Source organism: Symsagittifera roscoffensis, chromosome 3 (assembly GCF_963678635.1).
Source record: "Symsagittifera roscoffensis chromosome 3, txSymRosc1.1, whole genome shotgun sequence".
In the NCBI taxonomy this organism is placed as follows: Eukaryota; Metazoa; Xenacoelomorpha; order Acoela; family Convolutidae; genus Symsagittifera; species Symsagittifera roscoffensis.
In genome coordinates this window covers 7,148,023-7,292,201 of record NC_087064.1, presented here as the reverse complement: position 1 = coordinate 7,292,201, position 144,179 = coordinate 7,148,023, and the positions used below count along the sequence as shown (strand labels likewise).

The window sequence follows — 144,179 nt, the reverse complement described above, 5'->3', positions numbered from 1 at the left end:
CTTTTATCCGATTTGGAGTGCGAGCGTTTTGAAGAAGCGATGCCTGTGTTTTCTATTTTCATCCAGTTGAGAACTTTCTGGTATAATTTTTCATCTAAGTTATTGTGTGAATGAACTTGTGTGAAGTTCACCGGAACAGATGGAACGGAATTATATTGCGTTTTGTTCCGACCTGTGCATGTCCATCCCAAAATGGTTTCGATAGCCCAGGGAACATTCTTGGGGCCATAAACGGTATTTTTGATCTCATGATATTCTGGATTGTTGTTTCCGATGACTAGCGATATGCTATTGTCGTTTAAGTCCGGGTATTTAACATGCTTTAAATGTGGAAAATTGTTGCACATTGCGTTTAGTTGAAAAATATCAACTGGGGCCAAATTATTTTCATCTACCGTGAGTACGTCATCGAGCGTCATTGGAGTCGATGTGCTTTTGTATGGTCTAATTTGTACATCCACAGATGAAACTTGAACTGACTTGGTCTCATGATATCCAGATATGGGAAGTGAGTGCTTCTTGTTGACTTCCAAGCCTAGTTGAGTTGCCACTGAGTCCAGTAGTAGAGTTACGCAGCTACCACTATCTAAGAAAGCGTAGGTACAAAGTGTTTTATCACCATTTGATAATTCGATTGGTACAAAAGCTGATTGACCTGATCTCTGACAAGCTATTGCGCGATTCACTGCAGCTTTACTAGGGTTTTTTCCATAAGTATCAGAAGGATCGTGGAGTAGAGTGTGGTGTTTTTTACCACAATTATCGGTTCGACAGAGCGATTTCGAATTGCAGTCAGTAAACCTATGATTCCCTAGACAGTTAAAGCATAAGTGCATTTTTCGGGCATGCTCTTTTCGTTGCTTAGGGTCTAAGGCTTTGAAGTGCTCGCATTTGTAGAGAGGTCCACAGGTGTCTCCACTAGGACAAGCATTCGAGTTTACATTATTCTGAGCACGAGAGTTTTGTTGATCTCCCTGATGGTTAAAGCGCTGATTTTGATTTCCTACACCATTTGTAGTAAAACCATTGAAACGGGAACCACTAGAGTGTTTAGCGTTTCCAGAAGAATTGTTAAAATTGTTATTGTTTTGGTTTCGGAAACCTGTCGGAGGCATGTCGCGACACGCCTGTGCGTACCGTTGAAACCATTGTGCTAGATGTCTCAAGGAGGGTTGATCGTAGTCTTTGTCGATGACGAAGCGATTCCATTCTAATCTCACAGGGTCGGGAAGCTTTGCCAGAGCAGTGTTCAAGTTTGTTGTAGAACAAATATCGTGAACAAAACCAAGTTGCTCAAAAGTGTCCACTAAAGTTAGGAGAAAAGCAGAAAACTGCATGTATGATTCTGGTTGAGCCAGATTTGGAGGTTTGAAATTTGCAAGACGTTGCAAAAAAGAGTTGACAATTCTATTGGTATTGCCAAAGTTTTCACGAAGACGTTGTAGTGCTAGTTCGTATGTGTCGCCGTTTGCACCATAACCAGCTATCATTAGTTTAGCTGGGCCAGTTACCAATGATTGAAGATGGATCATCTTTTCAGTTGGAGACATATTAGAATTATGAATCGATGATACGAATACACCATACCAGTGCAACCAATAGTTAGGATTGCCATTGAAAATTGTAGGCTTCAGTTTTGGCACTGATCGACTGAATGTAGTAGAAGTGTCGCTTGAATTAGTTGCCAAAGCTCGATTGTTGTTGTTAGGAGGGTTTGCAGCACTAGCTTGTTGTGAGCTGTGGTTAGGAACATCACTAGCAAATGGATTTGAAAATGATTGGTCGCCTTGAAATGGCGCCGAAAGGTTGTCGTCAGAGGCAGCTTTTCTTGCATTGCCTTGAGTATTGTTGCTCATGGTTATAAGGTTGTTGTTTGGTATATCCATTGTGTTTGCAGTCGGCATGGAGGTTGCGGTTTCCTGTGGGAAAATTGAAGTAGCATTTTCTTGAGCGCTGTTATTTGGAATTGTAGAAGTAGCAGGATTTGATACTTGTTTTTTCAAATATTTTTTCACTTTCATTGAAAATACTCGGATTTTCTGTTTCAACTGTACTGTCCAGTGAGAATATTCTTCAAAATCGTGTTCAGAACCAGCCTGTAACATTTGATCGTTCAGGGTATCAAGTTTTTGTTGGAATTGAGACAATTCAGTGAACGTTTCATTGATGAGTTCAAGATCATCTTCTTCCTCGTAGATGTTGTTTTCGAGCATGTCGATCAAAGTATTGATCTCCATTTCGTGATGACGTCGAAGCGAAACCAGTTTTCGAACGCCAGTCTCTTGAACGTTTTGATTGGTATCTTGCGTTTGGGTACCATTTTGTTCCGAAGGATCGCTGTCATTGTTTTGCGTCGTTTTATTTCTACCGGATGGGGCCATACCTTGAACCAGGAGACGTAAACCAATACCTACCAACTTATACCAGTATATGAATTTACCTTTACCAACCTACCAACTTATACCGAATACCACCGATGCTCGTAAGAAGGAGCGAAATAATGGATAAAGTTTAACCAATTACCACTGTACCTTACCACTTGTACCTACCTCCGAGGGAAAATTGAGCGGTCGTTCAAAGTGTCCTCGGTATTAACAATTAACTGCGATTTTAAAGCTAGTCCAAGAACCTACCTGGTCCTACCAGCCTACCGACCCTACCTACCCACCAATTACCAGTATAAACGGCAAAAAAAAACCGGGTGCAAAGATTAGCACCAATGAGTGTTGACCTCCCAGAGGACAACTGAGGATGACGTATTTACCTACCTACCTGTCGCTATTTAGCAGACGACCGAATTGTGATTGCTGACCTCCCAGAGGACAACTAAAGTTGATGTACCTGTTTACCTACCTGTCCTAATACCGTAGATTTATCCCTGTGCAATAAAATTTGCACTTATACCAGTTGACCTCCCAGAGGACAATTTGCCTTTATCGCTGTAGCGTAGCGAATGAGACGAACTAGAGTTGTTCGAAGCAGTTGATGAGCTAAACGAAGCTCGAATGTAGCCACGAACCCAGTGAGGCTCGAAGCAGCGGAGGAAATGAGCTCAGGTAAAGCTCGACAGGAAGCAGCCGAGAACCGAGAGGCTCAAAGCAGAAAATAAGGTGAGCTAAGACGAAGCTCGAATGTAGCCACGAACCCAGTGAGGCTCGAAGCAGCAGAGGAATGAGCTCAGGTAAAGCTCGACAGGAAGCAGCCAAGAACCGAGAGGCTCAAAGCAGAAAATAAGGTGAGCTAAGACGAAGCTCGAATGTAGCCACGAACCCAGTGAGGCTCGAAGCAGCAGAGGAAATGAGCTCAGGTAAAGCTCGACAGGAAGCAGCCAAGAACCGAGAGGCTCAAAGCAGAAAATAAGGTGAGCTAAGACGAAGCTGGAATGTAGCCACGAACCCAGTGAGGCTCGAAGCAGCAGAGGAAATGAGCTCAGGTAAAGCTCGACAGGAAGCAGCCAAGAACCGAGAGGCTCAAAGCAGAAAATAAGGTGAGCTAAGACGAAGCTCGAATGTAGCCACGAACCCAGTGAGGCTCGAAGCAGCAGAGGAAATGAGCTCAGGTAAAGCTCGACAGGAAGCAGCCAAGAACCGAGAGGCTCAAAGGAGAAAATAAGATGAGCTAAGACGAAGCTCGAATGTAGCCACGAACCCAGTGAGGCTCGAAGCAAGCGGAATAAGTGAGCTCAGATAAAGCTCAAACAAATGTCATGTCGAAGAACAATGACGAAAATTGAGAGTCCAAAAAGAACTCGAATCAGGTAACCAAGGAGTCGGGCAATAAGAAAGCAAAAGTGTCAGAAAACACTTGAAGGAAGGAAGCAATGAAGGAAGCAAAGGGCCAAGAAAGGCTCGGAAGGAATATACAAGGCGTCAGATAAGACTCGGAAGGAATGAATGAATGAGTAGGGAAAGACTCGGAAACGAACAACAAATGGGTCGAGAAAGACTCGGAAAGGAATGAAACATTGAGTCAGGAAAGACTCGGAAAGGAACGCAAAAGGCAATAAAAACTCTGAACGGAATGAAAAATGAGTCGGGAAAACTGAAGTTTTTTCATAAATGAGTCACAAAAGACTCGGAATAGCAAAGCAACAAAAAACGAATTGAAAGGGGAAAATTGATGAAAATAACTTAATACATTATTCAAAGTAAATAAAGCTATGAACAATTGAAACGTTTAAAGTTTACATGGGTTAGAAATCAAGAGCAATAATTGATCTTTTTTTTTTAAAATGTAAATCAAATAAACTGCGATTAACTGTAAATAAATGAAATAATATTGTAATGGGGGAGTATTATAACAAGATATAATAAACCGCAGACGTAAAAACTGGGGAGGAAAAACAGTAACTAACCATAAATTTTTGGTTGTGGGGGAATAAAAAACACAGTGTAACGAGCTAATCAAAACTTTTTCGGGGCGCCAATATAACAATTGGGTAATTACCTGAGGAGAATAGTACACCAATTGTTAGTAAGGGTAGTTTTAAGGGTTGAGTCAAAGGAGTTCCATGCAGTTGGGCATCAGTTCAGTAAGTACATGAAAAATAATACAATAGTAAATCAGGGATAAAACTAAGGTAAATATAATATCATAAATAGGGATATTATATTACATAGTACGGGGAATACTAAAAGGCGAACGTTAGAAAAAGGGAACTGTTAATAAGGGGGTTATTCAGAAAAGTTGATATTAATCCCGAGTTTTCGTATAAATTGAAACGTTATTTTACCTGAAAGTTTGTCATTTCCTTGTAAGTCATGCTGTTTTTGAAAAGTTGAGAGAAACGAGTGAGTCAGCTTGTCTGTAATGTCAAAAGTCAAGTTGAGAGAAAGGTGACCTTAATTGTTTACAATTAACAAGTTTCGACATAAACGCCGCAGAATTTTTGACAAAACGAAACGCCGCAGAATTGAGGGTAAGGCCTCTAAAGATGTGAAGAGCCGAGTAGTTGGTCAGAGTGAACAGATGTCTCTTTGAAATTAATTGGTGGACAACAACCATATCTGAAATCTACTAGCGTTTTGACGCAGTACATTGACAAGCAGGCTTGCAACTGAGATTTTATATACGGGGGAAACAAAGGTGAAAACTGTATGTACCGAGGGATAGCCGCGGTATGCCAACGGGAACATACATTGGTATAAGAAGCCTTGGTGTCATGCACTGCATTGAGCCACCTTGGCCACTACGAGTTCAACGAAGAACAGTTCCAGGAGCCACTGGATTGCATTGGATACACAGAAAGAAGTGAAGAGTAGTGTTGGGAGATAGCTCCCCATGAGGTCGATGAAGAGGAAGGTGGGCGTACATATAGGGTGAGAAGTGAATTAACTGAAACAGACCAAGTGCTTGATCAGTCATGGATGGAACTGCTCGTAGAATGCTTTTAATGATGGGTTGCGACTAGAGCTGATACGCCCTTTCTCGTGCTCAATCTCTTTGCAAGGATTTATGTTAATTTTCAATTTGAATGGAATTTGCCTGGAGTCTTATTAGAATATTCTTACATTAGGAGATATTTAAACTATTAGAAGAACGTTGATCTTGGTTGAGAACTACAGGAGTTATTCAATGAAAGGAAAAATGGAGTCGCGCAAAGTTATAGAATAAAAACTTATTAACAGGACTGTTAGGCAGCGGAAGTAGCATTTTTCTCATGAGTTTCGACACGTATGAACGACGGGAATCATGAAAGCTTTTATAAGTTAAGTATTTGCGGCTTAAAATTTGTCGTTGAAAATAATTGGCAGTGTGCACATCAGAGTACAATTGAAACCCAAATCAGAAGAATTCGTGCAGGAGTTTTTGATAACGGCGGATAGCTGTTTACACATTGCCTTCATGTTTTCATTTTCAAGATGAATCTAGAATTTTTAAATATTGGCGAACAGTTGCTGTACAATAGGAAACATCGTACTATGCTACCTAAATCAGCACAAACAACGACCGTTGTCCAAGTTTTTTCGCAAAAGCAGAGAGAAATGCAGAAAACCCCAGCAGACATGAAAAGCTAGTAGAAATTGTCATCAAGGATGAAAAGAGTATCAATTGCTAAGCAAGTTTAAATGATAGGATACCGGAATTCGAAGAAAAAACCGGACTATTTGTAGCTGACTTACTGATAAAGGTGAGTCGGGGAAGACAAAAGAGATCCTAATATTATCAAACAAATGTGGGCGGTATTACTACACCTTGAATTCTACCGAAAATTTTTTGAAGGATTCGGAAAAACGGTGGCGCTTCTTTACAACTTCTTTATACGGGCAAAAAGCTCTTTCTTAATGAAGCTTGTAAGACAGCATTGTAGGAAGCACCAATAATACGGCCAGCACCCCACTGGGACACCGGAAAGAAAAAAATGTGTACCCTAAGAACGGACAATGGGATTGGAGTCACATTGACATATAATCATCAAAATGTGAATCAAGTCGTTGTGTACGCCGGCAAAACACTGGATAAAGGATAATCGAAATACTCGTCAACAAAAAAAATTTATACGCAAACGTTCATTTCATCCAACACTTCCGGAACTTTATGTTGGGATGGAACTTCCTAAAAGTCACGAATTGCAGAGCTTTAACATTGCTTTTTATCTTCCATGAGCCAGATGATATGACAACTAGATGGTTTGAAAAACTAGGGCAGTTCCAATTCGAAATCAAGCAAGAAGCAGAAAAAATTTTCTTTGCATACTGCCTACTAAGAGTTCAACTAGCACTGATGAAGTGATTAATCAAATCGGAAAACAACAGATGTTTCGAAATATATCTGAAAAAAGCACTTAAAACTCCTGACTTGGAGTTACAAACGATTGAACTAGGATTGAAAGAATTAAAACCGCAAAAATCCGGGTACAAAACAATGAGAGGCTGGATAAAAGGCAAATGAGTGACTATTGAAAAATGTTACGGAAGTTTTGGACCTCTTTTGATAGTTTGATTGGACCAACTTTGGTAATTTGATAATCAAAATTAACCTTTTAAAAAAAAGAAACTGACAAAAAACAGTACGTTGTCAACAAATTGTAGCGAATCAGTCGTTTATGGAGGAAATATTCGTTTTGCTGTTCAAATTTTTTGGACATTTCGGCCAGGAAAACACTTTACAACAAACGGAATGAGTAGAAAAAATAATGATTGGGTGAAAAGCTGTAAGCATCCTAAAACCAAAAGAAACCTGAAAAGAAACAAAATAATCCACTGCAGACTTGGAAGCCCAGCCTTCTCTTTTGGCAGGTGGCTTTGGATATCATGGCATTTTTACCGGATTCAGAGAAACTCAAAAATGGTCTTTTAGGTGGAGATCAATTCTCTAAGTGTTAGAAATCGGTACTGTTACAAAAACCAAGAAGCAAGGAAACTGGCTAAAGTTTTGGTGCGTTAACTGAACTTTGCCCAGCAAATCTGAACAGCGACAAAAAATTAAACCTCAAGTCACAATTGTTCGAAAATAATGTTCCAAACTAGGAATCGATAGAACTAGCACAGTAACATATCATCTTCAGAAAAAAGCAATGATCAAAGAAAACCAAAGTGACTTGTCCAAACATTTTCAAACAGTTATGATGGCTTATAGATCTCTAAGTCTTGCAGTAACAAAATACCGTCCGTGCTCCTTTCCAATATTATGCACGGAAAGCTTAAGTCTTTGCAACGCCATGCGACTGCGCGAGGAACCCTTTGAAGGATTTCCAGACAAGCCACGAAATGGGTGCGATATGAGTCGTTCTTTAATCGACCACATACAATCAAAAAGATTGTACATAATTTAAACTTTTTGATTGAAGAAAAAAGAAAAAAGTTTAAATAACAGCAAACAATTTTCTATCATGGGCTAAAGGCCTTCCTGCACCGAATAACAATAATTGCGCAAGAAACTTGCCGAAAAAGAAAAAAAAGAAAATAGAAGTGGTTGTTGAGTTATCTAAGGCCACCCCAAAATTAGAACGGCCTCGTTCTACCTCTGTGGGAGAAAAAGTAACGTCGGTAAGGGTAAATCCTGGTCATTTCAGTTCTGCGTCGGAAATTTGGATATTCAATCTAGAAGAGCATCAACCTAGTAGACCTATGAACAAACAAAGGAGAGTCTCAGGAAAAAACCTTCAAAAACTGTGAAAAGAAACAGCCAAAATAAAATCAAAATCAAAATCAATGGCAGCTACCTTTGTAAACGATACCTTTGAAAAATCCTCACCAATTAGTCGGGAGGCAACAAGCGATATAAAAATTGAAAACCATTTCAGCGCCTATACGTTTCGAGCACTAGTAGTTGTATAAAGATTCTGATGTTGATGAGGACAAAAATAATGTTTGTTTAGTTAAATTACTTGTCAAAACAAAACACTTTTTCTCATCATGGACAAAAAGGAGGAATTTTTTGGTTAGTTTTTGCTAACACTTCTATAACTAGGGAAATTAACGGCGGTGAAGTTGCAAAGCAAATTAATTTTAAAACATAATTAAGTCTGATAGTATTGTTCAGTAAAAAAAATCAACTGCCATCGAACAAAAGGGAAATCTAAATTGCTCTAAGTGAGGAACTTTCTTTTGAATTGATACCATCAGAAGGAAGACTAAAGTATTGTATGTATTTGGCGTCAAGTTCCGTAAATGCGCTTTAGAAATTCGGCTAGTGGGGCAATGCAACATACCTGCTTGACTATTCCAAAATTACCCCTACTTTCTATCCACTGAGTGAATCAAGTTGTGAGAAAATATGGAATACCTTAGAAGTAAAAACACCAAGTTCTGGAAAATTGTAGTTCGGGAGAAAATAGGTAATAGATTAGCGTCAGAAAATTAGAATCGTCTTATTGTACTAGTATCAAAAACTTTCTTGAGTAAGGGAATAATGGAGGTGTGAAGTATGTAAACTGAGAGGAGTGGATTTCGTTTTTAATCTGACAGTTACGGGGTCAGATCTAATAGAGGTTGAAAAAACCATTGAGAGCTTGTATACATAAGTAAGAATTGCAAAGACTGGTAGCGTGCTGGTTTTTAAGGACCCAACAGGAATACCATTCTGAAAAAAAAACAGCGTTTTTGTTAGCCTAACTTTCAAACACAAGTACCGCTATGCTCTTTCCATTCTAAAAAAGTAATTATCTATCAGGAGAAAATGAAAGGTCTGAAAAAAATTGTAGTTCTCCCAATTAGGCAAACACGCTACGCTGGATGGTGCACAATTGTCATCAGAAGAGAAGAAGAGAGTACAGATAATGTTTGATGGACTTAACTATCTCTTTTCACGCAATTCGTCAGACCTAGGAATTTGGGATAGAAGCAAAACTTAAATCAAACTCCATGGTGATAGAAAACCATTTCGGCGAGAAATCGGAAGTATGAATTGTGGAACGCGGACAGCCATAAAACGGTAGTCGAGAGCTTAGAAAAGAGCGACCTGTTTGAAACAACTTACTCGAAATGTGCAGCCCCATTGACACTCGTAACAACAAGTTGGCCCCTACCGAGGACAATTGATATCATTCGCTGATTGGACGAGAACATGTTCTTCTCAAACCTTGTTTTAACTTGCGGCTATTTTCCAATGGCACTAGTCAAAGAATCAGAAAATCTTACAGCCGACGATGGGTTTTTATAAAAGGGAAAGACCATCGATGGGTCTCGCTTTAGCGCCAGGAGTATTTCAAAACTTAAGAGAGTTAATGCTGACTGAAATAGCCTAAGCATTGCATTGCTGTACATAGACTACATTATCATTTTTAATAGAAATTCTAGAGAGTTCGGAAAGGATCAAAATTCAGATTAATTCAGAAGAACTTTCATTTTCTTGAACATGTTATGTACAAAAAATAGGCCGAAGTTGATCCAGAAAAAATAAAGAAATTTACGCTCGTAACGGATTCTAACAATGTCAAACAAAACTGGAAGGTAATAGGACCTATTAGGTTTCTACCGAAAGTTTGTCGAAGGTTTTGGAAATGCAGTGGAACCTCTTCCCAAACTTCCCTATACGAGCGAAAAACCCTTTCATAATGAAGCTTTCAAGACAGCATTGTAGGAAGCAACAAATTTACAGCAAGCACCAACACTGGGACACCCGGATGAAGCCAATATGTATGTCCTACGAACCGACAGTGAGATGGGATTAACATTTACAAAAAATCATCAAAACGGGGATCAACTCATTGTGTACGCCAGCAAAACACTGGATAAAGGATAATGGAATTACTCGACAACCAAACAAAATATACGCAGATTTTCATTTCACGAAGAATTCATCGCAACTGCAGACTTGCGAAGCCTCATAACATCTGGCAGAGTCATTGACTGTTCGATGACCGACGCTGTTCGACACTGGAAATCACTTTGCATTGTCGATTTCACTGACCGGAACATTAGCCAGCGCCAGAAGCATTGGCTGGATGAAGTATTCGAAAAACAATCTCAGACCATTCTTTCCGCCTCTGCAAGCAGCTCCAACAAGGGTCACATCAATGGCTGCAAAGCTATTGGCTCAGGTGAATGAATTAATATTCCCCCTTGTCGTCCACTCGGGTTAACTTTGTCTCACGACGAGTTTCGTATATCGGCGGTACATTGTATTGGAGCCCCCGCAACCGCACAGTTCAAGTATAAGGGTGGCTACACAGCGATATCCGACGGTAAGCACACCCTTGCCATTCCTCAAACTAAGCAACGTTTCATTTGTCATAACAATTGCAACAACACAATCAGAGAAGCTATGAAGACAGCTGTCAACTTGAACCCATTGGCTTGAACTCATTGGTAAATGAGACAAGATGGGCGACGTCCTGATGGTTAAACTTTTTTTCCATGGCAGAGAAGTGGATTTCACGTGCATCAGCAGGCTCGCCAATTCAAACATGCGGTTAGCGTGCACACCGGATGCCAATGCTGCAACTGAAGCAGAAGCTGGTGAAAAAACCCGCTATACAGACTTGCCCACAATCGTGATTTTTGAGATCATTGCGACAAAAGCCTCTTGGTGGAGTTAGTAAATCGTCTTTTATTTTCTTGAAGGAACTCGCCATACGCATCCGGGACATCACAGGTGAGAAGTTTGTCTTCAAATTCTTGAAACAATGGTTAGACCTGGCGATTCAACGTGGTAACGCCGGTTGCATTCATGAGGCAGTAAACTGACATTCCTTCCACATTCCTGTTGCATTTGTGCTGCTTTATATATTTGTGTTTCATATTTGTTAAATCATTTAGTGTTTTTTTTTCTTCTCAGAAATGTTCCAGTCTGAAGCGAAAGTTGGAAATTTTAGAACAATTAAAAATCTGGAGCCTGTTGAGCCTCGTTTTACTGCAAGTGCGTTAACAACAGCTTTAATGTTGTTCTCGGCGTTTGGCGGAAGATTAGACTGTGCCATCCGGGGCGATGACACAATCGAAATCATTCCCAAAACGTGTAGTTATTTTAATTTAACAACAGCTGTGGTACTGCGTTAGCAGTAACTAACCTTGAGCGACAGCTAAACGACCATTGCAGTTGCAGTAAGCGTATTTATTAATGTCATATAATTACGTTACGATTTTATTAATTATGTGTGGTCAAGGTCAAAGGTGGTGCTAAAAACGTACCAATGATTTATTCAGAGTTCCGTACTCCTGTATGTAAACCAAAAACTAATCCAAGCTACCATCAAATTTGCTAAAACATCGAGTAACAACATTAAACATTATTCTATCCACATTTTACACAAACAAAGTTATACTTAATTTGGGATTATCGAATGGCGGAGCCAGCAGGATTCCTATCTCAGGACAACAGAACTGATATGGGGATTCCTATTTTCTGGACCACAGCGAACTCAGATCTACCTTGGAACTTTAAAGTGTGATTCGAACAGTTCCTGATGGCAGTAACGGTAAAGGAAAACGTTAACCCTGAAGTACTCCTTGAGGAACCAAAACCCGTTATAGAAGAACAGGAACCACGTCCGGAAACGCCTCGAACTGGGGAAGACGCGGCGGCGACAGCAGCCCGCGAGGCACGGGATAGAGTGTTAAGAGATTGTGTAGCAGCAAAAATGAAGAGAGACGAGAATGAGGACCACAGGTTTGTCACTATATTTTCTACAACGAAGTACAAAAACGTCGAGTGTCAAGACTATTCCTTGCGTTGGAGACGGAGGAAAAAACGATTTGTTCAAAAAAAATCCCCACGTTGAATTTTCTAAACTGGAATTTAAGGAAATGGTCAGGCTGGCAAAGGTTACCTTCGAAAAATCCCAGAGCATTACATACGAGCGGTTCAAGCTATTAAATAGATCAAAAGAAGTCGGTGAATCGTTGGAGGCGTTTCATGCCGCGTTAACTGCGCAAGCAGCGAAGTCGGCACTGGACACTTTGGAGGATGAACTAGTGAGGGATCTATTCTTTTCAAAGATGAGAAGTCCTGCATTGCAAGACATATTTACGTTCGAAACATTGCCGCCCGATGAAGTGTTAAAACGCGCATTAAAATTCGAACAAAGTAAACAAACAACACAAGCATTCCAAAAGTCGACATTAGGTACTGCGCAAACAATATCGCAATCAGGATCGCATATAAGAATAAAATGGGAACCGTTTTTGGCAGTAGGGAATAGAAATCAATAAAATAAAAGCTACAATAGGGATAGAAGTAGACGAAAACAACCGGATTGAAGGGCACCTGAAAAAAATAGCACGGAAGACGGGAAACCATGCAATCTGCAATCGATGCGGTAAACCGCTTACAGAAGGACATCTGAAAAACTGTGCAGCAAGGGGAAAGCAATGCAAAAACTGCAATAAACGGAACCATTTTGCGCGCATGTGTAAGTCACAACAAGTAAACGAGATAACAGAAACGACAGAGAGCTCGGAAGAAGAGTGTAAGCTAATACAGTCATTTGATTCTTGTGAGGAGTTTTCAACTATGTCCATTGAACAAAACAACAATCAGATGGAAAAGATGAACAAATATATCGAAGAAAAAATGGAAAAAAATAGCATGGACGGGAATATTAAAAAAACTAGAAAGGCAAAAAATTGATATTCGTCGAGACCCAACGTCAGAGAAAATGAAATCAATAAAAGCACCAGTTCGAATTGATAAACAAATAATCAAAATGACTAAAGATACAGGAAGCCCGATATGTTTCCTAAACTGGACAGTAGCGAAACAAATCTTAGAATACTCTGGGAAGGTGAAGTTTAAGCCTTCGAAGCAATTGAACCTGCCGGCATATTTTGTGGATTATAGCAAGCATCCCATTGTAATTTTTGGCGCACTAAATATACGTTCGGCAGGATGGGAAGTTCAAGAGGCCAGGTTTCTAATCACGGAAAGACGAACGAGGTGCATTCTAGGGTTAGACTCACAAAACAAAGTTGACATTAGTACTGCCCATAAACTGGCACCAAAAGAAAGGTCTAGTTTCGACGTGCTTTCTTGCGAACAGTCGGATGAATGGAAGGAAAAACTATATTCAAAATTCAAATATCTGTTCGAACGTCAAGGACGATCAATACACCATGTGGTAAATACTACATTCAACTACCCTCTCTGCCCAGTCCAGGAAAAGAGGAGGCGAATACCAATCCATGTACAGGAGAAGGTAGAAAATGAAAATGACAAACTACTTTTGGAGGGTCACATTCAAAGGTTAGACAAATGTACAAGTGATTTCTTTATAGTCCCCATTGTCATCACTGTAAAAAAAAGATGACTCCATCAAATTGGCCTCGATGACATTCTATAAATAATCAGCTGTACAAAAATAAGTACCCAATGCCAATTGTAGAGGAACTGCTCAATGGGGTCAGTCAAATCGTGACTGCACAAGCAGCAGGTACTTTTTTTACAGTGCTGGATTTGAAATATTGGTACAGTCAATTGAAATTTATAACGGAAACAGCAAAACAATGCTTTTTCAATATAGTAGGGATGAAGGCCACTGGCACATATCAATTTCTGACCGGATTGTACGGTTTGGCTGATACGCCAGCGGATTTCCAGAAGGTAAGGGATCGTACCCTGAACAATTCGAGAAACACATTCTGTTTCTTAGATGATATATTGATAGTTTCAAATGGGTCAGAAATGGAGCATGAAAAACTAAAATCGGATGTCTTGATAAAGTTAAATAAAGTAAACTTATCCCTTAAACTGTCAAATTGTGAATTCTTCGAAACCGAGGTTAATTGATTAGGACACAAACTATCGGAAATTGGGGTCACACCGAAACTCACAAAAACGGAGCATCCAGGTTCTCTGAAACAACTTAGGTCCTTTTTGGGGAGTATTAACCATCTTTCGAAGTTTATACCGAATGCAGCTACACTTACAGAGAAGCTGCGACCGCTATTACCGGAAGAAAATGAAAAAAAAAAAATCAAAAAAACATGAAAGTACCTGTTAAAAAACTCGAATGGAGTCCCGAACATTCAGTAGTATTCGAAGATAACAAAAAAAAACAGGAGCAAACATAGCTAAGCTAAATTATTATGACCCAGCTAAAGAGACACAACTGAAATGCACTAAATATACGTTCGGCAGGATGGGAAGTTCAAGAGGCCAGGTTTCTAATCACGGAAAGACGAACGAGGTGCATTCTAGGGTTAGACTCACAAAACAAAGTTGACATTAGTACTGCCCATAAACTGGCACCAAAAGAAAGGTCTAGATTCGACGTGCTTTCTTGCGAACAGTCGGATGAATGGAAGGAAAAATTATATTCAAAATTCAAATATCTGTTCGAACGTCAAGGACGATCAATACACCATGTGGTAAATACTACATTCAAGTACCCTCTCTGCCCAGTCCAGGAAAAGAGGAGGCGAATACCAATCCATGTACAGGAGAAGGTAGAAAATGAAAATGACAAACTACTTTTGGAGGGTCACATTCAAAGGTTAGACAAATGTACAAGTGATTTCTTTATAGTCCCCATTGTCATCACTGTAAAAAAAAGATGACTCCATCAAATTGGCCTCGATGACATTCTATAAATAATCAGCTGTACAAAAATAAGTACCCAATGCCAATTGTAGAGGAACTGCTCAATGGGGTCAGTCAAATCGTGACTGCACAAGCAGCAGGTACTTTTTTTACAGTGCTGGATTTGAAATATTGGTACAGTCAATTGAAACTTATAACGGAAACAGCAAAACAATGCTTTTTCAATATAGTAGGGATAAAGGCCACTGGCACATATCAATTTCTGACCGGATTGTACGGTTTGGCTGATACGCCAGCGGATTTCCAGAAGGCAAGGGATCGTACCCTGAACAATTCGAGAAACACATTCTGTTTCTTAGATGATATATTGATAGTTTCAAATGGGTCAGAAATGGAGCATGAAAAACTAAAATCGGATGTCTTGATAAAGTTAAATAAAGTAAACTTATCCCTTAAACTGTCAAATTGTAAATTCTTCGAAACCGAAGTTAATTGATTAGGACACAAACTATCGGAAATTGGGGTCACACCGAAACTCACAAAAACGGAGCATCCAGGTTCTCTGAAACAACTCAGGTCCTTTTTGGGGAGTATTAACCATCTTTCGAAGTTTATACCGAATGCAGCTACACTTACAGAGAAGCTGCGACCGCTATTACCGGAAGAAAATGAAAAAAAAAAATCAAAAAAACATGAAAGTACCTGTTAAAAAACTCGAATGGAGTCCCGAACATTCAGTAGTATTCGAAGATAACAAAAAAAACAGGAGCAAACATAGCTAAGCTAAATTATTATGACCCAGCTAAAGAGACACAACTGAAATGCACTAAATATACGTTCGGCAGGATGGGAAGTTCAAGAGGCCAGGTTTCTAATCACGGAAAGACGAACGAGGTGCATTCTAGGGTTAGACTCACAAAACAAAGTTGACATTAGTACTGCCCATAAACTGGCACCAAAAGAAAGGTCTAGATTCGACGTGCTTTCTTGCAAACAGTCGGATGAATGGAAGGAAAAATTATATTCAAAATTCAAATATCTGTTCGAACGTCAAGGACGATCAATACACCATGTGGTAAATACTACATTCAACTACCCTCTCTGCCCAGTCCAGGAAAAGAGGAGGCGAATACCAATCCATGTACAGGAGAAGGTAGAAAATGAAAATGACAAACTACTTTTGGAGGGTCACATTCAAAGGTTAGACAAATGTACAAGTGATTTCTTTATAGTCCCCATTGTCATCACTGTAAAAAAAAGATGACTCCATCAAATTGGCCTCGATGACATTCTATAAATAATCAGCTGTACAAAAATAAGTACCCAATGCCAATTGTAGAGGAACTGCTCAATGGGGTCAGTCAAATCGTGACTGCACAAGCAGCAGGTACTTTTTTTACAGTGCTGGATTTGAAATATTGGTACAGTCAATTGAAACTTATAACGGAAACAGCAAAACAACGCTTTTTCAATATAGTAGGGATGAAGGCCACTGGCACATATCAATTTCTGACCGGATTGTACGGTTTGGCTGATACGCCAGCGGATTTCCAGAAGGCAAGGGATCGTACCCTGAACAATTCGAGAAACACATTCTGTTTCTTAGATGATATATTGATAGTTTCAAATGGGTCAGAAATGGAGCATGAAAAACTAAAATCGGATGTCTTGATAAAGTTAAATAAAGTAAACTTATCCCTTAAACTGTCAAATTGTGAATTCTTCGAAACCGAAGTTAATTGATTAGGACACAAACTATCGGAAATTGGGGTCACACCGAAACTCACAAAAACGGAGCATCCAGGTTTTCTGAAACAACTTAGGTCCTTTTTGGGGAGTATTAACCATCTTTCGAAGTTTATACCGAATGCAGCTACACTTACAGAGAAGCTGCGACCGCTATTACCGGAAGAAAATGAAAAAAAAAATCAAAAAAACATGAAAGTACCTGTTAAAAAACTCGAATGGAGTCCCGAACATTCAGTAGTATTCGAAGATAACAAAAAAAAACAGGAGCAAACATAGCTAAGCTAAATTATTATGACCCAGCTAAAGAGACACAACTGAAATGCACTAAATATACGTTCGGCAGGATGGGAAGTTCAAGAGGCCAGGTTTCTAATCACGGAAAGACGAACGAGGTGCATTCTAGGGTTAGACTCACAAAACAAAGTTGACATTAGTACTGCCCATAAACTGGCACCAAAAGAAAGGTCTAGATTCGACGTGCTTTCTTGCGAACAGTCGGATGAATGGAAGGAAAAATTATATTCAAAATTCAAATATCTGTTCGAACGTCAAGGACGATCAATACACCATGTGGTAAATACTACATTCAAGTACCCTCTCTGCCCAGTCCAGGAAAAGAGGAGGCGAATACCAATCCATGTACAGGAGAAGGTAGAAAATGAAAATGACAAACTACTTTTGGAGGGTCACATTCAAAGGTTAGACAAATGTACAAGTGATTTCTTTATAGTCCCCATTGTCATCACTGTAAAAAAAAGATGACTCCATCAAATTGGCCTCGATGACATTCTATAAATAATCAGCTGTACAACAATAAGTACCCAATGCCAATTGTAGAGGAACTGCTCAATGGGGTCAGTCAAATCGTGACTGCACAAGCAGCAGATACTTTTTTTACAGTGCTGGATTTGAAATATTGGTACAGTCAATTGAAACTTATAACGGAAACAGCAAAACAATGCTTTTTCAATATAGTAGGGATGAAGGCCACTGGCACATATCAATTTCTGACCGGATTGTACGGTTTGGCTGATACGCCAGCGGATTTCCAGAAGGCAAGGGATCGTACCCTGAACAATTCGAGAAACACATTCTGTTTCTTAGATGATGTATTGATAGTTTCAAATGGGTCAGAAATGGAGCATGAAAAACTAAAATCGGATGTCTTGATAAAGTTAAATAAAGTAAACTTATCCCTTAAACTGTCAAATTGTGAATTCTTCGAAACCGAAGTTAATTGATTAGGACACAAACTATCGGAAATTGGGGTCACACCGAAACTCACAAAAACGGAGCATCCAGGTTCTTTGAAACAACTCAGGTCCTTTTTGGGGAGTATTAACCATCTTTCGAAGTTTATACCGAATGCAGCTACACTTACAGAGAAGCTGCGACCGCTATTACCGGAAGAAAATGAAAAAAAAAAATCAAAAAAACATGAAAGTACCTGTTAAAAAACTCGAATGGAGTCCCGAACATTCAGTAGTATTCGAAGATAACAAAAAAAAACAGGAGCAAACATAGCTAAGCTAAATTATTATGACCCAGCTAAAGAGACACAACTGAAATGCACTAAATATACGTTCGGCAGGATGGGAAGTTCAAGAGGCCAGGTTTCTAATCACGGAAAGACGAACGAGGTGCATTCTAGGGTTAGACTCACAAAACAAAGTTGACATTAGTACTGCCCATAAATTGGCACCAAAAGAAAGGTCTAGATTCGACGTGCTTTCTTGCAAACAGTCGGATGAATGGAAGGAAAAATTATATTCAAAATTCAAATATCTGTTCGAACGTCAAGGACGATCAATACACCATGTGGTAAATACTACATTCAAGTACCCTCTCTGCCCAGTCCAGGAAAAGAGGAGGCGAATACCAATCCATGTACAGGAGAAGGTAGAAAATGAAAATGACAAACTACTTTTGGAGGGTCACATTCAAAGGTTAGACAAATGTACAAGTGATTTCTTTATAGTCCCCATTGTCATCACTGTAAAAAAAAGATGACTCCATCAAATTGGCCTCGATGACATTCTATAAATAATCAGCTGTACAAAAATAAGTACCCAATGCCAATTGTAGAGGAACTGCTCAATGGGGTCAGTCAAATCGTGACTGCACAAGCAGCAGGTACTTTTTTTACAGTGCTGGATTTGAAATATTGGTACAGTCAATTGAAACTTATAACGGAAACAGCAAAACAATGCTTTTTCAATATAGTAGGGATGAAGGCCACTGGCACATATCAATTTCTGACCGGATTGTACGGTTTGGCTGATACGCCAGCGGATTTCCAGAAGGCAAGGGATCGTACCCTGAACAATTCGAGAAACACATTCTGTTTCTTAGATGATATATTGATAGTTTCAAATGGGTCAGAAATGGAGCATGAAAAACTAAAATCGGATGTCTTGATAAAGTTAAATAAAGTAAACTTATCCCTTAAACTGTCAAATTGTGAATTCTTCGAAACCGAAGTTAATTGATTAGGACACAAACTATCGGAAATTGGGGTCACACCGAAACTCACAAAAACGGAGCATCCAGGTTCTCTGAAACAACTCAGGTCCTTTTTGGGGAGTATTAACCATCTTTCGAAGTTTATACCGAATGCAGCTACACTTACAGAGAAGCTGCGACCGCTATTACCGGAAGAAAATGAAAAAAAAAATCAAAAAAACATGAAAGTACCTGTTAAAAAACTCGAATGGAGTCCCGAACATTCAGTAGTATTCGAAGATAACAAAAAAAACAGGAGCAAACATAGCTAAGCTAAATTATTATGACCCAGCTAAAGAGACACAACTGAAATCTGATGCAAGTCATAGCGGATTAGGGGCATCTCTAGAACAGCTAACAGAAGAAAACGATTGGGTTTTAATCTCATTTGCATCACGCTATTTGAATACTCAAAAAAAATTCCACTAACGAGTTGGAATTATTGGCAGTTGTATGCGCAGTTGATCGTTATAAACATTACTTATTAGGAAAAATGCTTGTAATAGTAACGGACCATAAAACTTTAACATCTGATTTAGAAGGGAATCGTTCTGATAAAACCTACCAATCAAGATTAACACGATGGGTGGATAGATTATTACTATACCAATTTAAAACCACACATATTCCTTGAAGGGATATGGGTGTTGTGGATTATTTATCACGAGAACCGACCGGAGAGCCGTGGCCGGAATCTGTTTTAGATGAAAAATTGGTGGTTACATCAATTGAATGTTTTCATAAAGCACTCGACTGTTGGTACAGTAGACTGAGTGATACAAACTCACTAAATCAGAACAAAAAGCTTCTAGAATATTCTCAGCAGCAGAAAGTTTCGACTGAATGATGAAATCCAGGCAGGGTTGCTATAGCAACCAAAAGGTCCGAAAGCGAACAAAGCTCGACCGGAACGAGAACGATTTCGGTTCGCGATTTTCAACTGCAAATAATGCGTTGAAACGAAACATTTTAGTCAATTTCACGAATGCAATCCAGTCGGTTAATCTCATTCAAAACGAAAATTTTGATATAAAATCGATGGAGAGCGAAAATTCAAAGAAGAAAATTGTGCGGGTTGAAGACTGTAAGGCACAGGAGGAGGATGACAAAATAACGGAGGAGGAAGTAACGGAGACAACCTTCGACAGGACATGCAGAATAAGGAGGGGAGCGTTGGATAGATCGGGATCAGACAGCTTAGACGACGACAACTATGCTGCTCGACCAGTAATTTGGAACCAAGATGCATTTGAGACTAAGATCTTGCTCTCAATTTGGGACTTGGTCAGTCAGGAAAACGACTACACAAGAAACATTAGAGAGCTGGAGGCGGTAACGCAAATGCTCACCAGCAGCCCGAGATCAGCAAATTGTTCAAGTTTACCAGCGAAATCCATCATCGAAGTAGACCTAACCGCAGAGAATGACGACGGCAGCCAAAAGGTGAGTGTGGTACAGCCAACAAGAAGGATCAACAAAAATCGAAATCAACTGGACGAATCGTTAGAAGACATGGGAAACATCGGAACTTCCGGTCTGTCTATGCTATTCGATAAGACTTTGCTGGCTGAACCCATCTCGGAGGATATCTGGATGGATCGCTTACGACGTGTGATCGAGAGAACTGACCGAGTAGGATTTGAATTAATGGCACCGTATACGAACCCATTGTGGAATTAACTGTCCGTGGTAGAAAACTGCATACTGCCGAAAATTGACTAGCAGTTCCGGTACAACTCCGACGGGCGGTCATGAAGAGGATACACAGAGGTCATCCGTGGCAAGATGCCACGCTCGACGTTTCGAACTATTTGTGGTGGCCTCATATGCATAATGATATAGTCAACCTCGCAGAAGAATGTCGAGAATGTACATATTACGGTAAGAACGCAAAGTATTAAATTCACAAAAACTCCTCACATCCTTTGCCGCTGCTATCGCAGCCAGGACAAGAGGTTCAAATAAATTATGCAGGTCCTTTAGAAGATAGTAAGGCTAAGAAAATCTATTTGTTAGTAGCGGTTGACCGATACTCAAAGTTTCCTTCTGTCAAGGTTATGAAATCAACGGGGGTAAATCCAGGATAAAATTTTTACGCTCATAAATTGATACTCATGGAATCCCAGATTCGATAGAAACTGACCAATTCTTGGGATTCAAGAGAAAATTGATGAAAAAATTTCTGTCTAGAAAATATCATCGAACAAAAGTTTTGTCCGATGGGAGACCATCGCGGGTGTGGTTTGGTTGAAAGGACAATACAAACAATAAAAAGGCGACTAGGGGTAATGCTCCTAGAAGAAAATGTAAATTCGATCAAATCATGCCTTAGCTCGATAAAACGGGATATGCGTTGGATTAAACAGAAAACCATTCAGCAGTCACCATTAGAGGCACATTTTGGCCGGCTGCCAAAAGTGGAGTTTAAAATTATTCGGGAAGTTCTTAAAACTTTATGATCATTTAGATAAACAGCATTTGAAGAGGTCGGCGTTGACCGCCAGTCATTTGAAAAACAGGATAGACCAATCGCGGGATTCACTCAAGATTGTGAAGAAAGGCCAGAGGAGTCGAGACGTTAGCCCGCTGTTCAAACAGGAGCATAGAACCACTCAGGATAGAAATAGATCAAGAACCCTCCTTCTTGTTGGTGAATACCAAATGGAATGCGGAACGCCGTAAGTTCGCGGGACAAGACTTACAACAACTAGTAGACGATACTAGTACCATTGACCCGGAACTTCGAAAGGAACTACTTTACTCCTGGGAACGGGAGTTGGTTCGTAGAGGACAAACCCAAGGGATCGGATTGGAACAATCAAAATTTGATCAAAAGACCACCGTAGAAGTGGGGCGGCACTAAATAATACTTTCAAAGGAAAAGTAGCGGCTGAAACACCAAAAACTATCACAACAGCTTCGGGCTCAATTTATCGAAAAAGCGATTTGGTCAAGGCGGTGATTTCAGTGAAGAACATACCGAATGAGGGGACTTGTCAAAAAGAAAAAGCAAAAAGCCCAAAGAGGAACCAAAGAGCAAGCATCAAAAGAAAAATGTGGAGCCTGAAGAGGAAACAGAGTCGGAAGGAGAAGATAGAAATCTTGTAGACGAGCAAGCTAGGGAACGTCTCCAAAATAGCGACACTATAGTCACATCGAGGGACACACCTACAGGAGGGGGACTGAATCTGGCAGTAAGAAGAGCAAAGCCAAACCAAGGCGGCCCGGAAATGGGGGGGGGAAACTCAGGAGCAAGTGGCGATTAAACCCAAAGGAAAGAAGTCAGATAAGGAAAAAGCTGCAACAGCAGCCGAGGACAATCCAGAAACAAAATCAGCGGATCCAATAAAACCTCAAGAACAGCCTAGCAGCTCCAAAGGCCTAAGAAGCGCTAATCCGAAATTCATAAAGAAACGGATTACTAGGGACACATCTCCGAGCACAATTCTGAACGCATTCCAGAAGCAAGACGTCGTACCAGAGGAGTGGGAATCTCTTGCGGACCAAGTTCTGACAAGAGGCCTACAGAAAACAGCGCAGGAAAAACTAAATGCTAAGGACACATTGGCAGAGGAACATGTGACAGGGGGCAATAGTTCTCCACCAGCGTTTTCTGATGAATCGATAATTGACGAGCAATCGGAAACTACTATCAGACGCAGCAAGAGAGCTACAACAAATCAAGGACCCAAGAGATTCGGTAGCCCGGTAAAACATTCAGTTAAGGAAATAAGCGCAGATGAAGACTTAGCAGACTTGAACGAGATGGCTTAGGAAAAGTACAGATATAAGCTGGCAAACTTAAAAACGGACACCTCCAAGCCACTGGAGACACGACTGAATTTCATGGAACGGCACTTATTCCGGAAAAAGCTTGACGGTGACAGGTCCATTTTAAATCATTCGACACGAGTAGACCGAGATCTTTAACCAAAGTCTCATTTGCTAAGACATTATTCTCGAGATCAAATGATTTTTGGTTAAGGAAAAGAGACAAAATTGAACATTTCTTGGCATTGAAAGAAAAAACAAATTTCTTTTGCTCCAAGTTTGAAGGGCCTGAATGTCAGAGATAAGCCAATCAAAACTGTCCCTTTAAAATATAATTTTCAAGTGGTTGGCAAATAGATCAACTGAACATGGAAGTTGATGTTGGGCAGGTCATTTCTAAAAATGAGGAAGAGCAAATGAAGAAGAGGAATGATTGATGTCCTAGCAAAATCACAAAATTGCATAGTGCAGAACGAATTGATATCGTATTTCTAAACCTGACCAAGACATGATAATAACTGTTGCACAAGAGATTATCTGGACATGAAATTAAACTGGTTTGAGTAACAATTACCACCGCAAAGTGGAAACAAGTAGTTAAACATCAGCTTCTCGAAAAGTTTAGATAACACGTTCAAAAGGATAACAGGTCGAGATTTAGTGATTTCACATTTGCTTTCATCATTGTGAATAGGCGTAAGGATACCTGATTTCCAATCGGAACCAAATTGAATACTGAAGAATGAATCTCATTGGCGGATTATTTCGAAACAAGGGATTGCAAACCGTCAATGCTCAGCTCTTAGTAATAACTAAAGACTGGAGTTCAGTTGATACTTCAAGTTTAGTAATAACCATTTCATTGTTATCAAAGAATCGTGAATACGGTGACAATATTATGGTTCCGTTGGCACTGACAATAGAAGCAAAATAGACCTTGAAAAGTTCAGACTTCTCAAAATTGGTAGTGGCTTCCATATTTCTCCATCTCATGGTACAAGGGAGGTCGTGGCATCCTAAGTTCTTGAGATAATTAAAACTTTCGTGAGTATTACAGGCTGAAAGTAGTTTTGCCTCATATTCGGCCAAATAAAATTCTTGAATCTCAATACATTGCGATTCTTTAGCGGCTAATTTTTGCGGACAGGAAACAAGGGTTTTTTGAATGCGAGACACTTAGCGTATTGAGACGCCTCAATTGATTCGAGATGGAGGTCGTAATCCAGGCAGCAAAACTTTGCCGATGTCTCGTTCTCAAGAAGGTACTCTTTTTTACGCTGTTAAAAAGCGAGGTATACCAGTTTCTGATCATCACGTTAATATTAGAATAACAAATTGCGTCAAATGGTTTGCTAAGTAAAAATTTTATTCAGTAATGAAAAGTCACATCTACAATTACTCAGGAAACTTGAGCTCTTTCATCTCCCAATGAATCATGTAGAGGTTTATTCAGAATAATGGCAATTCTACTATGATCAGATATATTTAAGATTGTAGAAAAACAGTCACGGCGAAAGATATCAGTAACTGTTTCAGCCTTCATAACTAAAACAAGGTCAAGCAGGATCGCGTAAGTTGTCTGGAAAAACAACATTTTGCGTAAATTGAATTTGTAGAGAGTTCTAGGAACCTCAATTCATAGTCGTTTCCTGAGAAGTGATTCTCAATTGACAAATTCTTAGTTGAAATCCCAAGCAATGAGTTAGTAATCAATTGAGAGACTGAATACAAACTCGAACAACTCATCAAAATCAACAGATTTTGGGCAATAACTGCTTTCTGGGGTGGGTTGTAAGCACAGCAAAGTACATAAGGATTATCATTAATTATAATCTAAAAAAGTGCACACGGTTGGTTAAGTTGATTACTAAGTGAGGATATTTCAATTGGAACCTAGAAAATTGAGGAGTCAATCAGCACTCTCCCAAGGTTGGTAATTCTTCCGTTACTTTCATGGTCAGCTCGATAGAATCAATACTTCGAGAACATTAGTTAATTGGAGCTGAAATCTTTTGTGAGCCAGGTTTCTGTAACCAGTAATACAGAATGTTCCATATTCACCACTGCATAAGCAAACAGAAATCGACGTTGCAAACTGAAAAGACTTCTGGCGTTGCATATCTGTACGGTGATTGATAGAAGTCAATCTTGTGTTGACTCTGGGTAGGTGACTGGGCTTAATTTTTTAGGCGATAAGTTTCCGCCATAAATTTCCGAACACCTTAATGATTGTCAATTTGTTTTAAATGTACTTGACTTTCCTCGTTCAAAACAATTTTTATCAGTTATCTTTTTTGGGTTGGCTGTATTGTTCAGCTTATTGACACTTTTCGACTTCAGTTTTTGAAGAAATGAATGATTTTTCAAAGGAATCAATTTTACTGTCAATTTGACTATATGTCTATCCAAGGCCAAGGAAGTTATATTACTTTGGATGACATCTTGGATAGCGGGGTAATAGGGTTTCAAGTCAAAGTCCAATTCCACATCATTTGATTAGGAGTTCTACTGTTGTTGCACTGAGCCATCATTATCTTGGGAACTCATATTCATTCCCATATTGTAACAGTCGCCTACTTTGGTCACACATGAGGTTAAAGAAAAATAGGCCCTATAACCATTGGCTCAAGAGTCAGGGACACTATCTCTTGTGTTTTTCTACCTCGAACGGTCGGAGCGACATGAGACTAAAAACCCGTTACAGCTTAAAGGCCACAACCAAAACTCCCCCCCCCCCCACGCTAGAAAATAAGAACGTTCCCATACTTAGGTCTCAAAATACCCAAAATACGCGAATGCCATTAAAAACAGGGTCGGAACAATCCGTAAAGTTACTTTTTATTAGACAGTGAAACTTTGATCCATTTCAAATGGATCAACCTAAAACTCTCCTCACATTAACATAACAATCACAAAACACACTCAAGAAAATTAAATTGGGTACTCACATACCAGCAAACTCGAGAATTAGAGGTCACTAAATTAGTAAGTAACTTGAGAATAATATGGGAATTAAGTTGGGTTCAGTAAGTTCTAATCGAACAAGTTTTATCTCAAGAATCGAGTTTTGGTTCTGGGCCATTGGGACACCTCGGTTGTCCACCTTTCCACCGATGGTTCACTCTGGTCCAACTGAATTTCGATGTTCTTTGTTTTCTGTATCAAGATAGTACAGCTCTACTCTCGTATTATTCAGATGTCGGAAATTGCGAATAGCAATTTCCCGCTGCTTAAATTGACGACTTTCGCGCGAATGTTATGCGGTCGTTCTGACCTTGTATTTCTGAGATTTTCAGTTTTCGCGTGAAAGTTGAGCTTGACAGGCTCAATTCGAATTTTTGAAAAACTAAATTTCATCCCAAAATTATGTAGATCGTATTCCTCAAGGGACTTTGTTTCGTTAAAATTTCTTTTTCGTGACCTCGGATTCCATCCGAGTTCAAACTAGAGCCCCTTTCTTTCCCTCTCAAGACTCATGAAACCCACATTGAGCTCCCTGCTCACTTCGTATTCCTAGCCTTTGAAGTGCTAGGACTCGATGAATTTGACACCGTGATCTGCCTCAGTAGCGCTTCCTCATCATCAGAGCTGATCACGATTTGTTCCCATGCCCTCAATTGTTCGAAGGATCGCATCCACTCCTTCTGCTCCTGCATCCTCATTGCCTGATTCGGTAAAGCTTTCATTTTCAATTCCCTGTTCAAGCAAAAGGAATTGTGCAGGCTCAAGCTCACGTTCTTCGCCAAGTCCTCCTCCAGTATCGATTCTCTTGCTTTGGTATTATCTCTAGACACCCTACCGACTCTTTTCCAACCTGTTGTGATCGCACTTTGATGGGTTAGCAGAGGTCTCTTGAAGGCTTCCGGACCTATCTCCGCCAGGAACAGTCGATATTCCTTTTGGTATTTCTTCATGTGATCTTTCGGCGCTATGTACAACCAAGATGTAAACGTCGCTCGAAACCACAGAAAGAACCTTATGCGGCTCCATATGTGCCTGACTTCCATTGGTATGGCAAATACCTTGCATACAGTCTCAAAAAACTCAAGTCTCCTGCTGTAATCTATAGCGTATATCGATCCCGCCGTTGGTGTCTTCGACTCCCTATATTTCGTTACATTTTCCTCGATCCATCGTAACGCCAAAATCGTACTTACTACCAAGATGGTCACCTTCTGCTGATGATCGGGTAACCCGTCTGACCGAATTTCTTCTACATCCCATACTAAACAAAGGTTTGAACGCTCCGGGTACCACACTGTCTGTGCCAAGTATGTGTAATCTCTATGTTTCGAAGATTGCGTTCTCCCGAGGCTTCCAGCAGAGGCTCTAGTTCCATCATTTTCTCCTCCGTCATATCTTTTTCCTCCTGCGCTGGAAAACTATTCATCGGCTTCCCGATGGCATTCTGTTTCTCAAAATCACTCGTGTTTTCGTCCCCCAAGCTCAAGAGTTCTTCTCCCGAGATCTCACTCAAGTCATCTCTTTGTGCCCTTGGCACCGTTCCCAGGATCTTCCTCAAGAACCTATGTGAATGATGTGACATTTGAGCCAGTCGTACGTACTTGGGTACCGAGAATGCCTTATCCTCTAGTACCCTTTGGCTGGACACCTCCACCATTGCCATGTGCAATGGATAGTGGCTCCCTCATAGGTATGTCATTACTGATCCCACCAAGGACTTTGCATTTACAGGCAGGCCATAAGCTTCGCTCATGGGAAATTCCATCTCCGCCTCTAGACCAATCTTCCACCCTCTGATATGTTTCTGGGTGGTTTGCAACGCCCCCCGGCCACGACTCCACACTCAACGCCGTCACCAAATGGTGTTCAGACTCCAGCTTCTCAAGTGATCGCAGACTACACATTCTAGAGAAGAACCCCAGCGCCGTTGCTAAACTCATGTAGTGTTCGTATAGCACTCAGCCATTATCTGCACCTCGCTCTTCTCTCTTTATGTTATGTCACCAAACCAAGTGACTAGGTCTTCTCTCTGGAAAGATTGTATTCTGACACATGATCGTCCATAACAGGTGTGCCCCCCGCCTCCGCACGTCAAGTCAAGACAGGTACCAAGTTCCAACTTCTTTACTGATCCCAGCTTACTCGTTGCTTCGCCCGAATCGTTACTCTGTGGTAGGATCAATTTGTGTATCACGTCCAACGTTCGCAGATCCTCATCTTTTGTTGGTGTCAGCCTCACTCGTTCCGTGACTTCTTCAATCAAGCTCGCATGGGGATGTGGACACCAGGAGGGTCTCAACAACTACAAAACCGTTCCTAAATTCGTAGTCATCATGCCATTTCCATTCCCCATCCTCAATTCCACTCTTTTGCTCGAGCGCGGCACGCTTATCACCTTGGGTGTCGCCTAAAGTAGCAGGCCTAGGCTCGGTTTCTCCCTCTCCATTGAATCGATTACGATTGTCTTCTCCGTCCAAAAGTTCAAGAGCTCCGTCACCTCGTGATTCCTGTGAGCGCTCGCGGCCTCTGAATTCAAGAAAGGATTGTACGCTATTCCTATCACTCCAGACACGTATTGATACTCTCCCTTTTTATTGGGTCTCGAGTAACCCTCAGCCAAGGCTAAGTTGCGATGCACATCATGACCCTCTTCAAATTTCTTGTTGTGGAATCTTCGTATCTCATCAAGTTTCCCATGATTCTCTAGGGATTACCTCGAGTCATCCTCCTTTTCGATCCCCGTACTCTGGTACACGTTCAGCATGACGGTGGAGACTCTTCTCTCCATGGTTTTGCTCCCCCATGGCCTTCTGATGACACGCTTGGACGGTGCTATTAGTCATTACGGATATTATCCACCTCAAGAAACAAGTGGCATCTTTTCTTTTCGCCAGACTCAAGCCGGAGTTATCTCTCGCGACGTAATGTACCAGCATCTGATAGACTTCTAGGCTTTTATTGCCCAATTTCAATTTGTCACGTGAAGTCAATACCTCCAATTCTATTCCCACTAGGCTTCACGAGAACATCAGCTGTCCCGCGGTTCCGACGAAGGGATTTGACATCAGGGGCAATGCGGATGAAGGTGTTCTCATCGCCTCCTCAAAGTAATCCCGCAACAAGAGGGTCGTTGTACACTTGTTTGCCAATAGCCTGGAGTTCGCTCGAGATCCATTCTCTGCCAACATCCACTTCCCATGTTTGTCCATTCGTCGAACCCTTTTTCGAGCCTGCCTTCTGAGGTTTGAAGTCTTCTTCCGTTACCAAACTTGTCGAGACCTCTATCTCTTTCACTATTTCGGCTAGCCTCCTTGGTTCGGAGCTACTCCTGTAGGCTGCCGTCTTCCAACGCGCTAGGATCATGGGGGCAGTCTCCCTTAAGTTCTTCTCCGAGGCAGCATCCACCGACGGGCTGCTCAACTCCTCTATCTCCCGTTCCCTCTTTCGAGACTTCATACCTTCGCTTGGTGGTGTCGTCACTATCATCACTGATTCGATCTCTCTGTCCCGGTCCGACCCTTCCAACTCTTGCCTCCCCCTGCTCGAGCCTTAAGGATATTAGTGATTTTAATCATGTAGCACTATGTAACAGTCGCCTACTTCAATCACATATGAGGTTAAAGAAAAATAGGCCCTATAACCATTGGCTCAAGAGTCAGGGACACTATCTCTTGTGTTTTTCTACCTCGAACGGTCGGAGCCACTTCGGTTCACTTGCGACATGAGACTAAAAACTCGTTACAGTTTAAAGGCCAATACCAAAATACAACCCCCACTCTAGAAAATAAGCACGTCCCCATACTCAGGTCTCAAAATACCCAAAATACACAAACGCCGTTAAAAACAGGGTCGGAACAATCTGTACAGTTACTTTTTATTAGACAGTGGAACTTTGATCCATTTCAGATGGATCAACCTAAAACTCTCCTTACCTCAACATAACAATCACAAAACACACTCAAGAAAATTAAATTAGGAACTCACATACCAGCACACTCGGGAATTAGAGGTAACTAAATTAGTGAACAACTTGAGAATAATTGGGGAATTAACTTGGGTTCAGTAAGTTCTAATCGAACAATTTTTATCTCAAGAATGGAGTTTTGGTTCTGGATCATTGGGACATCTCGGTTGTCCACCTTTCCACCGATGGTTCACTCTGGTCCAACTGAATTTTGATGTTCTTTGTTTTCTGTATCAAGATAGGACCTCTCTACTCTCGTGTTATTTAGATGTCGGAAATTGCGAATACCATTTTCCCGCTGCTTAAATTGACCACTTTCCCGCGAAAAGTACTAATCATATTAAAAGTACCTCGGCTGTTAACCGAACGGCTGGTGGTTCAGTCCCACCCAGGAGCACCAAAAAAACACTCTATAACAGTAGCCTACTTTGGTCACACATGAGGTTAAAAAAAATAGGCCGTATAAACATTGGCTCAAGAGACAGCGTCACTATTTCTTGCGTTTTTCTACCTCGAACGGTCGGAGCCAATTCGGTTCGCTTGCGACATGAGACTATAAACCCGTTACAGCTTAAAGGCTACGACCAAAATACCCCCCCACTCTAGAAAATAAGAACGTTCCCATACTTAGGTCTCAAAATACCCAAAATACGCAAATGCCATTAAAAACAGGGTCGGAACAATCCGTACAGTTACTTTTTATTAGACAGTGAAACTTTGATCCATTTCAAATGGATCAACCTAAAACTCTCCTCATCTTAACATAACAATCACAAAACACACTCAAAAAAATTAAATTGGGTACTCACATACCAGCACACTCGAGAATTAGAGGTAACTAAATTAGTAAGTAACTTGAGATTAATATGGGAATTAAGTTGGGTTCAGTAAGTTCTAATCGAACAAGTTTTATCTCAAGAATGGAGTTTTGGTTCTGGGCCATTGGGACACCTCGGTTGTCCACCTTTCCACCGATGGTTCACTCTGGTCCAACTGAATTTCGATGTTCTTTGTTTTCTGTATCAAGATAGGACAGCTCTACTCTCGTGTTATTTAGATGTCGGAAATTGCGAATAGCAATTTCCCGCTGCTTAAATTGACCACTTTCCAGCGATTGTTATCCGGTCGTTCTGATCTTGTATTTCTGAGATTTTCGGTTTTCGCGAGAAAGTTGAGCATGACAGGCTCAATTCAAATTTTTGAAAAACTAAATTTCATCCCAAAATTAGGTAGTTCGTATTCCTCAAGGTCAAACTTCCAAATATGACCGACTGGCCCAAATGAAACTATTGGTTAGGTTTCTGTAATTAAGTAATTACAGTTCTACAATTGTGTGAATGTGTTAAAATTGTAAATTCAATCAAACTTTTTTGCATATTTTGTGCATCTTCAGATTTTAAAAATCTAAACTATCTGTAAAAACTGATCAAAGATCATGAAAAGTGTCATACTCATCATTGTTTCAAATCTTAACATTTTTGACAAATCACAACTTCAAAATTATTACTAAAATTATCAAACAACTATTATGTAACATTTTTTTTTACAATTAATCACATACTTTTGAGAGTTTTTACATTTTTTTGTTACAATTTCGCTTTGTCGCTTTTTTCATGCTAACATGTAAGTTATTTCAGTGTTTTTTTTTGCCAAATTTTTTTCCGATTCTGGAACTATAAATTTTTGTCAGTTTCCTAAATTAAATTCGTCGCGCGTGTTAATTGTCGGTATCTCTTTCCTAATGTGCAGCACCTCTAATGTAAGTAACTTATAAGAAATTTAAAATGTTAATTCAAACAAACGTTTTCGCACATTCTATGCATCATCAGGTTAAAAATTTTTTTACAATATTTACAAAACGATCAAAGATCTGAAAAATGAGAAACGTGTCTAAAAAAGCTCTAAAACTTTTTAACCAATCAAATTTGAACAACTGTAATTACATAATATAATTACGTAATCATGAATAACATTTTCCTGTAAATTTCTGAGATTTTCCTGTAACTTAATGATGCTGGACGCCTGGTCGATTATCTTCCAATTAAACTCATTTTACCACTTCCACACTGCCAAATATGCTGTCCAACTGGGGTGGCCTTTATTCGGTGTTTCCCAAACCTTTTGATGAGATGTCGGACCGTCTGGCCAACATAGATAGATTTGCACCCACAACAGTTAATTCTGTACACCACTTTTGATTTCAGTTCACTGAGAAAGGAGGATATCAAAGAGGGCATACAAGTTTTCATTTTCCTCTTCGTGAATATTATCTGCGCGTTGATGATGTCGAGCACTTTTTTTTTGATAATATCTCACTGTGATCGCTCCGATATTGAACCATCAAGATGAGCGGTGAATCGCTGCTAGAATTACGGCTTCTATTTCTCAGCCATCTTTTTTTTGCTTTTGCCCTCCCTGATGATCTTTTCAAGGGCTTGCGATGCAACCGGCGACGACCATTTTTTCGGATATTGATTATCCAACAACTGTTTACGGTTGATATCCGTCGCTCTATAATAATCTTTCCATGTTGACGTGCTTCAGAAAACCCGGTGAACAGTTCCTTTAAAATAACTTCTCTTGTACCGAAGGGGGCGCTGTAACATTCGCCCAAATACTACACAGCGACGGTGCGTAGAAAAAGTACCTATTAACGACTGGCAGGCGTCAGTTACCTTAATTCTACTCGTTTTTCACCGTCTCGGCCTTGTCAAATGATTTTCTTGTCTGTTTAGGGCTAAGTAAAAAGTTACTATTTTTAGGCCATCATTCAAACGACTTTTGATCAGCTTTCATTTACATGCGAACACAAACACATAGCTGAGTCTCGGATCCTCAGACTACGTGATTGCTTTTAAAATTACGGCTCGAATATCCTAATTTAATATGTTTTTGGTGACAGTTCTATATTAAAACCATTGGAGATGGATTGACCCTTTCCTCTTCCTTGCTACTCATATTCCAAAATATCAAATAATACCGGTGTCAATTCAAAAATCTATGGCATCAGAGTAGCTAAATAGTTAGTTTACTACAGTCTTCCACCATATATCAGTCTCTGGGGGACCAAGCCTCCACTTCCGTGTTCTCCTTGTAATAACGTCGTTATTACCTTCAATTCGTGGCACGGGAGGGTACTGCTCTCCACCACCGAAGCCTCCTTTCCCACTATCTTCTTCCGCTAAGGGTCTTATCGTGCGTGACTGTCACGATAATAGGCTTCGTTTTTTCGTGTTCTCTTGTGACTGTTTCTCACTAGATTTGCTGTTTTTCTGTTTTTCTCAACTTTTTCGGTCAAAATGGCCGTTTTTCGTATTTCTGAGAAATACTCGCTCGTTAATTGAAATTTTGAAAAATTGAAACTTCCAGAATCTTTCGACCCTCCTTTCAAGCACTTTTCGCTGTTAAGGCCTTTTCTCCCTAATTCGTGCTTCGTCGGAAGGTTGCGCTGTGCCAATCTGGCAGAATGGCACACGCAACTTCTAAAATTTAGTATGGTACATGTATCTGTTGGTTTCTGATACCACCCACAGTTAATTTTCCTGTTTTTGTTGGGACGCATAATCACGGACTTATTTCCAAATGAGTTTCTTCTTTTGATTGGCCAGAAAGTTTGAGGGCATTTCTCAGACCTGTTTGTCAATCTTTTTCAAATCTTCGATCGTTGTGTATATTTTGTAATTTATTTTAATCCTGTTGATGCAGAAAATAAGCGAAAACGTTTCAATCAACATTTTACAATGCTTATTAGGAAAAATTAATTATTATTTTTTGATTTCCTAGTTTTTTTGTGCTCTCGATTCTGATCGGTTAATATGGTGTTGGTCTACTCTTGACCGGTATGAAATAAAGGATGTCTTTTTTTTACCGCAATCTGTTGGTCTCGTTCATGACATCATGGCCTTCTCCGTCGCATAGGAGTTCATATACTAACTTTTCGACTTCTGCCGAGAAGTGAAGGTCCTTGAATTTGGCCCGTGTGGTTTTTTTTTGGATTCAAGTAGAGAACATCAACAACCCATTATCAGGGGTGTGCAATGAATTTTTGATTAAACAATTAGTTGCAATAATTGAAAAAACTATCACTGATAATTGATATCGCCAATTACAATTATTGCGTTGGCAATCGCCAATTGACTGCAATAATTGGCCTTTCAGAAATTTAAAATTTTTCAATTTGGTCATGTCTGAAAATCAAGAAGTTTGCAAGAAGTTTTTTGAAAAAACAATTGTCAATGGATATGAAAGACAACTTGAAATCAACTTGAGCCAACTTGAGTAAATCACGATGGTCTGAGTGAGCCAACTTGGTGCAGCTGCTTGCGCTAAAAGTGTTCTAGTGTGAGCTAGGCTACGTTCCAATTCAACAATCGTGATAAGGCAATAAAGTCATTCTAATTCTCTAGCCTGTGCACTAACCATCGTGTGATGTTTTCGGCCCCTATTAACTGAACTTTACTGAATGCAAAGAACAGCACTGCCCCTCCATTTGTATCTCGTGTATTGCAACCAATAAAAAGTTCCGCTGCATCTATGTTGATAATGAACAATCAAATGTTAACATGAAAATAGGTTACCGTGCTTATTTTTTTTTAGCGTTCCTTCGTAAAATGTTAGTCATTTTTTCAGGCATGTTGATGACATAAACCATGGCCCCCGCTAAAAAGGTCAAACAGCAAAGTTCCGTGGAATCGGCTGGGAAGCAGGGAGATATTCCTGCTGTTTTTGAGCCGATCTCCTCGTTTTTTGAGAAGAAAGTACGAAATTTGGAGAAGCGAAAGTCGAAGCTTGAAAGTTACAGAGCACTTCAAAAGGAGGGTAAATTAACGGATGCTGGACAGAAACAAGCAGTTGAAAAATATGACGAAGTGAATGCGACTCTCTTCTTTGCGTCCACAATCATGCAGGAACTTCTACCGGTGCTTCTTGAAATATCAAATGGAATTGAGAAGAGAGCGGTAGACCGCGAAAAGGAAAAGGAGAGACTAACGAGATCCACGATTCGTTCTGTTCTTGACATTCAGGATCTCTATGAGCAACTTGGCGATGATAAAGTCAGGGCTAACTTCGCCAGTGGAACTGATAATGCTCTCTTATTGACTGAGGATCAATTAGCCACCATTGACTCCTTGTACATGACGTCTAAGCCTTCTCGATACGATTCGGAGGGAAACTTGAAGTCGAAGGGAGAATACAAGAGAAACTTGGATGAGTGCGTTGGCTCTTGGCATAAGTTGCTGCAGAAAAGTGAATGCAAAGACAAGCCTGGCGAGGTGAAATCAACGGACATGAAATCTTTGTTTGATTCAATTGGGTCATGTGACTTCTTCGATTCGTCCAAGAAGAAAGTGCAAGAGGTGATGCCGGCGGAGGTCAACAACAATCACGAGCCGGTTACTGTACCTGAGCCACAAGTGTTGGAAACTCATCATGAAAAGCCACCTGCTGAGCCCACTGCTGAAAACCATGACGTGAAATCGACCCAGGCTGACATCCTGGGAAGCTTGCAGGGGAGAGTTGTGAACTTTGTCCAAGACGACTTCGGACATTTGCAAAATACGCTGCCTGTTGTGACCCCGAGCCTTCCCAACTCTAGCGAGGTTACCTTCAATGGCGGATATCAGGACACTTATTCCGATCTCTCCGCAAACATGCAGACGATGAATTTGGATAGCAACGTGCCGCATACTTTTAACCATTTTAATGGAAATGTAATCAATGATGAGCCGCCAAAGAGTTCGCTGCCTCCTTCAATGACCAACAATGCAACTATGTTTTCATCAAGTGCTGCTCCCCAAGGAACCTTCCCCGCGGCGGAGAGTTGGGCTGATGAAGCGTCTGAGATGTTTGACAAAAACATGGGATCATCTGGGGGTGACAACAATTTCACTGAAGTGAAACAAAGAGGAGGCATGAACAACAGGTATCAAGGGAGGAATGATTTCGGTGGACGCGGCGGTGGAGGTGGCGGTGGCTATCGAAACGAGTATTCACGAGGAATGAACAGAGGTGGACGTGGATTTGAAGCTAGAGGATACGGGAATCGGCCCTATCGAAACGAATTCAGAGACGATCAGAATCAAGGAGGCAATCGACAAGAAGGCGGCAATTACTCACGAGGAGGCGGGGGCGGAAGAGGCTTCGGAGGAGGCGGCGGTGGCAAAGAGTTCTCTAGATCTGGTGGTCCTGGCAACCGTGGTCCCGGAGATCGAAGACCTAGAGGAGGTTATGACAACAGACCCCCTCCTCAGATGTTCACAAGTGCTAATGCGGCAAAATAGAAGTCAATGGTAGCTGAGGAGAATGAGAATCTGATACATCACTTATCACTATATTGCAAACTTCTTATGGCCTAATTTTATCTTCCTGATTTTTGTCTTTGAACTTTTACGCTCAGCTTTGTTTTTGAAGCGGGGAGCGTTGAAATATTTTGGTTTCCTCTGATTAATTCATCAAGTCAATAACAAGTCTGAGACTTCTGTGTCGTTTACGTTGAATGGAATCGTTTTCGAAGAGTTCAGATAAATTGATGCTTAATGCTCAACAAGCTGATTTCATTTGGATTAACATTAATGTTGAAGTTATCCATATTTGTTTTTAAAAAGTAAAAGATATCAAAGGTCCAAGATGAAATGTCTCTGTCTGCTGTGTCTACTATTACAGCATAGTCATCATCTTCGTTGACTTTGATTGCTTGTTTTGAGCCTATCATATCTCAAAGTATCAATGCAAGAAGTTTCATAGCATCTCAGGTCTGTCAGTCTTTTTTCAAAGTTAATTGTAAAGATGTGAAGATGAAGATGAGTTATTTCTTTATTGTTGCAATAATCAAGGGTGTTGCAACCCGGTACTATGACTTTCACCGCGAAGAATTTTGTTCACAGAAATGTAAAAACTTTACATATGTTTACATGTGCGAGAGCAAGTGTCTTGTAATCGAGAACCAGATTTTTTTGCTTGTCTTTCTTGCTTTTCTTACTTTTTTTTTACAAGTCTTACTTGCTTTTCTTGGTACCCTTAGATCTGGGGTTGGAGTCCCGGTCGGACCTTGTTTTTTAGTATTTGTGAAATTGAAATTTTTTCCGGTAAAAATTGAAATGTCGGGCTTTTGTAAATCTGCTTTTGCTTGTCGGCTTAGTTGCAACATCGGAGATTTTTCTTGTGCTGTCAGCAATTTTTATCGCAGGTTTTTTGGCTTATGTTTTTATCGACTAAGTTATCTTGTTTTGTGACGCTTCCAGGGCAAAATTTGATCGATGTTTTTTAAAAATAAAAATTCAGGTAGTTTGTATTTTGAAACTTAATTGCTCAAATTTTTTTTGACAATTTTTTATGGCATTTTTTTTTCTTTTTGTCCAACTAGGCGTCTAGCACTTGTTGTCGGCTTATTGTTGTAGATTATTTAATACTGGTGGTTGTGTTTTCTGACGGTTTCTGAAATTATTTTACATTTTTTTCCATTTTTTACCCCTGCGATAAGCAAGTATATTGCAATCGGGTAATAGACTTTTTTCTCGTAAATAACTTTAGGCATAGAATAGTCAAATGGTGAAAGGGCATGGTTGCTTAATAACGTGGTAACAGTATTAGCTCCATTCAGTTACGACGCGGCATTTAGTTGTGTGACGTTAAGAATTGCAAATGAGTTTTATAATTTTTTTTGGTATAATTTTGGCACTGATCGGTTGGCTTCAATTCTGTCGGTTTTTTCCTTATGTTTTTTTTCGAATAACTTTCTTTGGTTATTTATGGGAGTGATTGAATTCTTTAAATGAATTGTGGAAAATTTTAATCAACCTAGAATTTTTAAATAGTGAAAATATTAAACAAATAATTGAATTTAGCTATGTTTTCTTCCGGCCGTTTTTGAGTTCCAGAAAAAACCTTAAGATGGTCAAGTAAGATTATATATTTTTAAAAAATTGTTTAATTTGCAGTGATAACTGGTCGAAATATTCTGTGTTACTTGCACAGTAATATTCGGTGTTACTTGCTACTCTTGCTCTTTTTTTGTGATCAATTATTTTGTTTAAAAGGGACTGTGAAAATTGGAATGTTACACGGACTGCCGAAATAATCCAATTTACAAAACAATTTCTATATTCATTTTTTCTAGGGAATTATTATTTTTTAAGCTTTTGTGATAATGAAATTTAAAAGGCGACAAGCAATCATAGCAGTTACCATGGTTTCATAATTTACATGCTTTCAGTTGGACTAATATGTACCTCAGCACTATAACATAACCGCTGTTTATTTTTGCCAAGCTGTTTTTGCCATGCAAAATTTGTCAATGCAGAAATCGGTTGACTCATCCGAGGAGTCCATCTCAGATAGAGTGGTCAACTCTGATAATGACAATTTGAGTGTTGTCGGATTCGAACTTACGTCTCGCAACCTTGAGAAATCTTTTCAGTCGGGTAAACTGAGGGAGTTTTTTAACCAGCTTTGCGTGAGTGTGTCGACAAAGTTTACTAAAGAAGTGCCGCTGGAATCGCCTGAGGGCGAAGAAGTTTTCAGCGAATCGTTAATTGTTCCTATTGAGCAGTTTGTGTTTGGCAATTGCAAAACGTTGGACGATTTCGCGGCTGAGTTCGAGAAAACGAATAAGCAAAAACCGATCAAATGTGGTCGGATTTTCAGCAATGGCGAGCCGCACTACTCGTGTCGTGAGTGCTCGGTCGATCCGACGTGTGTGTTGTGCGCGCAGTGTTTCCAGGCAAGTGAGCATCAGACGCATAAGTACAGAATCGGAACTTCGTCGGGAGGAGGGTGCTGTGATTGTGGGGACGAGGAGGCCTGGAAGACCCACCCCTATTGCTCCCATCATCAACCCACAGAAGATTGCCCGGTAAGGCAATAGTTTCTTGTTCCTACAAAAAAGCCAAGTTCATTCTGGTAAGAGCAGTGTATAAACCACCCGAAAGATAAACAGCCGAAAATAGTGATCAGTTACATAAGTATTAATTAAAACAAGGCTGTAACTGTTAGGAAAATTGGACAATGTGAACGTTCTCTCCCCAATTCAAGTGATTTGGGGAAAGGGGAGTTTATTTCATTCAATTGCCGCTTTATTACTTCTCTGTTATTTGTTTCGGAGGGTAAAAGTAGTTACTTGGTCAATGTGTGGAATGGGGCCTGAGAAAAATCACCGGGGTCCCAAAAATCAACCATCTTTCAACTAATAACGCAACTGTTGGCTGGTTTATTAATTCACACTCTTTAATTGGCTGCGACGCAAGAGAATGTGAGAAAAAATTGGACCGAAATGAATTTTTAGGGCTCTTAAGGGACGCTAAATTTGAGTTTTAGTTCGCATTGCACGCGTAATTTAGGAACATCACAATATTTCCCGGTCAATCATAGAGTAACACAAGGTGCAGTGATGGCACATCTACTTTTCAATATTGCTACAAGAAGCCTAAACCTGGGGGGGGGGGGGGGTAGACACAAAAATTCCTCATCAAGTTTTCTGACGACAAAACGCCGTGCTTTCCTGGAATACGGAATTGATTTGATCCGGCGAAAGAGGGTGTTGAGCATTTAAGAAAATAATGTGAAACAAATAGCTTCGTTTTCTGTCCGAGGAAATCATACGAGCTTCTAGTTAATTTTAGAGAAATCATACGAGCTTCTGGTCATAAAAATACTAAGAATAACGAGAGATGAAATTACCTGGCTACCAATTCATGATTACAATCGCGAGCTTAGTGTAATAGTACGACTTTTCTATTTTTACAACTTAAGTCGCAAGTGTTGGTGCCACTTTTAACTGCACACTTAAGACTTTCTGATAACTTGATAGCATGTGCTCTCTCTCATTCGATTAGTAATAAGTTTACACAGTAGATACATTTTTAATTCATCCAGTGAATTGAAAAAAGCTATTTGTTTCAACACACCGAAAAAAACTCGGTGTCAGAAATTTTCCAATTCAGTCTATCTCGCAATTTTTTTCGAAACCCAATTATACTTTGTTTTGCTTTATGCTTGGAATGTAAGTGGATGCCTTCAGTTTTTTATATTCCTAAATAGTACATGCAAAATTGTGTCTATTTGTATTTGGTGCCACTTTTGCTGCATTGCTTGGGCAATTTAATGGCATATTCGTGGCCAGCGTTAGTAAATTGTCGAGGGCCCGTGACGCAAATGCGAGGGCAGGGGACTTTAAATCTTCTTTGCGTTTTTCATCTTTTCTTATCTTTTAAGAGCTGCTTTTTTGACGGTTTCTCGCTTTGCCTCTGTGTAAGTAATCGCTCAAACCACATTTTGAATCAATCTTTACTTGATTAAATAAGTACAATATTTCGGTTTCAACCTAAATGGACTGAAGACTTTTGACAAAATTTAGTGCTGCCTGTATTAGCGTATATTATTGTAATTGGGGTAATGAAGGCTTTTTAGTTCTACAGTAATGATTGAGATCAAAATCGTGCATTATCCATGGGTCCCATAGTTCATGGAATTTAGGGAAAATCTGGAAAAGTGAGATAATCTGAAAATAGTCAGAAATGGTCAGAGATTTGAAAATTGCCAGGGATTTTTTCACCACTTATGTTTGTACATAAACAGTTATAATAACTAATTGTTTGAAATTTGGTTGTTCAATTTCTGGAAGCAGGATATGATTTATGTGGAAATTGAGTATAAGAAATAAAGCTTGTTTGATGGTTCAATCTAGCTCAAAAATAATCCGAAGCTATTAAAGTCAGGCAACTTCATGTTATAAAGTCAGAGCAAACAGGGAAAAGTCAGGCAAGAATTGGTTAAAGTTAATAACGAAAAGCTATTCAAAACAAGTAAAGAAAATTCGCTCCACATCTTGTTTGAAATAATGCCCGCAAGAATCGAATTCAGTACAAAAGCATAAAAAATAGCTGCCGTGACGTAGAAGCTACAAAACTGAAACTGATCTCGTATTTCACCCGAATAGATTTGTACGATGATTTGTAAATAAAATTTTCTCATGAATTTGCGGAGATTGAAAGAAAGTTACAGTATTATCATTGACTCATAATTTCTAATTCGGAGCGCGCCTCCCTAAAAATAAGTTTATAGTCGGGAAAAACTTAATGATTGTCCTTGCGAAAAGGTTACATAAATCGGAGTTGAAGTGATATTTCGACCCCTCCTCGTCGGCACACTGCTGAAAAATTGGATCACGATTGACGAAAAGGCTACCCTTTGCTCAATCAAATTGTGATTGAAGTTATTGTAAGGCCGAGTGGGTAAGGCACTTGTCTCTCACTTTGGAGGTCTTGTATTCGAATCCCTCTTCGGTCACGGTTGGAGAGGTCTCAATGCCATCCGCCTCCTCAAGGTGGGACCGACTGCAACGAAATGGATGAAATCCATCTTCCCCCACGGTTGGTCCTGCATTGAGTAGGACCAGGGGCTAAAAAAATTAATATGTTATCATGTGTATGTTGCAGGATGGTGAGACTAGTCTTCTGCCAGATGAAGTGCACGTGAGAGTGAAGACGATGTTGCGCTTGATTGTGGACCAGTTCATCTTCTATCTCAGCATTTACACTGACAAATTCGACCCCTCTCATGCGCCAAATGGGAGTGATGAACAGTGTGTAGTGCTGTACAATGACGAACTGCACACCTTCGAACAGGTACTACCAACTACTTCAAGACTTATATTCTGCGGCTTTTAACATTTTTGAGTTAAAAATTATAAGTTACAAATTTTCAAGTTTTTAAATTTTAATTAATGAGAGATTTGTAGTCTCAGTTAAATAGCTCTATCTTTTTAAAAAGCGAAGTCATAAAAGTTAATTTCGAAATAGTTTTCTTTTCCCATAATGAAATTAGAAAAGTCCCATTTATACCTAAATTTCTCCCCTATTTTTGTTATGCAGTAATTGTCAACGAAATCCCAAAAAAGATCTGGAGATCTTCACATATATATTTAGGTTATTGAATCGCTGAAGAGGGCTCTGCTGTGTGACAGCACTCGGGCGAAAGCTGTTGCGACTGCAGTTGACAAAGAGGGCAGACACCTCGTGTTTCGCGGAAGAGTGAGCGAGTGTGAGAAGGTGCGCACAAAAATAGACGACGGAATCAAAAAAGCGTCTGCGACTCTGTCCCGCAAGAAACCCATCCACATCCTGGTGATGATGGAGACACTGTTTAACATGCAGAATGTTGTGCAGAAACTGCTTCAGTGGATGGTGAAAATAACTTCTAAATTAGGTTTGTGTACTGGGTAGTTTCTTCTGTTTTGTATCCCTACTGAAATCAACGGTCAAATTGTCATGCCATTAGAAACGGCGAGCGTTACGAAATTCAAAAAAAAACTATTTATTTAGATCTTTCAAAGTTATTTTAATGATAAAACTTGTGGTGCGAAAAGGTTCTTTTAATTCAAACACCTCTCCTTAATCTCTTTTTCAAAAGAAAAAATGCTTTATAAAGTCAGTAGTTCCTTCAGCTTTTGTGATGTTATTGACAAATTTTTAATCAGTTGGTTATTGCTGGTTATATTTCATTATTGGTTATCGTTACCGACGAGTAACCAATATGTATATGATGGATGAAAAGGTTAAAAAGGAGCATTATGCGACCCGCTATGTAATCCGGTCATTAGCGAATGGCACCGTGATGCTAGAATAAGATGCCTTCTTGTGTAACCTGTCTGTCTTATCTTGCTGAAAATGTACCTTGAATGTTGCAGGCCAATTCAGAAGAATCTTCTGTGATTTGCTACTGAGTGAAAACTACAAGCCTGGACAGACTATTATTCTGGAAACGACTCTCCTCAATGACACGAGACTGTGGAAAAGTCAGTTTGTCTATTCTATCCTTCTCCTCAGTCGTTGTTTTCCACTATTTAACATATTGCACATTTAAGAGTTAGATATCGAAGAACTGACAGTTGGTCACTTTTATGACTACAAGGGTGTGGTTACTGGGATCCGTATTTTTTCAATGAATGACTGAAGCATGGGAAGTCGCTACACATTTGCTTATTAAGAGTCGAGGAACTTGTTCAGACTCTTACATAGGTCGTGATGATTTCGTTTTTTTAAAGAAAAAGTCTTAAATGCTCTAATAACAAAAGAAGTGCATGCAAGCGTAAGAATGCGCATATGAATGCCATTAAGTATCTGTGTAGTTTTTGAGTTCAATTCAAGTGCATTGGCTAAAAAGCAGGCAAAATGCACTCTTAAATAAGAAAGAAAGCTGAAATGGTGAAAAAAAACGTCTAGTTTCGTAAGTGGAATTTGATTTTTAGATTTTCCAGCGGAACGAAAACTTTTTCTTATAATCCAGTTTTCTCAAATTGGGTTAATTTAATCAAAAAAGTGCCGAATATAAATTGCTCTTGTAATTCAAAGAGCTTTAAGGCCATATGCTTTTTCGTTCGAAATTGGAAAGCTGACGTTTTTTTTCTTCAAAAAGTAAGTAAAGTTTTTTCTATTTTTTTTGTATTCATTGACTCTTTTCCAACTGTCTTTTGACTATGTTTTTCCATATTATCTGGGGCTCTGTTGCTCAGCGGAATCGTGTTTCAGGTGTGCGGTCAGACTGGCATGGGATGTTGATCAAGACCTTTCTGATCGACTCGGACCACAAGAAACAATTTGCCATCTATTTTGTAACGGTAAGTTAAAGATTTGAAAGAAAATGGCTTCGTACGTAAAATATGATTATTTTCGCCTAAAACAAGCGTAAGCAAATTGGAATATAGATTTTTTTCAGGTTAACTAGTTCTACAAAATCACTTGAATCATTTGACACCTCGATCGTTGATATATGCTTTTATTACTGTATTTACACAAACAAAGCTTGTGTTATAGTATGAACACTTTTTTTCCAACCTAAGTCGCGAATATTGTTGCGATAAAATGTGTTCATTTTGAAAGTGTTCATTTTGACTAATAACCAGCTATTAAGTTCAGCCAATGCAAAGGATATTAACACAGATTTATCTATTACTAATAGCACTTTAGCTTCAAGCTATCATGGATCTGTAGCATAGAGGCAGGGAAGGACACCCGCAACAAAATAAGAGGGTTCAAATCTGGGCAAGGTCGGATGTTTTAAATGAATTTTTTCGTATGCTATTTAAAATGCGTCCGCTCTATAAATTGAGGCATGTTAGTTGGTAAATTTCTTTTTTTTCCCAAATAGACCGGTACTGCTAATGCGTCATAAGTGGCTTGCGTCACTTAGCAATTATGTAGACGCATAATTGGCGTGAATCACTTGAAATTTTGTAGACTTCTACAGACATTTTTTTGACTCAAAGTTTTACTCATTCAGTTTTTCCCAGTAGCATTTTGTTCATATTTTTGCTTGTGTATGCGAAGTGCAACTTCGCTCCTGTGTGAAATTTCCTATTTTGTGTGTTCAGGTTGTGTGCAAGTGATTATGTTCAAGAAGTTAAGTTGCCCTTAATTGGAAAAGTTTATTTATTTTACGCATATTCAACACAACGTTATAATGATATCGCAGTCCTTACGCTTGCGGTTAGCAAGCGTTATTAAATCGGAATATCAACTTTTTTTTTGGGTTAACAGCTATTTTAACAAAATAAGTTGAATCACTAGTGATGCTGCTATGCAGCTGGCATGCTCTATTTCACGAAAATTTAAACTTAACTACTGGGTGGGTACAAGTTAAGCTTATATAAGTTGAATCATTATCAAACCATTGTATGTTTAATGAGTTTCGATACTAATTTAGCTCATGATTTTTCGGCTTCATGTTTTCTAGGTTCCAATTATTGAAGTCCACTTTGCACGCGCCATTTATATAGCTATCGTGGATCCTGTGTCGGCGTTAACCGCAGTTATTTACAATATGATTTTTGGCGAAAATTTTGACTGAGTTTCAGCTAATTTGCTATCTAAACTATATTTAAATGCGTGTGACAGCTATCTCCCATGTTTAAGCATATAGTTTTGCATGTTTAACGAAAGAATTTTTTCACGTTTAAACTATATCATATATTGCAATGGTTAAGATTTTTTTCGATTTTCCAGTTTAAGTTCAGTGTTTGTTTCATCAACTTTGAAATCAGCACTCCATTAGTGGGATGCTTTCAGGGTCTTTACAGGTTTTGCTATTCTGGCCTCCATATATGAATAACCAAACTCTTTTAGTTTAAGAGATACGGCAATTTTCGAGATTTTTCTCACCCTGTGGAAATTCTCACACTCTATTTGGGTGCTGTCAGGGTACTCTGAGGGGTTGCAAATCTTGCCTCCAATTCCGAATTGTCAGTCCCTGTAGTTTTCGAGATAGACATTTTTCATGATTTTTTCGAACATTTTCAATAAAACTTAGATTTTAAAACTTGGAAAATCTCAATCCCGTTCTTGGAAACTGTGAGGGCACTTTCAGGAGTTGCGATATTCGCCTTTGAATATGACTGCTCAAGTCCTTGTAGTTTTCGAGATATGATGTTTTTCAGGATTTTTCAAAATTTTTCAGAGAACTTAGATATAAAAAACTTCTTATCTGTATAGTTCTCATCTGTATAGTTCTCATCTAAAAAAAGTTCTCATCTGTATAGTGAGGCTCTGTCAGGGTACTCTCAGGAGTTGCAATTTTTTCCTACAAATATGACCGCTAAAAACCTTGTTATTTTCCAGATATGACTTGTGTGATTTTTTCAAAAAAATTTCAGAAAACTCAAATTTATTTTTTTCTTAAAAATTCGCAGATCCCAATTCTTCTGTAGTGGGGGCTGTCAGAGTATTCGCAGGTTCTCAAGCGTTGCAAATCTTGCCTCTAAATATGAGTGCTCAAATCTTGTGAAAAATAGTTCTGATTCACAGATTTTTTTTACTTTAGCCGATTGCCAGCAAGGCCCAACTAGCGAACCTATTTGAGCAAATGTGTCGGTGTTCAAAATGTTTTTTCCTCTTCAAACTATTTCTTCTTTTTCTAGACCGGGCCAGATTCAACTGGTGATTTGAGTTTACTTCGATCATTTGACAGAAAATCTACATATTCGGTCAATTCAACTGATTTGTTTGTCCGCCAAAAATTGTAAACAGAATATATCAAACTGCCGCTTAAATCCGAGTGGCTATTTTAGCCATTCAATTTAAAGAACTATAGTTTCAGTTCAAGAAATTGATATGAAAATATTGGGCGGAATTATTAAAAAGATTTTGAAATTGTTTTGTTTCCAATTAAGCATGCCGATGAAGTTTTTTTAAGAGTCGATGAACTTCGTTCAGACTCCTATATAGGTCACGATGATCATTTTTTGTGAGTTTTTGTTTCACGAAAAGTCCTAAAATTTGTTCTGGTTCAATTTTACTTTTTAGTGGTTTTGCTTTTGAATTCTTTTATTAAAAGAAAGGCAAACTCCACTATCGAACAGCAAAAAAAGTAAAGGTTCCTAAAAACGTGATCGACTTCTTCTTTATTTCAGTGGGCTTATTTACCAAACTTTCCACTGTATGTCCGGCAGTACTTTTGACATCGATAAGACTTTCTCACTATTTTTGAACTTAGTCAAGCCCACTCGGACTTCTTTGAAAAATTTAAATAAGTTTCAACTAAAAATGCATTTTTTAAAATGTTTTTTAGTTTTCCACTTCCTGAGTCAATTGTAGCCTTGTTCGAAGTTGTTTGCTAATTTTAGAGCGTCATGTTGCTTTCATCCTATAATTGTTGAAGGCAAGTAGTTTCATCCTATAATTGTTGAAGGCAAGTAGTACGAAGCTCAGCGTGGCTTCTGTGTTTGATATTGGGGCTTGATATCAGATACTTTAACGAGCCCTAATTATTTTTTCAGACCGTACTAGTGACGTGACGAAAAAGTTATGGGCATGTATTAGGCGAAGATAACAATCTGCTTGTCTCGTTTATTAGGTTGTTCCGATGGTGAATGTATGCAATGGTTTGTTTTCTGTTTCGAACTGTTAATAAAAGAAGTGGACTTTTCTTAAATTAGGACGTGAACATTCAAATCGAACAAGAATCGTGTTGTAAAAATAATGATTCAATATTGGGCTAATTTTTTTCTAATGGAGTGACTCGCTTCTGCTTTGTAGCTATAAAATTATTATGTTTCAATTGGGTGTTAGTTCAATCCAAAAGGCATCCATCATATAGCTGCTCGAAAATAAAAAGCGTTTTATGCAGTTTGTCTTGTAATAATGAATGAATTGAATTTTTCTTATTTAGATCATGTTATTTTATTGTTTTTTTTCTGAAAAAGTCTAACAAATGTTACCCAAAAATTGTTTTCGAGCGGTTTGACTTAGTTTCTGTCTTAATGCACTTCAAATTAGGCTTTGCTCTCGAATAACAAATGTGCAAAAAGCTGGGCGAAAAATTATCTCCTTTTTTCAAAATGCTATATGAAGTAACTTTTTTGGCTTTCGTAAGGTCACTTACAATTTATAGTCAATTGGCTGTGCTTCATTATTGGCCACGATTACTGGCGATTAACCAATAACTATATGATTGCAGAAAAGATTAAATCTAGTCGTATAATTTTTTGAAAATTGATAGCGTTTCAAACTGGATAATATTCAAGTTTTTTTTTGTAAAATCAGGGATGCAGATTTTCTATTCGAAACATATCTGTGAATAAATTCTCAAAACATTTTCAGTTTTCCCATTTCAGTAGCGTTGAATTTTTTAAATGAAATATACTGACATAAAATGCTTGCACTGATTGTGATTGTGAATTAGTCATTGAACATAGTGCAGAATCTTCTATAGGCCGTGATGCTTTTTTTCCCGTTTTTGTTTTCAGGAATAATCTTAAAGAGGTCTAATAACAAAAGAAGTGTGTTCATACTTTTAAATGCACATTTGAATTACCTTAGGTTTATGTGCATAGTGCATTTTCTGAGTTCAATTTAAAATCATTTGCTGGAAAGCAGGCAAAATGCATTCTCCAAAAAGAAAGCGTAAATGAAGCAAAAAAAAAACTTAAAAAGACTTCTAGTTTCCAAAGTGGAGTTTGATTTCCCAGCGGATAAAAAGTTTAACCAAGTGATGCAGTTTTCTGAAATTGGGTTAATTTTATCAAAAACGTGTCAATCATAAATTGTTGATGAAATTAAAAGAGCTTCAAGGGAATATACATTTTTTTAAAGAAAAAAGACTAATAATTTGTTCGATTTTTTTTTAGCAGTATGACTTCGGGTTTTATATCTCAGTTCATTTTTTGTTTGAACTTCAAAAGCTGAAGTTTTTTTTAAAAAAAAACAAGTCAATTCTTTTTCTGTTTCTTTGCGTTCATTGACTCTTTTCCAACTGTTTGTTGGCTAAGTTTTCCTTTTGAGGGTTAAGTCTTAAAAGGTTTTTACAATCAATTTTGATTTTTTTTGCGGTATGATTGTTTTTTATCAACTCAAATTAATTTGCTCAAAGGAAGACAAGTTGTCCTCTATGATTGCAAATGGCGCGGAAAATTGTAACCAGAGTGCATCTGGTTACTTTACTTTTCCCAGCAGAAAACTGTTGACCCAGTTTCCTCTAATTGGGTTAGCTTTATGAAACTAGATGAAATATTTCGCTAATTTCAAAGATATTTATGTTAAATGTTTTCTCAGAAATTCTCAATTTGTCAAGGTTTTTTTATCTATTGATCTAGTTTTTTAAATCAGTTCCTTTTTTTAATCAAAATATTGTCAATCATAAATTGTTCAAAGAGCGTTAAGGCCATCTTATTTGTTTGAAATTTGAAAGTTGAAAATTTTCAAAAACAATTCAGTGTTTTTTCTGTTTACTTGCTTTGATTGACTTTTTTCCAACCGGCCGTTGCTATGTTTCAAACCTGGCCGATATGCAATGTAGATTGTGTTTTGCGGCAAATATTTCAAAATTGGTTTTGCGGTTTCTTTGTTCCATAATGATTTTCTAACATTCAGTTGACCATGTTCTAGGGATGCAAATATGTTAATTCGCCTGTGAATGACATTGATTGTCTTTTTTCAGCACTACAACCGTATAATGAAGGACTACGCGAACGATGAGCATCACCACAACACCTCAGTGTCGGCACTGACAGTGCAGATATTCACAGTCCCCTCCATCGCCAAGTACCTCATCTTCCACGCAGACGCCCTCTACATTGTACTGGATACTCTCGTCTCATCCTGTACCACTGAATCAAGCAGTGAGTAATTGTTCTTGCACTAACCTTCAATCGTATAGATACCCATACGCAATAATAATCTAGGCAAAAATGAGTTCAGTATCTCTGATAGTTCTTGAATTGACGGTTTCTCAAGCTCACTAACCACCCTGGTATTCAAACGAGTTCAAAAGGATGTACAACTTAATTTGAATGTACAACTTAATTTTCCTGTTTCTACTTTTTTACTGCGTCAATATTCGACATTTTCAAATTATTATTTTTTTTCAGTTTAATTTTTTTTTTATTTTTTTTATCGCAAGTGGCGCGAAGCTCCGCTTCGCCTCTCTGTAAGATATTGCATTTTTGCCTTGTTTTTGACCGGAAGAATTTTAAATTCAATGCTCCAATAATTAAATCATTGCCTCAAATTTCATCCGTCAAAATGCGTGTTAAGAATCAAATTCAAACAAATTTTGTATTTCAGATGGCTCCTCATTGACGTTCGAAATGAAGAAGCTGAAATCGAATTTCTACAACTACCATTATTGCACTTATCACATAACGTAAGTATAGTTTTTCCTCTCTTTCAAGTAAAGCTGTAACTGGAATGGGTTTTGCCCGATCATTTCTAACCTAACTTGCAAATGAAAGTGTTAACTATTAAATTCTACCCCAGTTCTTATACAAACACTGCCATTGTAATCTAAAATCCAATTGAGAATCTTTCTGAAGGGTTTGTGAAACTATCCGGAGAGAGACTCGATTTTTCCTACCATCAACCATCATTGAAAGCGCTCAGCCAAAATTTGAAATTGGCTTTTCGCTTTTAAGATGGAATCCTGTCATTTTCAGAACAATCGGTAAGTTTTTCAATCGCTATACAGTGGTTAAAATTGAAAGATCGTATTAAAGTGATTATAGTTAATTACAGAAGCGAGCTTGGGAGAGTGGTGTTCTTGTTGCAGCTTCTTTTTGTGCTGCGCATCGTTTGTTTCTGTGAAGTATCGTCTACATTGGCTGCCCCCACTTGTTCACTACTTTTTTATTACGTTACTTCGCTTATGTGGCAAAAAAACTAACGCACCTGCCTATAAAGAAAAAGGTAAGTGGTTCGAATCCGACCGGGACCTGTTTTTTTTGTAAGCTGAAAATTTGTTACAAAATCCGCGCTACAAAAAAAAACATTTGTTGAACTTCTGTTTGTCTTTTTTGTCGGCTTAGTTGCAGCAGCACCAAATTTGGCCTATAATTTAGGCAAATTTTAATCAAATTAAAAAGTATTTCGGTTTTGGGCTAATAATTGAGTGTTGACTCTTTTGTTTGCTATTTTTTTCATGTTAATTAAAAATTTTAGGGAGTTGATTTCTTTTTAAATTCAAAGAGTGTTCTCATTTGGTGAAGTGATAACATCCATGCTTGAGACGACAAATCCCAGATGTTAGTTTTCAGTCAGGACCTGTTTTTTTGTTGAAACTGAAAATTTTTTGTGGACGCAGAAAGTTTCAGCTTCTTTTTAGCTCTTAATAAAATTTCGTTTCTACTGGTGCAGGTAATGCTGTTCCAGGAGTTTTTCGCCCTTTTTGTAATTTCTCTAACTTTTTTGACAATAGATAAAAATCTATTTCTCTGCTTCGCCTCTGTGTGATGATATTTTACTTTGTTTGGTTGATATTTAGTACTTCTTTAGTCATTTGTTGGACTTTTTCTCAGCCAAGACCCAAACTGCTCGTCAGGTTGACTTTTTGTAGAACGGAGCATCCTGTGTCTAGTAACTGGGTCCGCCGCTGTTTCTGGTGTTTTTTTAGCCTCTGGCCCTACTTCCGCCGTTCTACCTTTGGGCTTTCTTCCATGGGGGAGAGAGATGTCAACCATTTAGCCTTTGTCGATCCCACCTTGAGGATGTGGATGAAACTGACACACTAGCCATGACTGAAGCGGGAGTCGAACCCAGGACCTTTGTATTAAAGGCCGCATGTCTTACCTACTCAGAAATGTCCCTTAAATTTAACCCCATTCTGGTGTCAAAGAGCAGTGGTGTCAAAATCTTGATGACATACTAGTGTTGAGCTGAAACTGACCATCAGGAGTAGGCGCAACTGGTTTGCTGCAAATAGGGTTCAGTCGTTTGGTTCAGGGAAAGATAGTAATTAGTTAGAGTAGAATTTGAGTGACATGAGTTGACGTGGTTGGTCTCATGATGGCGAGGAGAGTTGTACTCTGGACATTCGTCTGGGAGTAATGATGTCTAGCCAGTCGAAATTATAGTTCAAGAGGGGATTTACCGGAGCGAAGTTGTGCCAAGGTGCAGCGGAGCTTGTTTTTAGTATTAGTTCACGAAATGATATTGGGGGAGCTTGTTTTAGAGAACCATCCGTAATTGTACACTGCTCTTGCTTGTATGACTTTTTGGAGCGGCTTCTATGTGCCGTTCTGTGTCGATATACTAGTTTGGATCTGCCAGACGAGACAATCTTTCAAAAGGTTCGGAGCAACGCTTGAAAGACGGTTTAATTCGTGTGCTTTTTGCCCAGAACGAACAATCAAGAGCAACTTTATGAAGTAATGCAAGGAGAGGAGATTGGCAGTGTGTGGCGTTGTGTCGAAGTAATCGATTTTTGTCATTTTCGAGTATCCACTGACAGTACTGAGGGCTGCATTTTGCACAATTTGTAGTTGATGGAATCTGCGCCCGCCGCATACGAACACGCTGGAGTGGCGTATTTGAGAAGCGGTCTGATCATTGTTTTATGCGTGCTTCCTTCAAGCGGTTTTAGCATAGAAGTTTTTTGTTTGCCTTTTTTGCAGTCGGTTTTGAGTTTTTCAAGGAAGTCCAAGATTTTTCGGAGTGGTGGTTGAGTTGAAGTAGGTTTTAGATTTAGATTTTGGCTTTTTTGTTTTGTTGGTTCTACTCCTGTGATCGGCTTATAGTTTTCATTTTTCAAAATCTTTTTCTTTCGTGTCAGTAAATGTTGTGAAGACATGTATATAGGGTGGTGAGTTTTTAATCGTTTTTTTTTTAAAGAAAAATTTAATCACGCCATTTTTTCAAGTTTATTTGCTAAAAGGAGAGCAAACTGCGCGCTCCAATCATGATTGCGGCACTGGCGTGAAAAGTTGTGATTTTCAGGTTTAAAAGTGGATTTAAGTTTATAGGTTGACAAGAGGAATAACAAGTTTATCTATTGATCCAATTTTCTCGAACTGGGTGAATATTTTTTACCAACAGTGTCTATCATAAATGGTTCTGCAAATTCAAAGAGCTTCAAGGCCATACATTTTTTCAATTGAAATTTGAAAGCTGAAATTTTTCAGAAAAAAAAGAAGTCTGCCATGTTTTTTTTCCGTTTTCTAGCGTTCGCTGGCTTTTTTCCAACTGTCTGTTAGCGATGACCTAAAAGTTTAATTGGCCTCGGTTTTACGGTTTTTAAATTCGACTATCAACCTAACCTCGCTCGTTTTGCAATTGATGGCCAATCTGTTAGCTATGATCTATACGAGTACAGTTTTTTTTTCATTGTAGGTCTTATTCATTGTTGTTAATTTTTGTCTGCTTTATAGCCTTTTTGATGTTTGTTTAAAAGTCGATGAACGTAGTGAATAGTGAAGACTTCTGTATAGGTCGTGACGATTATTAGTTTTTGTTTTCAGGAGAAGCTTTAAAATTTGTTCAGGCTCAAATTTGATTTTTCACATTTTGAGTGCTGCTTTCACTTTAAATTCAGTTCATTTCCTTAAAAAAAGGACGGCAAACGCCACTATCGAACATAAAAAGTGTAAAAGTCAAAAAACGTGATGGACTTCTAAATACGAAAGTAGTTATATTTTTCAGGTTTTAGAGCGGAATAGAAAATTTACCTGTTGATCATGCTTTCTCAAATTGGGTTAATTTATCAAATAAGTGTCAGCCATGTGTTGTTCAAGAAATTCAGAGAGCTTCAAAGCCATCTTTTTTTTGAACTTGAAAGTTGAAATAAAGAAAATACAAGTCAGCCATGTTTGTTTTTGGTTGCTAGCGAGCCGTCATTTGCTTTTTTCCAACTGTCTGTTAGCCATGATCTAAATATTTTGGTTGATGCGGTTTTTAGCATTTTTAACTTGATTATCAACCTAAATTTTTCTTGTTTGGCAAATGGTTAAGACCAATCTACTGATGCGAGCAACCCTTGTGTTTTACTATATGAGTGCAATTTTTTTCAATGCAGGCCTTACTTATTGTTTTGGTGATTTTCTGTCTACTATTTAGCTTTAATTAAGAGTCGATGATTACAGTGAAGACAGTTATAAAAATTGTGATGATTTTTTTCTGGAAGTCTTGAAATTTGTCTAGGCTCAAATATGATTTTTCGCCGTGTGACGTTTGATTTCTTAAGCAAAGTTATTTTATTTTGTTGAAAGGAAGGCAGACTCCACTATCGAATAGAAATAGTGCAAAGGGCAGGAAAAGTGCGATCGACTTCTAATTTTGCATGTGAATTTAATTTTTCAGATTTCCCAGCGGAATAAAAAGAAAAAGCTGGGTTAATTTTGTCAAAAATAGAGCAATCATAAATGGGTCTAGAGGTTCCATGAGATTAAAGGCCATCTTGTTTTTTTTTGAAATTGAAAAAAGCAAGTCAGTGTTTTTGGACTCTTTTACAAATTTCTGTTGGCTATGTTTGAAATAGCATGAGCTATAAACGCTTAAGCTATGCTTCTTAAATGCTGACTGTTTTTATGAAAACAGGAATTTTGTTTTGCGCAGTTATTAGGGCGATGAATCTTTACATAGATCTCAGGGGTTTGAATCTCGTATTTGCGTAATCCTTTTGCTTTCCGAGGCGTTTTTTTTTGCGTACACAATTTCAAGGAGGGCAATATTGAATCGGATGGGGGCTAATTGTTAGACTTCGAAAACTTAATATCCAATCGTAGCAGCCGTAATTAGACGCACTTGATTTGATTGATAGCCATTCGTTTGAGTGGGAAGCGATTGCCGATCATGCTTTTATTGGGCTGAAGCTTCAATGAAATTGTTCTGCATAAAATTGTAATGGAATCAGTTTGCATCTTTTGCAAAATAGATCGCATTGCATCATCATCGTTTTCTAAAGGCATGTTTTGATTCGGTTTTAAGAAATGTTGATCAACTACATACTTGCCTTTGCTCGTTTCGAGTGCAAGGCCAATATTTTTTTTTACAAGTGACGCGTGTGTTATTATGAAAACACTTTTTCCAATGTAAGGCTCACTTTGGTTTTTTTCTTTGACTTTGTGTTAAGTTCAGAATTTGACGACCATTTTTTTTGACGACCTTTTTTTTTTTAGGTCGACCAAATTGATTTTTGGAGCTCTCCAAAGCACTTTTTTGCCCCCATTTTGGCTAAATTTTCTGCGCCGCAGGCAAATTTCTGAAAAAACAGTCAAAAGAGCCGTTTTTGGGCACTTTTTGAAAAATTTTGACAAAAAAATCGCGTTTTTTTTGGCGCGCGCTCCCCCTCAAAGTTAGTATATATTGGCGCCAAAGACGCCTTTAGAAAAATTTTAGGGTCGGTCGGCCAAAAATGGATTTCTGAAACAGTATCAAAGGGGGGACCCTTTGGGTCGGCAGGGGGTCGAATCCCTGAGAGGGGGGCGTCCGACCACCCCCGCCCCCCCCCCCTTAATCCGTCCCTGTGTGTTTATGAAGACATGAAGTTTTTCGTAGCGCAGTTATTAAAACAATTCATGTCTTCTATGGAGCTCAGCTGCTCTGGGGTCTTTCATGGCGTCTCTCTTTTTTGAGACTTATTTTTGGGTTGTAGAGTAAGAGATCTGACTGTTATTTAGCTGACGTTTACGGAGTGCCGTTTTTAAAAATTCAATTTGAGTCTATCGATACACAAGATGAGCCACAAGAGCTCTGGCTAAATTAGAGATCTGGCCCAAAAACTGTCGTCTAATTTTAGCCGCATTATTCCAGTGAATTATGTTAAGTTTTAGTATTGCAGCAAAGAGTTTTGAAGTTTGTCCCGAGTTGTATAACAATTAGCTTCCTTCGTTTAGAGACACAATATCTTTGTTGTTATCTTGACTCATTTGACACATTTTTTGATCACACAGCATTTTAGATAGGTTGTGAATTGACGAAAAATAATATTTTTATCTTGAATGATTTATTGGAATTCAGTTAAAATGGTTTTTGTTGAAATACGATATAATGTCAGGCTTCGGAAAAGTTGTGTGCAAGCTGAGCAGTAGCACTTTATCGTAGCTTATCGTCATTTGTGAGTTTTGTCTAACTCCTGTTACGGAGCTGATGCTTCAGTTTACTTTTTCAGTTAATTAAAATTTTAGTGGAATATAAAGTCTTTCAGAGTTCGTGCTAGCAGGTCTGTTTTGTATCTTTTTAAACAGATCGGCTCCGCCATCAGACTTTTGCTGTATGCATGTTTTGATCTGACTGGGTTTTAAGCATATCACATGATATTATCTCAATTTTTAAATATTTAATTTAGCTGCTACGAACTGTACAAGAAGCTCCTGAAAAAGCAGGGGGTGAATCTAGGATTTTCTCGAGGGGAGAAGGGGAGGCGAATTTGCACGAAATTAAAAAAATTCTCGGTCACTTTTCGAAGTTTTTAAGCACTTTCGGAACGTTTTGACCACAAAATTGCATTTTTGGCGCTAGTTCACATAAAATTACCATATATTGGCCCTTTTGAAAAGTTTTAGGGCCAGTCGGCCGAGAAGGGATATCATATTAATACCAAAGAGAAGACCTCTTATGTAGTGAAGGGATCGAATCTCCGGGCCCCTAGTAGTGCCCCTCCTTATTTTTTTTTCAATTTGGAATTAAATTGCTTGGCGACTTGTAAAAAACTCGAATATGTTTGGCTGAAATTCGTAATAAGCGACTTTTCGTAACAAGCGACAAATCGTAACAAGTGAGTTTGTTACCAGCGATAATTCGTAACACGGCATTGGCAAGCAGAGTACGCTTGGCTGAGCTGCGCTTGCATCCGTCATTAGAGGAATACTGCGCGTAAATCAGTGTTCCCCATTTATCTACTGTTACGAATTTTTGCCGGTTACGAACTGTCGCCTCACAGAAAATTTCGGCCTCGTGCACAAAACGACCCAAAATATATTTTTAACCTTGCAATCGGGTACTACCCTTAAGGGTATTGCAATCGGGTACTACCCTTTTTACCCGCAAATAAATTTGTTCACAGAATGGTCATTTGTGTAGGAATGATAAATTTCAAAACATACTATATTTCTTGAAATTCCATTTGAAACTACTTTCATTTAGGTAGTAAATAGGTGTAGTCCGTTTCCGGCAGTTTTTCAAATAATTTGTTTTTTTTTTGGATATTGGTTTTCGGCCAAGTTTTCTTCGGCTCACTTTCCGTTTTTCAAAACAGAATTTTTTTTGTTTGGTACTGTTTTTTATCGGCTTACTTTGTAAAGCATGGATTTTTTTCCCTTAAACAATTTTTCTTACAAATCTTCAACTTGTTTTATTATTGAAGCTTAACAACTTCCAGGTATCTTCCCACTTTGCCTTGAAGTAACGCAGTCACCTTAGCACCCTATGGTGGGGTTCTAGTCCCGGTCGGAACATGTTTTTTTTTTCAGTATGTGTGCAATTGAAAATTTTCTGGTAATATTGAATTGTCGAGCTTTTACTTGTCTGCTTAAGTTTTGTCGGCTTAGTTGCCACGTCACCGATTTTGTTTCCGGTGTAAGCAACTTTCATTAGTTGTAATTGCATGTGTTGTTCATTGTATTTTCAGGGGGGACGTGAAACTTTAAAAAAATCGGAAAAAAAATTCATTTTTTCTCGGATTAGTTGGTGTCTTCTCAAAGATTGTGGACTTAGTTATAAAATCTTGGATTATTTGTGCTGCAAGCAACTTTATTTGTAGTTGCAAGTATAGGTCATAGTAGTTTCAAGAGTGACTTTTGGAGAAAATCATTTTTTTTTTTCGGACAAACTTGTCAGCTCAAAGATAGTCTTCTTTGTTTCCTCTTCATGAGCTTTGATCCCTTGCTGATAGTCTTGAAATTTTGCCCAAATTGAACTTCTATTGAGGCATACGACAAGTTAGGTAGACCTGGCTTTTTCATTTTTTCTATATATTGTTTTTCTACTTAAATGTTTTTTGTTTGTGCTGTAACGCAATAGGTTGCAAAGCTCCGCTTCGCCTCTGTGTATATCTTGAGTGAAAAATTCTGCTGTCGAATCTGATTGACTAATTTTAGCAAATGAAATTGGAGCAACATGGGCAGGCATTGTAATCAACTTTTGAAGCAGAAAAATTATTAGCCGAAATTAACCAGACCGTGGAAACTTTGTCGAATAATCAAATTAATTTCAAATCACTTGTGAAATTTCGCTCGTACAAATAACTTTCTTTAAAAATGGCTTCAACAGAACAAAAGTTCTGTATATTGGTCGTTTTACCTTATATTTTTTTCTACTTCAAATGCCGCACCATGTTTGAATTTGATTGGCTAATTATGCAATTTATGCAATCAGATTCAACCACATAAATTTCAGTTCAAGATACAGTAATACTGATTTTGGACCATTTCGTGCATAAGACTAGCAAGTTAGCATCCTCTGAAGGGATGCGCTTGGAGGAGGATGTTAACTTGGTCCGGCAGGCTAATTAGGTTAAAGAAAAAGTCTTGAAAACGCTCGGCTCCTATTGATTTAATTTATTGCTGCATTTGCATCGAATTAGTGTTACCGTTTTTTTACAGCGAACTCTCCGTCGTCCTATTATCTCGCCTGTATTGTTTTTCGTAGTTTTTTCTTGCCTTGCTTCTTAAAAATTGTTTGTCTACTTAACGCGACTGCCTTATGCGTCGGCATAGTTACTCTTTTTTAATCTCGGAAGTGTTTGTGTGATTATATCAGTCGTAAGGTCATCAAAATCGATGGACCAGTAAGCCGAAAGATGGCATGTTAATCACCCGTATTTCTACAATATAATGTATTTCTTCCGAAAAAAGAATTTTAAAACAAAAATGAATTGAATTTTTTTCAAGAACTTAGCAGCCGTGAATTTATTATTCTAAGTTCTCGAAAAATTAATTCTATAAATCTAGATAGGCACCTGAATTAATTTTAACCTGATTCTGTTTACTGATTCTTAGGTTTGTTGAACGCATCTCAAGATATCGTAATTGTTTAGGTACCTCCTGCACAATCAGTTGGATGGTTGGGACGACGAAAAGAGGAGAACTTTATTCAGGGCATTCCTTCTCTACGCCAAGTTATTAGCTTCAATGGAGGTAAATACAAACTGATGAAGTTCTCTGCTGTCTTTCTTTGAAACCGTTAATACTAGATTTACATGTTTTGTTATCCTGCACATTGAAATCAGCGACATTGACATTCGAAGGCTGGGATTTTTCAAAAAACAAGTCATTTTTATCTGTTTCCTTGCGTTCATTACTCTTTCCAACTGTCAGTTGGCTATGTTTAAATTAGTTAGAAACAACAAAAAATTTTACTAAAAAGCAAATTCTTCACAAAATTTGGACCACTTTTATTCGAACGGTTAAACTACCTTGTTTTTTGTCTGGAACCTAGCAAACCAAAAATCGAATAGACTCCAAAGCTTTTCTATGCGTAATGGCTTTGATTTCATGGAGTTAGAAAGCAATAACAGTGCGACTACTTTATTAACGCAATACTTTTTCGGCTATCCGGGAACAAATTTTTTTCGGCTTTCGGGAAAAAAATTACATCTATCCAATGAAAAATTATTTTTGATTATCGGGGAACAAAGAATCCCTTTTCTAGCTATCCAGTAAATAAACCAATGAGAGCAAAACAAAATGAGGGTCTTGAGATGGGCACAGGGAGCAGGGGCCAAAAAGTGTTGTTAATGTCGTTGTTGTGGCCGCGTCTCCTTCATGGGCAGCGGGTTTCGTTTCATTTTTGTTAATTCTTCATCTCCGGAGGAGATGAAGGTTCGTTTGGCTTGCTTGGTCTCGTCCAAAAAGTGTTGTCAGAAGTTTTGCGACAAATTTTGTCAAAAATAAGATCTTTACAGCGTTTCGGGACAGCTCAAATTTAAGCTATCCAAGAAAAGCTGGATAGAAATTTCAAATTTTTAAAGCTATGTTTTCCGCATCATTTAGTTTTTTATTCTGAGGGTCTATGAATTACTTGACGGGGGACAGGGGCTATAATGGGGAACGCCTTTTTTTATTATATATTTGATAAAACAGTTTAACATCTTCAGCGTTAAATTTTTGGTGTGGATCGAATCGAATTTTTTGGTTATCGGGAACAAAAAAAAAAGATTTCGTCCGGGAACAAAAAGAGTTTCGGCTATCCGCGAACGAATTTTTTTACGGCTATTCGGGAACGAATGTATTTTCCGATTGTCCGGGTATTCGGCTCCGTGACATACCAATTCGGGTGCCACAATTAATCATCAGAATGATTCGAGTGTTATATATTCAACATATTCCAGTCGTGATTCAAAAGGCATTAAAATAGTCCAAAAAGTTCTCTCATTGTCGAGAAAAACTCGTTTGAAATTTTGTATTTTAGCATAATATTGAGCAAAAAAAGCAAGCTAACAGGCTTATTTTAGATGTATAAGCCATAAAACTTTTTTTCAAGGTCTGAAAACTTTTACTCAATTAAAATTAGTTTTTGAAGTTTTTTAGCGTAACCTTGGGAATAAAAACAGAATTTTAATAAAAGTTTTTGCTAAAGAAAATTGAAAAGTTTTGTTTTTTTTTATTTTTGTCTTTGGGTTGAAACAATAAATTTTTGCTTTTGGTAGCTATTTTATTATGACCATCGAATGTGCCCAACTTTTATATGGTCAGAACATTCTCTACTACTTGCGCAGCTACTGGCTTTCCTGATTGATGTAGCCAAATTGTTTTTTCGCTTGTAACCTAATCGAATCAATGCTGATCACTCAATGGCTTTCTATTAAGAGATAAATTATTTTATCGCTATTTGTTCGAAGCTGCGCTTGGTCTCTGAAATTAAGAATAGCTCAATTGATGTTATTGTATGGTAAGGCGCATCTCTATTATTTCTGTAATTTTAAGGTTTCTTGTAGTTATGCCATTTGGCGCAAGTATTGTCATTAACTTCATATCATTGAAGTTTTTGGCTTTTTAAGAGTAGTTAACTTAGTGAATACTCTTCTATAGGTCTTGGTGATTTTTTTTTCAGGAACTAGTCTTAAAATTTCTTCGCGCTCAATTTTGATTTTTGGCGGTTTCTTTTTAAGTTTTCTTCTTATATCTTTTTTAGTTCTTGTGGTTTCTTTTTAAGTTCAATGCATTCCCCTTTTTAAAAGGAAGGCAAACTCCACTATCGCACAACAAAATTGTAAAGGTCACGAAAAACGTGATCAACTTCTAATTTCGAAAATGGAAATGAATTTGTAGATTTCCCAGTCAAATACAAGTTTTATCTATTGATCCAGGTAAAATTTCTCAAATTGGGCAAATATTAATAAAAGAAGTGTCCATCATAAATTTTTCTACAAACTCAAAGAGCTTTAAGGCCATCTATTTTTTTTTCTTGGAAATGAAAAAGTCGAAAACTTTTGAAAAATAACAAGTCAGTTTTTTTCTTTCGTTCATTACTCTTTTCCAACTGTCAGTTGGCTATGTTTTGTTTCGCAGCTGAAATTGTAATCTATGAGAAACGTTGTCCGCAGAAATGGCTGAGGTCTAGTAGGAAAAGAGCGCACGGAACTTGGCACGAGGTTCTTGGGTTCGAATCCCATTTCGATCCCGGTTGGATTGTTTCCTATCTCATCCGCGTCCTAAAGATGGGAAGGGTTGCATAACCCCCTCGCCCAATATTGCCTAGGCCTGGGGCTAATGAAATAATTCTTTACTGCTGTAGATTTCAAGCTCTCTACGTTCATAAACCAAAATTGAAATAAAAGCGGATACAGTCAAGAATATATATATTTTTGTGCAAATTTCAATTTTGATATCAGGGGCGTAAATTAAGCCCTACCAGCGAAAGAAAAATGAAAACTAAGCTTCTGAAATGCGTAATTGAAGTATAAAAAAATCGGCCTAAGTAGTTATTCCGAAAATTTGAAAGCTGAGAAACTTTTTCTAGACTACGCTTGATCTTTTCTAACGAATTAAATAAACTTCTAGTGTTACTAATTCAGTTTTTTTTTCAAATTGTTCGCTGGCCGTTTTTGGGTTTTTACTCTGTTGCAGTGGTCAACCTGCTTAATGTTTTGAAAATTTGTGACCGTTGCAGAATTGAAAGTTGCACAAAACGCCATTTTGTATTCTTAGAGGGCACTGATTCAGATAATTCATGGAGAAATTCTAGAAATAATAAGGCTAGCTGGTTGCTATGAAAGTAGCACAGAATGTTTCGACCTTATTCTTATAAAAATGCAAAAAAAGTTTTTAATGTTTTTTATTTCAAATTAGTGTTGTTTTTTGAAAGGATCTGAAGAAACCCTTACATCTAGGTATATTCGACAATCGCAGTAAAAGTGCAAATCAGGCAATGTTTTTTGTTGAAAAATGACCAGAAAAAAAACAAAATTCAAAAAAATTTTCAAACTTCTCAATTTTTTTGCAGAAATTGTTTTGAAGTTTTTGATTCCAAAATCGTCGCTAAAACTCTTAAAAAAGAAAGAAAAAACACACCCGAATACAAAGTTTTCTCATTGTTCCATAAATCACTGGAGGTTGAAGCGAGGCGCTTTGGAACTAGTGCCAGAGCTGGGCAGCTTTTCGAAATGTTCTGTTATTGGTGTGAAAACTAGAGAATTCGTGAAAACTAGATAATTTATGAAAACTGGATAAATTATGAAAACTACAAAAAACTACATTTTTCAACAAAAAACATTGCCTGATTTGCACATTTACTGCGATTGTCGAATATACCTAGATTTAAGGGTTTCTTCAGATCCTTTCAAAAAACAACACTAATTTGAAATAAAAAACATTAAAAACTTTTTTTTGCATTTTTATAAGAATATGGTCGAAACAGTGAATCAGTGCCCTCTAAGAATAAAAAATGGCGTTTTGTGCAACTTTGAAAAATTGAAAGAGCTGTGCAGCTTTTCGAAATGTTCTGTTATTGGTGTGAAAACTAGAGAATTTGTGAAAACTGGATAATTTATGAAAACTGGATAATTTACGAAAAATGGATAATTTATTGTAGAACCAAGTGTCGGTGAAGCGTGAATTGAAGCACCACATTGAGGTGGAACCAGAATGGGAGCCGGTGATGCGCCTGGAACTAAACCTGAGTTCAGTCCATTCTCAGATGCTGGACATCGTATCCAGTGACGATCAACTCCTCATCGAGTGTATTTTAGTCGCGTCAAACATTCTGGAGCGTCAGTCTCGAAAAAATTCTGTGGAAACGGACAAGAAAAAATTCGGAGGAGTTCAGACAAAATGCATTGCGAACCCTGTTGAGACCAATCCAGTGTCGGTTCATTTGCAGCTGCACAGAATCCTTGCCGCTTTAGTCGGTCGAGCGTGTCACGTGCTCTCAGCGAGGAATGAAGATGACTGGTATGGGAATCTGCGTATAGCCTTCTGTCATATCCCCTATGATCAGCTAATGGAACCTTGTCTGAGAGTCATAGTACTGGCGGCTCAAGTCATCCATGCTAATATGTGGAAACGAAACGGCTTTTCTTTAGTCAATCAAATTCATCTGTACAACCGAATCTCGGGCAGGGTTCATATGTATAACCAAGACATAGCCATGCTTCAAATATGTGCGTGTAAAACACCTTCCATGGACGAATTTCTTATCCACCTGTTGAATAAGTTTCACCTGAAACTACTCGACTGGTTCGAACCCAGACAGGAACAGCACGTGTCTCTGGAGGACTTGTCCAAAACGTACTTGGCACTGATCGAGGAGTTTCTCTACCTCGTGATTGTGCTTCTGTCTGAACGCCATACAGTTTTGACTGAAAAGTTCGAGAAAGATGCGGATCTGCAGAGCGAGCTGCTTCATATTCTGCTCATGGGAGTCCATTCACACTCGGAAATAGTCAAGAAGGTTACTCTGGTTAGTATAAATTTTAGACTCATAATAATCTACCGTATTTCATTTCACCCCTGTCATCGGCGAAAAAGTGAAAACGTGCTTTATCACTGGAAAAATAATTATTATTTTGATGTCCATACCCGGGAAAGAATATTTTGTTTTCATTTCCATCATTTGTTTTTCATAGCGATTTTTCAAATTCAAGCAATATTAGATTTAAAGGTTTCTTTTCAATGGCGTTAATTGACAGATTGGGGTTTCAGTTATTCAGGATTTTCATTCAATGAAAACTTATCTTACTACGAATGCTTTGTTTAAAGAATACCAGCTTCGAAGTAGATGGTTTTACCCTCTCTTGATCATGCGCTCAATTAATTGAAACGTATTCAAGTTTGAGGTCATGTTTTGAGTTCTATAGCATCAAGTTTTTGATCAAGGTTGAGTTCAATCTCATGCGTTCATTAATTTGTAAATTTTCAACCTTTTTTTCACTGGCGAAAATTTCCGTCTCCGGCGAAAAAATGAAAACGTTCTTTTCACCAGAAAAAAATTTTGTTTTTGATTTTCATTATTCGTTTTTTATAGCGGTTTTTCCAATTCAAGCAATATTAGATTTCAAGGGTTTATTTTTAAAATTGTTAAGTGGGTTTTCAGTTATTCAGGATTTTCGTACAATGAAAACATATCTTGTTACGAATGCTTTCCTTAAAGAAAAAAACCAATTTTGAATTCGATTATTTTTTACTTTCTTTCGATCATGCGCACAATTAATTGAAAGCCCCAAAAAATTTTGCTCGAAATGTCAGCTATATTTTGAAAGTAACTTCAAATTTTTCTCATGAACTCACTTTGTTGTTTTTTGGCAGAGAGATGAAGTCGCAGAGATAGACGAAAACCTGCACTTGGTGGCCGATTTTGACCCGAAGTCGAAGAAGTTCAAGGCGAAGAAGGAGGTCAAGGAGAGACTGTTCAACCCCATGTGCTACCATCTGTCTCGATCAGAACTGTCAACCATTGAGGCGAACATATTGACGGAGCGGAAAGAAAACAATCTGCCTGAGTGTGAGTTAAAATTATTACTATTTTTAGGTATTCACACATTTTGCCCCTCACACGTTTCGCCCCTCTTAAATCTAGAGGAACATTTCGCCCCTAAGATGTGCATTAAGAAAGCGGCGTTAATTAATTGCAATAAGTTAGGGGCGAAAACGTGCGAAGACGAAATGTGTGAAATTAATAGGGGCGAAATGTGTGAGGGGCAAAATGTGCCACTAGATTTAAGAGGGGCGAAACGTGGGACAGTTCTATTTTTATGAGTCCATGGGCGTAGTTCAGACTCTTATATAGATCGTGATGATTCTTTTTTTCTTCAGGAAAAGTCTTTAAACTTAAGCAAGTCGAATTTGATCTTCGGCGGTTCGCTTTTCTTTAATGTTTAAGTTCAAATTCAAATCCTAAAAGCAAGGCTTAATACGCTGTCCAATTAAAAAAAAACAGAGTTAGAAGTAAAAAAAACTTTAATGATTTCTAGGTTCGAATTTTAATTTTAAGATTTCCCAGCGAATTAGAAAAGTCAACTTCTGGTCCAGTTTTCTATGATAACAATATTGATTTGATTTGTGCTATGATTAAGAGTCGATGAACGAAAGACTTGTATAGATCGTGATGAGTTTTTCGGGAGTCTTAAAATTTGTTTAGGCTAAATTATGATTTTTCGCGGTTTGGTTTTTGATTTTTTTTAGTTCATTTCATTTCCTTAGTTAAAAGGAAGGCAAACTCAACTATCAAACGGCAAAATAAAAGTTTTTTTTCCAGTTTTTCAAATTAGGTTGGATTGATTTTTTTTTAAATGACAATCATAAAGCGTTCTTGAAATTCAAAGAGCTATAAGGCCATCTATTTTTTCTTCACTATTGCTAAAGTTATAGTTTTTCATCAATAAGTCGTTTTTTTTTCTGTTTGCTTGTCTACATTGATTTTCTTATCCAACTGTGTTTGCTATGTTCAGATTTTCCAGCTGAATAAAAGTTTTACCAATTAATCGTGCTTTCAAATTGAGTTAATTTTACAAAAAAAAATTAAGTTTTTCTTGAAATTCGAAGAACTGTAATTCAAATATTGAAAAGACTCTTACATAGGTCTGGCTGATTTTTTTTGTTTTTGTTCAGTTCAGGAAAAAGTATTAAAATTTTGATGCACTTAGGTCTATATGCACTTTTTGAGTTGAATTGAAATTTGCCTGCTGAAAGTGACGTAAATAGCACTCACCAAATACGAACGTGCAAATGGCGCAAAAAAAACGTGAGTGATTTCTAGTTCGAAAGTGGAGTCAAAATTTTAGATTTCCTCCGGAATAAAAACTTCAGCTATTGATCCAGTTTTCTTGGGTTAATGTTATCAAAAAAGCGCAAATCATAACTTGTTTTAGAAATTCAAAGGGCATCTAATCATTTTTTGAAATTTGAAAATTGAGGTTTTTTTTAACAAAGTCACTGTTTTTTTTATGTTTACTTGCTTTCTTTACTCGTTTCCAATCTTCGATTGGCTATGTTTTATAATTAAAATTTTTTCAAAAACTCGAAAAAAAATCTTATTCAGAATAAAAAGTTATTTCCTGTCGCTTTTTTTTTTTGAATAAAAAGCAATGAATTACATCAAGTTCTACAAGAAAAAGGGTTAATTGTTGCTGAAATACCATTAAATTGCAGAAGAATTGAATTTGTTGCCATCAAGTTCGAATTCAATGTCATGTATTCGTAAATTTGTAAGTTTTCACAACTAGACTTTCTTACTGCTAGAATTTAAGAAATTGACTTTTTTTCATTATGAAACCTCAGTAACTTTCAACACGTGTGAACCTTGGGAGCCGAAGGTTGGGGTTCGAATCCTACTGGACTTCTTGTGCGACTACCGTTTTGTCGCTTATTTTTTGTTTGCTTACTTTCACATTATAGTATTTTATGCAGGCTCAGGATTTTTTTTTACCATTCTATAGTGCCGTATCTAACATTAGCAGGTAATTGCGTTAACAGATTTTTAATAAGATCCAATTTTTTGCGTTAAAGGTTCTTCGGCTTGAATATTTTTTTTTCGATATTTTCCGCTAGCTGGTACGGCTATGTTTGTGTGTTGTCTCGGAAGTGTTAAAATGAAGACTTACAATGTTATCGATGGAAGACCTGAACAGTGATCGATTTTTTTTAGACGTGGAGCCGTCGATTTTGCCCTCGATCAGACCAGAACTAAGGACCATTCTGAGCATGTTTGACAGTGATGTGCTGATATTCATTCTTCACACTCTGTTGCGACGCGCACTCTACATGTCGGACCGTTTCTACTCGGAAAACATCGTCCATTTCTCGGTCTACATCATTGCCATGGGAATCAATGAAGAAATGCAACAATTGAATCAGAAAAAGAGAGTGCCAAATGATGCCAGTCCGGAGCTTAACTTCACCCACAAGTGTTTTAACTTCACAGGTGGAAATGTACACACGGAGAAATACAATTCAGTGGCATTCTACTTGAAAGAACTCCTGAAAACAGACAGCAGAGTGGACTGTTACAAGCCGTTGATACGGTTTGTTTTGGATCAGCAGAAGAAAGTGGCGCTTAAGAGGGCCGAATTACAGCCTGATAATCAAAGTGGTCTGCATGAAAGTCTGACTATGGACTGTGAGCCTGTGACATCGAATGGAGGCTCAATTCAGAGGAACGCAGAAGGTATAAACTGGACTCACTTTGTGTTGTAGTGTTTGAAGAAATGTTTTCTGTCTATAATGCATCAAATTAAGTCAGTGTCTTTCTAAAACACTTTTTTTCCTGTGTCAGAGAAAAACAGTCTAAACTTGAAAAGAAAGTTCATTGGGCATATTGAATTCTAACGTGTTTTTGTGGTTCCAACGTGTTTAATTTAAGTTCCCTATCAACTGTTGTTACGAGCTTTTCTCTCCAAGTCTAACTGTTTAATGAATCAATTAGCAATAAATTTTGAATGTTTGGCAGAATTCATATAGCGCAGATTTTTTTTGGCAATTAATGTATACGATGAAGTTCACTGTATTAAAGCATAGAACCGAACAATCGGAAATAACGCAACCCCACAAAATACGAGAAACAGCCGACGAAGCTACTCAAAAAAGAAACACGAAGATATATCAACTAACACCTCTGAGAACAAGAAAAGGTGTATAAATGAAGAAAGCATGATGATTATGATGAATTAATGTATTTGTAGGTTCGACCGAGAGGAACCGGAAACGACAGCGGGAGCTGGCAAAGAGGACTCGCGAGCTGGCGATGGAAGCAATGCGAAGTGCACAGAGTGCATTCACAAGCAAACACTCGTACGAGTTGGACCACATTGTGTCTGCTGATGTGAAAGATACAGCTGTTGACTCGTAAGTTGCAGGGGAGAATTAGCGACCACTTTCTATAGTTAATGTCAAATTGTTGGCAATATCTTTTCGGTCAACGAATATCAGCGAAGTTAATTAGCCTAAAACTGCTCATTTTGATGTCGAACTTCATCTCGTTACTGATTTGCATATAAAAACCGTGTCTAATAAAACTAACTAGCATAAAATACTTTAGTTTTTGACCAATTAAACTACTCAAGGTCACCGATATTGCCAACAATTTGGCATTAACTATAATATCAACCAATTGGTGACGTAAGTTTGTATAGGAATGCATTTTTTCACGCTAACTACTATAAAACACGTCGTGCATGGTCGCGAGCGACTTAATGATGAAGTCTTTTCAGTGATGATTCGGACTTGGTGAAAAAATTATTAACGTTTTCTCTGTTACGATATTGCGGTATGAATATATTTACATTTCAAACCAGTGCATTGCATATTAAAATGGGTTGTCAGTTATTTGATACTGCCTGAAAAATTCAAATTAAAAGTCTGCTTTCGAAATTAAATACACTTTTTTTATTAATTATCTGATTTATTGTTCTAGAATGTCTTTGCAAGCATCGACGGTTCTCCTCGGAGCGGAATGCACAAAGTTGAGTGCCCCTAAAACGAATACAGAGTTGTGTCTAGTCTGTAAATCTGACCGCCTTATCCTGTTCGGAAGCCAATTGGATAGCACGACATCCACGACTCCCGTGGACCGTGACTCACCCAGAGATGTCGCGGAGGCAAGTGTAACAGCGATGGTTTCGGAACCTGACACATCCATGGACACATCAGGAAGTACGCATTCAAACACTACTCTAACTCATTTTTGACCTTGACTGCACATGTCCCTTTGCTCAACTTGAGGTATTTTCATTTATAATGAACGTAGTGAAGTCTTGATTTTTTTGGATTTTTAGGAAAAAGTCTTTAAATGCTCTATTAACTGTATATTAATGCATTTACGAACGCACTTAGTTATATATGCATTTTTAAGAGTAATGAACGTAGTGAGTACTCTTATATAGGTCTTGCTGATTTTTTGTTTGTTTGTTTTTTTTGGGAAAAAGTCTTAAAATTTGTTCACGCTCAATTTTGATTTTTCGCGGTTTGAATTGTGATTTCTTTTTAAGTTCAGTGTGTTTCCTTTGGTAAAAGGAAGGCAAACTCCACTGTCGAACAGCAAAATTGTAAAGGTCACGAAAAACGTGATCAACTTCTAATTTCGAAAATGGAAATTAATTATCAGATTACCCAGAGAAATAAAAGTTTTGCCTATTGATCCAGTTTTCTCAAATTGCGGTAGTTTAAACAAAAAAGTGTCAATCATAAATTATTTTACAGTTTCAAAGAGCTATAAGGCCATCTATTTTTTTCGTGGAAGTTCAAAAGTTGACGATTTTTGAAAAAACAAGTTTGTTTTTTTTTTTCTGTTTACTTGAGTTCATTACTCTTTTCCATCTGTCAGTTGGCTAAGTTTTACTCAGGTATTTTATGCGCTCTCTAACTGCTGAGACTTCTATTAACCATAGATTTTTTTTTTTAATTTCCCAGTGGACTAGAGATTGCCATCTGGTCCAGTTTTCTCAGTTATGTTTGATTTTCTCAAGAACATTCTTTCAAGTATTTCATTCAGTGGCGTTATCGTAGTAGTTCTTTGTATTGCACAAACAATGCTTATGTTTTTTGAAGTTAGATCACTGTTTTGCTACCTAAAACGCAGTTGGAGATAATAGAAATAACACTACAGTTTCAAGGTTTCTTTTTTTACTAAATATCCCACAATATCACTCCCTACCTTGTCTTACCTTAGCAATTTAAAATCACTACATTTCAAAGCCTTTGCTACAACTTAACACCGTTTTGATCCAATTTAAAAACAAAACGTGATTCAAAGGGGATTTCGGTAAATATCAGAGAATGAAGCGATTTTGCCAATTAAAACCCGGAAAAGTGCGCTCAAAATAACTGAGCGTTCTATGATTAAATATGACCCAAATTTTTCCGATACTTGAGACGCTACAGAAACTTAAAAATAATTTTTAAAAATGCCAGAAAGCTAAAATCAAAAAGGATTAGAATCCTGCTTGCACTTCATTTTTTAATCCGATCGCTTCGTTCAGCTCTTTTTGAATTGTCGGCGCAAAAATCGCAATACTTAAGGGTTTGCCAGCCCCTAGTCCCAATATAGTATTCCGGAAAAGGATTGTTTGTCCTTGGATTAAATTGCTTGTTGTGCGAGTCATGGTATTACGTTTTCCGGTAGTCTGCATGGGAACTTCTTCTCACAAAAAGTTGACAATCTTTTAAATAGGGCTGAAATTTGGTTCTTTTTTAAATATGTATGAATCAAACAAACATAAGACAAAATTCAAACTGATGGGTCAATTTTATCGAAATTGTTTTAGAAATTCCAATAGCTTTAAGGGCATCATTTTTCGAAATTCAAAAATTAACCTTTCTCACAAAACAAGTCAGTATTTTTTTCCTGTTTGTTTGCGTTCATTGACCGTCTATTGGCATTCTTCTAAATGGATAGCTCGTGGTTTTAGGCGAACCGTATGACCCGATAGATGAGCTGATGGTGCAGATTGCCTTCATCCAGAGGACCACCCTCTGGTCTCAGTCGAAGGACTCCGCCCACCAACTGCCCACTGGAGATGAACTGGATAATTACGACCCAATTCCCCCTATGGCCACACTACCCTGGGGCTCACTGGTGACCTCGTGTGGACATAATCTGCACTATGGATGCTGGCAAAAGTTAGTGTGACTGCTGGCATCTTCTGTTGTGTTATTGAACGGACAGATTTTTGGATTTTCTCCAGTTTCCCACCCACTCGTAAAAGTACAAAAAAAACTGTTCAAAGATTGTTCACACGAATTTTTGCATGTAAGAATTGTTGCAAAACATTTTGTTCATCTGTTCACGCTGACCTGTTTTTTAATTACCTGTCTACAACATGAAATGTAATTTTAAATAGATTTTCATATATTGAATTTACACTAAAAAGTAAGTGGGATGGAGGGGCAACTGGAAAAGAATTGATTTTTGTTTTGGGTCCTGTGTGCTTTTTTCGTTAACATAGTTAATATAGAAATAGAAAATTTTGCAGGCGCAGATTGAGAAGACTTTTCGAGGCATGCGGACTAATTAGGCTATTGCAAACACATTTCACATTTGATTTTCACACTCCATCTTGTAAAACTTTTCGTAATAGTATTAAAGATGATGGTTGGGTTGTGAAAGGTGTGTGGTGGGGGGGGGGGGGGGTTTAGACAGGTTGAATCCGTGGGGGATGTTGTTAGCAAACCTCCCCTTATCCGCTCCTGTTTTTTTCCCATCTTTGGGGAGGGTTTTCTGCGATTATTAATTGCTGTCAATTAAGCCCTTGAACGCTTCCATGAGGAAATTCTTCTTGCTCATTTTTGCAAGGTGGGTTTTCGAAATGAATGAGTACATTTTTCCTATCGATATATTATTTATAGAAAAATGAAATGCCTCTTTTTAGATACTTCAAAAATCTGGTTAAAGATGAGCAAAGCCGAATGGGAATTCGCCGTCTTACAATGAGCAAAAGTTTGGGCTACAATTTGGAAAAGGGTGAATTCCTCTGTCCCATGTGTGGAGCGATAGCAAATGCCACTATCCCTCTAATACAACCAGAAATATTGGAACCCTACTCAAAAATATCGCCCAAAATCAATGATTTGAAAACTGCCGACGATGTGCAGTCGTACTTTGACATGCTGCACGAGTTTTCTAACTTCGGTTGTACGAGAAGTGACGTCATGTCAAGTCCGACTGTGTTCGAAAACATGACAGGGATAGAGAAAGGTTCAAATGAAAGGTTTGAGCAGCTGGCGGACAATGTGGAGAGATTGCTGAAGCATTTTGCAGAGAGTGTGTATATTAAGGGTCTGGAGGTGAACCCGGTCGAGAACAATCCGAGGATCCCGGTGGTGGTGTGGAACTCTGTCGCCACCACTATACTTGCACAAGGTTAGAAGGTTTGAATCACTCATCTAAAGTTGTTTATCGGAATCAGTCATGCAACTAGGTCGATCATCGAAGTGTAAATTCAAGGCCTAAGTAAGTATATGCCTAAGTAAATTACTCATCAGCAGCAGTTGAAAAATCCGGGATTTGCAGTCCCGGAATTCAGGCAAAATCAATTCCGGTTACATCTCTATTCGATTGTGAAGGATAAATTGCTGATTATAGCCAAATAATTTGGGAACTTTCACACAACCATATTTAGGGCCACTATACGCGCTTAAACAGCCCAACTTGCAGTGGGCCTTAAGAATTTGCTCAAATTAGGAACACCTAAAAGCGTGGGTTTTATATCTTTTATGCGAACGTATCAATCAATTCTGAATTACCAGTAAAATCAGTCAATTTCATGACTTTTTCAAATGTTATTAATTGATTCGGTCTTTATATCAAATCAACAGGAAGTGAATCGTTTTCATCAGAAACTTAAGCATTTCATGATCTTTGAGGAAACTGATTTTTTGTCCTGTTTGGTTTGTGAGAATGGAGTGGTATCATATAATAGGCGTTTGAACTAGTGTTAAACCTACGGTTTAATTGGGCTGTCTTGAATGTTTTTTTTGCAGACTTTCTCATTATTTGAGAAATTGTTTGGCTGAGCAACTGACATTTTTTTGTAAAATGTTGGATGGATACGTTTTCGGCGTGAAAAATATTGTCGGGATGCTTACAGCTATATTCAAATAACTAGCGAAGAGATCAATCTATCTGAACCTTTTTATCTTTTTTACTTAATTTTGCATGTGAAATGAAGTGCCTAACATTCAAGATAAAAATCACGTCTTTAAAATGAGGCATTTCTGGTACCTTAACAAGTATGAAAAATCAGTCAGCTCTGACAGTTTAAAAAACGCGGCTTCCCGCAACGAGGTTTCATGAATACTAACCGGTTATAATTGATCTTCGTATTTACTTTAGCGTCAGCTTAGTGTATTATTACGAACCTTCTTTTTTTCTAATCCAAGTCGCAAATATTGGTGCCACTTTTGAGGCACCCTTACAGCATTTCGATAACATGTGCTTTGACATTCGGATAGTAATAAATTAACACATTTGATGCATTTTTAATTCATCAAATGAACCGAAGAAAGCTTTGTTTCAAACAACATAACAATAATAAAAATTCGATTTCAGAAAATTTCTAACTCAATATATCTCGCAATTTTTTGAAATGCATATTTTATACATAATGTGGTTTTATGCTTTCCGATTTTTTGCATGCAAAATTAGTGTGGATGCCTTCAATTTGTTATTTTCCAATTTATTACTTGCAAAATTGAGTCTATTTGTATTTGGTGCCATTTTTGCTGAATGGCATTGGCAATTTATTAGCATATGCAGCTGCTTTATTCGTAATTGTGTTTGTCGTTGGATAAGCGTGCATGGCTAAGTGGTTAGTGTGTGAGACTCAACATCTCTAGATTCCAGAGGGTCACAGATCGAATCCTAGACCTTGCCAAATTTTTACTACTTCGAGACTAACTTCTATTTTTTCTTCTTGCACTTTCTAGAGCTGCTTTTTGTCGTGTCCTCGCTGGTGTTTGCGAAGCGAAGCTTCGCCTCTGTGTCAATTTCAACTTTGCCATTAAAAGCTATTAAACTCTACCCCAGTTTTACACAAACTCTGCAATTGTAATCTAAAATCCAATTGACTATCTTTGAAGGGTTTGTGAAACTATTCGAAGAGAGACTCGATTTTTCCTAACCATCATCGAAAGCGCTCAGCCAAAAAATTGATATTGGTTTTTCACTTTTGAGATGGAATCCTGTCGTTTTCAGAACTATCGGTACATAATCAACAAAGATAATCAACAACGAAACATGATCAACAAAGTTTTGTTTCAGAATATTCCTGTCGCTTCTCACAGAAGTCACTGTTTGCACAATCGATGCGAGAGGTAAGAGTTCATATTGTTTTCGTTGAGTTTGATTGAAGACTAGCGAACCCCTTTTGATTTAGGAAAACTTGGAGTACCTGTGTCGAAACCTGATGCTAATGCCCAAATTGAGTGCACAGTACTTGAACTTCTCCAAGAAACACTTGCTGACTCTGTTTCGGAAGATATTCCTAGACTTCAGTCCCTCCGCATTTCTCTACGAGTACGATCTATTCTACTATATGGTAAGAATATTTGCTGGAAAAATTTATTCATCCGATTACTAAAATTAAGTTCTGTAAGTTCTGGTAGGCTAGAGAAACTGAGCTGCAATTAAGTTTGCTTGTGAAGTACATCCGATTGATATTGAGAGCAGAAGCTTTTCATATGGTTTATGTCGTTGAAAACCTAAAGCGTCGGAAAAGAATCCGAGTTTAATTTTTGATCTGTCTGTCTGTTGGCTGTCTTTAAAGTTGCATTCTGCCCTGTATTCCAGGTGTACATGGTGTCTTCACTGCACCTGCTGCATGCCTCGGATCCGAGCCAAGTGTCAGTGCCTGCGGCCAATATGTTCATGCGAAGGAGTGTCTACAAGTTCATCCTGGTCCACTTTGTCAATCTACATGTCACTCAGGTGCTCCTCAAGATGGCACAAGACATTGCAGCAAATGAAGAGCAACCGATGCTAATCGATGGTAATCTTTTTTCAACTGTCGCTCGATTTCTTAATTTTTTTGTTTCAAATCGAACGCGAATAAATGCTCTTGGACATTTTACTATTTTATTGCCATAACATGTGGCTTAAAGGGTTCTTTACAAGCAGAGAAATTATCATTTTATAGTAGAGAGGACATTTCTAAAGTCCAGCCTTCGTTTTGCTGGGCAATTTTCAAACAGGTTTCTTGCTCCTATGTGACAAAGCTTTTGTGTTAGTTTTTGAATTATTAAGCCCACCCCTTCCTCACCCCCCCCCCCCCCCCCTCCGCAGTGCATAGGTCACGTAAATAAAAAGCTTTAGCTCGAATTGTAGATAGTATCCTGGAGTTCTATAATTGAATCAGTTCAATTATTTTTTCAGGTTAAGTGAATGAATTGACTCAGGAATTGCTTTTTCGCTTATCAACTTTTCTTTCGTAAATTTTATCGCAAATTATTTAGCTTCATGAAAGTCAAATTACACTTCCTAATAAGAATTGCAAAGGGCATGCAAAATCGTGAATGGTTTTTAGGCTCGAAAGTGGATTTTAGGGGGCCTAGGAAATTAGACGACAATAAATTAGACGACCGTAATGAAACGGATTTTAAGGACAACCAGTATTTTTTCAGCCAAAATTTAATTTAAGTCTGTTAACAAATTTCGCGCAATTTGCTCGCAAGTTATTGTCCAAATTGGACAACCAGTATTTACTCAGACAAAAGATAATTTAAGTCTGTAAACAAACTTCACGCGAGTTAATGTCTAAATTTCGTTGTTTTCTGATCGTCTAATTTCCTAAGCCCCGGATTTTACGTTTCTGAATAGCTAGAGAAAATACCTTTTGAGTCACTTTTTTCTAACTTAGTATCATGAAAAGTGTCAATCCTGAAAGATTCCTGAAATTGAAAGAGCTTTGGCGTGATTTTTTTCATTGAAATTTGAAATAACATTTCAAATAAGTATCTTTTTTTTCCAGTTTCCTTAATGCATTTCCCATTTTCTGTTGGCTATGTTATTACACAAATGAGCTAGCGAGCGTAGTGTTATATTACGAATCTTTTTCTCTCAAAATAACTTGCGCATGAAAGTGCTCATTCGGTGAACTTTCGGTATATTTCCAAGCATTTTCAAATTAATAGCAACTGTAGCTGCTTCATTGGTTACTAGGTTAGTAATTCTTGAGGCTGAGTCATGAACGAAAGTTGTAAACTGCTCATTTTTTCATTCAACTTTTTTTGGTTTGGTTTTGTTTTTCTTGTACTTTTTTCCAAGAATCTGTTGGCTATGTTTAAAAATGGAGAAAACTGTGACGTTTATATGAGCTTTTTGCCTAATGATAATATGTTTTTGATGTATTTTATGTAAAACGTGTTCTTTCTTCATTCTGATATGGATTGCCTTTAAAGCTAATTGAATCGCATTTAGATCCGAAACAGTCGAATGTAGATGACTCTACCGCGAACTCTGAAGACTCGAAGAAGTCGACCGCCGAAATGACGATTCTGGATGTGTTCAATCTCTTGGTGGAGAGATGTGGTCTCAAACTTCCCCCGAAAAGTGTGACTCTATCTAGGGTCTTATCTAGGCTGGAGGTGTGTCTCGTTCCTTGGCTCAGATGTGCAGCTCTCTTTTTCAAGTCTATGTTGATGGCTGGACCAACTCCAACGAAACTTGAAAACGGTGAGTGAGTGCATACGATTAAGGAGGAAGCTCCTTAATCAACAGTTCTTTTTAGTTTTGGTTGGATGCATTTTAGGGCTTGATAATATTTGTTACCAAATAAGGCTACAAAACTAGTTCCTTTCGTATTGAAATATTGTTTCTCATTTTTGGTTTTTCTACCAGCCCCCCCCCCCCCCCTTAGTACTGTATGCAAGATTTATTGAAAGGGTTAAAAATAATGACGAAGCGTTAAGGGCAAAACACATACGCTCACTTTCAAACATAAACTGCTCAATCATTTAATGAACATCCGATTTTTTTTGCTTTATTTCTACTAAATACTAGTGGAATTAGTTTGTTTTTTCTAGTCGTACAAGGCTTAAGCAATAGTTTGCTTGATACAATAAACTTAAGGAGAAGCAACTCGACATTATTCTAAAAAATGAGTAGTAGTTTTTCTTTTTCGCAGATGACAATAATTTGGAGCTGTTATGTCAGTACTTGGGCATCCCACACAATCTGGAGGATCTGATCAAACCCCTGGAGAAGTCTCTGCTAAATGCCACCTCACTCACACCATACGTGTTAGGGTATGTGTATCTTCTACTTATTGATCAGTAGCGCTTAAATGGGGGGATGAACCCCTACCTACCTCATGGTTTCGACTTCTGGCCACCCAAATGGACCGCGGTACGATTTCTAATATGTTAAAACATCTTTTTTTTGCTTTAAATTTTTTTTTCTAAGGTGCCCTCGGCGTCAATATAAACTAGATGTAAAGGGGAGCGCGCTCCAAAAATTTTTCAGTTATTTAAAACCTTTCAAAAACTGTCCGAAAAATTATTAATTGTTTAAAACCTTCCAAAAACTGTCCAAAAAATTTATCTTCAGCCAGTTTTTTTGCGGTTTAAAGATGGCATAGTATAAGCTCGGAAAATAGTTTGATTGACTTATATTTGAAGTCAACAAAGTTTGATTTAAAAAAAAAAATGCCCCCTTGACATAATCCTACATCGGCCCGTGATATTGCCGCCCCTTGAGAAAATCCTAGATCCTAAAAAATGATATTGCCGCTCCTCTGAAAAATTACTAGATCCGTCGGTGATATTGCTGCCCCCCTGAGAAAATCGTAGGTCCGGTCATGATATTGCCGCTCCTCTGAGAAAATAATAGATATGCCTATGATATTGATCATCATGACTATTCTTATATTTCTGTCTTGATGTGTCCTGTTGTCCTATCTTTTCTGTGTAGTCAGTTTTGGACCTTTTCCAGCTAAATTATAGCTCTGCATCCCATAATCACTACACAATCACTTTTTATAAACATGCTGTAAAATATTTGGGTGGCTTCTCAATTTTCGCTCTTTTTTGTTACTAACGTGGGTACAGTTTTGAGTTAGAACTTTGAAAAACTAGTTCAACATTGTAATATTGCAATAAAACTTGGCATGGTCAGCAAACTAAGAATTGTGAACAGATTTGTTCTTCATACCTTGTATCGTAACTTTACGCGTTTAGCTATAACTTCACGTAAAGCAACAAGAATATAGCCGACATGCAGTTAGAAAATAGTCAAAAAACGCAAGCAGCAAGGTGAATGTGTGATATTACGATGTAAGGTATGAAGAACAAATGTGTTCACAAAAGCTAGCTTGGTCACCATGCATAACTTTCATTATTGTCATTAAATTATAACAACGTAAAATTATTAAAATTAGTTATTAACTGTAAGAAGTTTAACAGTTAGAACAAAAACAGTTAGAACAAAAAGATGCGCCCAACGTGGGGCTCGAACCCACGACCCTGGGATTAAGAGTCCCATGCTCTACCGACTGAGCTAGCCGGGCTTGTATTGACGTAATGGCAGTCCTAAATCAAACAAGTCCGACTATTACCACAGCGAATCAAGTATTACCACAACATAATAACACGCACATGTTAGCTCATATAGCGTTGATTAAAATTACTCGCACAAAACACAGCAAATTTAAGCTTTATCATGCGTTTTTCTCACATTGGGTTGACTTTGGGTGAAAACGATGAAGACAAAACTTGCTTAGAATTGGCTCTTTTCGAGTTTCTCCACACCCCTCATAAAGTTACGGCTTTTTTCCAGTTCCCCCCTTTCATTTTTTCTGAAATTCATTATACGAATTTAATGTTATAAACTGTATTAAAACGTGTCAGCGTGAACAGGTGAGCAAGTTTGTACAACATTTATAACATGCATATTGCCGTGTGAACAATTTTTGAACATCTCTGTTTTGTAATTTAACGGGGGTACTGGAAAAGAGCCAAAGTTACTAAATGAAGGTGTTCAAAAATTGTTCACAAGGCAATTTGCATGTAAGAAATGTTATAAAAGTTTGTTCACCTGTTCACGCCAACACGTTTTAATGCATTTTATAACATTTAAAAAAGACTTTCATTTTTTGGATTGCAGAAAAATAGATCTTAGGAGGGGACTAGAAAAAGAGCCCTCGGATCTTGTTAACTATTCAAATGATCTTGTTAACGTGGCTATTTTCAGCTTTGCCCCAACTTTTGAGTTCAGATATGAAAAACCAATTTTACACGGTCATAATGTAATGATATTGTGCAAGGTAATTTTAGTAACTATTCGTTCACATTTGTTCTCCATACCTTACATCGTAAAAATCACCCGGGTTGACCAAAAATGCTAGTCATACAATTTCCATATATGGAAAAATGCTAGTCATACACTTTCCATGCAATTCCATACGTACAGAAAATTGCATGAAATGTCTATGATTACTATTTTTTCATATATGGAAATTGTATGACTAGCATTTTTCCATAAACCAAAAAGATTGATTTTTACATTTTAATTTCTCAAAATTTATTGGTTGTGATCGTAACCGAACACAAATGAAATAAACCTTGGTTACTCAAACATAGTAACCAAAGGTTTGGCCGTCACGCATTAAAAATGCTTAGGAAACAGCCTGCAATGTCTTAATTCTGTCTCACGCTAATAATATAACGAAAGTATCAAACTTTTAAATTTTGGCAAAAATTTTCAAAGATGATTATTTCTAAAATGTGAATTTTCAAATTACCAGACATTGATCAAGGCATACAAAAACATGCCATAGAAAAAAAAGACTCTTGAGCATTTTTGAAAAATGTTATCGAGAGAAATGGAAAAAAAATCCAATATTAGTATATCCAGGACTACGTTATACACACAAAAAAAATTAAATTTTGCATGCAAAATTTTTTTCTTCAAAAAATGTTTGTTTGAGTACGAAAATCATTTTGCGGTTGAAAAATAAAAACAAAAAAAATTTTGGGGGCAATTTCAAAAATACTTTGAAAAATTTTTGTTGTCGCCATCAAAAAAATGCTAGTCATACAATTTCTATATATGGAAATTGTATGATTAGCATTTTTTTTGACAAAAAAGTTTTTTTTATTTAGTACGGTACACAAAAATTTATGCCAAAACAAGAGAAAAGTTCTTCGAAAATTCGATGACACCATTTTAGCAAAATGTATGATTAGTTTTTTTTCATAGACTTGGTTTATGAAATTGTTTGATTAGCATTTTTGGTCTATGGAGGTTAACCCGGGCACGCATTCAGCCATAATAGCAGGCAAAACAACTGAAAAAAATAGAATTTTTGAAACGTGGGAGGGGAGTGGAAAAAAGCGGTTATTTTTTTGTTAAAAGGTCTTAAAGTATCGTATTTTGTTTGAGATTCTGTTTTAATGCAAACGAACCCTTCTATCACACTTTTGCTACTCGTTTTTCTGAGATTTGTTTGATTCTAAGAGCCTATGTTTTTACCGTTTGCGTACAGTTGTGGCACTGCGCTAGCAGTCACTTTGATTTGTATACTTGTATACATATTTTTGATCTATTATATTTATATCAAGGTCCCTATAAACCGAATTGTATGTAAGAATCTGCAAAATCAGACTGCGTTGACCGAAGCTAGCGAAAAGCTGCAGAATAGATAATAAGATGAGATTTTATTGAGATCAGAAGTTTGTCTGATTACAATTGTTTCACTTATAAGAGAGTCCCTAAGACCATATGGCACAGCCAGCAGGATTCTGAACGCAGGTCAATCGTACTGACGTGGGGTCACCGGCATTTTCGGGCGTCGGCGATTTTAGATCCAGCATGGCATTTCAGATCTGGTTGGAGCAATTTTCATGGCACACACAGTCAAGGAAAACGTTAACCCACAATTACTAGAGGAATCGAAGGAGGTTTTAGAGGAATCACCTCCGAGACCTGAAACCCCGAGTGAAGACGAAATTACGAGTCAAATTGGCCCTAGATAACATCTTTCAAGAGAATGAAGAACGATAGACTAGAGGCCAGAGAGTCGGGCACATCATCTACTACAATTAAGTTCAGAATGAAAAATTGGTGTCAAGGCTTTTCTTATCTCTAAAAACTGAAGGCAAGAATTGGTGCTTGCAGAATAATCCGTTTTTCGAGGCTTGAAAAATGACAGAGTTAGCCGCGGAGTCTTTCGAAAAGGTAAAATGTGTATTGTGCGACAGGTACAAATTTCACTAAAACCCAGGAACAAGACGAAACACAAGAAGCCTTCCACACCGCACTAACTGCGAAGCAGCAAGGTCGGATTTAGATATCCTAGAGGACAAGATACTACGTGTCATCCTAATTTCAAAAATGAGAAAAATCACAGTCCAAAGTACGTTGACATTCGAAATCAGAGCTGCTCAAAAGGGCAATGAAGTTTGAACACACTAAACAGTCAACATTGGCATTTCAGAAAACAAATGTGAAAGCAACTGTAGGAGCAACCACAACAGAAGATATAGGAATCAGGATGAAACAAGAACCAATAATGGCAGCACGAAACTCTAACGAGGAAGTAGAAAACCCTATAAACTGGACTGCAACAAAAAGCAAATTGAAATTATAAATTCAGCTGCAAACTCAGCTACGCGGAAAGAAAACATGTAAAGGACATTTAAAAACTTGTTGGGGAAAACGAGCAAAAATTGCAACAAGCAAAATCAATTTGAACGAATGTGTAGATAACAGCAAGTAAGCGAAGTAATTTAAGTCTCGGATAGATCAGATGACGAACCTGATTTGATTTTGATTTTTGAAGGTTTGGATTCCTGTGACGAGTTTGAGAATATGTCAGACTAAACAGATATCTCGGTTGAAGGAAATCTAAAAGTACGCCCAAGAAGTAACTTGCAATCATACCGCTAACTAATCTAGGAAAGAAGAGGTAGTGATACAGAAAATTGATCTGTTACGAGGCCCGAAGTTCAACAAAAGGAAGTAGCCGAAGGCACTAAATAGGATCCAAAATCAGCTAATCAAATCAAGTGGACGCGGGAAGCCGAGTCTTGTTTCTCAACTGGGCGACAACAAAAGAAATTCTCGATAAATCTCGAAAACCAAAGTTTACCCCAGCTGGAAAACTAAACCTGGCAGCACAATTTGTCGATTACAACAAACAACCGATCCTCATTCTGGAAGACTTAAAACAGTCTTTTGATAGTCAGGCTAGGAACTGAAAGGGTCAACTTCCCTGGTCACAGAACGGTGAAGAAGAAGTAAGTGGATTTGACTTACAGTGGGTATCTCGACCACGCAATGACCAGCCCGAAGGGAATTGTCCGAGTTTGACGTGCTACTGTGTCAGCTGTCAAAAAAAAGAAGTTTTTTTTATTAAACAATAAACAACTATTCGAGCGACGGGGTAACTCAAAAAACCATTTAGTCAGCTCAAAGTTTAAATAACCCCTGTGCCCGATTCGAGAAAAGGGAGGAGAATCCGTTTTCATATTCAGGATAAAGTTAAAGCTGAAATATAAAAAAAACTGTTTTCGGAGGGTCACATTGAGAAATTTGCCAAGTGTACCAGTGATTGCTTCATGGCACCAATTGTAATAACAGTGAAAAGAGAGGATTCTATCAAACTCGCTTTAGATGCTAAACTAATAAACAGGCAATTGTCGAACAACAAGTATCAAATGCCAAGCATTGATAAACTGTTTGACGACGTGAGTCAAGTTATTACTGAACAGAAGGCTGGCATCTTATACTTTACTGTCCTTATTTTAAAACATGCTTATAGCTTGTTAAAATTAGCTGAAGACAGCATGGTAATGTAATTTCTACATAGCAGGAGGGAACACCACGGGAACCTACTGATTCTGAACTCCTAAAGGCTATGAACAGAATTATTAATCATGCACAGAACGCATTCTGTTTTCTGAATGACATTCTAGTTGTGTCGAAATGGGATAAATCGGAGCACGAAAAACTAGCAAGCAAAGTTATGACAAATCTCAAAAAAAAAATTAGCTTTAACGATTTTGAAATACGATTGATTTAAAAACCAAGTAGATTGGTGGTTCACCACTTATCGCTGACTGGGGTTACACCAAACCGATGCTATTTTTAAATTAGGATCTGTATAAATTTTATCTCCTAAGCAAAGAATTTACCATAGCAACTGATCATAAAACTCAACCTCGGCCCTGGAAATAAGATATATCAATTTAGATTGGCCCGTTGGGTGGATCGGTTGCTGCCCTACCAGTTTAAAGTAGATCACTTTCCGGGTAAGGACATAAAGTTTAATTTTCATACAGTGAACGTTACTCGATTGCTTTACTCGCTCGATATTGAACAAATTCATTAAGTTTAAGCCAGTTTTTCTTGACAGTTTTTGATGATTGTTCCTATGTCGTTCGAATCACGACTGAAACAACTGTCATTGGAAATATCGTTCAACCCATTCTGATGATTTTTATGGTAACCAATTTCGCGTGGAAAACAAAAAAAAACACGAAACTAAAGCACACCAGAATACAAAGTTTGTCCCCATTTTCAATCGTCTGAACATTAAAAAAAGGAAATGAAAAAAAGGAACCAAAAAAAACGAAACGATGATTCATGTGTGATGATAAAGGGACCCCGTTTTTTCCGGAAATGATGTCAAATTAAAAATCGTGAAAAAGATTTTAAACAATAACCAGCGTGTCGGCAGGGAGGTCGGAATCGCCGTAAGCCAGTTCTCACTGCCACCTGTTATCTTGTCCGATCTCTTCCAGAGTTCAGGGTTGACTGTTTTCTTTTCCGTTGGGCGCAGTTCATCAAGTGAAGGCATGGACTCATTCGTCAATGATTTCCACTCGTGGTTCAACATCTCCAAAACAAACATTATTATATTAATACGAAAACATTCTAGAAGTTTTCGCGATTTTTTTTTGCTCGTTCTTAGAATTTTTTCCGAAAAAGTTGCTAGAAGATTTTTTGATAAATACTTTGATTTGAGTAAAACTTAGTGATAGGTAAATTGATAAGTTACAAGCCTGCTCGCTCGCGCTACTTGCTCAAAATTAGAATAAATCAAAAAATTACAAAACGGATTTTCTCGACACTGGGAACACGTTTTTACACGTGTTCGAAAGACTTTTACACTTTTGTTGTTTGATAGTGGAGTCTCTCTTCCTTTCAACAAAGGAATTGAAGTGACTTTCAAAAATACAAACAAAAAAAGACACGGCGAAAAATCAAATTCAAGTCTTTTCATGGAAAAACAAACAATCAAAAAATCACCAAAACTCTGTTTTGATATCACTCGAGCCCTTCCAATGATTAATTGTGTTACTTAGTTTTGCATGGAAAACAAAAACACAAACACCTCAATACAAAGGTCCTCCCCATTTTCTCTGTTCGGAACAATAAAGCGCCATAGATTACAATAAAGTATCTTGCAGTATTCTGGGACACCATATCTCAATTGTACCCTTACAGTTTTCAATATGCAATCCTTCCACAGCTAGTTTTCCAATTGGTAGCGTTTTTGGCTTTAAAAACATCTCTGAAGTTTTCATGCAAAGGTAAAGAATTGCAATTGTTAAAAAAATGATTTTTCGTTTTCTTATCGTTCGTACCAATTTCTGCGAACATTCCATCAATTTAGGGAATCTTGGTAGAACCATAACCACATTTGTGACCCCTTATTGTGTTTTGGTAGACCTATAATCCTCACTAAAATTTAAAGTTTCTAAAGGCTTCTGATTCCATCACTAGCATGCCGCTTAAGCCTTTTGGTACAGTTGTGATATAAGGTTCACTAAAAATACCAATTGTGAGAGAAAGGTTACGCTTTTGCTAATTAGAAACAAATACAGCAATAAAGTTATCAACCAAAAGCCGCTATCGATTTTCTTCCAAACTTTTTTCCAAGCTTGGTTTTCTTCGATTATTTGATATCCTTAGTGACTCAGACGTAATAAATAGAGCCTTTTGCGTGCGTTTTTTTACATAAGGGAAATATTTCATATCAGAGTTTGACCTAGCTTTTGGTATGGTTGTTTGATGATATTTGATGCATATTCGTCTATTGATAATTTACTGGTATTTAAGAGTCATGAACGCACTGGATACTCTTATATAGGTCTTGATGATTTTTTTTCCAGGAAAAGTCTTAAAATTTGTTCACGCTCAAATTTGATTTTTTGTTAAAAAGAACGCAACCTCAACTATCGAACAGCAAAAGTGTACAGGTCGTGTAAAAGTTTTTGAGATTGATAGCGCCTTTATGGCTATATTGTTTTCTTTGAAATTCGAAAGTTCAAGTTGAAATTCGAAATTTGAAAAACAGTCAGTATAATTTTTTCCGTTTCCTCGCAATTATTGAATCTTTTCCAAGTCTGTTGGCCTTTTTTTAAAATTTTGTGATCATACTCAACAATCTGTCATTTTTGGTCTTGGTTGTCAAAAAAGTTAGAAGATGGATATTTTTGGCAGTGATGTTATTTGTTCTGTAAATTTCTGCTTGGTCAGCGATGATTGTTTTTGATGATATATTTGCTTATATTGTTTTTCAGAATGTGTGATTCTATGCGATGTGATCTGGCCCTCAATTCACACGTGAATGTGAGCTACCCACTGGAACCTATCCAACTGATTGAACTACCACACGACTATGTCCAACTGATCAACCAGCCCATCAAACTGTGTCCATCCACTGGAAACACGATGCGATGTCCAGCTATCTGTATGGTCTGCCGAGAGGTAAACTCAATATATTTATCTGGACTTGAAATACAATTACGAAATCAAAATACGGCAGCACAGTAAGTCAAGTTTTTGCAAATTGCAATAGGAATTTATAGGCTCATTTTTTACACTGTACACTCATTTTTAGACCAAACAAAAAAGTCAAAACATCTTGATAATAAACAAAATCAGTGATTATAATCGAAATAATCTGATTTTTACAAATAAATCTGATTTTTTTCCAACTCTACCTCTACTAGTCGAACAAAAGGGGAAATGCTATTTGTTGCAGGTGATCTGTTCTGGCTCGTTGTGCTGCCAGATTGAAGAGCCAGAGACAAACCAGGTGAAAGGGGCGTGCATGCAGCATGTGGAGAAATGCACTCGTGCTTCTGGCCTTTTCCTCAGACCCCTCGAGTGCAGGATTATGTTCATCAGTGCGGGTGGAAAGGGATGTTTCTATGGGGCGCCTTACGTGGACGAATACGGCGAAACTGATTCCAGCCTCAAGTAAGAAATTACTCGCTGACAGTTGTCTTCCATTTAAAAAGTGCTATAGATGTTTGATTACCTTGAATTGTCTGTTTTCAGGTGATTCAGAACAGTTTTTAAACTTACAATACAGAGTTTTTTTGAATTTTTTGACATAAGATCTGTTTTAGTGTTTTTGAATAGCCCAGAAAATCAACATGGCCTGTTTCAAAAGTCTATTTAGTTAAGACCTTTAGGAAATTGTAGATTTGCGAGAACACTGTGCATTTTCACATCACGGGTTTAAACAATACTCAAAAATGGTGGGTTCCGTTTTCTTTGCTTTCACAAGCACATTTGTATCGAGTTTTACTATTGACGTGCAGTTTTATTGAAAAGGAAGCAGAATTAGACGGGTGGCTAAATTGTACGTTTAGACGTGGCAATCCGCTCTTTTTGAACGAGGAGATGTTGAACAACCTAAAGCGCATCTGGTACTCGCAGAGCATCGCCGAAACAGTCAGTCGGCAGCTGAGCAAGGCGAATGCCAGACTGCAAGTGTTCGACTGGAACGAGATGTAATCCAGTCAGTGAGTCGATCAATTCTGCCTCCATAAACCACCTAATGATGAAAGAGCCGAGAGATAACTGAGCATCCATATGTATTACCAGACTCTTAGTTCAAACATAGCAGCCTCTCGGTTGGTTTAGAAATTTATTTTTTTTAAAGTAGTGAACAAATTTAGGCATCTACTAATGGGAAAGATCTGTGGAAAACTTTTTTCGCCCTGTGACCGTGAAGCTGTAGAAAACTGCACCAAATTGGAAATTAGTTGTTCGTTTTAGTATAGCCTGCTTAAGATTTCATTTTTGGTGGCAAAAGTTTGCCATAAGATTTTGACGTGTGAATGTACCCGAAATCATATAGAAGTCACATTTGAATTTATAGCATAGTAAATACAAAAGGTGCTTTTTTATTAATGCCTATTTGACCATGACAGGATTGATGCATACTTTATTTAGAGTTTCTTTTCATAGTGTCGAAAACTGAACTAACTCTTGCTGCTTTGCAACTACTACCGGTTAAATAACTTGGCTTTGTAAAATTAATTCTAATTTGGGAACTTACTCTGATTGACAAGAATTTCAAATAAATAAAATATTTTTTAAATGTAAAACATCAGACGCGATAGTTTGTTCTCTTTCGGAAAGGACACTGAGCTTCTGTAATATCAAATAAACATAGAATAGTCAACGTGTCTGTACAAAAAAGTCCACCACAAATTAGTCCGACAAATCATATCAAAATCCAAAAACGAAACATTTTAAAACAGTCTCAAAAACTGTCCGCAAAACAGTCCGAATTGATGGATGTGACAATTGTTCCATAAGCTGATCTGCATAATTCTCTTGGATGATGAGTATTATGGTTTTTGAAAGATGGAGCGTTTTCGGCAGCTCCAATTTTCTTTCAACAAATCTATTGCAGGCTTCAGTTGAAAGATGCCGTATACTTCTTGTTTACGCTCGGCTTTCCAACAAAAAGGAAGCAAAGTTATATCTCCTCTTTAATATTATATTATTTAAGTAACCGAAATGCGTTACTGCTAATGCGAAATGGGTTTGGAATTCAACAGCTACACCTTAGTGTGCTTTTATTCAGTTTTTATTTCATACGAGTCAAACCGTCTGGCGACACGTTCAATCGTCAGGCAACACAAATTTTCATAATACAGATCTTAAGTTTCGTTAGTTTATTCGAATGCTTTTCTCAACGACGGTTTTGCCCATGGAAGGCGTTCCTCCTGCTTTGAGATATATTTGTAAATTTACTTCTCAAGGGCAAGAGTAACCCAGGTTTGACATAACAATAGAGCTGCCATCAAAAAGTACAAATAATTTTACCCGCACCATAAACGCTGTAGAAGGGTTGAACCACAATTTGGTAAATCCAGTCAACAGAAAGCACCCTTCCCTCACGAAACTCATTCAGAAGTTCAAGGATGAACAAAAGAAAATTGAAATTTGTTTAGGCAAAAAGTGACTAAACCCAAAAACGTCAAAAACGAAGTTTCAATTATTATGATAAGATCATACCAACCAATAATATCATTCGGTTTTTGAAAAGCGAATTAAAAATTTGAGATATAAACTTGTTGTTTTGTTTTAAGTTTTGAATTTGGTTAGCATTGCTAAGCAGTAAAAACTTTGCCAAGTTCATTTATTTTCCTCGATTATTCAAAATTGAGCTAGAACCTGTTTTAAACCGGTAAAATAATGTACACAAACTAGTAGTTGATTTTACATTTCCATCAGCCAACTCTCTAAGGTTGAGCGCATTTTTATACAAAAGTTTTTTGCGCCGCTGGGATTTGATCCTTTGAACTCTTAAGGGTTGAGTGTAACTCATTATTCATTATACTTTGACCCCTTTGATGTTCATATGATTTATTATTTGATTTTTTGTCTTAACTTACGCTCATGTTTGATATTTCAAAGCGCTAATGAACTCTGTTAGAGCCTCAATAAAAAACTGAAAAAAATTCAGATGTTTTTGGACTGTCTTGTATAAGAGTGTTTTTTTTTAAATATGCACTCATAATCGTTTGTAAAGGTCGTGATTATAAAAAACGAGTTGAGCCTAAAAGTATCTAATGGAACGTCTACGGTTTTGTAATGCCAACATAGGCGATCCGAAAATTTGGACAAATAATTTTACTCCCCCCCCCCCCCCCCCCCGGCGTTAAACTACGATTTGAAGTTGCCTAAAATTTGTTCATACTTCCATTTGCATGTAAAAATGCCGTTTTGTTCACACTTACACTACATGCCTACTACAGCATGATATAATTTCGTTCTTCGGGAAAGCTATTCTAATACTGCTTCAAATTGGCAATGTGATCAAACAACATCGCTTCACAGAACAACTTGACCGCAGCAAAAACCGAGAATTGAAGTTGTTATGATGTCTATTTTGAAACCATTTATACAAAGACTTCGCAAATTTAAAAAAATATATTGGGCGGAATAAGTGAAAGACCAGTTCGGATGCTCCCGAATGGTTTTTGATAATCTCATTTGATTTTGTTTCAGATGAAATTTTTTTACCAACACGCTATTTAAGTACAGAAAGATGTAATTTAGAGCAATTTCTAACCGGAATAAATCGCCTTAAAGGCTCGAAGTTATCGCGCGTTATTTGTCATAAGTTCTCAAATAACAATAATTTTATGAAAACTGATCAGATAAATTATCTTTGTGAATTTGAGCTAGGCTTCAGTGTTTTCAGATCACGTGAAAAGTTTCGAAACTTTGCTAAAAAGTAACCAGTTAAAGTATCGAAAGTTGTCTGAAAACCCGGTCGCTTGATTTCTCATGGTCAGAAAGGCCATGCTGCATCAAGATGTGTGGCGACAATGGGTTTTTGAGGACTTTTTCTGCCCAGTACTAGCGTTGCAATTTTATATTACACATCAAAAAATTTTGAGAAAAAAACAAGACTGGTCATATATCAGGACGAGTTCCTGAATGTTGCAACCGCAGCTAACAGCCACTAATTATATTTTCTTTAATAATGTTAATAATGGACACAAAAATTGAAAAATGAATTTTTTAAGAGTAATGAACGTAGTGAAATTCCTGTATTGCTGATTTTTTTTGTTTTTTTTCTCTGGAAAAAGTCAAAAAATTGATGCACTTGGGTATATAAGCACTTTTTGACCTCAGTTGAACTTCATCTGCTGAGAGTGACGTAAATAATCCTCCCAAATACGAACGTGGAAATGGCGTGAAAAAACGGGATGGATTTCTAGTCTCGAAAGCAGATTTTAGTTTTTAGATTTTCAGCGGAATAAAAACTTCAGCTATTGATCCAGTTTTCTTGATTTAATGCTATCAGAAAAGCACAAATCATAAATTATTCAAAAAAATCAATGGGCGCATATTTTTTAAAGTCGGAAATTGAAGTTTTTAACACAAATCACTGTTTTTTATGTTTACTTGCTTTCATTACTCCTTTCCAATTTTCGATTGGCTATGGTTTATAGTTTAAAATTTTAAAAAATTGAAAAACAAAATCGAATTCAAAATAAAAAATTTTTTCCCGTTGTTTTTGAACAAAAAGCAATGAGTTACATTAAATTCTACAGGAAAAAGGGTTAATTATTGCTGAAATACCATAAAATTGCAGTAGAATTGAATTGGTTGCCATCAAGTTCATCAAATTTGAATTCAATATTACGTATTCGTAATTGTGTAATTTTTCTCATATTAGGTTATTGTCATAAAAAAAAGCACCAATCAAAAATCAATCTAAAAATTCAAAAGAGCTCAAAGGGCAGCTATTTTCTCGTTGAAGTTTGGAAAGTTTTTTCAAAGTCAGTGTTTCATTTTTTGTTTAATTGCTTTCATTACTTTTTTAAAATCTTCGATTGGCTATGTTTTCATTTAGAAAGGCAATTATTTGAGCATGAAGACCGCATTAGACCAAAAAAATAAGACCAATTATATTTACCATTTTAGCATGTTATATCAACGTATCAAATCGCGCGTTAGCAATTTTCAAACTCAGTTTGCGAAAAATGATCACAGGTAAAATTTGTTTTTATTGAGCTCAGGACAACAATTTCTTGCATATGTTATAAAAAAATCTGTCACGAATGTTTAATTGAGGCGCCGAAAACTGATTGAATAAGAAAATCACAGCAAGCAAAAACCGAGGAATGAAGTTGTTGTTATGTCTATTTTGAAACCATTCATACAAAGACTTCGCAAATTTAAAAAAATATATTGGGCGGAATAAGTGAAAGACCAGTTCGGATGCTCCCGAATGGTTTTTGATAATCTCATTTGATTTTGTTTCAGATGAAAATTTTTTACCAACACGCTATTTAAGTACAGAAAGATGTAATTTAGAGCAATTTCTAACCGGAATAAATCGCCTCTCACGCCTTAAAGGCTCGAAGTTATCGCGCGTTAATTGTCATAAGTTCTCAAATAACAATAATTTTATGAAAATTGATCAGATAAATTATCTTTGTGAATTTGAGCAAGGCTTCAGTGTTTTCAGATCCCGTGAAAAGTTTCAAAACTTTGCTAAAAAGTAGCCAGTTAAAGTATCGACAGTTGTCTGAAAACCCGGTCCCTTGATTTCTCAAGGTCAGAAAGGCCAGGCGGGTATTCAGTCTAAATTAATAACCTATATGCAAGACGCATTATTTCTTTCAATAACCTTGGAGGCTGCATGAACGCTCAAAATTTGGTGAGCAAACTAACGATCTCCTGGTTCATGCGCAATCACTATGGTTCAGTACAAATTAAATTTTCAAAAGTGCCGAGAACTAGAAGCAAAAGGCACCCATAGCAAAAATGAACTAGAGACTGTGGCTTTGATAGAAAAGGAACAAAAATTTGACATACGGCTGCATCAAGATGTGTGGCGACAATGGGTTTTTGAGGACTTTTTCTGCTCAAAACTAGCGTTGCAATTTTATATTACACATCAAAAAATTTTGAGAAAAAAACAAGACTGGTCATATATCAGGACGAGTTACTGAATGTTGCAACCGCAGCTAACAGCCACTAATTATATTTTGCTTTAATAATGGTCACAAAAATTGAAAAATGAATTTTTTAAGAGTAATAAACGTAGTGAAACTCCTGTATTGCTGATTTTTTTTGTTTTTTTTTCTCTGGAAAAATTCAAAAAATTGATGCACTTGGGTATAAAAGCACTTTTTGACCTCAGTTGAACTTCATCTACTGAGAGTGACGTAAATAGCCCTCCCCAAATACGAACGTGGAAATGGCGTGAAAAAACGGGATGGATTTCTAGTCTCGAAAGTAGAAATTAGTTTTTAGACTTTCAGCGGAATAGAAACTTCAGCTATTGATCCAGTTTTCTTGATTGCTATCGAAAAAGCACAAATCATAAATTATTCAGAAAATCAAAGGCCGCCTATTTTTTAAATTTGGAAATTGAGGAACAAATCACTGTTTTTTATGTTTACTTGCTTTCATTACTCGTTTCCAATCTTCGATTGGCTATGTTTTATATCTTAAAATTTTGAAAAATTGAAAAAAAATCGAATTCAAAATATAATTTTTTTATTGTTGTTTTTGAACAAAAAGCAATGAATTACATTAAATTCTACAGGAAAAAGTGTTAATTATTGCTGTAATACCATAAAATTGCAGTAGAATTGAATTGGTTGCCATCAAGTTCATCAAATTTGAATTCAATATTACGTATTCGTAATTGTGTAATTTTTCTCATATTAGGTTATTGTCATCAAAAAAAAGCACCAATCAAAAATCAATGTAAAAATTCAAAAGAGCTCAAAGGGCAGCTATTTTCTCGTTGAAGTTTGGAAAGTTTTTTCAAAGTCAGTGTTTTATTTTTTGTTTAATTGCTTTCATTACTTTTTTAAAATCTTCGATTGACTATGTTTTCATTTACAAAGGCAATTATTTGAGCATTAAGGCCGCATTAGACCAAAAAAAATAAGACCAATTTTATTTACCATTTTAGCATGTTATATCAACGTATCAAATCGCGCGTTAGCAATTTTTAAACTCAGTTTGCGAAAAATGATCACAGGTAAAATTTGTTTTCATTGAGCTCAGGACAACAATTTCTTGCATATGTTATAAAAAAATCTGTCACGAATGTTTAATTAAGGCGATGAAAACTGATTGAATAAGAAAATCACAGCAAGCTTGAATATTCCGCTTTATTCCAAAAGTAAGAACAATATTCTTTTTCAAAAAATGAACAATTTGCCAAGAACATACAAACTTTTTTTAACTTGAGAAAAAAATCTTTTATTAGAAGAACCCCAAAAACAGTGAATTTCCCATTGAGCAGGCACAAGGAAACAAGCTAAAAACAATTGGATACTTGATTTCCGAAAAAATTTGAGTATTCGTTGAAGTATCCAGATATGTAGAGATCCCGTAATTCATGCAGAACTGTCTTAGATTGATCGACAGTAGAAGTCAGTGTATCCTTAATTGAAGTCAGTATTTCCTCGATCACTTTTTTGTCTAATTCAAAATAACAAATTGAAAAAATGACCCCTGGTTTCAAGTTTTTGATTTTGTGTAGTCATTTTTTTTATTGTTTTTTTGCTGTTTCCTTTTGTGTTTGAGAATGGGTTTTGTTTGAGATTGGGTGATGCTTCCTCCTGATTTAAGTTTAAGTCTGAATTTTTTTTATTTAATTCTACTTTTTTGTTTCATGATTGCGTTGAGAGTTTTTTTTTCAATTTGTTTCGGAAATTAAGTAATCCGTTTTTAGTTCATTTTTTCCTTGTGACTAGCTACTTTATAGAAACGTTCTTGAAATCTGTTTAAAGATCAACAAGCAATGAACTTTCAAGAAAATTTCTAAGATTTAGTTAATAAACTACGATCATATTCAACGCTTCAACTGTGCTGCGTTTGATGCAGAATTTGTGTAGTGCAACGGCTAATTTGGGTATTTTTTGTGTGAAAAAAAAACACTTATTTAGCCGAATGGTATTTTTCTAAAATTTTGTAATATTTGAAAATAAAGTCTTGGATTGAAAATTATTCAATTCGAAGTGTGTTTCAGTTTTTTGAATAGAGATAATTTGATCTCTTTCTAAACATTGGGCAAAGCAACCTCAGTTTTGCCTAATTGATAGACTAGAGTGAATATCCTTGCCCAAACAACGGGATTTGTGTTTATCTCGGAAAATTGCTTTCTTCATTTGTAAATTGACTTTTTCAGTTTTCAGTCTCCTGAAAACGTTAAATTTTTCAAACATGTTTATTTTGTCGAATTGCAATACGTTTTTGTCCTCATTTTTTGGGCTAAGTCCGATAAGAAAACTAAAGAAAATTTTAACAAACTGATATGCGTATCATATGTGATAAAAACAATATTGTGCAATTTTTATCATATCTTTATTAGATTGAACTGTGTATTGTAGGCGGATTCCGCAAGAGACCAAAATCAGATTTGTCTCGGATTCCGCAATATTGCTATTTTTCTTTGATCCATTTTTTTGTCGCGGAGTCCGCAACATTTCTGCTTTTCTTTGATCCACCCTTGAGTAGAACCCACTTACTTTTTGGAATTTGTATAAAGAATTGTCTCTGGAATCCAGGTACGTACAGACACAAAATTGCGCATCGGTCCAATGCACAATTTGGCCTCGTAATGCTAAGCGAATGCGAAATTGCTTATTGTGCAAAATTAATGTCAAAAACTTGGCTGCTATAAAAAAATTTGTGAAAACTTTTTGTTGGGCAACTCTAATTTTTCAAATTTGATTATGAAAAATACATACAAAAGTTTTCATTTTCAATAAGTTGTTATGACCGGTTGCTGTGAAGAAACACATTTGTTTTTGCCAAATGAATCCGAAGAATACTGCTATCGATTTACACTAATTGATAAAAATAAACGCAAATTCAGGATTTTACTCTCTAAATACTTGATTTCAATGTCTAGTTTGGACAACGTTTCCTTCGAAGCTCAGTAACATTTTTACACAGTTTAAAAACAAATGATTAGAGCTACCCTCTGAAATTATCAAAGTTTGATTTCAAAGACTCAATGTAATCCGGGTCTGAAAATGCCAATTTTTTTCAATTGTACTAAATTTTGCTTCGTAGTGAATTCTTTCTCGAATAAGCATAGTAAAAAGATGTTCATGCGGCGTCAAACATTCTCACCGAGAAATTGAGAAGAATCAGTGAGGAAAACTGGCATTTTCAGACTCGGATTTCATTGGTAAACTTTTGAAAACAAATTTTGATAGTTTCATAGAGGGTAGCTCTGATCATTTGCTCTTAGTCTAAGTTTTACTGAATTTCGAAGAAAATGTCTAAAATTAACATTGAAAACAGACATTTTAGAGACTCAAATCGTGAATTTTTCCTTAACTTTGTTCACTCAATTTTGTCCACATCGACTTCTAATTTTGGAAAAGGAATTTAACAATCAGATTTCCTTGCGAAACAATAAATTCAATCATAAGTTGTTCTAGAAATTCAAAAAACTTCAAGGCCACCTATTTGTTTTTTGGAAATTCGAAAGTTGAGATTTTATCAAATAACAAGTCAGTACTTTTTTGATTTACTGTGTTAATTAACTCTTTTCCAACTGTCTGTTGGCTATGTTTACATGAGAAGTGAAAAAGGTATCAGCCGCTTTTCTACAAGAAATTTTACATGAAAATAAGGATAATCCAAATGCTTGTTTTGATCAATCGATAATTCTTTGTAAATGTTTATTATCATAGGGTTTTAAATAAACTATAGATTTTTAAACTACAAACAACTGCATTTCAAATTTAGTAATATTAAATGAATTCAGTCTTAGCCCTGAAATCAAATTTTAAATAGTGTATCAGTCATACAATTCATAATAAAAAAGCACCATTTCAATTAGGTTTACTATTTAGTTGATTGACTGCAGCGAATAGTTTTAAGCTAGTTAGAGTGAGAGAAATTAGACGTGGGCGAAGTGCATGCCGGCTGTTGACATGGTAGTCATCATAGTCCAGTGAACTGCGATTTATCTGAACTCCTGGGCTGAAAATTGTGTCCTTATTTCCAGATACTTCGCTAACTAAACAACGCATGCTCAAGTTTAAGTTTATATATTACGAATATAGAAGCTAAGTATTTGAAAAAATAAAATAGCACGACAAAAACTAATTTTATCTTATTCCCAGACGTTGAAAAAACTACCCTGACATTGCAAAGATTATATTTAATGACTATATTTAATATTTATATTTAATACTACCTTGACAGACTGCTCTTATATTAGGGCAAAGCCCGACTGCCCTTTAATTGGTCTCAAAAAGTTTTCGATATAAGAAATCGTCAAATTATGAGTTTTGAGCTAATAATATCAAAGTTTGGTACTACTATGATAGAGTGGTCCCTCGAAAAAGCAACTATGATAGACAGGTCCCGCATGCATTTCTCATCATTCTCGTTATAAGTTTGAAAACTAATTTGTGTATAAATTATTCATTTCAAAAATCTTGCAAAATATGTTCAGCCAGAAACTTTTCTGATTGAAAATTGTAATCACTATTGCTAATATATTGAAATTTGCTCGCTTTACTTTATTTTACGGTTTAACAACCATATAATTGGGTTGAATTATTTGTCATCAAAACCTATTATTGGCGCTTTTTTATTTTCAACCTTAAAATGGTGAGGGGGAGGTTTTAAGAGGTAACAAACCATGAAATTTAATTGAAAATATACTGCGACATCTTTCTGAAAGGCGCAATTATAATTATTAATAGATTTGAGAGCTCTACCGGGTTGACCTCCATAGACCACAAATGCTAGTCATACAATTCCATAAACTAAATCTATGAAAAAATACTAATCATACAAATTTCATACATTTTGGCAAAATGGTGTCATCGAATTTTCGAAGAACTTTTCTCTTGTTCTGGCTTAAAATTCGGTGTATCGTACTAAAAAAAAAGCAAGTATTTTTGAAATTGCTGCCGAAAATTTTTTTGTGTTTTTTTTTCAACCGCAAATTAATTTTCGTACTCAAACAAACAATTTTTGAAAAAAAAAATTTGCATGCAAAATTTAATTTTTTTTTGTGTGTTTAACGTAGTCCTGGATATACTAATATTGATTTTTTTTTCGTTTTCTCCTACTAACCTTTTTCAAAAAAGCTTAAGATTCCTCTTTCTTTTGCGTGGCATGTTTTTGTATGCCTTGATCAATATCTGGTAATTTAAAAATTCAACTTTTAGAAATAAACATCTTGCCAAAATTTAAAAGTTTGATTCTTCCTTATGTTATTTGTGTGATACAATTTCAACTTGTTTTTGTATGCCCCCAGGCTGTTTCCAATTCATTCTTAATAAGAGATGGCCAAACCTTTGGCTACTACGTTTGAGTAAACATCGCTTATATCATTTGTGGTCGGTTACGAACACAACGAAAAATCACTAATCATTGACCGTTCGTGCAATTTTCTGTACTTATGGAATTGTATGAAAAGTGTATGATTATCATTTTTCCATAATGAAAATTACATGACTACACTTTTTGGTCAACCCGGGCTAGGTGTCTTATTCTCAAGAGACCTGGTTATTTTCATTGGACCACTCTATCATAGTAGTACCCAATTTTTATGAACAATATTTGAGTCGTATTTCGAATTAATATGGCCAGTCAGCTTGCCTCCAATCAATTTCGCACAATTATATACAATTTCAACATCACCATTTTAATCGATCAGTGCAATTAGAGCGATCGTCGAGCAAGGTGAGTAAATTCTTGACCTTCAGATCCCAGGATCAATCCCAGCACTCAGCAAATCTTATATTGGATTTTGGTCTGAACAAAAAATCACGGATCTTGTTAACAATCCCCCCCATTTCGATTTTCAGAAATTCAATTCTGGAGGCCACGTTTTCAATAGCTTAAAACAATTTTTTAGAAATTATAGATATTACAACAAAATATAGAGTTACTTCCTAAAATTCATAACATGTTTGGAGCGTGACAACAGATAGCAGTACTCCATAGAAAGTAAAGTCGGTTTTCGACGCACAACAGTGATATTACACCAAAAGCTACTCTTTCTCCTCAGTTTTTGAATATAACCCTTTGAATCTACACTGACTGGCATGTGTGTTTTTTTGGCTGAACTATATGAATTTTAAATTGACCGGATTGTTTTTGGCCAAATTTTCTGTGCGCCCAACTATAGTCGTCAACACTATCTCAAACTGAAACGATAAAAGCTCAACAGAATTTGGTGAAATGCCCTGAGCATACGTACCATAGAGACTGTTACAAAATTTTGCCAAAACATACTAGTTAAAAAGTCGCATTTGTCTGGGAAAAAAAACTACCGCGAGCACAAACATTCCGCATTTTTGGGAACGTCGCAACACACCTTTTTTATTGGTTTTATGGTTTTCTCCTACTAACTTTTTTCAAAAAAGCTTGAGATTCCTGTTTCTTTTGCGTGGCATGTTTTTGTATGCCTTGATCATTATCTGGTAATTTAAAAATTCAAATTTTAGAAATAAACATCTTGGAAAATTTTTGCCAAAATTTAAAAGTTTGATTCTTCCTTATGTTATTTGCGTGAGACTGTTTTCAATGCATTCATAAAGCGAAAGGGCCAAACCTTTGGCTACTACTTTCGCGTGGCATGTTTTTGTATGCCTCCAGGCTGTTTCCAATGCATTCTTAATGCGAGATGGCCAAACCTTTGGCTACTACGTTTGAGTAACCATCGCTTATATCATTTGTTGTCGGTTACGAACACAACGAAAAATCACTAATCATTGACCGTTCGTGCAATTTTCTGTACTTATGGAATTGTATGAAAAGTGTATGATTATCATTTTTCCATAATGAAAATTACATGACTACCATTTTTGGTCAACCCGGGCTAGGTGTCTTATTCTCAAGAGACCTGGTTATTTTCAAGGGACCACTCTATCATAGTAGTACCCAAATTTTATGAACAATATTTGAGTCGTATTTCGAATTAATATGGCCAGTCAGCTTGCCTCCAATCAATTTCGCACAATTATATAAAATTTCAACATCACCATTTTAATCGATCAGTGTAATTAGAGAGATCGTCGAGCAAGGTGAGTAAATTCTTGACCTTCAGATCCCAGGATCAATCCCAGCACTCAGCAAATCTTATATTGGATTTTGGTCTGAACAAAAAATCACGGATCTTGTTAACAATCCCCCCCATTTCGATTTTCAGAAATTCAATTCTGGAGGCCACGTTTTCAATAGCTTAAAACAGTTTTTTAGAAATTATAGAAATTACAACAAAATATAGAGTTACTTGCTAAAATTCATAACATGTTTGGAGCGTGACAACAGATAGCAGTACTCCATAGAAAGTAAAGTCGGTTTTCGACGCACAACAGTGATATTACACCAAAAGTTACTCTTTCTCCTCAGTTTTTAAATATAACCCTTTGAATCTACACTGACTGGCATGTGTGTTTTTTTGGCTGAACTATATGAATTTTAAATTGACCGGATTGTTTTTGGCCAAATTTTCTGTGCGCCAAACTATAGTCGTCAACACTATCTCAAACTGAAACGATAAAAGCTCAACAGAATTTGGTGAAATGCCCTGAGCATACGTACCATAGAGACTGTTACAAAATTTTGCCAAAACATACTAGTTAAAAAGTCGCATTTGTCTGGGAAAAAAAACTACCGCGAGCACAAACATTCCGCATTTTTGGGAACGTCGCAACACACATTTTTTATTGGTTTTATGGTTTTCTCCTACTAACCTTTTTCAAAAAAGCTTGAGATTCCTGTTTCTTTTGCGTGGCATGTTTTTGTATGCCTTGATCATTATCTGGTAATTTAAAAATTCAAATTTTAGAAATAAACATCTTGGAAAATTTTTGCCAAAATTTAAAAGTTTGATTCTTCCTTATGTTATTTGTGTGAGACTGTTTTCAATGCATTCATAAAGCGAGATGGCCAAACCTTTGGCTACTACTTTCGCGTGGCATGTTTTTGTATGCCTCCAGGCTGTTTCCAATGCATTCTTAATGCGAGATGGCCAAACCTTTGGCTACTACGTTTGAGTAAACATCGCTTATATCATTTGTGGTCGGTTACGAACACAACGAAAAATCACTAATCATTGACCGTTCGTGCAATTTTCTGTACTTATGGAATTGTATGAAAAGTGTATGATTATCATTTTTCCATAATGAAAATTACATGACTACCATTTTTGGTCAACCCGGGCTAGGTGTCTTATTCTCAAGAGACCTGGTTATTTTCATTGGACCACTCTATCATAGTAGTACCCAATTTTTATGAACAATATTTGAGTCGTATTTCGAATTAATATGGCCAGTCAGCTTGCCTCCAATCAATTTCGCACAATTATATACAATTTCAACATCACCATTTTAATCGATCAGTGCAATTAGAGCGATCGTCGAGCAAGGTGAGTAAATTCTTGACCTTCAGATCCCAGGATCAATCCCAGCACTCAGCAAGTCTTATATTGGATTTTGGTCTGAACAAAAAATCACGGATCTTGTTAACAATCCCCCCCCCCCATTTCGATTTTCAGAAATTCAATTCTGGAGGCCACGTTTTCAATAGCTTAAAACAATTTTTTAGAAATTATAGAAATTACAACAAAATATAGAGTTACTTCCTAAAATTCATAACATGTTTGGAGCGTGACAACAGATAGCAGTACTCCATAGAAAGTAAAGTCGGTTTTCGACGCACAACAGTGATATTACACCAAAAGCTACTCTTTCTCCTCAGTTTTTGAATATAACCCTTTGAATCTACACTGACTGGCATGTGTGTTTTTTGGCTGAACTATATGAATTTTAAATTGACCGGATTGTTTTTGGCCAAATTTTCTGTGCCCCAAACTATAGTCGTCAACACTATCTCAAACTGAAACGATAAAAGCTCAACAGAATTTGGTGAAATGCCCTGAGCATACGTACCATAGAGACTGTTACAAAATTTTGCCAAAACATACTAGTTAAAAAGTCGCATTTGTCTGGGAAAAAAACTACCGCGAGCACAAACATTCCGCATTTTTGGGAACGTCGCAACACACATTTTTTATTGGTTTTATGGTTTTCTCCTACTAACCTTTTTCAAAAAAGCTTGAGATTCCTGTTTCTTTTGCGTGGCATGTTTTTGTATGCCTTGATCATTATCTGGTAATTTAAAAATTCAAATTTTAGAAATAAACATCTTGGAAAATTTTTGCCAAAATTTAAAAGTTTGATTCTTCCTTATGTTATTTGTGTGAGACTGTTTTCAATGCATTCATAAAGCGAGATGGCCAAACCTTTGGCTACTACTTTCGCGTGGCATGTTTTTGTATGCCTCCAGGCTGTTTCCAATGCATTCTTAATGCGAGATGGCCAAACCTTTGGCTACTACGTTTGAGTAACCATCGCTTATACCATTTGTTGTCGGTTACGAACACAACGAAAAATCACTAATCATTGACCGTTCGTGCAATTTTCTGTACTTATGGAATTGTATGAAAAGTGTATGATTATCATTTTTCCATAATGAAAATTACATGACTACCATTTTTGGTCAACCCGGGCTAGGTGTCTTATTCTCAAGAGACCTGGTTATTTTCAAGGGACCACTCTATCATAGTAGTACCCAAATTTTATGAACAATATTTGAGTCGTATTTCGAATTAATATGGCCAGTCAGCTTGCCTCCAATCAATTTCGCACAATTATATAAAATTTCAACATCACCATTTTAATCGATCAGTGTAATTAGAGCGATCGTCGAGCAAGGTGAGTAAATTCTTGACCTTCAGATCCCAGGATCAATCCCAGCACTCAGCAAATCTTATATTGGATTTTGGTCTGAACAAAAAATCACGGATCTTTTTAACAATCCCCCCCCCCCATTTCGATTTTCAGAAATTCAACTCTGGCGGCCACATTTTCATTAGCTTAAAATAATTTTTTAGAATATATGGAAATTACAACAAAATATAGAGTTACTTCCTAAAATTCATAACATGTTTGGAGCGTGACAACAGATGGCAGTACTCCATGGAAAGTAAAGTTGGTTTTCGACGCACAACAGTGATATTACACCAAAAGTTACTCTTTCTCCTCAGTTTTGGAATATAACCCTTTAAATCTACACTGTCTGGCATGTGTGTCTTTTTGGCTGAACTATATGAATTTTAAATTGACTGGATTGTTTTTGGCCAAATTTTCTGTGCGCCAAACTATAGTCGTCAACACTATCTCAAACTGAAACGATAAAAGCTCAACAGAATTTGGTGAAATGCCCTGAGCATCCGTACCGTAGAGACTGTTACAAAATTTTGCCAAAACATACTAGTTAAAAAGTCGCATTTGTCTGGAAAAAAAAAACTACCGCGAGCACAAACTATCCGCATTTTTGGGAACGTCGCAACACACATAAATGTATGAGCTAATCGTTGAGCTCAGGGGCGGATCTAGGATTTTCTCGAGGGGGGGGCGGATTTTCAAAAAATTTTCCAAAATTTTGACGACCTTTTTTTTTTTTTTTTTTTAGGTCGACCAAATTGATTTTTATTTTTCGCTCTCCCAAAGCACTGTTTTGCCCCTATTTTGGTTGGCTAAATTTTCTGCACCGCAGGCAAGTTTTTGAAAAAAAGAGTCAAAAAAGCCGTTTTTGGGCACTTTTTGAAAAATTTTGACAAAAAAAATGCGTTTTTTTGGCGCGCGCTCCCCCTAAAAAATAGCATATATTGGCGCCGAAGGCGCCTTTAGAAAAATTTTAGGGTCGGTCGGCCAAAAATGGATTTCTGAAAAAGTATCAAAGGGGGGACCCTTTGGGTCGGCAGGGGGTCAAATCCCTGAGGGGGGGCGTCCGCCCCCCCCCCCCCCTAAATCCGCCCCTGGTTGAGCTAATGCTTATCAAACAACAAAAATTAGTATACAAAAATTAGCCAATATTTACGGGGGGGGGGGGCAGTGGCTTCTTTTGAGGAGCTAGAGGCGTTAAATTGACATTACCTCATCCAAATTTCTTAAGATAGTTTTTTCTAAATATTTTTACACCAGAAATCGTTCTGTTAAAATTTTACAGCAGAATTCATGTTCTTATGAAATATTTTAAAAATAAAACTTATTACTTATAGCAATACTTACAAGATATTCATTCAAATTTTCATTTTACTAAGAACAGGCATCCTGTGCGTTGCCTGAAAATGCTTGCGGAAGCGTGCCAAAACTCCATTTTTGATTAAATTTTTTGACAAACAAAGCAAGCAAAAGTTACTGTTCTTTGCCTGCAATTTATCCAAATTTTATCAAGTTTACATGGCAGGCGGGAGCACGAAAGAGATCATTTTTGAGATCATTTTGTATTTCATGAAAGAAACGCTTTTTCTTTTGAATGTTTTGTCTTGTTGAATTAATGTTTGATTAACTAACCATTCAAATTGTCATTGCTTGCTGTGAACGCTTCCGATGAGTTCGACAAGGTTTTTGTTGTTTTCGATGCTGTCGTGCTAGAAGTCGTATTGGATGTCGTAGGTGACAATGTACCCGATAATGAAGAGGACTTAGTAGGCGACGAGGTAGTCGATTTTGTAGATGGTGTTGTAGGCGTTGAGGTACTCGATGTTGTTGATGATGTCGTGCCAGATGTCGTGCTGGATGTAGTACGCGACGAAGTACTCGATGTGGTAGATGATGTTGTAGGCCATGAGCTAATCGTTGAAGCAGACGATGTCGTACTAGAAAAGTTGCTAGATGTTGTAGGCGAGGATGTACTCGATGTTGTAGGCGATTTTGCAGGTGATGAGGTACTCGATGTTATTGATGATGTCGTGCTGGTTGTAGTACGCGACGAAGTACTCGGTGTTGTAGTAAACCTTATAGGCCAATGGCTACTCGGTTTAGCAGACGATGTCATACTAGAAAAGGTGCTAGATGTCGTAGGCAACGAGGTAATCGATGTTGTAGATGACGCTGTAGGCGACAAGGTACTCGAAGTTCTAGATGAAGTTGTAGGCGAAGAGGTACTCGATGTCGTAGATGATGTTATAGGCGACCAGGTACTCGATGTTGTAGATAATGTTGTAGGCGACGAGGTACTCGAAGTTGTAGATGATGTTGTAGGCGACGAAGTACTCGATGTTGTTGATGATGTCGTAGGCGACGAGCTGCTCGATGTTGTAGATGATGTTGTAGGCGAAGAAGTACTCGAAGTTGTAGATGATGTTGTAGGCGACGATGTACTCGATGTTGTAGATGATGTTGTAGGCGACGAGGTACTCGATGTAGTAGACCATGTCGTACTAGAAGTTGTGCTAGATGTCGTAGGCGACGAGGTACTCGAAGTTGTAGATGATGTTGTAGGCGACGAAGTACTCGATGTTTTTGATGATATCGTAGGCGACGAGGTGCTCGATGTTGTAGATGATGTTGTAGGCGACGAGGTACTCGAAGTTGAAGATGATGTCGTAGGCGACGAGGTACTCGATGTTGTAGATGATGTTGTAGGCGAAGAAGTACTCGAAGTTGTAGATGATGTTGTAGGCGACGATGTACTTGATGTTGTAGATGATGTTGTAGGCGACGAGGTACTCGATGTAGTAGACGATGTCGTACTAGAAGTTGTGCTAGATGTCGTAGGCGATGAGGTACTCGAAGTTGTAGATGATGTTGTAGGCGACGAAGTACTCGAAATTGTAGATGATGTTGTAGGCGACGAGGTACTCGAAGTTGTAGATGATGTCGTAGGCGACGAGGTACTCGATGTTATAGATGATGTTGTGGGCGACGAGGTACTCGATGTTGTAGATGATGACGTAGGCGACGAGGTACTCGATGTTGTAGATGATGTTGTAGGCGACGAGGTACTCGATGTAGTAGACGATGTCGTACTAGAAGTTGTGCTAGATGTCGTAGGCGACGAGGTACTCGATGTTGTAGATGATGTGGTAGACGACGAGGTACTCGATGTGCTAGATGATGTTGTAGGTGACGAAGTACTCGAAGTTGTAGATGATGTTGTAGGCGATGATGTACTCGATGTTGTAGATGATGTTGTAGGCGACGAGGTACTCGATGTAGTAGACGATGTCGTACTAGAAGTTGTGCTAGATGTCGTGGGCGACGAGGTACTCGATGTTGTAGATGATGTTGTAGGCGACGAGGTACTCGAAGTTGTAGATGATGTTGTAGGCGATGAAGTACTCGAAGTTGTAGATGATGTTGTAGGCGACGAGGTACTCGATGTTGTAGATGATGTTGTAGGCGACGAAGTACTCGATGTTGTAGATGATGACGTAGGCGACGAGGTACTCGATGTTATAGATGATGTTGTGGGTGACGAGGTACTCGATGTTGTAGATGATGTCGTAGGCGACGAGGTGCTCGATGTTGTAGATGATGTTGTAGGCGACGAGGTACTCGAAGTTGTAGATGATGTTGTAGGCGACGATGTACTCGATGTTGTAGACGATGTTGAAGGCGACGAGGTACTCGATGTAGTAGACGATGTCGTACTAGAAGTTGTGCTAGATGTCGTGGGCGACGAGGTACTCGATGTTGTAGATGATGTTGTAGGCGACGAGGTACTCGAAGTTGTAGATGATGTTGTAGGCGACGAAGTACTCGAAGTTGTAGATGATGTTGTAGGCGACGAGGTACTCGATGTAGTAGCCGATGTCGTGCTAGAAGTTGTGCTAGATGTCGTAGGAGACGAGGTACTCGAGGTTGTAGATGATGTTGTAGGCGACGAGGTGCTCGATGTTGTAGATGATGTTGTAGGCGACGAGGTACTCGATGTTGTAGATGATGTTGTAGGCGACGAAGTACTCGATGTTGTGGATGATGACGTAGGCGACGAGGTACTCGATGTTATAGATGATGTTGTGGGTGACGAGGTACTCGATGTTGTAGATGATGTCGTAGGCGACGAGGTGCTCGATGTTGTAGATGATGTTGTAGGCGACGAGGTACTCGATGTTGTAGATGATGTTGTAGGCGACGAGGTACTCGATGTTGTAGATGATGTTGTAGGCGACGAGGTACTCGATGTAGTAGCCGATGTCGTGCTAGAAGTTGTGCTAGATGTCGTAGGGGACGAGGTACTCGATGTTGTAGATGATGTTGTAGGCGACGAGGTGCTCGATGTTGTAGATGATGTTGTAGGCGACGAGGTGCTCGATGTTGTAGGTGAAGTCGTGCTAGACGTCGTAGAAGACGTAGTCTTTCAATGTTCACATCCCAGTTGAAACTGCATGTTCTAGTTAGTCCTGTAGTGCGGCTACTTTTTAAAAACTTATAAACGATTATTGATGTGTCAAAAATATACGCTCTTCGTCAGGGGTGGATCTAGGATTTTCTCGAGGGAGGGGAGGGGGTGGGTGGCAGAAATTCCAAAATTTTCGGAAATTGACGACCCTTTTTTTAGAACTATAGTCCTATAGTCCTTTTTTTAGAACTATAGTCCATTCACAGAAAAAAAGACTAGTTCAGATGCTTGTCCCGCCTATTTTCTAAAAAGAAGAGCCAGCCCTGGATTTGAACCTACGCCTTGGGGTTGGCATCTGGGCTCGTATCCGCTAGGCCCGTTTCCACAGTAAAATATAAAAATAAAAATGCTTATTGTTAGAATTAGCAACATAGTGTACCTCGGATTTTTAGGGACCAAAGCTCTTTTGAGGGAACAAACCAGCAAACTATTACCTATTTGGCTTTTCAGCGGGGCCGTAGTTCATTGGAGTTAATTGAAACTCTAGTAAACAAAATTTTCCCTGATAGTTACTAAAATTAGATTATCAGAATGAGTAGCTACTTCTAGGATCTACTTAACAATTTCCCCCTCTTTTGAAGAAAAGGAGGGTAATAGTTCAGTAGGTTAAGCAGTGGCATGCGCAAAATTTTTTCTAGGGGGGCACAGGAAAAAAACAGGTGAAAAAAAGCGTTTTTAAGCACTTTTTTGAACGTTTTGACCAAAAAAATGCGTTATTTTTGGCGCGCGCTCCCCCTCAAAGTTATTTATTTTGGCGCCTTAGCTTACCTAAAAAATACTTTAAATCTTTACCTACATTTAGCTTAAAATTTAAGGTGCTTTAACCTGGAAAAAACGCCTTGAAAATTATTTTATCCATAGGAAAAAAATGAAGCCTGGGATGTGGGGCCAGTGATGCGGTCGTCTCCGCAGACTGTCATGTTCTCGTAGTCTTGGATGCCATTTAGGTTGTAGACACTGTTCTTGGGAGTATACGGCGCACTCCTAAGACAGGGCTGGGGAAGTGTCAATCAATTGTGATTCAGTTGCCAATATAGGAGACAGTATAGCTAATTATTAACGAAAAACCAGTCCGATACGAAACAGTCCGAAAAACAGTCCCAAGTAAATAATTGTTTTAACAAGCCGGTAGGCCGAGAATTGTACTTTGCCAACAGAGGGTAGGACTTAATACGAAATTTAGAGCCGGTTATCGCCGCATAGCGCGCCCACCGGCGACCTGAAACCGGACTGTTTTGTGTTGGACTGACTTTTTTCCCTTCATTTCGTGATTTTTGGGACTATTTTGTATTGGAATGTTTTGTATGGGACTGTTTTGTATATGCACCTAGTAATCATATTTAATGCGACACACATTTGTGCTAGAAACTGTATGAAATTATAATACAAATATCTCTAAAACTTAGTTTGGCTGTTGTGTGGTGCGAGAAATCTGAAGCTACCGAAGGGTTGAGTATGGTCCTTCCAGTACTGACAAAAAATGGGTTGCAATCGATTTTGTACAGATAATGTAGCAAAAATCTGAGAAAACTGAGTTTAATGTAATTAAAGTTGATTTAGCTTGATTCAAAAAAATGTAGTTTAAAAAACGGTTTCAATCGACTTAAATCCATTTTTTTTTCAACATAATTCAGTTTTATTTTCATTCAAATAGTAGAAACAAAAAATTGATAAAAATTGATTTAAATCCGTTTTTACCAACATTTTTAAGCAATAAAATCGTTTTTTTACCGTAAAAATAAATTTAAACCATTCTAAACATCAATTACCATATCTCAATGGGCTATCGTAATTCGGTTTCTTACAAATTTATCTGTATAAAAATCGATTTAATTCGATTTCAAGCTCATGTTTGTCAGTTCGGGTTTCTAGATTATGTCAATCGAACAATGTCCCTACTCGACACAGCTTCAATTTTGCTTCAGATTATTCTGTTACCAAGTTGAATTGCTTTCTTTTTCAAAAGTGAAAGTGAAATGTTGTTTATGAGAAGGGGGGTTGTTGAAAAAAGCAAAACATATATTGATGAATATGGAAAATCCGATGAATAGGAAATGAATCCCAATAGACACGTATCTTCATCTCTTGGCGGAATTCCATCTGCATCAGCGCATCTCTCTTTGACCTTGTCTTCGACATAATTGAATTTGTATTGTTGCAGAAAACATAATGCACAAATAGTTGGATCTGATATTTTCCTACAATCGTTGTCTGCCCAATAGTTATTGAAAACTGTTGTATTTACAAGTTTAGAACTGCAGTCCGAAATTTTCGCATCTGAGTTTGGAAATGAGCATATTGCTATGTTTTTGAAGGTAATTGATTTCTCCCCAAACGCTCCCCACTCTATTTCTTGGGGCATATTTGAGATAAACAGAGTCCCAATTGAGTCAACGAAGTTCAAAAAGTAGGCAGGAATATAATTTTTCAAGGCTGAAACAAAAAAATTTGCTGATTATAATTTTAGATTGAACGCATATATTTTTTGTTGCTGTAATGAGTATTCCAAAGCGTTTCAGAGCTATCAAAAAATCTGTTAAAAAACATATGACAAAAATTGGCCAATTTTCACACACGTTTTTTTCCTGGACACATTTTTTAACCATTAAACTGTCATGCTAATCAGAAATAGGTGTTGAAATATGTTTTCAAGGTGGTGGTCAGAGCTCCGATTGAGTACCCGAAACCAGAAAGCATTCAGGTTTACATTTTGCTAGTTTATGCCATACAAAAACTAAGGATTATACATTAAGCATGACTGCTCGTATCAAAACGTAGCGGTGAATGTTCCGACTGCTTTTTAAGGTCTATGTAGCAGTAATAACATGAAAAAATTAAATATAATAAAACAAAATGAGTTTTTTTAATTTGAGATCTACTTTTGAAAATCACCCCCCCACACACGCCATTTAAGTACAAAGTGGTAAATTTCGCTCCTAGTAACAAATCAGTTATGACAAGCAAGACTGCACTGATATGTTACCACTGCACTTAGGTCGACTGAAATTTTTTTAGTTGAATAATTGACAAAATAATTGAGAAAAAAAAAGATTTTTTTTTCATTGTTTCTTCATTTCATCGCCCACACGCTATGTAAAATACTATGGATGTTTTTAGTGACTCTTATTGTGATGATAGGGCTAAATTGCTGGCCTCAAATCAATTCGGAACACATTAATTTGCTTTTTACGCTTGTTATAACTACGCAATATATCGCACTTTATTTATCCCAAATTGGCCAAATTTGCATTTTTCAAAAGCCCATAACTTCACCAAATAATCACAAATGGAATATTTTTCTAAATATGAGCTTAGAATTACAATATTTCTCAGAGGGTATAAAAAATCCTTCAAAAACGCTTAGTTAGCAAGTCGAAAATTGACTGAATAAAAAAAACCACACTAAGTATAAATATTCCTCACTTTCTTCAAAAGTCGGAACAATAAGTTTTCTTCAACCAATTCGGAACGATTTCTTCTAAGGCGGAAGAAATCTGTACTTACGCGTTAATAGCGCGAAATATATTGCGCGTTAATTGTCCAAACTTACCAAAAAGACAATTTTTAAACCCCCATAACTTAACAAAAATTGATCACGGGTGTAACTTCTGTTGAAATTCTGCTCAAGCCAACAATACTTTTTGAATGATCTTTAAAAAAATCAAAAATGGCCGTCAAAAATGGCTGGTTAAATTATCGAAATTTGTCTGAAGAAAAAAACCACACCGATCACAAATATTCCGTTACTTTCGTTACGAAAGTCGAAACAAAAACAACCATTTTCATTAACAAGATTGCTCGTATATCAAGGCAAAGCCCTGAATATCCGACTGTCAGTTAATTCATTTCCAATAGTTTTTGGGAAAAGAAAACATTGAAAACCTATAAATTTTGGACAATATCAGAGTGTGAAATGTACAAAATTAATACGACCCACCCGGTTAACTAGTCTCAATTCAATTTGGAACAATTAATATTATTTCGTTGCTCCCTGTATTTTGAACCTTTAGTTAGGAAAGTTCGATGTGACTGTATGAGTTTTGTATGACTGTATAAAACTTCGGTATGACCGTATGAGAATATTTGACAAAATAAAAAAAAACTGGAGCAAAAATAAAAAAATTGACGAAAAATTTTTCTTTTGAGCATCATCTAGTTTTATTCTAATGGTTCTGCAACTTAGTGAGAAACACGATATAAATCCAAATGACACCAAAAAATAGTTTTTTTAAAATATTCAATTCTCGTTTCCAGGAAACTATGTTTCTCTAGCATGGCCCACAAAATTTTGCTAAGCTCGCGAAGGACCAATTCAACATCCTCCCTCCAAAGCAGTTTAGGGGGGGGGGGGGGGATACTGAATTAATTCATTTTGACCAAAACTGGAATTGATTACCGCGTTTAAAATCCGAGTTACAAATGACAGCATTATATTTTATTTTTCCTGGAAAGCAGAGGTTGTTGTTTTCTACTTACCATTTATACTCAGGACAAGATACATGTTTTCTCCGCTATGGCTCGCATTGCCCTGTATTAAAATAGGGAAGTCACTAGATATAGTCAAATCGACCACAGTTTGAGTTGTGTTTTGAAACTTCAGAACAATTTCCAGGTCTTTCACATCCATTGAGTTATCATTCAGAGTCAAAATGTAGTCTTTGTCATCACCGTCCAGAATAATTCCCGCTGATGCTTTAAAGCGTGCGCTGGCCAGGCTTCCAACACTAAGAACTTGGAAAGTTTTGGCGCTTTTGGGAGCTAAGTCGTAAGTGGAAACCGTGGAAACCGGGCTGCTATAAAAGTCCTTCCCGAAGCAAAAAATGTTCGTTATATTCTGGTTATAAAATGACCAGATATAATCTGTGGGAAAATTACCGGGATCCAAAACAGTAATTCCAACCATCTCGCTTCCTATGCCCAGAATTTGTTCTCTAAATTGGTCACGAGGTTGATCTGAAGTCATAATATTTCCCAGGAACTTTATTGCTCCTTTCCATTTTAAACTATAGCCCGTTGTGGGTGCTGGTTCAACTTGCATACTAACCAGGAAATGTAGAGGTTCGTTGTATTTTTCCAATCGCAACTCAATTGGATATTGCAAACTTGTCAAAAACCCACTGAAATATGTTTAGATTGAACAGACTGTAAATAAATTTTCAAGTACATAAACTGCATCATATGAGAAAAAATTGATTGATGAAAAGTGATCCGTTCAAGTTTTTTTAATATGCTTTATAAAAATTGTGAAATTCATTTTCATAATTTCAGATCTGCCTGGGGCTGTTTGTTATATCAGTTATAGCTGTTTAATTCAATTGGCTAGTTTTCCAAAATTGGGGCACGGTGTCAAAAAAGAGTGAACAAGGTCCTTTTGCTTACTTTTTGGGATTTGGAGTTTTTTGTTCAGACAATCGAATTCAGAAACCAAATATTTATGCTTGGTGTAACTTTTGTTCATACCCCATTGAATATATTGACACCCTGGGTTCAAATTTAAAAAGATGTTTTACCTCCAATAAATTTTCTCAAGTTCTGGTAAATTGAAAGTTGCCATCTAAGTGTTGCTTCGAACTTAATTATGTGATTGTGGAAAACATTTGTGTGATGTTGAAATCAAAACGCAAATTATTTATGCGTGGCATGTTTTCCTGCAATTCAAAACCGTTGTAAAATAAAACAAGATTGGTCGTATCAAGTTGAAGTTCTGAATACTCCGACTTTTTTTCAGGTCTATGAAGCAGTATTGGTTTTAAAATGATGAATTTTTCAACAAAAGTTACAAAAATTTTGAGTTTTTTATTCAATCAACACTGCAACACCATATAAAGTACTAAGTGATAAATTTAACTCCTAGTAATGTAGAAATTACAACAATTAGCTCGTTTCAATCAATTTTAAATGACTTTTTTGAGGGAATAAATCTCTGAGAACTACGGAGTTTAAAGTTTCATGTTCGTTCTGTTTAAGTTTTTGGCAAAATTTTGCAAATTAAGCTTTACAGTTCTCTATTATGCAATTCAACTGCATAGTTTTGAAAAGACATTATAATGAGCACACATGCGAACAAGACTGCTCGTATCAGGGCGAGGCCCTGATCGTTTCTACTGCCTCTTAAGGTCTATGGAGCAGTAATAACATGGAAAAACTAAATTTAAAAAAATGAAAATTTTTTTCCTAAAGCAAGGAACTGCGACTAAATTTTCAATCATGTTGCGATTGATTTCAAGACTATGTCGCGCCTCATTTCCAGACCAAAGCAAAACAAGATTTTTTGTATCAGGGCGAAGCCGTGAATGTCCCGACTGCCTTTTAAGGTCTATGGAGCAGTAATAACATGAAAAAATTAAAGTAATAAAACAAAATGAGTTTTTTTATTTTGAGATTTGTTTTTGAAAATCATTACACCACACGCCATATGAAGTACAAAAGGATATATTTCGCTCCTGGTAACAAATAAATTATGGCAAATAAGCTATTTGCAACCAATTTGGAACAATTTCTAAGACGGATTAAATCTCCGCTCACGCGTTAATAGCGCGAAGTAAATCGCGCGTTAATTGTCCCAAATTACCCAAAATGGCTATCTTCAAACCCCCGTAACTTTACGAAAAATGATCACAGGTTTAATATTTTTTCAAATTTGAGCTCAGGACAACAATACCTTTCGAATGATATAAAAAAATTCCGTCAAAAATGGCTAGTTAAAAAGTCGAAATTTGTCTGAAGAAAAAAACGCACCCCGAGCACAAATATTCCGTTACTTTCGTATCGAAAAACGGAACAATAAGCCTGTCCCCTAGTGAGCCAGAACACGCGTTTAGCGCTATTTGCAAATTTGTTGCTGTATTTTTTTGACCGGCAATAAACTTATGTAATTCTCATGGTTTCAACTATCGTCATTTTAAAAACAGCAAATGACGGTTATCTTGTGATTTTTTTACACTGTTTTTTTTCCAGTTTTTAACAAAAAAATCTTGTGTGATTGTTTGAGAAAAATCTCCTTTTTCATTACAAAAGTGAAGTTTCTTCGAAAACAGAAAAGATAAAGATGTAAAAAAAAAGAGGTGGGTAAGGCCTTGAAAAATAAAACTTTTTTGCCAAGTGCCAGTTTCGAGCCATCACTCTTAAGATTTCGGACCTCATGTCCTCGCATCTCTGCCTTAGTTGGCTGCCGATAGGTGAAAACAAGCCACTCAAAAATCAAATAGAAGAAAAAGAATCAAATTGCCCATTTTCAGGGATATGCGCCGAAGAGAGTTATAGCAACTTTACTCCCAATACTAGACAAAAAATGGAATTGTGTCATAAGGCTTGTGTAAAGAAAATACATTAGATTGAATGGTAGTAAAAATGATTGATGTTTTCTAGATAGCATGATTGCAATGAATTTCAATCAAATATATCGGATTATAAATGCTTTTTGACGGACTTTATCTATTTAGCATAAGCCCATGGGTTAGGCAACATTGCATGTAAATCAACCTTAAGTACGCAAATCTAAATCATTCTGAAATAGTTTTTTCCATGATTGCTTTCTCTTCATCATTACATACATTTGAAACCACATGGGGGCCAGTCCGTTCCTTGTAAAAAAAGGAAAAAATGTTTTTTTTTAATGTAAAAAAAAACTACCTAGGAAAAAACTGCTTGTTAAAAAATTCAAAAAATATGACAATTTTTACTAAGAGTGTTCACTGCTTTTGAATTTTTCTGAATAATGACTAAAATGTTCAGTATAGTTTCTTGAAACGTTAAATGTTTGAGAAAAAAATAGAAAAGTTCACAAAATTTGAGCAAAAAGTGTACAAAGTGGGATGTGTATCGTCTAGTTACGTTTCATTTTGATTACTTGGCTTGCCTTAAAAAAGTTTTGAACAATTTCTTATCTACATTTTTTGACGCTACGCAAATAGAAGAAATAAGTAAATAGGGCACAATCTAGCTATTATTCGACAACTGACAGTTTTTGAATTACCAAAAATTTTTAAAACTGACCACCGGTGAAAACCTTTGTGAGAGAAAGGTAGAAAAATTAAACAAAATAAAGGCAGATAGCAATTTATAAAACCAGACGAAACTACAGTGTGATGCAATATCTATAAAAAAATTAAAGGATGTCAGCTGAGATGTGGAATTTTAGTTTGGATCACACTGCAGTTTTGTCTTGTTTTTTAAATTTTTATCTACTCTTCTCTTTTTTTTTAAAATTTTTCTAGCTTTCTTTCACAATTGTTTCCACCGCTGATCAACTTTTAAGAAACCTTTGATGGTTCAAAAACTGTTAGTTGCCGATGGATAGCTAGGATGTGCCATATTTTCTTGTTTCTTCTTATCGCCTAGCGCAAATTTGTTAATGACAAATGAACCTAAATTAGAAAAATGGTCAAAATCAGTTTAAGGCAAGTTAACTAATCCAAAAAAAATGTAACTAGATGATACACTTCCCTTTTTGTATACATTTTACTTGTTATTTCCGGATAAATTCATTTTTGTTTTGAAAAATTATAACGTTTCAAGACTTCAGAGATTCAGATGTTTTCAAAAGCAAAAAATAGGTAGAGTTTTTCATATTTTTCAATGTAAGCGAACTAGCTCACATGTGGTGCTGAATGTATGTAAGCATGAAAAAAGCAATCATGGTATGAGAAGTTATTTTGAGAATCTTTATACAAAAAGAGAGATTTTGTTTAGGAAATTGAAATTAATTAGATATGGTTCCTAATTGGAATAAAAGGAATACAGTGCTGATTTAAATTGACCGGACAAAACGCGATAAACTTGAAATTTAAAACGCGTTTTTCTCAAATTGGGTAGCATTTAGGTGAAAATTTAAGAAGACAAAACTTGCCTAAAATCTTAGCAGAATTAATATGGTCTAATTTGTTTTGCGAAATTCGGGCCCAAAATTTTACCTCAAAATTGGGTCATTTTGGCTTTTCTTAGTTAATCAAAAATTACGCCGAAAATACCCAGTCGATCACAGACATACTTATATCAAAGTGAGCCCCTTACGTAGCTCAACAAACTGTAACGATAAAAACTTGATATAACTTGTAATAAAAACTTGGTATTTTATATAGTAGAAACGAACTTTTTTGTCTATCAAACAAAATTAAAATACGTTATACAATGTTTTGGAGAATATACCCTCGTTACAGGTTGTTAGGCTATGTAAGGGGCTCACTTTGATACAATTATGTCTGTGATCGACTGGGTATTTTCGGCGTAATTTTTGATTAACTAAGAAAAGCCAAACTGGCCCATTTTTGGGATAACATTTCGGACCCGAATTTTGCAAAATAAATTACACCATATTCATTCTGCTAAAATTTTAGGCATGTTTTGTCTTCTTAATTTTTCACCTAAACTCAACCCAATTTGAGAAAAACGCGTTTTAAATTTCAAGTTTAACGCGTTTTGTCAGGTCAATTTAAATCAGCACTGTAGTTCCTGAAGAAATTAGTTCTTGAAAAAAATTATAATTGGTATTTAATTGTTTGAACATATTTGCTTATGTATATTCATTTTAATTCTCAGAAAATTGAAAAAAAATGCAAAATATTTGTTTTGCTACGCCCTAATTTAGATGCGGCCCATTAACGTTTCATAAAATATCCATCATGGCCAATGTTTTTGAGATTTTTGACGTTTTTAAAAATTTGGATTTAGTTAGTCGTCCTTCTTTGTTGTATTTTGAGTAAAAAGAGAAAAATCTGTTGACAAAGATGAGAAACTACTTACAGTCATACTTTTTGTAAATAGTTTAACCGATCATTCAAAAAATGCTTCACCACAAAGCAAACTAAAAATATACAACAACACTCGACTGTCCTGACTGCACTGAAAATTGTCGCAAATTAATGCCGATAAAAATTTTTTTGTGAAACCTAAAATTTTGAAATGTTTGTTTATCGTTCCTTTGCAGCCAAATTGATTAAATCTCAAGTTTTAGCGGGGAAATGACCAATAAGTAAGACTCGAACTTTAGCGCGGAATTATTCGCCACAACACAAAAATCATTTGCTAGAAGTTTTTATTGTCAATTACAAATTTGTCAAAATTTGCAAAAATTAGTTCAAAATTTTGCCAAATTGGCAATTTCAAACCAAAATCAACACCGAAAAAAAATTTCAGGTAAGATATCTTTTAAACTTCGAACTTAGGAACTTTGCCTTTTGTCTCTCCTTTCCATCCGGAGTTTTCAATTTGCAATTAAAATCATATGAAAATGCATATCTTGTTAGCACGGATGGATAAATCAATTCTTTCTTTCTTTCTTTCTGAGTTAGGTTTTGGTTGTATAACTCATAGAGTAATTTCGGATAGGGTACACCGTCTGCTCGTCACGCTATCTTATTTTCGGCCGGATAGATTCGTGCAACTTCTTAGTCTAATACCGATCCTAATCTTACTCTTATACTATCTAGTCTCAGGTTGTTTAACTAGTCTCTGCTAGGCTCAATAGATCTAGGGTATACTGGTTTATTGCGGCTGCTGAAGTACTCGGGAGAGTGCAACTAATTTCTAAGTTAAATTCAAATCTCTCTGGTGCTGAAATTACAAGTAACTTCAGCACTTACAAATAAGTGGGTTGTTAGTTAGATGGATCATGATTGGTTAATATTAAATACTTTACATTGGTAAAACATTTAATTTATCCAATCATAAAATATAGTTTAGATCAGGTTCCACCCATCCGGGTTTTACAGAGTTTTTTAGAACAGTTCTTCTGTAATTCGAAGGATGGATGATGGACGTTGGTATTTGGCGAACATCATAATTTTCTTCCGCTTCTTCTTTGTTAAAGAAGTTCCAGGAAGCTGGAGTTAGGGACATAAGACGTTGTGTCTTCTTGTGACAACGACTGAGTCTCTGCAACAAAATCAATTCTGATTTCAGAATGGTTGGCTATGTCAGGTTTTTCTGTTCTTCGAGGAGAACTTCTTTTGTGTCTGATCTAGCTTGGGAATGGCGTGGAGATTGTGCGTGGAGGGGATGCCTGGTTACTCGGATCTGTACGTACACTTGAATCATCGAGGTGGTCATTGGTCTAGTTCAATGAAGTCCTTTTCTGCGAGGTCAAGTCGTACTCTAAATCCTTTGAGTTGTGATTGTGAGCGGCATATTGATTGTAGTTGGTCATTCTCTCTCGAGTGTGGTGGGGTCGTTTTATCTTTTGATGTTCGTCCTTGGTGTTGTACTCTGATCTATGTATTGCATCATGTAATTTACATTTTATGAAACTTTTATTAGTTTAATATTTTTTAATTATGATTTTATTTAGTTGTTTTCACAAAAGCTTTTTGTTTTAGTTTGGTTATTTTGAAGAGTTACTCACCCTTGAGTAGCTCTTATTAAAAATAGGAGTGTGGTCACAAAGCGTGGATGTAGCGCGGTGGGTTAGGCCGGCTATAGAGCATGCTCAGGACGTCCTTCCTGGTGGGTTAGGCCAGGGGTGGAAGTATGATTTCATGCGGTTTTGTGAGGGGTCCTGTTATGTGACAACGTTTTATGTTGGGTTTGTTGTGGTCTTTCTTATGTCTTGTTGGTTATGTCTTTTTTCCAAAAATCAAATTGTTTGTGGTATGGGTTTGTCTTACGACTTTTTTGTGTTTTATTATTTCTTTCTGAGACTTTATAATAGTCTTCAAAAGAATAAATTATCCAGTTTTAAACTGGGTTAATCCGGTTTGGGTACCGTTGGTTTCCTTTTCTTAGTCATGCTGTTATTCTATGATTTGTGGTATTTAGTAAGCTGCGTTGGTTAATTTTGTTTAGTATATGATTCCATTCCAACCGGGTTAAAGGAAAGTTTGAAACATGTTATTTTATGTTAGAGTTGTTGAGTGTGAAAACTTGAAACTGAAATTCATTATTTTAAACAATTCTTCGTGGGCGAGCTGTGCGAGTGTGGATAGAATTTCTGTGCGAATGAATGAGATTATAAAAAGGTTAGTACTGCATTTGCATTTTATTAATTTACTACGTAGAATTTGGAAATTTACTGCTAGGTATGGGGAAATTTTAAGTTACAAATTTTCATCATAATTAGATTTACTGCTTGGGGGGAAAATTTTATAGATGAATTTACTGCATTGGTATTAAATTTATAATTTTATAAGTGTAATTGATTAATAGAATTTTAAAATTGTTTGATGAAATTTGCGATTTTTAATTGTCTTTTGTGGTTTTTGTAGGTGATTGTCGGATGAAAGCTAAAAATCTAAAGAAAACATGGATAAAGAATGGTGAGTTTTTAATATTGTAATTAGTTAGTAATATTCATTTAATTCATACTTACCTGTTAGTCGTCGGGGAAAAAACCGTGGGGGAAAATGTCGTGAATTAGATCTGAAGTTGTTAGTAGTTTAGCTAAGATGCGGATGATGTTTTTAGTCTGAAGTAGTGGCCAAAGCAATTGAAGTGCCTTAATGGTGGTTAGTTCTTCAGTGCCAACTGCAAACTCATAAGGTGTGTTTTGGATTAAGTTATATAATTTGTGATTAAATTTAGTGTTGTGGATGAATTCTAATATTGGGATTTCTATAGGTTGTACAAACTCGTGCGGGATAAGGAAGGGTCGGTTTTCGTCGGCGTTGAAGGTCTTGATGATGGGACAGAAGATGTACATTTGGGTTATGGGGTCATAATTACGAAGAATACCATGGAGGTTAGTGTCTTTAATACAATATGTGAAATTTAGGAAATATGGTGAAGTGTATTTTGAATTAATGAATTGAAAACGATGGTGTGGTTGTCTAGAGGGTGTGTGTAGGTCAAAGTGATTTTGGATGAAACGATAATAACTGTATGTGTGGGTTTGTTTAGTGCGCAACATAATATCGTGTGAGCAGTGCAAATCTCTTTCGTGTGGTGCAAGGAAATGAAAGGTTAGTGAAAATATTTGGAAGCGTTCTTTAAAACTTTCGTATGCTTGTGTGTCTGTTAGTGCTTCTGAAATAATGTGGTCATACTTACGGTCGAAGATGTTTAGTGTAAATACATATGGTGTCTTGATGAAAAATTTCTCGGTGATTTGTGGATTAGCGAAGCGATCGTCGTCTAGGAATTGATCTTGGTTAGCTCTGATGATGTTGTGATCGTAGTATTCTAGTGTATATTCATTAGCTCTAGGTGCAGTGTGTATTTTTAGTGATTTTTTATATCCAACGTAAGTAAATTGTCTAGCGGTTAGTGGTGTAGTTAGTCGATATAGCATGTCCTTATTTCGTTCTATATCGATGTGAGTGCTGGATAAAGGTAAGCAAAGAGGGTTAGTGAAATGATAGTATGAGGTCCAAGAGAGAGTGGGCATTAAAACGTATTCATCTACAAAGTTGCGTGTTTCGTTAGTGTCGTGAGGGGTGTTTAAGGTGTATTGTGGGAATGAGGGTAAGGTGATGGCTAAAAATTCTTTTGTGTTAGTATGCTTGGGGTGGTTGATGTATTCACGGGCTGTTCCTGGTTTTGCTGGGAAAGGACGGTTGGGGAACTTTCTTTTAAAAGTGCGATAGGCTCTATTAGTGTTGAGTGAAGATATAGTGGATGTGGATGACGGTGTTAGTGATTCAGTATAATTTGAAGAGAGTGTAGGGGTAGGGGGGTTGGATGAATTTATAGTGGAGGAGATTTGGTTTATGGTTGGGGTATTAAGGTGGTAGGGTTGTTGTTGGAGGGTAATAAAATTATCTAGCTCTGGGGAGATTCGGGGGGTGTCTGGAGAATGAGATGATTGGTCAGAATGGTATGAGGAGTAGGTTGGGGTAACTTGGGAAGCATAAGAGGGTGTGGAAGTGATTGGGTCAGGGTTATTGGATAATATGGGTTGAAAAGGGGGTTGAGAAAATTTAGAAGAGTTATGAAAATTATTGGATGGGGATGGTTCTGAGTCGGCAAATTCATCGGGGGTTTCGATATTCGGGTTATTGAGTTGTGAGATGGAGTATAAAAATGGAGTATAAAACTGAGATATGTGAGTTAGTGTCGGAATTCATGCCTGATGTTACATTACTAGATGGGAAATCGGGTGGCGGAAAAGCAAAAAGTGGTATTATTGGGATTGGAGAGGTAAGATTGGTTGGGTGGGAATTTGATCGGTGTAGTGATCCAAGTTGTCGGCTCATCGTGGGCTAAAAAAATTATTATTGTGAGACTGAAAAGCGGTGGTATGGGGTTGTTCAATAATTTGTTCATAAGTATTATCATCTTGTGATTGGTGTGTCATTATATGTTGGATGGGACTTTGTGATGTGGTGAGTCGAAAATTTGGATTATGTGTGATTGCTAAATTTCGAAAATTTCGTGGGACTAGGGATAGTGGATGGTTATGTGGTAGTGGTGGTAAATGTGGTGCCGTTGGCGTTGTGTCTACATTGTTATGTTCTTCGTCGTATGTGTTTTGTCGTGTTGTTATTTTTGTGTTGTATTCTTTTATTTGTGCATCTAGAAGAATTTTGTTTAGGATGTAGAAAAACTTCTGCAAAGAGTATGCGTGCCACACTTGCTTGTCTGTTTACTTGTGTGTGTATAGCACATGTGTTGTAGATTCCTTTTAAAAGTGAGAAAAGAAATCCAATAAAGTTAAACTTTGCGTATAGAATAGTCAATTTTTCTAAGATGTAATAGGGCCATCCTAGAAAATCAAGAATTTCATTTTTTAGTGTAACAAAGCTAAAAATATTTATAGGTGAGATATCTTGTGGTCGGTATTTTTCACCGTTTAGATATATATAGTCTTTAATGTCTTTAAAATATCCGCTATAGTCTTGCGTGTAGATATCGGCAAATCCTGCGGTTTCTGCAAGTTTGCGTAGATTCTGGTCAATTGATTGCCTTTGTATAGTGTCCATTTGTGTTAATAATTCTTGGAATTGTTGTGTTCTAATGTGATGTTGAATATCTGATTTTGAATATATTCCTATTGATTGTAAGTCTATATTTGGGTTGCGAGCAATAGCGCGAATGCTTTCTGGTGAAAATTTTTTGAGTGATTGCATTAATGTGGGATATGGAGTGAGGAGATAATATTTATTTTCATCAGGATTTAGTTGTACTACATTGTGGCTATTTTCTGATCCACATGGGACTGCGGTATCCCAGAAATAGGTTCTTCGTGAAAGTGTATCCACGAAACGTACTTTATTCTTATAAAAGATAGGGATTCTTTTATAACATCGTTTATCTTCAAAAACGTATAGTGGTGATACTTTTTTAGTGCAAGTATAAAACCATAAGATGTTTCCTTCATAGTCTAAAAAATTTGATCTATTTCCTGATAATAATTATCCTGCATAGGGTATTTTTAATACTGCTAGTGCAAGTGATTGTAATATTTGTGTTCGTTCTAATTCACATAGTTGGTGTAGTGTTTCCAATTCGGAGAGTGACATCTCCTGAAAAATTCGGCTAATTGTATAGTCTAGTTTCATATCTAAATGAATATCATAGTGAATATTACCGAAATATGTAGTATTCATTAGTGATAACTCTTGTAAGCGTGTGCGTCTGGTGTCATAAGGTTTTAGATGTCCACCAGGTTGTCCGTTGCTTTTTCCGAAATTAACTGGTATATATGATGTTCCTTCGTTTGGAGGATGACCTGTGGCATATGGGTCAATTTTTATTTTTCCAGTGGTCATGTCGAATCCTTTTTCGTATTCAACTAATATTTCAGAGTATTGTGTTCTGTGAAGGGGATTCCTGTATTTACATGCAAGTTCTGTTTCTTGATATATTTGAAAACGTGTCAATTTATTTTCTATATTGTGTATGTTTCTAAAATTAGTACTTTGTTTTCGTGATGGATGTACTTGTTCATATGGAATTGATTGTATAAAATATTTTTCGTGAAATTTTATCATACGAGCGTGTATTCTTGCTACTTGAAATGTCGTACATGTATCTTCGGGGAACCAAACAATTGTTGCGCGTGTTCTCGTTGTAGGGTCGCAATAACCTTGATCATTTTTACAAGGTAATCGGATTCCTTGATAGATCATTGTATTATCTGATAAATCTCGTGTGAGTTGTATTTTTTCGAGTTGTATTTTCCAATCGAAAAACATTATTTCTTGGTATCCTTTATTTTTCGTGTCTGCTTTGCAGTTTGATGGGTTATTTATACCAATGTGTGGTATCCAATGTTTATCGTGTAGGTCATAGGTTAATCGTCCGTGTGCGCCGTTATACGGGTATTTGTCGTCTAATTTTATATGTCCTTGGTGTCTTTCAAGCTGTGATTGATGTACGGAGTCTGAAAAAACTTGAAAATTAACTAACTTTCTTTCGGAGTTTTTATTTTGTGTGATGTTTAGTCTAAGTAATTCATTTTTACAATCGTCGGGATTGAGATGTAAAAGTCGTTCTATATTACTCTGATAGAATGATTCATGGTCAAGTCGGTTTTTGTTTCCGTTGGAGACTTGTGAACAATGTACTTTCTTTTCGGAGAATAATGCTGTGAATTTATAACCTGTAATTGTTGTTGCTCGGGCTTTTGAATAGAGTGTTGCTATTACATTTGTGGTTTCTATAGCTTGTGGTTCTGTTTCACATTGTGACACTTGATTTATTGCATATTTGTGTAGTGTTTTTTGTTCATTTTCTTCACAATCGTAATGTGTTACTAATAAATCTTGTGGTCCCGTACGGGGGGAAGGGTTTATGTTTTGATTTGAGATTATTAGAAAAAAGAGTTGGAGAAAAATTAATAATTTTAGAATATACATGTGTATGATAATCCTGAGTATGGATTGTAAAATGTAATGTAACCAAATGTGTTTTTGGTATATCTGTCGTATTTATATATTACTTCAGTAGTTATAAACGGTGGTGGTAGTGATTGAGCTGTTATGTTAGGTGGGTTTAATGGGTAGGGATGTTGGGTAATATTGTTTAACTTAACTGTGATTTCAAACTTTAATTGTAAACTGTTTTGTTGGAGTATTTGAATATTGTGATCACGGATATCGTTGTGAATATCTTGGCGATATTGTAATCTATTAAGTGCCCAGTTATGAAGGCGGTTACTTTCTTGATGTTGTCCAAATAATGGTGGAGGTGCTGTAAATGTATTCCAATCTAATCTTAAAGGAATATTTGTTAATGATTGTTCTCGGTATCTGGCGTCGAGATTGTTTGGAAAAGTTAAGTTAAGGGGTGTCGGTGAAATTTGACTAATGGATGGTGTTGATGGAAGTGATAATGTTTCGGGTAATGATGAAGATGTTGTATCTGTAGAAATATCTATGGGGTCATTGACTAAATTTGGTTCACCTTGTGTGAATGATTGTGTAGTCCAATATGGTAATCGTGATGTTTGGTTTGTGGGGTTAAAAGGATTTTCACGTATTTGCTCAGATGTTGGTGTTGAACCTAAGTAATCTGAGGGTAGACTTGAAGTGCTTCGTTGTGAAAAAAGTGTAGGAGTTTCTGGTGTAATACCAGTGGGATTTTCTGGAGTGCTTTGTGGTGGTGATTGAGGTATTTCAAAATGAACTCGGGGAGTTTGAAAATTTCTATTTCGTCGAGGATGTATAATTTGTCTATTTATTTCTGTTGTGTTTTGGTTTTGACTAAGGTGTCGTATTCTACTTAGTTCTTGTGGTAGTGTTGGGTAAAGGTTATAGGTTGGTTCACTTAGAGATGCTTGTCGTTGAACTGGTTCTAGTGGTTCAGATAAACGAGCGTGCCGTTCTTCAAAAGTGTATGGATTATCTTGAAAAGAAATTCGTGTAGATGTTTGAGGATTTTGAGTAGTTGAAGGTGGTGTTGGGTTTACTTGGGATGATGTCAGTGAAGACTGACTCTGTGACTGTTGGGTAGCAATTTTTGATGGATTTTTGAATTGTTACTTTAGTGGGAAGGTTTATGTTTATTATAATATTCTTCCAAAAAAATAATTAGAAAAATTGTTGCTAGGGCAAATGTGATGATTGCTTTCTTTATACATTTGCATATTGTCAAAATGAGGGATGATAAAAATGTTATGAAAATTACAAACAATAAAAAAATATCAGTTCTACTGAAAATTGTTCGTATCATTTAGACAAGTTGTATAAATCGTACCTGTGGATATAATCAAGGATTTTGGAAAGTTGGAGGAATAGTTCGAGGATAGTGTAGAAAATTAAAAAAATGTTACAAAAAATGATTAGGATTATTAGAAAAGATTCAAGTATATCAAAAAGAAATATTATGAAGATTTCAAGTATTGTAAAAAAATGTTTAAGATTTATGAGAATTTTAGCAACTGTTTGAGAGAAGAGCATTTAAGAAATGATCTTTTGGTCGAATATTTTTTGCTGTTTGGGGCGATTTTCAAGTGTGGTCGAATTATTTATTAGTTTTTTGACAAGTGGGTTGAGTTTTGTAAAAAATTGTTGGGGGCAATTCTTATGGTGATCGGGAGGTCGTCTTTTTCTTTATTTTTGTTTGTCAAATGATCCGGGGTATGGTGAGATTTTTATACTTTAGGCTAATTAAAATGTTCATTTTGTTACTTTAGGCTAAGTTAACAAATTTGTTTTGGGGGTATTCGTGGTCTGAGTTGGGGAAATATTGTTGATCTTTGGGTTATTAGATAAGGGAGGGGTACGGTATTATGGTGATATTTATTTTAGTTGTCAAGTTGGAGTGGTTTGCTTATTTTTGACCTGGAGGTCGTAAAGTAATAGTTATAGATGTGCCTGGAGTTCTAGATTATTCGTCTAATTGATCTTAGTTTGAGTTAGAGAAAGTGACGGATTGGATGAATCCTATTGGTCTATTTTGAACTAGTTTTATTGCGTACTTGTCAGCATGTTATTTTGAAAAATGTAAATGAAAAATGTTTCGGAGGTTTCAAGATTGTGAAGTATAAAGTTTAAAATTACTTTTGAAATTCCACTTTCGTTAATATTTTAGATTGGGGGATGAATATTTTGTAGTTTTTACGTGGTTGATTTCGGAGTCTTGTTGTTTTTCTATGTTCTGATTTGTCTATTTCTTCTTGGGGTATTATTTGTTCTGTCATTTTTCTATTTTTTCTTTGTTTTGGGGATTCTTTATGGTCTAGATTTTTTGTAGTGTTTTTGGTGGCGGTTGGTTTTGTGCTTTGATTTTCGGTGGGGTTATCATTTTGTTCTGTGTTTTTCAGATGTGGTTCGTTTTGAATGATTTTTAATCCTGTGAAAGAATATAATTGAGTTAATTCGCGGAGTGCGTATTCTTTTGGGTAATAAGGTAATAGGTTGTTTCGATGCTGAACGATTTCTTTTTTGTTTGAGTCGGTAATTTTATATGTGACATCAGTGGGTCTTGCAATTATTTGGTATGGTCCTTTTCGAAGGGGTTGTAATTTTTTAGAAATTCCTTTTTGAGTATTAAAAATAGGTATCAAAACAAATGTTCCAATTTTTAATTCGGAAGCTGGTGTAAAACGTGAATTGATTTGTTCATTAATGTTTTGTCTTTGTAATAACTTTTTTGTTATTTTTTGATAAATTTCATTGTGTTTCTTATCTCTATTTAGAATCCATTCGGTGTGTGTACCGGAGGCTAATTTAAGAATTTGTGGGTGATGAAAATGATCTTCATCGTGTGTATGTAATGGTAGGTTATAACAAATTGAATCTTTATTTGGTTGACAATAACCTTGTGCGTTTTTATGAGAATTTGCTGTAAACATTATTGGTTTGCGTGGCTTTTGGTTAAAAACCATTTCGTATGGTGACATTCCTAGAGTTGTCGTAATTTGTGAATTATATGCTAAGGGAAATAATTTTACATCTGCTGACCATTCGGTATATTTTGTATCATTTCCGTTGATGATACATCTAAGATATTCTTGTAATGAACGGTTCATACCTTCGACTAAGCCGTTTTTCCAAGCTGCGTGAGATGTACGTGGTTTGTGTTTAATGTTGTATAAATGACATAGTGTTATTATTTCATTATTTATGAATTCTGTACCGTTGTCTGTGACTAAAATTTCTGGTAGTCCAAATTTTGCTATCCAGTGTTCATAAAGTGTTGTATACGCATAATAAGCGTTACAATGTGGTACTGGGTTAAGTGCTACATAGTGTGTGAATGCGTCAACAATTACCATAATGTAGGAATTTCCTTCTGATGAGGGTGAAATTGGGCCTTTAGTATCAAATGAGATACGGTGATTAAAGTACAAGCTTTGTCCTTTAAAATCTTGTTTTTGTGCTATTTGTTTTTGATTTGGGTAAGGTTTATTCAGTTGACATACTATACAATCATTGCATAGTACTTTTATCCAAATTGGTGCATTTGGGAAGTAAAAATTTTGTATAAAGTTTGAATATGTTTTTTCTGATCCAGAATGTCCTTTAATATTTTGTGTATGTGAGATATTAAAAGCGATGAGAATCATACTTAAAGGAAGACAGGGGACTGTAGATTCGTTTAAGTTATACTCTAAAAGGTCTGTAGTTTCATTAATTGTTGTGTTATTAAATTTGCGAAAATATCGGAGGAGTGTCTTGTTGCCTAGAATGGTTGAATCTGCTTTGGTAGGTTTAGTTTTATATTTATGCCATGATTTTAGTTGTCGAATTATTGGGTCAAGATTTTGGTATTGTTTTAGTGTTGAAATTGTAATTGTTTCTGTTGGAGGGAGAAAAATGTTTTCAATTTCGAATTTAGATAAGGGTATTGTATCTAATGGGTCATGAAGGTCGAAAACTTGATTTATTGTGTATTTTGAATCGTTTGTTTGTGGTCCTGATAAATTTACTTTATCAGTTAAATTTTCTTTTTCTATTAGTGGAAAATGGTCTTTTTTAGTTTGGTGTTGTTTTGTTCGTTTTTGTTGGGTGTTATTTTTTATCCATTGAGAATATGGGATTGGTTTGAAAGTTGATGTTCCAAGTAAATCAACTTCATAATGATTATTTTGACAATCTAAATAAAGTGGGAAATGTTGTAAACTATTTATTTGTGATTGTTCAATATCAGTTTTTACTGCATATTTGCATTCTAATGGGGGTGATGTTTCGTTTTCTGCAAGGTAGAATTTTATGTTTTTGGGTATTTCAACTGTTGTTTTTCGTGTAAGTAATTCAGGTGGTGTATTTCGACTTAAGGTGTCTGGTAATGCAAGATTTTTTCCTGCAGTCCAAACTATATGTAAGTTTGGAAATTTCATTAGAATTAGTTGAAATCTGTAAACGCGGTGGTTTGGGTTAGATTTCTGTGTAAAGAGAAAGATGATTGGTTTATGGTCTGTGAATAAAACTGTGGGATGTTTTGATCCAAGTATCAGAAATTCATATTCTGTCAGTGTATATATTATGGCTGTACATTCTCTCATTAGAGTTGAGAGTCGTAGCTCTGCTTGAGTGAATAATCGGGAATTTGCTGATATCAGATTCATTTTATTTGTACCATTATGTGATTGTAATAGTGCTGCGCCGATGCCAAAGTTCGAAGCATCGCACATTGCATAAAATGGTTGATCAGGGTCTGGAATTGTGTTTTAAATTTGTTCAGTTAAAACTTCTTTATTTCTTCGAATCGTGCTTGATGTTCTGTATTCCATTCAAAATTATTTTGTTGTCTAAGGATGTTGTAAAATGGTCGTAGATATAATTGCATTTTATAAACATATTTACTTAAAAAGTTTAACATTCCAAGAAATTCTTGGATTTTCTTTTTATTTGTTGGTGGTTGAAGTTTTTGAATAGCGTCAATGCGTGATTTCAATGGAGTGATTGTTTTTCTTTCTATATTATGTCCTGAGAATTTAATTCTTGTTAAAAAGAAGTGTGATTTATCAGGGGCTGCCTTCAGATTTTCGTTCTGAAGTATTTGGTGATATTTTTCTAAAACATTGAACATTTCGTCTTTTGTTTGTGATTGCATAAAAACATCGTCTAGATAGGTGATTGCGTTTTTCTTGAGTATTAGTGGTCTGAAAATTTTGCTCATAAAAGCTGAAAATGCTGCTGGTCCTATGGATATTCCATAGAATAAGCGGTTAAATTCATATTGTTGGTTTCCGATAACAAATTGTGTTAAACGTCGTGATTGTTCATCTAGTGGCATTTGATTGTATGCACTATTCATATCGGCGGTTGTAAAGTATTTGCCGTTTATTTTTGTTAAAATTACTTGTATTGGTTCGATGGGCCAATTACATTTTGATTCATCTATGAGTGAATTGAGGTATCTAGCATCGAGAACGATTTTTAATGATTCTCCTTTAGCTAGAATAATAACGGGGTTGATAAATGTGTTGCCTTTTGGTTGTTCTTCTTTATTAACTGGTGATATAATGTTGTATTGTTCTAAAATATCGAGTAATCTGTTTACTTTATCATGTAAGTGAATTGGTACTTTACTTGCTCTCTGTTTTTTGAAAACTGCGTCTGGTTTTAATGGGAGATGTAGTGATGAACTGATTTTGCCAACATCGAATTTTGATGTTGCATAGACTGATGAATATTTAATTAGCTGTTTGGCTAACTTTTCGAATTCGTCTTGTGTTATTTGTGAATGTTGGAAATTAAACATTGTTAAAAATTTCTGTTGGTCTTCTGTGTAGTTACTTATGTTGAATGTAGGTTTGAAATATGGAGTTTTTGTGAAATAATCCGTATTTCTGTTTTCGTGACTTGTTATATTATTTATCGATAATTCTTCATTAAGAATTGTAGATTGGCAAATATCTAATAATTGGAGTATATTATTTACGCGATAGGCTTTTTCGTGTATTGGTGATATTGTAGCGTTGGTTTCACAATATCCTAAAAGTCCTAAAGGTAATGTTACTTGGTAAGGTGTGTTGTTATAAACATGTAAGGAAATGATATCTGTATTCGAATTTTTTAAATATTTTATGGAAGAGATTGTGATTTTGAAAAATTTATGAATAGGTTTGAATTCAAAATCTGACATATAAAATTTTTGTTTGTTTTGTTCCTTATCATATTGGTGAACTTGTTTAATTGAAAAATTATAGATATTTCCTGATAGTGGTTTTAGGTGTTTTCTTTGTTGGTTAAATATCGGGTAGAATTTTGAAAAGAATGGTGGTTGTTTATTTAATCTTTGAAAAAATGTTAAGGATGTTTCTTTTGTTTTTGTATACTTATCTTTGATTAATATTTTACTATTTAGGATGTTAATTGTTGGTATATACTTCGAAATAAATGGTATTCCAATGATATTATATTTAATATCAGTGATATGGAATATTTGTTTAAATGGCTTATTTAGAATTTTGCTTTGCTCCATTGTTCTGGTGGGGAGGAGAAATAATTGGATTTTTCCGTAGTTTATCAATGTTGATCCTTGTGCTGTTGCTAACTTACTGGAGGTTTCAAGAGGTGTTAGCTTTGGGTGTAAAGTTTTTATTTCATTCCATGTGGGAATGTTTATTATGTTTGATTCTGCTCCTGAATCAATTAAAAAATCGATTTCAAGGTCTGGTGGTTGAAATTCTTTGTTTCTTGGGCTTTCTAAAAGAAATGGTATTGTCCAAACTTTTTCTTTGGGTTGTTCTTTTTGTATATTTTGATAGATGTGGTTTGTGTTCAAGCATTTTGTTTTGACATTTTTATTGGGTTGATTTGTAGTGTTAATTGCATTCGTTTCTTGCGTCGTTGGTGTGGAATTTATGGGTGTAGTGTAATAATTTTGAAGAAATTCTGATTGATTTTCATATATGTGTGATGAAAAAGGTTGTTCATATATGACAGATTCATAGTCATTTTCGACTTTTATCATATTGATAGAAAGAGTGTTTTCTGTGTCGCTTTCTGAATCTGATGATGTACAGTTTATTTGATTGAGTTGTAACGTATCAGTTACTGTGTCATCAATACCTGGAGGGCCTGATGTTGTTTCTGGGTTAGACTGTACTTGATTGATTTGTCTTTGATGTTTAGGTGTACTACTTCTGTGACGATTATTAGAGTTATTATAGTGATTATTATTTCGGTGTGGTGATTGGGAATAATTTCTATAACGATTATTATAACTTGAATGTCGATTTTGTGAATTATTTCGCGATCTATTTTGATAATTGCTGTTTGATCTGTTATATGAGTTATTTCTTGATCGGTTATTTGGATAATATTGACTTCGATTGTTTGAATAACTTCTATTTCGATTATTGGAATAGTTTCTATTTCTATTGTATGATGAGTTTCGTGATTGATTATTTTGATAGTATCTATTTCGTGATTGGGAATTAGATCTAGAAGCAAACTGTGTTGTGTTTGAATTAGATCTGGAGTAGTTATTTCTACTATTTGGTCTATTGTAGTGATTTTGTGGTGAATTTTGTGTGTTTCTTCGTTCTGGCGATCTTCCTCTATAACTTGAGTTATATGGGGATTGATTTCTTGTATAGCTTGTATTGTTCGGAAGTGGTTTTCCGGAACTATTGCTGCTATATACATTTTTGTTTGGCAGATTTTGATCTTTCTTCATATATTGATAAAATGACTTATTTGGTTCTTTGTATTTTTGAGGTTTATTTTGACTATCTTGCTGTTTTTGTCTACATTCGGAAATACTATGTCCGTATCGTCGGCAATAATTACACCATTTTTTGAAAGATGGTTTGCCTTTAAAGTTTGGGTTCCTTTCATAAATATTGAGTATTTCAGTGATTTTTTCAACGAGGTCTGTATCTGATTCTTGTATATTATTAATATTAGTGGAAGTTGTTTCAATTCTGTTAACGTATTGTAATTTCAGATTTTCCGTTTCTTCTAGTTTCATTGTGATTTCTGCTTGTTCTAGTTTGTCTACTAGTTTTCTAAAATCTAAATCGGGTTCTCGAATTGAGGAAGGATGGGATGCTCTCTTTTTTATTGCTATTTTCCTTAATTGTGGTGTTAAGGTCATCATTAAGATTTCTGTCATCTTTGTATTTTTATAGTCGTGTGTATTTAGTGAATATGCTTTTCGAACTAGTGTTTCGATTCTTACTGCTAATTGCTTGATGGTTTCGTTTGGTAATCTGCGAATTTCATTACATAAAACTCTTTGTTGTTGTTTGTTTCTTTCGGAGTCAAACATTTTTGAAAATTCTTGTGTAAACCTTTTCCAGTTTGATTTTATTTCTAGAGGTAGTACTGAAAACCATTTTTGGGCTGCGCCATCTAAGGTTGTTTGTATCAACGCTGTGCGTCGATGTATCCAGTTTTGATGTAGTGGCGTATTAATTGGTTCAGGTCCAATGTTTAAAATCAAGTTTGCTGTTACTGCATTTAAATAATCTTCTACAGAGTATTCAGGGTCTGTTCCTGTGAAAACCATTAAAGGTTTGTTTGATGTTATTGATGATCCACCCATAAGGTATGGATTCATTGTCATTTGTAATGATTCTGCTGCATTTGGCATTTGAGAAAAATTTGAAAGTTGGTTTCTTGTTATTTCATGTTGTTGGAGATAATATGGGAGTGGTATTTCATTTTGCATTTGTGTTGGTTGATACGAGTGTGCCATCATTGGATTTTGTTGTTGAATTGGTTGAAAAGATTGTGTATTAATTGGATTTTGTTGTTGAATTGGTTGTTGATGTTGTGCATCTATTGGTTGTGGAGAAAAATTCCTATGATTTGTACGTGTTTTCTGTATTCCTTGTCCACGATATTCTTGAGTATATGGTGCAAATATGTCTGGTTGTAAGAAATCATCATCTGAGGATAAATAATCCATTTGATAAGATGTTTGTTTTTTATTTTTATTTTGTTGAAAAAATGGGTAATTTTCACTGTGATCCTGTGGAGGATTTGTTTGGAAATTTATTGAATTATGTTGGGCCATTGGGTTATCCCAGTTTCGAGATCTTGTATATTGGTTAAAATTTCTTCGTGGTTGGTAATTTGTTTTTGATGGATGTGTATAATTATAATTGTGGTCTGCAAAGTTGTTTTTATTGAATGTTTTGCGTGTTTTTGATGGTATTGTCGTGGGTCTGTATGTTTGGTAATCCATATGTGAATATTTTGGAGCAACCGAAGGTTTAACGGTTGATTGTAAGGTTACTTGTGTTTGTGATGGATTTGTATTTCTTGGTGTTGTCAAATTTGGACGTATTGGTGAAATACTTTGTTGTGTAGTTGTTGTGTGTACAATTTCTTCATTTATGAAGTGTGATGGTGTCTGGATATCTTGTTGAGTAAGATTCCTAGTTCCATTGAGGTTTTCGTTATGTATGACTGTAGAGTTTAAACTATTATTTTGTGTATCGGGCAGAAATGTATTATAGTTTAATGGTGTTGCATCAATTGTTAAGGGTATTACTCTTACATAATCTCTTATGTAAGATATTGTACTTACTGCTTGACTTGAGATTGATTGTGGGAAGCTTATAAATGCGTGATGAGACCATTCGGGTCCCAAACATAATCTGATTGTTCTGTGATAGCGGTATCATCGTTCGAATTTTGGGGTCTAAAATTTTTTCTTGCTTGTGCAATTAAATCAATATTGTGTGTGAAATAATCTATTATGAACCATGCCAAAATTTTTTGTAGATCGTGTTTTGTATGTTGTGAAACTTCGTCTTTCGTGAAATTTTCTTTAATAATGTTTAAATAACTAGAGAGTAGTGTGATTTCATGTCGTACTCTTAAATGTTTAGATGTTTCTGTCGGTGAGACATTTGTTATTGGGATTTCGTTTTCTAATATTGAAATATAACTATATATTATTGCGAAAACTTCATTAGTGAAATTGGAGTTTGCTCTTTGTGAGTTATGGTATTGGATGCTTTTTATATATTCTGAAAAAACTTTTGAAAATTCTAAATCAAGATCGTCTGTTTGAATTGTATATTTCCTATTATTATGGTTTGGTGAGGTGAATTCTATGGAGTAGATTCCATACTGTTGTGTTATGTTGCATATATCTTTTAGATAGTGGTCTATGATTTGTCTTTTGATTTTTACATCTGGGAACTCTGTTTTACATGGACTGATTCCGGGTTCAAATAATTTTAAGAGTAAATTTTTACAAAATATGTGTTGTCCTCTATCAGTAGTTGCATCTACTATAAAAGGAAAGATTTCATCATCATCTGGAGTTTCGTCACCTGGGGTGTGCGTTGAGCTCATTTTTTCGTTCTATGACTGTTAATATGTAATTATTAATGTGTCGAATTGGTTGATTCCAATTGTATAAGTGTACTGGTTTGTGTTTATACTGCTTTTTTATTCTTCTTTTTCCTCTTTGTGATGAGTTTGAAGTTGTTTCTGAGTCAGAGAAATATAATTGATCGTGAATTGGGCAATTTTTATCTATTGATTCTTTCAGTTTGTAAAGTTCGTCTAAACTGTTGGTTTCTGATTCTGAAAATGCGTTTCGATTTTTTGAAAATCTTTTTCGTGTTATTTGTCTTTGTTTCGTTATGATTTTTTTTTTTAGTGTTTGTCGTTTTTTCGAATGTATCCAACTGTTTGTGTATGAGGTGTGATTACAAGGTCGTATTTTTTGTTATCTATTTCACAATTGTGTAAAACGATTGTTTGTTTATTTCCTAGGTTTTTAAATGACATAAGGTTTAGGATGACGGATGCAAAAGGGTATTAGGTGAATTCTAATTGCTTAAACTGTTAGTCCTTACGATTTTTTGGTTAGCTTAACCTGGGTCTATTTGTTCAGGGTTGGAGAGAAAAGTATATCTATTCCGAAGAATGATTTTTACTTTCTCGTGACTAGTATAAGTTAAGGTGTTAACTTACTTAATCTTACTTAGGGGTAGTGATTGTGTTCAAAGGTTGGAGAATAGTAAATCGATCCACAAGGTTCAGGTATAATTAGAACGCGAGTAGTTCGTTAGATACTATTTTAAACTTACTAAGTCTAAGATTTATCCTGGGTCTGGTAAGAGGGGGGGGGGTCAAGTGAAAGATGAATAACCGAAGTTCTTCACTGTTTATCCTAATTTGAATGATTAGTTTTGTTTTAAAAATTTCTATTAGTCTTAGGTCTTTAGAAAGGGTTGGACAGTGAATCGACGTTTGAGGTCGTTAGACACTAATTAAGTGGGTGGGGGAGAAAACAAAGTTGTTCTGTTTGATCCAAGGATAAGCCTTGATGATCAAATTTGAAATTTAATTAAGTAGAAAATGATTTAAGATCCAAGGATAAGCCTTGATGATCTGATTTTAAAATTAAGTGACTTTAAGTTTTAATAAAATTTTAAATTTGTGTAAAGGAAAGATTTAGTGTTTTATGATATTAGTGGGTTTATGATTGCTGTTATGTTTTAGGTGATGAAGCTGGAACAACAGGATGATTTATGATTACTAACCATTTATTGTCATGCTACTAATTTTTATTTTATTTTCCAATAAATATTTTTCAAACATGTTTTGTATATTACTGCAGAGTTTTAGGAAAACGATCTGAGATCTTTTTATCAATCGTTATTGTATATTATTAATTTTGTTTAGCGCCTGAAATGATTTTGAAGATTAACTTCAAGGTTTTATGTTTGCAAATGGAAATCTAAATTCATTGCGAGTAGTATTCGAAATATAAAAGTTTGTTCTGGCTTTTGCCGAACTATCATATAACTATATGGCAAGTTTCTACGTTGTCGTATGTCGTCTTTGGTTCGAGGTCTTCTTCCAACTCCGGGTAGTTCTGTTATGGTTCGGAATATTGGCTCTGATCTATTGAGTCGTAGAGACATTTCGATTAAATTATTGTCGTATAACATTTTGGAAATGTTTTTGTCTAATTTCTAATCTATTTTGGTTAATTCTAATCTATTAAGGTCTTGTTCGAGACTTATGGTCGCACCAGATGATTTCTTTCTTTCTTTCTTTCTTTCTTTCTTCCTTTTTTTCGTTCTTTCTTTCTTTCTTTCTTTCTTTCTTTCTTACTTACTTCACAGCTATGTTGTTTTAATTTTTTGCCTTATTGTTTTTATAGTGTTTAATTTTGTCCGTAAAGCGACCGAGTAAGTAAAGCGACCGAGTAGAGTTGGTTTTTTAGCTATGTTATTTAGGCTGAGAAAAACAGTAACTTTACGAAAATGTTCAGATAACTTTTATTCTTAACAAAGTCTAAACAAATGATGCCATAGTCAAAAACTACCAAATAGCATTTTGAACAATTCATTAAAACTAGGTTTGCTTAAAACTAAAACATTAATTGAACTAACTTGCTCAAACTAAACCAACTGTTCTTTTATCAATCTTTTCTATAACCTCGGGTCCGGTAGATAGAACGCTTGTCGCAAGCTTAAATTCTGTCTAATAAATTTATCGGAAAATAACAGGAAGAATCATCAAAAATAATGTTTCGGATTAAAAATTTATATCGACATCAACAACGAAAGCATCAACAATTCTGTACGCTAATTTAGCAGCAATTGTTGACAGCAAACACGAAAGTTGGCAGCCAAAAACCTGTTTTTTTTTCGAGATCAGACAAGGCTGAAATACGAGCTTGGTTTTACGTTTTACGTCCATATGAGCACGCTATACGATGATCCGCGGTTTGTAAGGAATTACGTAAATATTACGTAATTATTGCAAAATTATTACATAACTATTACGTAAAACTAGTAAAATAAGGTAAACGAACTCTTTTCCTAGTAACAACTGAAAGGCCATATGGTTTGGGGGTGTGGCTCGAACCTGCGACAGGGAACGGGGGCTGGAACTAGATTTGGACTTCAGCTGAGACCGCTCGGCCATGTGTTCTAATTTGGCTTTGGTTTTACTTTACTGCCTTTATAGTTCCAGTTTACATATTTCAAGCGGAAAATATTTCAAGCATTTCAAGTGGAAACATTCTTGGGACCCAAAGGAGCAAGTACCAGAGCGAGTCTTACAAGAGGACAATTTAATTCTCCTGTAGTGGTTTCCAGTAACGCGGAGCGGGTGATCGCTTCTTCGCCAAAATTCAGACTTAAGATACAAGCTTCTTTCTTCTACACCCCAAACAAGATCTCCGGACTTGAGGTCATGTTCGGCGGATTGCACCACTTATGGCGTTTTTTGAGAGAAGGTTCGTACTCTCGTAACCATTGGTGTTTTGCCATATGCTAGTGCGCGGAGGCAGCGCCTGCGGTGGTCGAATTGATCGTTTGTTTCTACTGAGGGAAAACTCACGGAATTATGTCCCACTAGGAAATGGTTAGTCGTAAGTGTCTCAAGTTCATTTGGGGGTCACAGCTAATAGGTGTAAGAGGACGTGCTTTTAAGGTCTGTTCAACGAGGCAGAAAATTGTCCAAAGTACTTCTCCAGTTCACTTGCGAGGTGTGAGTATCGAGTAGAACACTCTCCTGCAACTGCGTACAAGTCGTTCCACCATGGTCTGGCGCTGATGGAGGGTTGTACTTCCATGTTATACCTTTAAGTTCAAGAATGGCGGGTGCAAGGTCATTTCACGCTCGAGCTCACTGAAGAAGCTCTTTCTCTGCGCCGACAAAGTTCGTTCCCTTGTCAGACCAAATAAATGATGGGGTTCCACGCCTAGCGATGATCTTTTCTACTCCCATTACGCAAGAGCTAACGTCCCTTGACGGAAAAACTACTAAGTGGATGGTTCTGGTGGTCAAACAAGTAAGCAAAAATGCTCGACGTTTCTCGAAACTTCTGCGAGACGTTACATAAAAGGGTCCGAAGTAGTCTACGCTGCAGTTACTGAAGGACTCCTGGCTCGACGGGGAAGTCAGACATTAACATTGAGACAGCTTTCACCTTCCGCTCACGACAAATCATGCAATTAAGTTTTAAGTTCAATGGTGCGAAGTCGGGATCTTAATTTAAGATGGCATAATCTAACTGGATGACGAAACGTAGATAGTCCTTAGTCCTTAGATTAATGCTCATGTTTGCGTGCAGATGATTTATAAATAAGTTCACTAATGGGTGACGACAATCAATCATGATGGAATGTTTTGTTCTGAACGTGATTTCAGAAAGACGGCTTATGCGGCCCGTGGACCGGAGAAGACCACCAGTACCAATAAAGGAGGAATTTTTTGCAATAGAATTCTCATAATTTAGTAATTTTAATTCTGTCGCGAATGCTCCCTTTTCTGAGACAAGCTACTTTTTCGTTTTTGCATTTTCGAGCTCAGAAAGTTTTCCATTTCTAAGTGTTGCTTCACTGTAATGACGGAACTTAAGATTTAATCTGAGGACGGATTCTACGGAACGTAACAGTCTAACAAAAGACCTGCATTGAGGCTAAGTGATGACGGTTTCATTTGGTGGCGGGTTTGCGACAAAAATTGTTGTGGAATCAATAGCATTGACAGCGGGACCTTTGAGTCCTATTTTGGTGTCTACCTCAGCATTCGGACAAAAGGCCAGCCACGAGTTTTTAGAAGGCTTGGACCTTGGGTCCAGCTGCTGTCTTTTAAAGCTTCGTCGGCTATACGTCGGATAGTTGTGTCTGCGGGATTGTTACCGGTGTCAACATGATACCACTCGTTTATAGGGGTGACTTCAAAACATTCGCCTATTCGGTTTGAAGCAAAAACTGGTTGCTTCGATGACAAATGGAGCCGCGGGAGCACGGTGGTGCTGTCTGTCCACATGAAGACATCGTTTATCGGGATGGTAAGTACTTTAATAATATCCTCTTTGAAGCGTGTGGCCAATAGGGCAGCTAGCAATTTCAGTTTTGGGATACAAATAGCCTTCAATGGAGCACTCGCGCCTTACCTAGACTGAAATAGAGTTTGGTCTCTCGATTTTCCAAAGTGCGCCAACCATGGAGTTTTTTTGTCAAGGTCACGCAAGAGGGTGATTCCATTGTTGACCACTGATTCTCCAATTTTCCTTCAAGTGGAGACGTGCTCTTAGAGGGCATGGAGCGACCAACCCAATCGGGTTGAAGAATGAGGAGTTAAAGCTTAGAGCCATTTGCTATGTAACATTGTTTTTCAATTCTCTGTTCACACCTCGGCGGACAACTAATGTGTCTATGTATGTCGTCCCATTTTATAGCTGGTACATGAGATGCTTCAACTTCACTGCCTGAAGTTTCTTTGACCTTTAATAAATTTATAAGGTAATTATATAATTTCAACGCTACTTCAACGCTCATATAGTTTTAGCTGCTTCTGGAAAAAGGGCTTGGTTGTCACGAGTGGTTTGTGAAGTACGAATTAGGACATGTGGGAGAGTCCCGAGCTCCGAAGATATGTCGGGTTTATTGGTACGTTACCACATCAATTGTGGTAGCATCCCGCCACAGGACTTACAGTGATGGTTGATCAACTTCAAGCACACCAACCTAAAGAAACCTTCCTACTATATCAGCAGATACAGCATACTTATGCTGACTGAACCTTATTAGAACGGCTAGAAGGTTCTGAAGCAAGTCGGGACCAACCAGACGTCATGACCATTCAGGACTCGCCGAACTTTTACCGAATTGTTGAGGTTAATCACCGGGTGTTGAGGAAGATACCATTTCCTCGCGGAACGGTTTTTGGGGTCTTGGGCAATAACTTTGATTTTTTACCCTTTTGTCATATTCATCACGAACTGTTTTTGTGTATTATTTTTTGAGTGTTTTGTCTTTGTCTAAATGTTTCAATTGAGCCAACCCGGAAAAAAATTGTTTGGTAACTCTTGAGTTGTTTTCAGCCCAGAGCATGCCGACGGAGTGTCTATGACCATTGTGTATGGTAGTTGACTCAAGGATTTGATTAACCCTCTTATCAGCTGAGGACCTTGCGTCTACTTGTTTTCAGACACCGTATGGTACAAGTTCATACCAGGATTTGACCTGCTCTATTAAACCTTCATCCTCGATATTGCATTTTAAGCATGTCGAGATAAGACCACTAGAGGAAAGCAGAGGACCACTTAAGACCCATCCAACAAGAAGGCGAATGGCAAAAGGAGTTTTTTTACCTTTATCCTGGCAGTGCTCAAGGGGACGGAATTACGCATAGACATCTTGACCTAATATCAATTCTACATCTGCAGTACTAGGTCATTTTTGTCACCTGTCAGCTTAAGTGAACTGTCACATGAGTTTTTTTCTGGAGTATGGGCTGGAAAGATGCGTTCAGCCCCATGCAAAAATACATTGCGTATGCTCTTGCATTCGGGTTAGGACAAGTTTTCGGGCTTAGGGCACTTCTTAAACATAGGATTTCCTTGAAGGCAAGAAAAACAAAGCTTGCTCTTAGCGCAGAATTTTGCGCGTTGAGTTGGGGTTTTTTCTTTGATACGCCTCATTCCCAAAGTGATGCTTGCCTTTACATTCCAAACAGGGACTTTAATGAGGATTTGTCTCAGTTTTTGTTTGCCGACTCGCGGAAAAAAAATAATGGCGGTCCTTGTTATGAAGAGTTGCCGTCCGGGTTTTGAGAGGAACGCATGCGCTCATGCGTTTTGGCTTTGTCTCCAAGCCAATCGTTGAAGTCTACTAAAGACGGAGCGTGCAGACTGCACTTAACGGTGTGGAACAATCAAAACTTTTTCAATTTAGGCGAAAACTTTTCGAAGGCTTTATCAAGATGTCTTGCACTTTCGAGGTACGACAAAGATTGGAACACACCAACGATAATTGATATCATGGATGCAAAAATTATGATGCTATCTCAGTTTTACATCCTAAAGTGCGGTGTATTGTTACGTTTATCCAGATATGCAGGACGAATAGTTGTGGTTGACCAAATTTTTGCTCAAGTTTCATTAGAGCATCCTTCTACCTTGCATCGCTATATGAAAGTTGCGCTAAGGCAGTTTTTGCTTTACCGGTGACTAAAGTTTTCAAGTTTGTTAAGTTAACATCATCAGACAAGTTTTGTGAGTTCACAGCACTTCTGAACTGCCCAATCCATTCGTACCACTTGAGCGGGTCACCGTTGTATTGGGCAAGTTTCCATTGCGGCAATAGATCCTTTTGAGTAACGATGAGGACAATTTTTAAATCTTGTACGGTTGTCGGATCAGACGATGATTGACACGAGGAAAAAGCAAAGGGATGCGGCGGCGGTTCTTTTGCTGGTACAAAAGCCGGCGCGCTATACGCACAAGGAAATGCTTGTGGCAAAGGTTGTACTGGTTGGCCTTGCAGATGTAGGTTGTAGTTAACAGCTCCACCAGAGTTGTACGAGTTATTAGAAGTGGATGTCTGCATCATTGTTGTGAAGGCTGCAAAAGGTCCCAACTGTGTTGCAAAAGTATTAGCAACACAACCAAGCGCAGATAATGAAGGAGCAAGCCTCCATTTAGTCATATTCGCAAGGTAGTGACAAAAAATCGGATAATTGTACCTATGCGAAGCATGTTGGTTGAGCGAGACTTGAATGCGCAGGGATACTCAAAGTTACGTTCAACGGCTGAGATGACATTTATACAGGTGCGTTTACTTGAGCTGTCCCAGCTGAAGCTTTCAATGATTTTCCTGTATTTGAAGAATTAACAGTTGTTGGAGCAAGTCGGGGTGCTGGCGTTAGTAGTAATGGAAGCGGGTTTTCAAAACAGTGGGCGGTGAAGGGTTCAGCTGGTGCTGGCGTGAGAGCAACTGTTTTGTTGAAAAAAGTTGCAACAAAAAACGAAGTGCTTTCCGGATAAGTTGTGACCGGTAAGGTAGATGAATTACCCAAATTGACATTGTTGGATAGTTTTAAACCTTTTATAGCAGTCGTCGCTTGAGATGACTGATTCTCGATGGCAACATCGAACCAGTCTTTCGTTCGAGCCTAAGGGGAAACCTTGTTAGTGCTGCTTGATGGCAGAACAGTTTTGTTGTTCTCCAGATCAATCTCTGATTCATCGTATCTAAGCTCAGTTTCGACAATTTTTGCCTCAATCAATTTCCTCTGGTTGTCTTCGTCAAATTTTTCTAGTTCCAACTCGTTTGCTTTTTGCTTAAGGTAAATAGCAGCCTCGTTTGTTCTGTCTTTCAAAATCCCCTAGACGCAATTTTGCTACTTCTAGTTTCCGTCTGCGTTGACTTGAGGTCATTGAACCAGCCTTAGAGTGTGTTGAGGCGTAACGGGTTGATTTGCTTAAGGTGGAAGAATTCTTACTTGGAGGCAGTTGTCAGCTCCAACACTCTTGTTCAACACTTGATCCACCTTCTCTTGATCGCCACTGAACCACATCTTCTTGATTCTGCTCAATTGCCTTCTGTGGTGCAATTCCTATCAGGATATAGGCCTCATGTTTTTTTGCACGAATTCCAATTGCAGCCTTTCCCTCAAAACTTGTATGTAGGCCTCACTCGAACATGTATGTAGGCCTCACTCGAGCCTGTTTGTATGCTTTCTCTCGAAACTTGTTTGTAGGCCTCACTCGAACCTGTTTGTATGCTTTCTCTCGAAACTTGTTTGTAGGCCTCACTCGAACCTGTTTGTATGCTTTCTCTCGAAACTTGTTTGTAGGCCTCACTCGAACCTGTTTGTATGCTTTCTCTCCAAACTTGTTTGTAGGCCTCACTCGAACCTGTTTGTAGGCTTTCACTCAAAACCTGTATGTAGGCCTCACTCGAACCTGTTTGTATGCTTTTTCTCGAAACTTGTTTGTAGGCCTCACTCGAACCTGTTTGTATGCTTTCTCTCGAAACTTGTTTGTAGGCCTCACTCGAACCTGTTTGTAGGCTTTCACTCAAAACCTGTATGTAGGCCTCACTCGAACCTGTTTGTAGGCTTTCACTCAAAACCTGTATGTAGGCCTCACTCGAACCTGTTTGTATGCTTTCTCTCGAAACTTGTTTGTAGGCCTCACTCGAACCTGTTTGTAGGCTTTCACTCAAAACCTGTATGTAGGCCTCACTCGAACCTGTTTGTAGGCTTTCACTCAAAACCTGTATGTAGGCCTCACTCGAACCTGGTTGTATGCTTTCTCTCGAAACTTGTTTGTAGGCCTCACTCGAACCTGTTTGTAGGCTTTCACTCAAAACCTGTATGTAGGCCTCACTCGAACCTGTTTGTAGGCTTTCACTCAAAACCTGTATGTAGGCCTCACTCGAACCTGTTTGTATGCTTTCTCTCGAAACTTGTTTGTAGGCCTCACTCGAACCTGTTTGTAGGCTTTCACTCAAAACCTGTATGTAGGCCTCACTCGAACCTGTTTGTAGGCTTTCACTCAAAACCTGTATGTAGGCCTCACTCGAACCTGTTTGTAGGCTTTCACTCAAAACCTGTATGTAGGCCTCACTCGAACCTGTTTGTATGCTTTCTCTCGAAACTTGTTTGTAGGCCTCACTCGAACCTGTTTGTAGGCTTTCACTCAAAACCTGTATGTAGGCCTCACTCGAACCTGTTTGTAGGCTTTCACTCAAAACCTGTATGTAGGCCTCACTCGAACCTGTTTGTATGCTTTCTCTCGAAACTTGTTTGTAGGCCTCACTCGAACCTGTTTGTAGGCTTTCACTCAAAACCTGTATGTAGGCCTCACTCGAACCTGTTTGTAGGCTTTCACTCAAAACCTGTATGTAGGCCTCACTCGAACCTGTTTGTAGGCTTTCACTCAAAACCTGTATGTAGGCCTCACTCGAACCTGTTTGTATGCTTTCTCTCGAAACTGGTTTGTAGGCCTCACTCGAACCTGTTTGTAGGCTTTCACTCAAAACCTGTATGTAGGCCTCACTCGAACCTGTTTGTAGGCTTTCACTCAAAACCTGTATGTAGGCCTCACTCGAACCTGTTTGTATGCTTTCTCTCGAAACTTGTTTGTAGGCCTCACTCGAACCTGTTTGTAGGCTTTCACTCAAAACCTGTATGTAGGCCTCACTCGAACCTGTTTGTAGGCTTTCACTCAAAACCTGTATGTAGGCCTCACTCGAACCTGTTTGTATGCTTTCTCTCGAAACTTGTTTGTAGGCCTCACTCGAACCTGTTTGTAGGCTTTCACTCAAAACCTGTATGTAGGCCTCACTCGAACCTGTTTGTATGCTTTCTCTCGAAACTTGTTTGTAGGCCTCACTCGAACCTGTTTGTAGGCTTTCACTCAAAACCTGTATGTAGGCCTCACTCGAACCTGTTTGTATGCTTTCTCTCGAAACTTGTTTGTAGGCCTCACTCGAACCTGTTTGTAGGCTTTCACTCAAAACCTGTATCTAGGCCTCACTCGAACCTGTTTGTAGGCTTTCACTCAAAACCTGTATGTAGGCCTCACTCGAACCTGTTTGTAGGCTTTCACTCAAAACCTGTATGTAGGCCTCACTCGAACCTGTTTGTATGCTTTCTCTCGAAACTTGTTTGTAGGCCTCACTCGAACCTGTTTGTAGGCTTTCACTCAAAACCTGTATGTAGGCCTCACTCGAACCTGTTTGTAGGCTTTCACTCAAAACCTGTATGTAGGCCTCACTCGAACCTGTTTGTATGCTTTCTCTCGAAACTTGTTTGTAGGCCTCACTCGAACCTGTTTGTAGGCTTTCACTCAAAACCTGTATGTAGGCCTCACTCGAACCTGTTTGTAGGCTTTCACTCAAAACCTGTATGTAGGCCTCACTCGAACCTGTTTGTATGCTTTCTCTCGAAACTTGTTTGTAGGCCTCACTCGAACCTGTTTGTAGGCTTTCACTCAAAACCTGTATGTAGGCCTCACTCGAACCTGTTTGTAGGCTTTCACTCAAAACCTGTATGTAGGCCTCACTTGAACCTGTTTGAAGGCCTTCACTCGAAACCTGTGCTTGAAGGCCTCGGCGAATGGACCGAAGTCACCTTTATTGTTGTCCTCCGTCGGCTCAAAAGTAGCCGACTTGTCTCTGAATATCGACTTTTCGACAGTTTCAGTTATTACCATCTTATTAGTTGAATATGGATTTATTTTTCGTGGAAACCCATCTGGAAAAGGTTTCATTATTTCGATAAAACCCACATTTTTGGCTCAATTCACATATTCGGCTAAATCGACAGTTTCTGGTCAACTTTTTGTCGGTCAACTGTCGTCTGGTTTCCGTCACATTTATCGTCGGCGGACCATTTTTTCTATCGTTTCGAGTCCAGTAGATAGAACGCTTCTCGAATATTTAAATTGTCTAATATATTTAATCGGAAAATAACAGGCAGAATAATCGAAAGAAATGTTACGGAACAAAAATTTATTTTGACATCAACAACGAAAGCATAAAATCTCTGTACGCTAGTTTAGCAGCAATGGTTGACAGTAAACACGAAAGTTAGCAGCCAAAAACCTGTTTTTTCGAGGCCAGACAAGATCGAAACACGAGCTTGGTTTTACGTTTTACGTCCATACGAGCTCGCTATACTAGGGGGGGGGGGGGGAGGCTGGAACTAGTTTGGACTTTAGCTTAGACCACTCGGCCATGTGTTCTTATTTGACTTTGGTTTGACATTTTAAGTAGAAACAATCAAGTTCAGATAAAAACAGATTTCAAAAATTACTCTGCCATTTTTTTTAGCTGGCAGCTAACAATTACAAAACAAAGCTTTCAGTTATTCATTAACCACAAGAAAATATCGCAGTAAAACATGCAAGAAAAAGATACACAAAATTTTCAACAAAATTGTATAATCACGAACACATCCAACAAATAATATAAAGTTTGTAATAAACGAACTATCCAGGGGCGGACGATCCTAACTCCCTCAGGATTCGCCTTCATGCTGACCCAAAATGTCCCTCCTTTGATCTATTTTGAGATATTGATTTTTGACTGGCTGGCCCTAAGTTGGTTAAAGGCGCCTTTGGTAACCATATATATTTTGAGGGGGGAGCACGCGCCGAAAAAAAAAACGAAATTAAAATGACTTTTTTGGCCTGGGCTCAGATATTTTTGTCTAGATAGGGTCTTTATGGTGATTTTTGAAAATTCGACCCCTCTCCCCACTTCAGAAAATCTTAGATATGCTCCTGGAACAATCGAGTGGGACGAACAATTGTGATAAGACTACGGCAGATGTTTTCAAGATCAATCAATTGCATCCAAATTAGTACCAATCTAGAATTGCCAATCTGAAAAAATTGTCTGAAAAATAAAATGAGATCTGACCAATTTTTCTCGATACGGAGACAACTTTTTTTTGAAAATTCGCTTCGATTCCGAACTACGACTGCAAGGGTTCTGATATAATATCACGCTTGACTCCTCTACGAGTTTTCTTACAGGGGGAGGGGGTTGAATCGGAACAATGGGTTCCTTTTCTCTTTCCGCACTTGCGATTTTTTTAACTTAAGTTTGTTTGCATTTTCCGATTGCTATGAAAGGGAGCTGCTCACAACTTAAGCCCTGACAAATATATTTGCTCTTCATACTTAACCTTGTAAAACCACTATCATAAAATTTATGCTCATACGAGGTG

At 37.0% G+C, this 144,179-nt stretch overlaps 4 protein-coding genes and 1 non-coding gene across 5 annotated transcripts in view; 2 read left to right on the top strand and 3 right to left on the bottom strand.

Moving 5' to 3' along the window:
* LOC134841547 (uncharacterized) overlaps positions 1-2,381 on the bottom strand; it is a 3,435-nt gene extending 1,054 nt beyond the window's left edge. The window contains exon 1 of the mRNA XM_063857578.1: positions 1-2,381. This exon is cut by the window's left edge and continues 1,054 nt beyond it. Within this exon, the coding sequence (XP_063713648.1) occupies positions 1-2,381 (2,381 nt within the window).
* A 32,120-nt stretch (positions 2,382-34,501) lies between these two features.
* On the top strand, positions 34,502-36,459 carry LOC134842494 (uncharacterized protein DDB_G0290685-like). Its single transcript, XM_063858862.1, has one exon. It carries the CDS (start codon positions 34,519-34,521, stop codon positions 36,148-36,150), a length of 1,632 nt encoding a protein of 543 aa, XP_063714932.1. The 5' UTR covers positions 34,502-34,518; the 3' UTR covers positions 36,151-36,459.
* A 1,600-nt stretch (positions 36,460-38,059) lies between these two features.
* LOC134841197 (E3 ubiquitin-protein ligase UBR2-like) lies at positions 38,060-86,342 on the top strand. Its single transcript, XM_063857024.1, has 23 exons — positions 38,060-38,720; positions 41,302-41,490; positions 41,791-42,070; positions 42,552-42,659; positions 43,393-43,481; positions 48,794-48,974; positions 49,420-49,498; positions 58,097-58,196; positions 62,092-62,958; positions 63,804-63,999; positions 66,142-66,660; positions 67,175-67,337; positions 67,906-68,144; positions 69,899-70,109; positions 70,859-71,349; positions 73,249-73,301; positions 73,364-73,525; positions 73,777-73,975; positions 75,403-75,657; positions 76,109-76,229; positions 84,510-84,696; positions 84,974-85,191; positions 85,590-86,342. The coding sequence occupies exons 1-23, from the start codon at positions 38,148-38,150 to the stop codon at positions 85,732-85,734; spliced, it is 5,625 nt and encodes a 1,874-aa protein (XP_063713094.1). The 5' UTR covers positions 38,060-38,147; the 3' UTR covers positions 85,735-86,342.
* Trnak-cuu (transfer RNA lysine (anticodon CUU)) lies at positions 77,416-77,488 on the bottom strand. The gene has a single exon. It is a non-coding gene; the product is annotated as a tRNA-Lys (tRNA).
* An 8,169-nt stretch (positions 86,343-94,511) lies between the features above and the next one.
* Positions 94,512-142,659, bottom strand: LOC134841546 (mucin-2-like). The gene is made up of 7 exons (XM_063857577.1): positions 142,510-142,659; positions 141,988-142,444; positions 140,135-141,939; positions 139,941-140,054; positions 139,623-139,823; positions 102,120-104,907; positions 94,512-94,753 (listed from the first exon to the last, which is right to left on the bottom strand). The coding sequence occupies exons 1-7, from the start codon at positions 142,657-142,659 to the stop codon at positions 94,566-94,568; spliced, it is 5,703 nt and encodes a 1,900-aa protein (XP_063713647.1). The 3' UTR covers positions 94,512-94,565.
* Between the last annotated feature and the right edge of the window lie 1,520 nt (positions 142,660-144,179).

What these genes read in the sequence shown, in the direction of transcription:
- LOC134842494 (XM_063858862.1), top strand. Translation starts at nt 34,519, where the DNA reads ATGGCCCCCGCTAAAAAGGTCAAACAGCAAAGTTCCGTGGAATCGGCT.
- LOC134841197 (XM_063857024.1), top strand. Translation starts at nt 38,148, where the DNA reads ATGCAAAATTTGTCAATGCAGAAATCGGTTGACTCATCCGAGGAGTCC. An exon ending in AACTGCACACCTTCGAACAG is followed by an intron (nt 41,491 to 41,790) that starts GTACTACCAACT and finishes ATATATATTTAG; the next exon opens with GTTATTGAATCGCTGAAGAG. An exon ending in GAAAATAACTTCTAAATTAG is followed by an intron (nt 42,071 to 42,551) that starts GTTTGTGTACTG and finishes TGAATGTTGCAG; the next exon opens with GCCAATTCAGAAGAATCTTC.
- LOC134841546 (XM_063857577.1), bottom strand. Translation starts at nt 142,659, where the DNA reads ATGGTAATAACTGAAACTGTCGAAAAGTCGATATTCAGAGACAAGTCG. An exon ending in AGGCCTACATACATGTTCGA is followed by an intron (nt 140,055 to 140,134) that starts GTGAGGCCTACA and finishes ATATCCTGATAG; the next exon opens with GAATTGCACCACAGAAGGCA. An exon ending in AAGCAATGACAATTTGAATG is followed by an intron (nt 94,754 to 102,119) that starts GTTAGTTAATCA and finishes TGCGTTGTTTAG; the next exon opens with TTAGCGAAGTATCTGGAAAT.